The sequence below is a fragment of the Cynocephalus volans genome, chromosome 10, assembly GCF_027409185.1.
Source record: "Cynocephalus volans isolate mCynVol1 chromosome 10, mCynVol1.pri, whole genome shotgun sequence".
Classification (NCBI taxonomy): domain Eukaryota; kingdom Metazoa; phylum Chordata; class Mammalia; order Dermoptera; family Cynocephalidae; genus Cynocephalus; species Cynocephalus volans.
In genome coordinates, this window is record NC_084469.1 from 37,234,195 (window position 1) to 37,366,998 (window position 132,804).

At 41.2% G+C, this 132,804-nt stretch overlaps 2 protein-coding genes across 2 annotated transcripts; both read right to left on the reverse strand.

The window, feature by feature from the left end:
• Window positions 1-11,189: 11,189 nt before the first annotated feature.
• MYH13 (myosin heavy chain 13) lies at window positions 11,190-59,517 on the reverse strand. The gene is given in 41 exon segments (XM_063113095.1): window positions 11,190-11,278; window positions 11,281-11,323; window positions 12,789-12,884; window positions 12,983-13,087; window positions 15,714-15,884; window positions 16,193-16,318; window positions 17,954-18,157; window positions 18,239-18,547; window positions 19,377-19,501; window positions 20,166-20,331; window positions 20,731-20,914; window positions 21,322-21,518; window positions 23,265-23,383; window positions 23,474-23,600; window positions 26,318-26,697; window positions 26,938-26,947; window positions 27,437-27,527; window positions 27,628-27,773; window positions 28,990-29,166; window positions 30,999-31,241; window positions 32,816-33,071; window positions 34,636-34,772; window positions 35,748-35,871; window positions 36,682-36,799; window positions 41,715-41,802; window positions 41,898-41,971; window positions 43,827-43,950; window positions 43,953-44,144; window positions 44,936-45,106; window positions 45,224-45,373; window positions 46,104-46,222; window positions 49,045-49,183; window positions 51,161-51,264; window positions 51,373-51,471; window positions 51,561-51,624; window positions 53,547-53,624; window positions 55,418-55,529; window positions 55,619-55,646; window positions 57,255-57,411; window positions 57,500-57,643; window positions 59,314-59,517. Coding segments are annotated over 41 exon segments (5,790 nt in total).
• Window positions 59,518-81,325: 21,808 nt separating this feature from the next.
• Window positions 81,326-109,274, reverse strand: LOC134387222 (myosin-8). The gene is made up of 39 exons (XM_063109630.1): window positions 109,238-109,274; window positions 107,512-107,741; window positions 106,660-106,803; window positions 106,416-106,572; window positions 103,400-103,427; window positions 103,192-103,300; window positions 103,009-103,101; window positions 102,815-102,878; window positions 102,035-102,133; window positions 101,842-101,945; window positions 101,545-101,683; window positions 100,277-100,395; window positions 100,038-100,187; window positions 98,739-98,909; window positions 97,529-97,847; window positions 97,361-97,428; window positions 95,667-95,754; window positions 95,465-95,582; window positions 94,992-95,115; window positions 94,762-94,898; window positions 93,642-93,897; window positions 91,627-91,869; window positions 91,358-91,534; window positions 91,133-91,278; window positions 90,960-91,050; window positions 90,486-90,875; window positions 89,937-90,063; window positions 89,499-89,617; window positions 89,173-89,369; window positions 87,882-88,065; window positions 87,633-87,798; window positions 87,413-87,537; window positions 86,183-86,491; window positions 85,281-85,484; window positions 84,080-84,205; window positions 83,822-83,992; window positions 83,533-83,637; window positions 82,866-82,961; window positions 81,326-81,498 (listed from the first exon to the last, which is right to left on the reverse strand). Exons 2-39 carry the CDS (start codon window positions 107,713-107,715, stop codon window positions 81,349-81,351), a joined length of 5,817 nt encoding a protein of 1,938 aa, XP_062965700.1. The 5' UTR covers window positions 107,716-107,741; window positions 109,238-109,274; the 3' UTR covers window positions 81,326-81,348.
• Between the last annotated feature and the right edge of the window lie 23,530 nt (window positions 109,275-132,804).

The window sequence follows — 132,804 nt, forward strand, 5'->3', positions numbered from 1 at the left end:
GCCCTCCAGTGACTCTGAGACATGACAAAGTTTGAGAACCAGTGATCTGAACACAGCTTCTCAAACTGTCTGTGGTGAAGGATTTCCCCCCCACATTTATGTGGACCATCCAGGCATGACTAGTACCCAGTTCTGCAACACCGAAGATGCATTCTATTCAATGGATCGGGTCCACTGACCGTGAACTTCAATGTCACAGCAGTGTCAAACTGTCTTAAAAGCTTCTAAACACTCTCAATTTCTGTACTTTTTCCCAGGGAGGCCATTAACAAACAGTTCAGAGCTGGGCACTGATCCTGGACCACAACTTCAGTAGAAGTACTCCAGATCTGTGCTTCTTAAAGTTAACGTGCCCACAAATCACCCAGAGATCTTGTTAAGGTGCACATTTGGATTCACTGCATCTGGGAGGGGCCTGAAATTCTGTATTTCTACGCACCCCGGGGATGTTGATGCTGCCTGGACCACACAGCACAGCAAGAGAGAGCAGTGCAGGCCTCGATCCCTTCTCTCATGAATGTCTACCTAAATACTGGAAGCTAACCATCATGCTCCCATTGCCCAGTCTTCTTCTCTAGCTTACATAGGACCACGTCCCCCCAGACAGGCTGTCCCTTTGCATGCTCTCCACTCCCTGCCCCTCCCCCACATATGGAGCTAGTTCCCTTAGTGCTCCCTGGGCTGGCTCCAGCCCTGGGGAATTTTCAGATGGCTCATGCTTCTGGGAAGCTCTTGAAGCTGGAGGAAGGAAATCGCTCCAGAGCCAGACAGTGCAATGTGCATCTGCCTAACCTGGACTCCTGCCCTAGTGTGCCTCCTGCTCCCACTGCCCTCTCTGGGGACTACTGCTTGCTCCAGGCAGAGGGACCTCAACTCAACACTGGTGACCTGGACTTTTCTTCCTCCACTCACTCCCTAAAGCACCCTGAGGCACTTGGGGACAGGGAAGGTGGCATAGAGTAGCAGCGAGAGGGGTCCTTCCTTTGCTGAGGAGAGGGCCTTTCTGACCAGGTCAAGATAAAGTAGCTTTTGTGACACTTTTGTGACACCCTCCTCAAGGATCCCTCATTCCTACTACCCCCCAAATCTCCTCCTCTGTCTCTCAGGACTGCCCAGAGCCAGTCTCATTCCCCAAAAGCCAGCTGTGAGCCAAGGCTTTGTTTTCAGAAGTTTCTATAAAATGCTTTTTCTGGGAAGGACCAGAAGGATCCAGCCAGTCGCATTTTTTAATATCTCAGCTAGGATTCAGCTAGTGACTAGTTTATTTAACCCCATGGGCATAAATCTAACAGGTAAGTAACCTTTTAAAAATTATACACAGCTTTACAGAGAAACGAAGACTCATTAAAAACTCCATTTCATTTTCCTGAATGTGGGCTTTTCTGACACATCCATATATTTTCATGGCTTTGATTTGGATGTATATATTGACCTAGACTCCTTTGACTTAATTTCTTTTAGTATATACATTGATATATACATTTCAATGTAGATGTTTGTGTTTTAGCCTTTTAAAGTATATATAACCCTCCTCGTAATCCTAGACTAGCATAGTGGTTGCAAGCTCAGGCTCCACCACTTACTAGCATGTGACACTGGGCAGATTTCTTAACCTCTCTGAGCTACACCTGTAAAATGAGGATAAAATGAGAGCCTACAGCATAGGGATTCTCTGAGAATAAAATAAGACAATGCATGTAAAACTTGTAAAACAGAACCTAGCACATATAAGTGCCCAATTAACTTTAGCTGCTATTATGATAATTATTACCATAGTGTATTCAGGCAGTCCTCTGTTACTAAGCATTTTAGGTAATTTGAAATTATCTTATAATTTCACTTATAAACTCACTTATAAAAAATGAGTGATCATTCTTTCCAGCAACCTGTACAGGCTGCCTCATCTACGCTAGAGGGTGCTGAGATGGTGAGCAGACTGCCTGCGCTTGATGGGCTGACAGTTTAGTGATGGAGAGAAACTGGCAAGTGAGCAATTACAGTAAAGGAAGGGCTTGGAAGAGAAGTGTTGTGCGCTGGCTGGGGGATGGCAGAGAGAAGGTGGGGCAGGCGGGAGTCGGGAACCACTCAGGGGAGTGGCTGACATGTGAGATGAGTTTGGGGTATCTTTCAGAGGAATGCACTTCTAATTCTTGTTTATTTCACTACTGTGCTCCCCATACTTAGAACAGCTCCTGGATGTCAGAGGCCTGCAGTTCATTCACTGCTGATTGGATGAGTTGTTTGCCTCGGGCCCTGCCACCAGCCTGCTGTGGACGGCCCTGCATCTGGATCTCAGCCAGGTCCTGATTTGGGTCCAGATGTTTTGTCTGGCTCCACCCGGATCTCTCCTTCCTGACTCATGGACAGGAAGCTCCTGGCTGCAGGGCAGCGGCTCTGAGCAATGGTCTCTTCCTCCTGTTGTCAGCAGTGAGAGGCCCTGCGTGGAATTCGGGTCAAATTTGGGGTGGGGGAGAGGGATGATGTTACATTATGGGAAGTTGGACTCTTAGCACAAGCGTTGAAGGATGAGAGGGGTCTGCTGGGTCTGAATGCCAACCAGGTCAACAGCGAGGGAAGAAAGAGGCATATCCTACGTCTGGAATCTTAGCAGCACTGGCTCTTTCATGAGAAAGAGACAAGTGAGGATAAGTAAAGAAGAAAGGCAAATGCCAACCGGCATAGATTGCCTAGTTTGTGCCAGGGGGTTTACAGCCATCGCATCATTTTGTCTACACAGTGACATGTATGGGAAGGCATGACAGCTCAATTTAAAAAGTGTGGACAGACTCAGCACTGTTTACAGTCATGATACTAGTAAGACCACATAATGAATATTGGTTGATTTTTTTCTGTGCTGCTTTTTCTGGGAATAGCAACTTGACCTAGTAGGACGGATAGGAAATGTCCCTCTTTTTTTTTTTTTTTTGCAGCTAGCTGGTGAAGGGATCAGAACCCTTGACCTTGGTTTTATCAGCACCACACTCATCTGAGTGAGCTAACTGAGTGGGCCAGCCCCTCACCCCTCCTCATTCTCGGTTCATGGGGTTTGGGTGGGGCTGGTCCCACCCAAAGCTTCAGGAGTGGGCTCATGACTCAGACCTGACTAGTCAAAGCTCCATATTCTCCTCCTGCCTCCTGACTGGGAGCACATAGTCACACGGGGCAGTTAGAACCAATAAGAATCAGCCCTGGGGTTTTTGCTGGAAATACCTTTAGCTACTAACAAAAGAATTTAAGATATAGGATATAAGCCTAGCCATTTTGTAATCATAAAGGGGCAGGCTTCTAGGGAATAAAGTTAATTTAGAGGAAAGCAGAACTGAGAGATGGAAAAAGAGAAATAACACATCATCTGAAAACCTAGATCCCATCATGAATTCGGGGATTCAATCAGCCTGAAGATTGAGTATCCTTGGAATTTTTATTTAAGCAAACCAATCACCCTTTTTTTGCCTGGACACTTGCAGCTGACTTTCTGTTACAGCTGAATGAGTTGCTGTGACTGGAGAACAGCAGAAGAGCTGAGACTTTAACAGTGTAGTTCACTTTCCTTTCTGCCCGCCTTCTCTTCTCTGCACTGTGCAGGATTGAATCCCTTCCTGAGAAGTCTTCCCAATTTGCTACCTTGCTTAAGCTGACCTAGTAGGACCAGTGGGAGGTAGCGGGTAGGGCTGGCTCTACATATTCCAGTATCTCCATTTACAGATTTGAAGGTTTTTTAAAACCTGGATTTCATCGATTCTACTCAATGGTGGCCTGGTAAACAAACAAGCAAAACCCCCTTGCTTTGTAGTGTTTGCCAATTTCTGTGCTGTAAATATTCCCACTGTGGCCAGTGTCAAACTAGCAACATGACATCACTGAATGTAGAGATGGAAGAGATGCAAGTAGCGGCTATTAGACTATTTCCACCACACTGATTTAATACTTGTAGATAACCTCAAGAGATTACAGATAATAATAAAATGTAGTAAATAATTAAGAAGTTATTAATTTTGAATATTCATTACCTTTGTTTCTAATAGAATTATTTAATTGGGAGTCTTATATCATTTAATTTTTAATAATATCTATGTTTAAAAAATGGCTCACAAAATTCCTGAAAATTTTATAATTTAAGATCTGGTTTGAATTAAAAAAGAGACCTGAAAGCAATCCTAAAAGCTTGATTTTGGTAAAGAAAGGTGCCAGGTGGAAGTGTGCAATTAAACTGAATATATTATTATGTATTGGAAGGAGATTTATGAGCTGGAGATGTCCACAGATAGCCACAGGGTAGCACTCTTATTTTGCATGTCAGCTGGTCCTGCTCCATAGGAGGGGCCCTAATTCAGTAAAAGAGATGGCAGAGCAGGAGTCCTGTATTAGCTAAGGTTCCTGCAGAAAATAGCACAACCAAATTAGCACAATGTGAGAAGTGGTTGAGGAAGAAACTCTTTACAAAAGTGTGAGCAGGTATAGGGAAATCACAGGGACACAGCAGAACTCCAGGTCTGATAGCTTAGGGCTCCATTACCTTCCCTAGGCCTGGAGGTGCAAACAGGAAGTGAGGGGACAAGTTACCAGAGCCTGGTCCCGGCAATGGGACCTTTGACTGCAGGAAGGGACACAGGAAATAAACCCTGATCTCAACCTCCTCCTTCCCTCTGCTCTTCAGTCCCAGCTCCCCATTGTCTGGACCCACCCCAGAACTCATGATGTCAACCTCCTGGGGGCAATGAGCAGAGTGGAGAAAGGTGGAAAAGGCCTCAAGGATCAAATGGCACAGCCCTGACCTTGGGTATCTTGCTATGGAGTGGACACCTGGTCCTTTGTCTTGGGCCTAGGAAAAGGGCCAGGGAATCTTGCTTTTGGATTTGTCATGGGCTACACCTCATCCCAGAGACATTCAAGGGTCTGGTCACCTGCCCCTGCTAGGGGAAGGGGGCTGCTTGTGTAGGTGTACTGCCTTCCCCTCTAGAACCAACACTTCTCTTCCTGCTTGGCAGAGGGAGTAAGCCTAACCCTCTGCTGCCAGGGCCCTCACCAGGGACCACTATCTCTCTGCCCAGCCAATTTTAGCCCCCAATCTCAAGATTCTACAGGGTTATTTGCTATGGGCACTCAGTTGGGAGAGCCCTGGTCTGGGAGCCAAGAGACCTAGTGTGTCTGGCTCTGATACTATATTGGGAGGGGCTACCAGATCCTGTCACTAATCTGAAATCTCTTGTTTACAAAACTAGGGGCCTGGACCAGATGATCATTGATTCTCAAGAACAAAGGACGCCTCTGACCCTGAATGACTAATCAAAGACTATGAGTTTAACTCTAGGTTATTTGCATAATGAAAGCATGCCTTTCCATAGCCAGGAGGTGGCAGCAAAGCTCTGTTTTGGAGGGGGCTGTAGGCCAGGGTAGGCTCTGTTCTTCAAGGCCCTAGAGCTCAAAATCCAAGTTTGGAGGCTAGGTTTTACTGTTGAATAATAATAATAATAACAATAATTACAGCATTATTATTATCATTATTGTTAGTGAAACAGCAGCAACAATGCCACCTTCAATTTGGGCACTGCTACATAGTCAAGGAAACATTTTTGCACAGCATCACATGGGAACATTTAACAATCCCATCACATAGGTGGTAAAGCCAGGACTTTCAGCCCCACGTTGAGGCTCAGAGAGATTTCTGGACTTGCCCAAGGCACTCTCGAAAGTGTGGATGTGCCAGGACAGAAACCCAAGCTTTCTTTTTTTTTTTTTTTTTGTCGTTTTTTCGTGACCGGCACTCAGCTAGTGAGTGCACCGGTCAGTCCTATATAGGATCCGAACCCGCGGCGGGAGCGTCACCGCACTGCCAGCGCAGCACTCTACCAAGTGCGCCACGGCTCGGCCCGAAACCCAAGCTTTCTTGCTTTCATCCTGTGCACTCCCTATCTTACAGTGTGGAAGACCCAAGGCAAGGTCTCCTCTGCCTTCCTTTCCATTTTGCAAGAGTCAGAGGGGCCAGAGGCACCCAACTCAGCCTGAGGGCTTAAAACTGATTTCCAGTTGCCACCTGGAATTTGACAGGTAGATGCTGGGAGAGTAAACTCATCTTCACTTCCTTCTCCTTCTTCCAGTCCCCAGAAAAGAAAATTAAAAATAATTTATTTTCAGTTATTTAATTCTCATCAGGGCATACCTGATGTCTAGGCATGAAAGACTCCCATTCATTCGTTCATTCATTCATCCCCTGATTCAATAATCAGAATTCTGATGAAGTATAAGACACTGTTACACACTGCGAAGGATATAAGAATGTACCTTCTCTTCTAACTCAGGGATCTGGAGGCCAAGAGCTGGGATAAGGGGGTGCAGATAAGTGCAGAGATAATTGGGGTGGCTTCTTCCTAAGGAACCTCAGGTGAACTGGAGAGTATTTGAGAAAATAGAATTTACATCTGATATTGGTGGTGTGTCAGGGAGGAGTGATTCTATAGGAATTTTTTTGGTGTGTTAACTCCTGAAACCAGCTATATGGTGTGTTAACTCCTGAAACCAGAGGAAACCCCTTAGAGACACAGCCAAGGTCCCAGACTGTTGTCCCTCTGGATCCCTGTCTTGTGCTCCACTTACCTCCTGGGGCCATGTCTCAAACCTCCCCATCATGATAACAGGTTATCAGAGCGCCTGTTGTGCGTGAGGCTCTACACCAAGTATGCTTTTTCATATTCTTATTTACTTCTCAAAATAATGCCTATAAATTGTTACACTCTATTTTACAAGTGAGAATACTGCAGCTTAAAGTGATGAGGTAACTTGCCCAGTCACAAAGCTAGTGAGTGGTAGGGTAGGGTTGGGACCCTGACAGGGAGGGACCCAAGGTGCTTACCACGACAGCCCATAAGGAGAGAAAACCCACCATGTGACACTCCGTGTGCCATGTGGGGAGCTGAAGAGCTGTAATCTCATCTCCTTAAAACATTGGGCAAGTCATAACTTGTCTGCAACACCTCCAGAAAATGAAGGCATTAATACCTGCCTGATCTTCAGACAGGCTTGCTGAGAGGCTGTAATAGACAGGAGAAAAATGGGCATGTGAACACTTTGCACCATACTATTTTGTGTATTTGAAATAATATTATTGCTCTTATTGGGACGGCAATGGGGGTGGCAGAAATACTGGACTAGGGCCTGGCATTTAGGGAACTTCAAGAATGTTGCTTCCCTCTCCTGGCCTCAGATACCTGCACTGTAAAAACAAGATTGAAAAAACCATTTCTAATGGACTCTTTCAGCAATGATGTTGATGGTGACAATGATGATGATGATGATGATGGTGATATGATGATGGTATTGGTGGTGATGGTGGTGGTGATGGTGGTGGTGATGATGATGACAGTGATGATGATGGTGGTGGTGGTGGTGGTGATGGTGGTGGTAGTGGTGGTGATGGTGGTGGTGGTGTTGGTGGTAGTGGTAGTGGTAGTGGTGGTGGTGGTGGTAGTGGTGGTGATGGTAGTGGTGGTGGTGGTGGTGGTGATGGTGGTGGTGGTGGTGATGGTGGTGGTGGTGATGGTGGTGGTGGTGGTGATGGTGGTGGTGGTGATGGTGGTGGTGGTGTTGGTGGTCGTAGTGGTGGTGGTGGTGGTGATGGTGGTGGTGATGGTGGTGGTGGTGATGGTGGTGATGGTGGTGGTGGTGTTGGTGGTGGTGGTGGTAATGGTGGTGGTGGTGGTGGTGGTGGTTGTGGTGGTGGTGGTGTTGGTGGTAGTGGTGGTGCTGGTGGTAGTGGTGGTGGTGGTGGTGATGGTGGTGGTGGTGGTGGTGGTGGTGGTGGTGATGGTGGTGGTGATAGTGGTGGTAGTAGTGATGGTGGTGGTGGTGATGGTGGTAATGATGGTGGTGGTGATGGTGGTGGTGGTGGTGGTGGTGGTGATGGTGGTGGTGGTGATGGTGGTGGTGGTGGTGGTGATGGTGGTGGTGGTGGTGGTGGTGGTGGTGGTGATAGTGGTGGTGGTAGTGATGGTGGTGGTGGTGATGGTGGTGGTGATGGTAGTGCTGGTGGTGTTGGTGCTGGTGGTAGTGATGGTGATGGTGGTGGTGGTGGTGGTGTTGGTGGTAGTGGTGGTGGCGGTGGTGGTGGTGATGGTGGTGTTGGTGCTGGTGGTGGTGGTGGTGATGGTGGTGGTGGTGGTTGTGATGGTGGCGGTGGTGGTGATGATGGTGGTGTTGGTAGTAGTGGTGGTGATGGTGGTGATGGTGGTGGTGGTGGTGGTAGTGATGATGGTTGTGGTGGTGGTGGTGGTGGTGGTGGTGGTGGTTATGGTGGTGGTGGTGTTGGTGGTCGTAGTGGTGGTGATGGTGATGGTGGTGCTGGTGGTGGTGGTGTTGGTGGTGGTGGTGATGGTGGTGGTGGTGGTGATGGTGGTGGTGGTGGGCGTGATGTTAGAGGTAGGTGACCTCAGAGTCATTTTCTGCCACCAGCACTGCTGCCAATCCTCCTCAATTTCCAACCCCACTGTATCAAAAATATTTGGGATGGGATGGAGATGAGATCAAAAAGAGGATCTAGAAGGCCAGAAAGAAGGGATGATCCAAGATGCTAGAGAATAGCATACTTATCTCAGTGCCTGGTACATAGTAAGCCTATACTTTCCAGGTAATGGAATCTGTGAATTTTTAAAGCTGGTTTATTGAGATGTAAGTCACATAGCACACAATTCATCCATTTAAGGTGTAAAGTTCTATGGCTTTTAGTATATTCACAGAATTACCTATCAATCACCACAATTTTAGAACATTTTGTTTATCCCAAAAAGAAACCTTGCACCCCTTGCCATCACCCCAACCCCTATCCCTATGATTTTTATTGTTATTTCCACCTTACAGAATAAGGACATTGAGGCTGAGAGAGGAGAATAACTTGCCCAAGCCCACACAGCTGGTCTGTGATAGCATCGGGATTCCATCCAGGTTTGCCAGAATCCAAAGCCTATGCTCCTGACCAAAAAGGTCAGTTTGATTTAGTCTTGGCTCCTAATCCATTCATAATGGTCCTTACTCCATCCTACTACGCCCCTTCATGGTAAGCAAATCAACATAATTGGAATCAGTGGGAGCCTTAGGATCTGAGTGTGACTTGAAACCAGCAATAGCTTCTTTTTTGGTGGTGAGAGAGGATGGTGCTTGGGCTTTGAAAGTTAACAGCTCTCTGGGCCCAGCTGCTCCTTTCTCTTTCTGGCCCTGGTCACCCTAAGGAGGATGTATGCAGGTGGAGAGGAGTTACCTGAGCTGGAGGAGGGGCAAGGTGGCACCTGGGCCACCATCCAGTCTTTCCCAAAGCATCCATCTTCCTAGGAGGAATGGGTTTGACAGTACCTACTACCTGCTCAGATGTTATGGGGGACGGTGAGTGGGCACGACAGAGTTGCATGACACAGCCCCCAAAAGGGATGGGATGGAAAAGCAGTGTCATTCAGTGGAAAGAGCACTGGCCTGGGAGTCTGGGATCTCCAGGGCCTAGTTTCCACTCTGCCCTGGACAACTACAGTCAGAGTGCTTAATTTATCTGGGCCCCAGTGTCCCTATCTGTAAACTTAGGGAGAAAGTGGGGGACCAAATTTGCAAGAATTGTGAGCTCCTAGAAAGAAAATGTGCTATGGCCATCTGCAAGATACGTTATTTTCTTTTCCTTCCTTCCTTCCCCCCTTCCTCCTTTCTTTCCTTCCAATATCTAAGCATTTGTTATTATTTTTTCAACCTTATTGAGTTATAATTGACAAAGAGGAATTGGATTAAGGTGCACAACTTGATACTTTGATATATGTATACAGGAACTATAGTCCCCACGTTTGATCTCCAGAACTTACTCATCTTGCATAACCGAAACTTTATACCCTTTGACCAATCATCTCCCTGTTTCCCTCAAACTCCCAGCCCCTGGCAACATCATTCTACTCCCTGCTTCTATGAGTTTGACTGTTTTAGATTTCACGTAGAAATGAGATAACGCAGTATTCATCTTTCTGGGTGTGACTTATTTTACTTAGTATAATGTCCTCCAGGTTCACCCATGTTGTTACAAATGGCAGGATTTCCTTATTTTTTAAAGGCGGAATAGTATTCCATTGTGTGTATATACCACATTTTCTTTATCCATTCATCTATCAATGGACAGTTAGGTTGTTTCCATATCTTGGCTATTGTACGTAAAACTGCTATGAACTCTGGTGTGCATCTATCTCTTCAAGATCCTGATTTCACTTCCTTTAGATATACACCCAGAAGTGGGATTGCTGGATCATGTGCTTGTTCTATTTTTAATTTTTGAGGAAGCTCCATGCTGTTTTCCATAGCGGCTGTACTAGCTCACATTCCCACCAAGAGTTTGTGTACAAGGGGTCCCTTTGCTCCACATCTTCGCCAACACTTGTTATCTTTTGTCTTTCTGATAACACTACTCTAACAGGTGTGGGAGGACACAAGAGTCTTTACTCTTAAACATTTGTGGAAGCTGGTGATTGACCTGGGAGTGGGTTGGATTTTCACCTTCTCTGTTGGGAACAAGGAGGCTCCACTTCCACATTCCTTCCTTTCTTTATATTTATAGTAAAGCATCTATTCTATTAATCTAAAAATCAGCCCCACGGGAGAGGAATGGACCGTGATAATAAACACAGCAGAGTCAGAACCTGAGTATTCAGGAGAATTTATTTCTCACACATGTCCCCTCTACTCTCCCGGAGGTGTCCCATGGCAATGAGCATCAGGAGAGCCTCATTCTTCCATCTTCTGTGGGAGAAAAAAAAATGTACACAGGAAATGATCAAACTAAATGGGAGGCTGAGCGTCCTCAAGAAGAGCAACTAGAAAATCTGGAACTTCAGAGAATATTAAGGAATGGCATTGTTTCCCTCTGCACATTGTAAAATCAAACCAATCAAGCTACTGGAGGCAGGAAAAATCCCCTGAAAAGCTGGGGCTTCTTGGGCAGCATCTCCATCCACAGGGAGAGACAGGGGACACCAACATCTGTCCCCTTGTGCCTCACTGCTCATTCTCCCAGGAGCCTGGAATCACAGGAGTCTGCTAAAATACTAGCATCTGTGAGCACGTGGCCAGCAGCAAGGAAAAGGGGACCACAGGCTTCTTCCGAGCTCTCCCTCGGTGGTCCATGGGCCCCCCAGGTCTCAGGAGCTCTTGGGGAGAAGCCACACTCAGGTGTCCACTCATACCTGGCCCCCCACATCTCGGCTCTTGGCCCTCAACTTGTTGATTTGGGACTCGGCGATGTCCGCCCTCTCCTCGGCCTCCTCCACTGGACTCGCCGGCTTCTGGACAGCTGCGTGTTGGCCTGCTCCTCCTGGACGGAAGACGGAGTGGGCATGAGGCTGTGCAGCTCCCCAGCCGGACTCTGGGGAGTTGGGGAACCAGGAGTGTGTGGGCCCTGGATTCCCTGATGGCAGAGAGGGTCGGTGGGCTGAGTCCTCTGGAGCAGGAGGACTGTGTCTACCATGCAGGGTCACCTTGCTGGTGCTGCTGCCCCTCCTGGGCCCACCTCACATTCCCCCACAACTTCCTCTCTGCTGCCTCTCCTGCAGAGCTCTAAGGAGGAGACCCACATTCAGAGTTCTCCCAAGGCACGTGAAAGTATCACAGCCCATGTCCCCCTTGTCCTGTGCATCTGCCCAGTACCATCTGTCTGGGGCCAGGCCATTGAATCAGTCGATTTGAGGGTTATCCAAGGGTTCCTGACTAAGGTGGCCTCCTGTGCACCCTCCAGCCTGGCCAGTCTTGCTGGGACTGTACTAATCCCATGTGCACAATTCCCTCCCCTCACTTAACCTATTCAGATCTGCTTCCCTGAGGTCAGGGTGGAACCGACCAGGCTCCTGGGCTGGAAGGAAAAGGGCAATGGGAGAAGCCATATGTTCAGTTATTTGTCTAGGGAAGGGGCTCCCAGATGTTGCTGCTCAGAACACCAGTCCTGTGAGATGCTCTGCATGCAGTAAGAATGCTCCAAAGTCAACTAAATGTGGGAAATGCTGCATGCTAGAACACCTCTTCCACTTTGCAGAGTTAATTACATATTACCTGCAAAATCTGAGCAATCCTTGGAGTAAAGAAACCAATTTAGCTTTGTTTAACCCAGAGTTTCCCAAACTATTTCTTTTTTATAAAAGAAAAAGCTCCTCCCAACCCTGGTTCCAGCTTTCTGCTATTAACATCCCTCAGATCTACTCTCCCCAGAAGATACTTTAGGGGACACTGGTTTCAGCCCCTTCCATTTCTTTCCTGTTGATTTCATCTATTTGATCAAGGGGCAGATCAACTAGGGTGAAATGAAGGGGCTGGAGTTCGGGAGGACTGGGGAAGAGTGGAGGTGGTGGGGACTAGGGAGCATGGGGTGTGCAGGGATGACGCGAATTATGTTGAGGTCCTCAGGTCAGGTTAAGGGGGCAGGGACAGCTGGTGGGGTAGGCTGGTGGTTAGGGAGAGTCAGGGTGATGTGAGGCCAGCAGGGCAGGCTAAGATGCTCCGTGGTGGGTAGAGTGGGTCAGGGTGGTTGGGATCAAGTGAGCAGAATGAAGGGGATGCAGGAGGGAGGCAAGAGGACACAGAGGTGGTGGAGGTGGTGGAGATGGGGAAGGTTTGCTTAACACAGACCAGCGGAGGGAAGAAGGCAGGTATCCTTGTGCTTCTAGCCTGCAAATGCAAGCTCAGGCCTGAGGCTTGGCAGACTCTGAAAACCAGGAACCCGCTCACACTCAAGGGTAGCAGGGATGCCCCAGGCTGGTGTGGGTGCTCCCAGGACCTCCTGTACTCACCGCCTCCTCGGCCTGCCTCTTGTAAGCCTTCACTTTGGCCTGCAGCTTATCTACCAGGTCCTGCAGCCGGAGCATGTTCTTGTGGTTCTCCTCAGCCTGCAAACAGAGCATCTGTGGCAGGGGCCAGCAAACCCATAGCCGCTTCTGATGGGGTTTGGTCGACACGCATTTGCTGAGGTTTTTGAGACCTCTACCTGGTAAGTCATTTCCTTGACTTTGCGTTCATATTTGTGGGCCCCCTTCAGAGCTTCAGCTCCCCTCTTCTGCTCAGCATCTAACTCATTTTCCAACTCCCGCACCTGGGTAGGGCGAAGAGAACAAAGAATTCAAGTCAGATCTCCTAGGCTTCTCTCATGGACTCATGTGCCAGTCATTGTAGGTAAACTCAAGATTCCCTGATTATATTTTTCAAAGGTGTCTCCTCCTAGGGCTCGGGAGCCACATTTTATTCACAAGGCCATCACTAGTCCATGCAGTGGCTTTGAACAAATTAGAACAAGATGTCCTCTTTGGGCAGAGGCAGCCGCAGGTACACAGAGCTTGGCTGCTGGGTCAAGCTTTGCAAAGATGCCCCCTCCTCTGGAGCCATGCAGTTTGGCATGGGCAGCACAGTCTGACTTCAGCGCTGACTTGTCCCTGCAGGTGAATCCTGCACAGCCGTTCATGGTGGCCCTGATTCCTGATAAAGTAAAGCAGCAGGGGTCCTGCAGAGAACCTGGACCTGGAGCAGCCAAAGCAGTCCAAGCCCAGTTGATAGATCCAAAGCAAGTCAGTTGCCATCACTGAGCATGAGTTTCTGTACATTTAGGGTAAAGGTGATAGTTCCTGCCCAGCCTACCTCAAATGTGACAATTAAATTAAAGTATTTCTAGAGTAATAAAGCAGCCCCTACACAGGTGTTGTTAAATTTTATAGTTGCTTTTGCCTTTCCTGAAGTCTTGAGGGGAGACAGAAGCCACTGAGAACACAGGTCACCAATCGTGGTCCCAACTCCACCATCCTAAAAGACCCGAGTGGGGGGAGGGGTTGGCATCCAGCCACATGCTCCACTTTACCAGGAATTCTGGTGGCTACAGAGTGGGGCAACTCCAGGCTCAGAGACTCATTAGATCAGGCTTGAAACCTACTTACTAGTTGAATAGGTTTACTCTGGGCAGTGATCCAAAAAGACCCCCACCCTCCGCCTCATGGACCCTGAAAACTGTCTTCTGTGAGGTCCTACAAAACATTTGTTTTCCCAGAAATGCTCTTTAGGCCTCTGGGACATTTATGGAACTCAGATAAGCGGGCAGCTGGGGGTGGGAGGACAGTCAAGGTGCCTCACCATGCGAGCGGGAAGGTGGCTGAGGGCTCCCTGCCCACCCAGGAACCAAAAAATTATAGAGGGAAGCATGGGACCTAATCCTTCCCTCGTGGGAGGGATCTATGAGAAGGTAGGCCTATGCTCATTTTAATGGGATAAGACTGGGAATAATTGAAAATAAGCATTTAAATAATTTTTTTTAGGAAATTCTAACTTCCTTGGTGTTTACTTTTGTTATTCACATGTGTATGGCCTTGTCATTTTTAGTCAAAAAAATTCTTTTACATTTAAAAGGACTATGTACCTGGTGGCCACATCCTAGGGCAGCTGGTAGAAAGAATGACTGTATTTTGGGACTTTCTTGCTGGGAAAAGTTGCTTCCTTCTCTATTCCTCCCCTTCCTCCTCATCTCCCACTCCTTCATTTCCTCTCTCCCTGAGACAACAGAGACATTCGAACAACCTCCTCCACATAGCCCTTCTCCAAAATGTCAACCTCTAGTGCAGCCTCTTCTAAAAATGATTGCAGTAAACTATCACAGGTCTAAAGGGAGAAGCAAGGGGCATAGGAAACAAAGCGAATGATCAGCAAAGAAACCGAACAGCCGTGACAAAACATGCTCCCAGATAATGGGAAAGCAGGACTGTCCAGCATGTGGGGGATTGAACTTTTCTCGTACCTTAAACTGGGGGAAGAGGTGCCAGTCACCTCCTCTCAGGATGGAGTGAGAAATACACTAGACCTGTGGACTGAGCTTGGAGATTAGAACAGCTGGGAAGGGAATGAGACCTGAGAGTGGGAGAGAAAGGAAAGCTACTGTGGATTGACGTCCTCCCAAAGCTTAGTCCCCACTGTAACAGTGTAAAGAGCGTGGGAAATCCTATGATGGTAATTGAAAGGTGGGGCCTTGAAAAGGTGATTAGGTTGTAGGACTGTGCCATAGTAAATGGGTTAATAATGGTGGTCAAGGGTGTGGTTCTGAGGGCTTTAAAAGGAGAGCACACAAGAGGTTCTTTCTCTCTGCTCTGCCATTTTCTGACAGGTGGGTCACTGTCACCACCACCAAGACCCTCGCCAAATGTATTCCCTGCACTTTGGACTTCCCAGCCTCCAAAACTGTAAGCAATAAATTTTGTTTTCTTAGAAATTACCCAGTTCCAGGTATTTCTGTTATAAGCAACAGAAATAGACTAATACAGAGGCTACAGATTTCATGTAGGATGGGCCGTTGTTTATCAAAGTGAGGTTGGTCCAAAATGTAAATTATAGCAAAATGTGTAATTTTATGACCGGAGGGTATATTTTCTTCCATTTATGCGTAGATGTGCATGAATCTACATAGAGAACAGAAAGTGAATGGTTGGCAGCATCACCCCGTCACAGTCACTGAGGCACATCACACCAAAATGGAGCTGCGTGTGTTGGGGTGGAGGGAGAGGCGAAAGAGAAATAGGTGGGAGATTTGGCTCACAGGGAGTCCTGCAAGTAGTCCTGAAGCTAAATTTGTAGCCTGCTCAATCACTGGCCACTTGCCCACTACCTAAACTTCTGGATTGTGGCTCTGCCTGAGGCGGCTGACCCAGATGTCCCTTGAGGGAGGGGGCCCTCTCAAGCTGCTCTACCCGCGCCTCCAGTTTCTGGATCTGCTTCTGCCCACCCTTCAGTGCCAGCTGCTCGGCCTCGTCCAGACGCAGCTGCAGGTCCTTCACCGTCTGCTCCAGGTTCTTCTTCATGCGCTCCAGGTGGGCGCTGGTGTCCTGCTCCTTCTTCAGCTCCTCAGCCATCATGGCAGCCTGGATAAGTTGACAGGACATATCAGTGGACTGTCTACCTGTCCCTTCCTGGAAAGCACGGATGACACAGTTAAGGTCCATACTGTGTGTGCTGAGCCTCGCCTCCCTTCTGGGGCACTTATGGCTGATTGCTAATGGCAGCCCTTTGCACTTGGCCTCTGCCCAGACTCCACCTCATTACGTCTCTCCAGGAAGCCACCACTAACTGAGTGCAGCCGTAGGAGATGAAACCCACTTGACATGCCCCAGCTCAGAAGCCTCTTTCTCAGCTCCAAACACCATCTCTGGAAGGAAAGACCAGAGCTCACATCTGTGATGGCCTTCCTAGCCTTCTCCTCTGCATTCCTGGACTCCTGGATAGAGTTCTCCACTTCTGCCTGGCACTGAGCTATGTCAGCCTCCAGTTTTTTCTTGGTATTTATCAGGCTTGTGTTCTACAGGGAAAAAAAAAATTAGATATCAGGGGTGTAAGATTCTATTTGGGCACTTAAAATGATTGGAAGGGAGGAGGTTGGGTGGGGATGGAAGTAAACCGTGATCATGTTCTATTTCTTATTTTCATGTGGGTGACCTGCTAGGTACTGTGTTATTCTTGACCCAAGCACTGTACATCAAGGAATCGAATGAACGAAAAAGGCAGGATGTCAAAATTTGAGGATCGATAGATTTTGAGTGAACGATGTTAGAACAAGGAAATGATTGATAGACATATTACATAAAATGAAAAATAATTGAAATAATCAAAATAGACCATAAATAGAATTGCAAGGGTGATAACAAACTGGAAAACATTGGCCGTGTATAATACAGAACAAATATTACCTTCCTTAAAATATAAATAAGGCAGGGCCGAGCCCGTGGCGTACTCGGGAGAGTGCGGCGCTGGGAGTGCAGCAACGCTCCCGCCGCGGGTTCGGATCCTATATAGGAATGGCCGGCGCACTCACTGGCTGAGTGCCGGTCACGAAAAAGGCAAAAAAAAAAAATATATATATATAAATAAGGCAAATCAATAAGAAAAAAAGGCCAAAAAATATAAATAGGTAAAATACACCACAAGAAATACAAATGACCAACAAATATGATGAAATGTTCCAGCTCATTAATAATAATAAAGAAATTCCAATAAGAGATGTTTCAACAATAAATTTGGTGACGTTTTAAATAAGTAATAGCTAGGGTCTTTGAGAAAGGAGCTCTCATATATTTTTCCAATGGGAATAAAAATTGGAATAATCTTTTAAAAGAGCAACTTACAATGTATTACAAATGTCTTTACTGTTTTTACCTTAAAATTTTACTTCTAGGAACTTATTTACTTCTAGAAATATTAAGACAAAAGTAATCACGGATGTATGTGAAAATTTAGTTATGAGGAAGCTCCTCACAAGTCTTTCTAATAAAAATTTTTATTGGGAACAATCTAAAATAACCAACCACAGAGGAGTGATTAAATAAAAGTGCCATAATACACAATTACAATCCACTGCTTTTCTGCCGTTCAAATTAATATCAATAAAAGACTATTTAAAGATGTAGAATTACGTTTATGACATACTGCTGAATTAAAATAATAGGGTGCAAAAGATCACATTTTTACAAAAGAAGAGTAATATTTATGTAATTCACAAGGGCCTAAGAATAAGAGAGCCCCAAATATTAACGATATGGTTGATTTTTCTTCTTCTATGTGTTTGCTTGTATTTTGTTTTTTTAAACACGAGGCTTTAAAAATTTTTCATAAAAATAATTATTTTGAAAGAAATTCCTAATATTCTAAGATTTTACATCGAAGTCTACTTCCTCAGGGAAGCCTTCCCCAGGTGGTTTATGCAATAATTAATCTCCTTCTTTGCTCTGATTTCCCCACAACATGCATGACCTTGTATCTTTATCTTCGGATAAAGGAAGCTCAGGAATCTGTCAATCAAGAGTCAAAGTTATTCCAAGAACCAAACTTAAGGAAACTTGGTTTTGACCGCTAGTCTGGGAAGAAGCAAGTGCTCTTTCCTTGCGCATGATGCACCTGGGGGTGCAGGAGGCCCTACCTGTCGCCAGGGCGGACGTACCTGGGAGTGCAGGAGCTGTACGTGGTCACTGGCGTCCAGCAAGTCCTGCTCTGACAGCCTGCGGGTCCGCTCCGTCTGCTCCAGGGCCACCTTCATCTCCTCCAGTTCCTCCAGCAGGAGGCTGTTCCTGCGCTCCATAAGGGCCAGCTGCTCCTTGAGGTCCTCATTGCTTCTCAGGGCGTCGTCCAGGTGCAGCTGGGAATCCTTCAGGGAAAACCAGGAGTGAGGCCAGAGCTGCAGGGCGGGCTGAGGGCCCATGCAGGTGTGCAAAAGCAGCATGCTCACCTTGAGCTGGCTCTGGACAGTGCGCAGGTGTTTCTGGGTCTCTGCCACCTGGCAGTTGGAATGGCCCAGCTGGATCTCCATCTCACTGAGATCTCCCTCCATCTTCTTCTTTAGCCTCAGGGCATCGTTCCGGCTCCGGATTTCAGCATCCAGAACACTCTGCATGGTCTCTGCTACCCGCTGGCTGTTTCTTTTCAGCTGCTCGATTTCTTCATCCCTCTCGGAGACCTTGCAGTCAAGCTCGGATTTGACCTGGCTCAGCTCTAGCTGGACGCACAAGATCTTGCTTTCCTCGTGTTCCAAGGAACCCTAACAAAGTAAAGGAGCGAATGATTGGGAGGCCGTGGGCAGCCACCTTCTTGTATGGGTATTTTCATCCCATTATGATAAGTGGGTATTATACCCATTTTACAGGCGATTTCATTATAAGTATTCTTATATCCATAAGCTATTACACACATTTTAGAGATGTAGAGAATGACACTTAGAGAGGTCTGAGTATTTGACTTGCTCCCAAATGTCCCTAATAGTGATGAAACTGGGACTAAGACTTTGTATCTGTTAACAATCTTATGTCTTGAGAGAGCATATTTTAGAACTAGTAAAAATTTTATTAAGCATGTCTATTTTAATAGTGACTATAGATCAGGAGTCAACCTGTTCTCTAAAACAACAGGGCAATTGCTCTCCTGTTCTCCTGCATTAGTTCAAATGTCCCTAGAAACATTTCAACCAATTGTCCTGCACTTACCAGAATTACATCAGGAGACTCTAGGCCTTTTTGATTATGCAGGACTCCCAATAGTGGACTCTTTTAAACATAAACTGAGGGATTCTGCTGGCTCTCAGGATGTTACTTGATTTATTTTATTTTATTTTATTTTTTGCTTCCTGAGAGGAAGACATTGAGAACATAATGGACACATTTATTTATTTTCAAAATGGGAAATGTTCTACAGGACACTCAGAACATAAAGTAGCAGAGCACAGCTGTTTTGGCCCCAGGGGCAGCTGGATGTTTTCCCCAAATGGTTCTTCAGGGCCTCCTGGCAAGAGGGGCCCCTTGGGGTGGCCAAGTGCAGCCTCTTTCAGTATCCTGTCCTGCTGAGTTTCTGAACGTCCTATCCCAGACACTTGCCTCCATCTCTTCCAAGGCAGCCTGCAGATCTGACTTTTCTTGCTCCACTTGCTTCTTGGTCTTTTCCACTTCCTGAAGATTCTTGCCAGTTTCTGCAATCTGCTCGGTTAAGTCAGAAATCTCTTCTGCAAAGGACAGGCTCGATTTACGCTGTTTCAACAGGCTCCAGTTTACAGCATAGGTATTTGCCAGGCAATTTAGGGATTGGCAATTCACGCATGACATTTATAGAGGAGAGGATACAGTGAGCTGTTCAGATGAGGTGTTGGCAAGACACGGATGTGTGGCCTCACCTGAATGTGGCAGAAGAAGGAGCGACAGGTCAAGAACACTTTGTAACCCTAAAACTTCACAAAGTATACAAAACGGTCACAGAGAGGAAAAAATTGTGGGGAATATGCATAGAATTATAGTCTCAGCACCAGAAAGAGCTTTGTAAAGCATCAGGTCAGGTCTAATTTTGTGAGTCAGGAGTCTGAGGTCTTAAGGGATTTAGTGACATGCACAGGGATACAAAGCCACTTAGAATCCCTGAAGGGTCTTGTTCTCCAACAAAGTAGTGACTTCAGCAATCCACTGTGCCTTCAGTTCTCAAGAACAAGACTTAGCTGCTACCATGCCTTACATGAAGAGGGCTTGGCCTTGGGGCAAACTGAGTAAATGCAATGGGTAAGGATTTTGTGGGGAAGTGCAAAGAGGGAGGCATTTGGAGATGGCAGTGGCCAAATGGGGAAGGGGTTGGCAGGAGGGGAAGAAGACATTTATACCTGTGGTGCCAAGAGAGCTCACCTTGCAGATTTTTGTTCTCCCGCCTCAGCGTCTCTAACTGATCCACCACCTCCTCACAGGCGTCCCTCATCTTGAAGATTTCAGTACTAAGTGACCTGGACTCTTCCTGCACAGTTTCCAGCTCAGCTTGACTTTCATCCAGCTTTTGCTTCCATTCTGCAAGGACCTGGGGGATGACAAAGGGACACGTGAGAAGCAGAAAGGGCAGGGGGACATGAGAGAGTCCACTCAAACAAGGGCTGTCAGTAACGCCAAGTTTTCTCCTGTCCATCCTTAGGGACTGAAGAAAGAGGTGGGCTCCTTCTAGATCAGGGGCTCCAAACTCTGATATCTCTATAGGGGCTCTGCTGTATTCTTAAAGACATTACAATCTTGATATGAATTAATTGTACTAAAAATAAAAGTCTTTTTGGAGGGGCTGTCATAAAAGAAAAGAGACACCCAAATCCCCCAAACTGGGAACTGATGCTCTACCTAGGGACCTCCTAGGATGTGTGTGTCTCACACAAGTGTGTGACAGGCGATCACTTTTACCACTGCTACCATTAAGCGGTTGGGGAAGGACCTTATCGAAGTTCCTCTGCTTCTTGTCCAGGGCGGCGCAGGCTGTGTGGGCCCGCTCCAAGTCCAGCATCAGGTCATCCACTTCCCCTTGAAGCCTCTGCTTGGTTTTCTCCAAGGAGGCACACTTGGAGTTTGCTGCCTCTGTGTTTTCCTCCGCTTCCTGGAGCCTCTGGGCCAGTTTTTTCCTAGGAAAACCAGATTTTTTTTTTTTTCCTTGGCAAAGGTATAATCTTTCAGAAGGGAACTGCCAGATCAGAAGAGAAATAAATAGTCTGGAAAGGAGTGGCATTTGGTAAGACCAAGATCTAGAATTTGATGAGTGGAGAGGATCCACGTATCACCCAGAGAATCTCAAAATTCTTGGTTGCAGAGCAGATCCCCCAGGAGCCACCAAGGGAGCCAGGTGGAGAATAGACAGTTCCCCAGGGGAAGAACACAGAGACCCTGAGAGGGTGGGGGGCACTCTCTGAATGCTTAAGAAATTACAAAGGCCTGGGGAGAGCAGAGGGATTCTCTGAAGGTAGGAAGACTTCTGTGCCCTTTGGCTTGTGTCCTAGAGCCACCTCTCCTATCATAACCTCGGAGTCCATACCTGGCCTCCTCCGGCTCCTCCGTGCACTGGATGGCGTCCGTCTCGTATTTGGTCCTCCACTGGGCAACCTCAGTGTTGGCCTTGGACAGGGCCCTCTGCAGCTCAGCTTTGCCTTCCTGCTCCTCCTCATACTGCTCCTGCAGCAGGTCACAGTCATGGCGAGAGGACTGCAGGGCGTGGGCCAGGGCATTCTTGGCCTGGGAATTACAGTGGTGACAAATTGCAAAAACACTGGGCCCTTTTCCAATTTAAGGTATTTTCATTCAAATAGCTTTTCCCCAACTTGTATCATTCCTATGCTGCCTTCACAAATTTTGCCATATCAGCATATCACCTGTTTTGTTTAATTTTTGTTAAGTTGACTCCTTAATTATATTTGAATGTAATTACTTAGGAAAATAAACGATTACACTACAGTATATGGAAAACTATTAACAGTTGCCATAAATAGAAGGTAACCATAAGAATAAATGCAATGGCAATAGTGCAATGTCATGATGGTCCAGCTAGGCACTGTTGCCTGCTGCGGCTGTGCCTGAGGTCTACTCTCTATTTCTTAATAATTTCTTAATGAGGTAGATAAGCAAAGGCTAGAGAGCTGTTATCCAAGTTGAGACCTTCTCCTTGATGTAGTGAAAGGATTGAAACAGAATTTAAAAGGGAACATTTTTCTCAGTACTTGATGCAATGTTACGAATGCTGACCATGAAAAACCTGCAGGCATCTTTTGGTGTCACCAGTGGGCTCTGCCCCCACACTGGGTATGGCTAATGTGAGCTACGCTGTTTTCAGGACTGTTTCTCCTCTTCCCGAACAGAGGAGGACATACCCAGAGGCCTCCATCACTCAGTCATTCACATCTGGACAGGGCCGCAATTTAGCTATAACTATAATTGTAGCAAAACACGCTCTGGTGCCACCATCAAAGAAAGAGCTCTGTTGACCCAGTGCAGTGATTCGTGCATTTTCATCCCTTTAAAAATGCAAATAAACAAAACTTTGCCTTAGAAGAAAAACTCAGCTGCTGCTGTATCCTGGTCAAAGGACAGCCTTGCTCTCATCACTTGTTCAAGCTCTGGTTCTCACCATTCCCCACATCCCCTAGTCCTCCAAAGACCCTTACTATAGAAAAGAAAGATGGGAGACAAATATAGGACCTTTTTTTTTTTTTTTTTTCCAGGAGAGAAAGATAGAACTTGGGAAAATTCCAAAAGATTGCCCTGTAAGTCTTAGCCAGTGAACAGCAACCTCAGAATTCCATTTATGCAGTTTTGTGGATTCCTGGATTTCTATTCTAATGCTTGGATACACATTAGCAGCATTTATTGAGCACCTACTGTGTGCACTGTTCTACTGGGCATTGTATCTACTGTGGGGAAAAATTATTCTCACCCTCCAGGAGTTTACAGATCAGGAGAGACGTATTATAAGCACAAATATCTAGATACTGAAGTCAAGAACGTGATGACGTTCATATTTATGCAACTGTCCCAAAGGTGCCCCCCAAACTGTAGTTATTTTGGAGAAGGTGAGCTTAAGATCAGGTGTTACAGGAGGTGGCACACAAAGAAGAATGAAGAGGAAAGAGCAGGGTATCTCGAGTGGCCAGGATGAACTGCTAGGCAGAGGTGGTCAAGCTGGTGTATGTTGGGGAGGAGATGCTCCTGGCTGGAGAGGGGAGTTTATCAGGCTACCCTGTGGGAGACAGAGAAGCTCAGAAACATAGCACCCTGGTGGAGTTGTCTAGCCCCGAGGCAGGAGATCCAGTGCCAAGGTCTGCTAACCTTAAAGAACAGGTTCCTGCCATACTGCCAGGCAGAGAGGAGGTGCATCTGTCTTCTCGATGTAGCAATGCCTCTTACTGACTTTGTGCGGAAGAGGTCACACTGCATGGCTTCTCAGGTTCTATCTGCCTCTGCCGTTACAAAAAGAGGCATCCTTACCTGGGTTTCTTCTTCCAGTTGCCTCTTAAGGTCCACCAACTGCTGAGTGAGGGCCCGCTTGCCTTTGGTTAGCTGTGAAATCAGAGAGTCCTTCTCTTCCACTTGGTGGCTCAGCTCCCCTACCAAACAGAGAGGTGGCTGCCATGTGAGTGTTGCTGACCACCCTCTCCCATGTCCCGGCTGGACCCCAGGAACCTGCCCATCCTCACCATTTTGGGTCTGCAGTCTTGCCTTCTGCATGTTTAGATCATGGATTAACTGTGTCTGTTGGTCATCCTTGGCTTTGATTTCATTAAATTGGTCTTCCACAGTCTGGCACATTCTTTCAATATTACTCTTACAAAAAAAGGTCAACATGAGCGGGGAAAAATGGGTTCCTGGTGCCCAGTACGGAACTGGACAGTTTGATAATTTAGCTTCTTGTCAGGTAAAATAAAAATAAAAATACACAACATATAAAGGTCAGTTTAAAAGTTTCATAATCATTTCAGATTTGCTGTATTTTTATTTGTGATTGCTGCTCAATCACCAGTAATAGCTTGAAATGTCAGCTTTTGGTAGGCAAGTATTTAGTGATTTGTAAACAAACCTTTGAGAACATGCCACTCAAAGGAACCTCAGGATCCTCTTGTAAAATAAGTAACTCTGTTGCCATGTGAATAACATTTCCCGCAAAGTACAGTTGACCCTTGAACAAAATGGGGGTTAGGGACGCTGACCTCTGCATAGTCGATAATTCATGTATAAATTTTGACTCCCCTAAAGTTCCTGTCGACAGGAAGCCTTACTGATAACACAGACAGTCAATAAACACATTTTGTATGTTATATGTATTATGTATTGTATCCTTACAATTCAGTAAGCTAGAAAAAAGAAAATGTTATTAAGAAAATCATAAGAGAAAATATATTTATGGTATTTATTGAAAAAAATCCACATATAAGTGAACCTGTGCAGTTCAAACCCATGTTGTTGAAGGGCCAAGTGTATTCAGATGACATTATTGAGCATTTCATTCAAGTATAAAAGGTCCCCTATGGTGGAGGTGATTTGGAAGGATTTACTTTCCCAGCCTCTAGTTGGCCTGTATTTTTGTGGTGTTTGTTCAAAAACCTTGTGTATGTTGTAGACCTGTTCTCTCTTCCTCCTGACTCATAAAATATAAAATTAAATGTATTGAGCACATGTTTTTCCTTAGACTGGGAGATATGAGAAGGCAGCAAGAGAGATAGAGGAAGTAGATTCAAAGGAAGTCCTCCAGGGGCTTAGGGTCTCTTTGAGAAGATGACGTACAAACACGAAAGAATTAAAGCAGCCGGGGCTGGAAAAGGGATGGTGACTCGCGAGGAGAAAATCTAAAGCTACAACAAGTTAAAAAGTATGAAGCAATACGCAGTGTTTCTTCCACTGGATTTTAAAATTGAGAGCAGAGAGTATAAAGCAATTCTGGAGATAGAGAGGTTGAAGGAGGGGCTGTGGGTCCAGGCACAGCATATGGATAACGCTGGAGTTTCTTGTAACCCAGCCAATCCTGCAACCTGGCCTGGCTTGCTCAGAGAGAGAGAGAATGCGTACAGACACAACTTCTTAGAGGAAGGAAAAAAAAAAAAAAACAAGAAGGAGAGAAAGGGCGGAATATGGGGAAGCAGGAGAGAAAGAGAAAGGAGTCAGCCCCCGGGGCCAGTGAGCTGCAGCCAGGGAGAGGGGTGCAATGAGGAGGAAGCCCAGGGCATGTGAATCCAGACCCTAAACAAGGGGCGCCATCGAGGCCACTTTAATTCTCTGATCCATGTCTTCCCTTCTTTTCCTCGACACACACCCTGACCTTCTGAGAAACCCTCTGAGGGAGGCCCACAGCCCACATCTGGGTCACGGCTGCTTCTTCCTGCCCAGCTGACGGCTCCAGGTACAGCTCGGAGCTGTTCCATGTAGGAGCGCACAGTCGCTCTTGGAGGGAAGCTTTGCTTTGAAGTCATATGCAGAAGCGGGTTTTCTGTGGAGCTGGTGAAGTTTAAGCTGCAGGGCCCTCATTTGCATGGACACTATGAGACTTTGAGGAGTCATAGTGGGTTCCAGGTGGGGGAGAGCGGAGCCACCGCAAGCAGAATATACTTCTATAGAGGCATGTCTGACAAATGGCCTGAAGAAGCCTCCAAAGAAAGGAACTCAACTCGCCAAGGCCCCAGTAATCTGTGACTTATTTTTCTCATTCTTAATATTAACTTTCATACCCAATTTTCAGAATTCCATCTACTTTTTCTTAAAGAATCACAACCCTCTCAAGCTTTATATGCTTCAAGTGCCACAGACCCTGGATCCACCCCTGCTCACATGCATAACTTCACATAGGCTGTACCTCCCAGAGACTAATAATGTGGGCTAAGAAGGCGGCCATACCCAGGAAGACCCTTTGGTGCAATCCATGCACAGGTTTAGTTCTAGAACATGACAGGTGGATTGGAAGCTTTCTGTAAGACTCTGGAAGGATGATGCAAACTTGAGCAATGGCAGATCATTTGATCAAGCTTGAATGATGCTACGGTCTGAATGTTTGTGTCTCCCCAAATTCATATGTTAAAACTTAATCCCCTGTGTTGGGAGGTAGAGCCTTTGGGAGGTGGTTTAGGTCATCAGGATGGAGCCCTCATGAGTGGAATTAGTACCTTTGTAAAAGACGTCTGAAGGAGCTTGTTCACCCCTTCTGCCATGTGAGGACACAGCAAGAAGGTGTCATCTTGGAAGCAGAAAGCAGCCCTCACCAGACACCATATCTGCTGGTGCCTTGATCTGGGACTTCCCAGCCTCTAGAACCATGAGCAATGAATTTCTGCTATTTATAAATGACCCAGTCTAAGGTATTTTGTTAACAGCAGCCCGAATGGACAAGACAAATGATTTGAAAGAATTTGAGGAATTGGGAGCAGACAGAAATGGGGGACAGGGTTTCAGTTTAGAACATACAGTGTGTTTGGGGGCCTCAAATTACACATGCTCACAGGCAGGTGGGTGTGGCTGCCTTGCATTTGCCAAAAGCAGAAGGGTTGGCTGGGTACCTTTGACTTGGTGACAGTTTCGATGTTGCTGGCCATGTCATCGATCTCCATCTTCATCTCACTTTTTTCCTTCTCCAGCTTCTGCTTGACCCTCTGCAGGTTGTCAATCTGCTCCCCGAGCTCGGCCACACTGTCCGCGTGCTTCTTCCTCAGGGTGGCAGCCGTGGCTTCGTGCTGCAGGGTGGCCTCCTCCAGGTCCCTGCGCAGTTTCTGGAACTCAGCCTCCCGCTTCTTGTTCATCTCAGTCTGGGCTGAAGTGGCCCCACCAGCTTCTTCCAGCTGCTCACTGACCTCCTCCAGTTCCCTAGCCAGATCTGAACGCTGCTTCTCAATCCTGGCTCTGAGAGTGTGTTCTGTTTCAATTTCTTCCTCCAGCTCTTCTGTGCAGGCCTGAAAGGGACACTGTATCAGGAATGTTGTTGGGGGATGGGCAGCAGTCCACTTTGGGAGGGGCCAGGTGGTGAGGAATTAGGGGTAGGTAGGGCAAAGTACAGAATACATTATAACATTAAGTTAGTGGGAAAAAACCTTGGAAGCAACCAAAGTGTCCATTTATAGGGGAATGCGCAAATCGACTATGATGGGGCCATGCTCTAGACGTCCATGAGGCGGTAAGATGCTGATTTGTGTCTACCAAGGACAGCTCTGCAGGACATGTCACTAAATGAAAGGAGCAACATGCAGAAAGATATTCTCAGCACGATAATATTTATGCTAAAAATGTAAAGAAACAAGAACTTTTTTTGCATACATATATTCTATATATTTCCTTTGGCTCTTAAATGTGCACATAATTCCATAGCAAAAGATTCAGAAAAAATGCACATCCAAAGGAAACTGGTAGTTACTTCAGAGAATACGGGCCCTCCTAATTTTATTATTGGTAAGCACCCTTACTGATAATATTTAGCTTTACTGATAATATTTTGATTCTTTTCAAGGAAATAGGTTTATGTGTTATTTAGAAAATTGAAATATTAACTTCAAAAAATAAAGGAAAGGACAGGACATTCTCTCCAGCTCCAATGGGAGGAAGAAAAGCAGCTAAAGAAACAAGGAGGAAAGAGCAAGACATTTGCAAAGGGGTTTGTATAATTGGGAAGGTTTCAACAATTTTACCTGCAGTTCTTTAACCTTCTTTTGCAACTGCAAACTGAGAACTTGTTCATCGTCAATTTTGGTTTGTAACTGACTGGTCTCAAACTCCTTCCTGCAAATAGATTTTAAAAAGAACAAGAAATACAAGTCTTTTAAGAGAGAAAAAGTTCACTTTCAGAATCCAATGCAGAGATAGAAAATGAAATACCTACTTCTTCAGTTTCTCTTCTACTTGCTGCTTGTCATTTTCTAGATCCATAATGGATTCCTGGGACATTTTCAGGTCTCCCTCCAGCTTTCTCTTCACTCTTTCCAGGTCTGCCCGCAGTTTCTTCTCCTGCTCTAAGGAGCCCTCAAGCTGGGAAGACATGGGTGAAGAGGTTGACAGTCTGCTGGGAAGACGAGCTTGCCCCTTTCAGCCTACGCAGCCAAATGGGCTCCTGGAGGGGACTGGCTGCAAGCCTCTGGCCCCAGGAGGAAGCAAGTCTTCCCCCAGCATCCCTTCTTTTCTCTCCTCCAGCAAAGGCTACCCCAGGGGGCTGGATCTCTCAAGGGCCTTCTGGTGCTGTTTTCAGCCAGTTTCCACTTGGCCTGTCCCAAGCCATGTTCCCTGCAGGAGTATGGTACCCGTAGATGTCCTCTGGCACAGACAGGCCCAAGTGGGGCTTCTATGGACAACACTGTGAAGGCCTAGGTTGCATACCACCACTCCTCCCTACTTACACTCTGCAACCATGGGGAGATTTAGGCAAGGGAGTCCTCTGTGTGTTCGTGTGGGTGTATGTGTGTGTGTGCACATACGTGCAAGGATTGGGGTGTAGATGTGGAATGCACCTACTCTGGCCTCAGAAAAATTGAAGAGATCTGGAAAATTTCTAGCCACAGTAGTGAGTAATATCTGAAAACTTCAAACCTGACTGTCGATCAAGAACAATAATGTAATGTGTTGGGGGGGAAGGTAATTTTTCACGGTCACAGATGGAACTCACTTTTAATAAAGTCAGAACAGGGGCCGGCCCCATGGTGCACCTGGGAGAGTGCAGTGCTTGGGAGTGCAGCGGCGCTCCCACCGCGGGTTCGGATCCTATATAGGAATGGCCGGTGCACTCACTGGCTGAGCGCAGTGCGGACGACACCAAGCCAAGGGTTGCGATCCCCTTACCGGTCACAAAAAGGACAAAAATAAAAAAATAAAAAAAATAAAAGTCAGAACAGGATTGGAGTTTTCGGAAACAAAATGACCTGCAAATGAATGCTAATAATGGTGACGATGATGATAATATCAGCAGCTAATGTTTCACTGAGAACTTTTTATGTGCTGAGCTTTCCACAGAGAAAACCCTCTGCGGTGGAGCTGTTTGTGCCCCCATGTCACAAGGCAGAAACCAAGGCTCTGAAGGATAAGTGGTTGCTCAGGATCCCAGACCCGTTCAGGGTCAGGGTGGGGCTGAGATCTGAACCCAGGGATTCTGATTCCAGAGTTTGAACCCTCAAGCCCTGTGTCCTCTTTAGACCCTTGTGCCTGCAGTCCCGTAAGTACCAGCTGCTAATGCACCGTAGGGAAATATGCTCACATCATCTGCTTGCTGTTCAAGCTTGACATTTATTTTGATGAGACTACTGACTTTATCTTCTTCCACCTGAAGATCATCCAGTGTGTGCTGATGGGCTTCCTGGAGAGATTTCTTTTCTTTGGTCAATTTGGAAATGTTTTCTTCAAGCGCTGTCATTTCTTCAGTAAGATTCTTTACCTATGAATATATCCACAGCAATTTAATATCAAAACAAGTAAACCAAAGGCTTCCAACAGCAAAAGCTATTACTTCTTTTTTTTTTTTTTTTGTCTTTTTCGTGACCAGCACTCAGCCAGTGAGTGCACCGGCCATTCCTATATAGGATCCGAACCCGCGGCGGGAGCGTCGCTGTGCTCCCAGCGCCGCACTCTCCCGAGTGCGCCACGGGCTCGGCCCCTTTTCTTTACTTTTTCCTTTTAAAATTTCTTTAGCTACTTCTTTACCTTCCTAGTTCTTCGTCTTCTTCACTGCTCTATCACACAATGCCTCAAATTCTCCCAGTAGGATTATTCCTTTTAGGAGGGCATTATATATTGCAAAGAGGGACACGGTTAAAATGCAAATATGCTACCTCTGAAGGGAACTCATCAGTCTATATTCACTCACAGTGCGCCTGCAGAAATTTGTTTATTAGGTTGGCTGATGGTTTGGAATAAGGCAGGTGGGGAAGGAGAGGTGTGAGATGCTATGTAAGGAAATCCAGAAGGGGAGTCCTGTGAGTCAGGAAGCAGGATGCGAACACAGAACCCGGAGCTTTAAAGCATGAAGTGGAACTTTTCCCCATGTACAACAGTCTTCCAGGTCAGAGGCTGCTAACTCCTGGCTCATGAGCTGAATCTGGCTACAGTCATTTTTTCTTTAATTCACATAGTGGTTTACAATTTTTGAATGTTATCGACACTGGGAAAAAAATGAGATTTCACATAAAATCTAGATTTCTGGCTTCTCACGGAAAATCGGAAGCTTTGGCAATGCTGGATTCACATTCTCACCTGACAGCCATTGACCATCATCTGTGGACAGGGCAGGAGCTCTCCGGTTTGCCACAGTCCCCACCCCTGACATTGTCTATCCAACACTGACTCTGCGTGTCAACTGCCACTGTCACCTTATACCTGGCAGACCTCATCCTTTCCCTCACCTCCTTTCCATCACCCACTGTGATGTGGGTCATGCCACATGTTTTTACATATTTTTGTTGAATGTGTATTGTTGTGTGGTGTGCATGTAACTTTTGTCTACATAAGTGCTATCATGCTGTATCTTCCATTTTCTGACCTTTTCCCTCCCCTCAGTGCTAGGTATTTAACAGTCGTCTCTGCTGCCCTGTGTGCAAAGCCTGTTGCTCCTCATTGCTGTGTAGCACTCCCTGGTGTGCATCTGCCACATCTCACCTCTCATCCCCCAGCAGTGGACCCTGCCACTGCCCCCGGGTCTCCCCCACAAGCAATGCTGCTACAGACATCCATGTACATGTCTCCTTACGGACCAGTGGGAGAATTCCTTGGTGTTTATACCCAGGAACAGAATCACTGAGTCATAGGGTATGTGGATTCTTAATTTGACTAAGTAATTCTAAATGACTTTCCTGAAGACTGCATCAGTCTCTACGCTGCTGAAAATGCATGAGAAACTGTGTACCACCCCACCCCCCCGTCAATCCTGGTGTTACCCAGTTTTCTGCCTCTTTCATTACCTGCCTGGCCCCTGTGGGCATTTTTGTTTGTATCCTCGTGCTAGGAGATATGAGAAACAAAGATGGACATGAAACAGTCCTTCCTCTCCAGGGGGTGCTATGAGTCTGTGGTACAACCAGGGAAGGTTGACAAGAGCCTACAGGTAGAGAACAAGGCAGAGGACAGACCGTGTGGGACCTGAATCCCCTTCCTTTCTTCCTGCCTCTTGCTCCCAGGCAATGCTGGGCTGGTGGGGCCCCTGCCCAGCCTTTCTCCTTACACAGGTGACCGAGGATGGGCACAGAACCCACGGGCTCCCTTGCCTGCGCCCACCTTGTTCTTTGTGGCATGCTTCTCCTTTTCAACTTTCGACAGGGTCAGCTCCAGGTCGTCAATGTCTCTTTTGAGAGAGGCACATTTATCTTCCAGATTCCTCTTCTTGGCAACCAGTTCAGAATTCATTTCTTCCTCCTCTTCTAGTCTCTCATTCAGCTCCTTGACTTTTGCTTCCAGTTGGATCTTGCTTTTGATGAGTTCCTCACAGCGTTCTTTGGCATCCATCAGGTTTTCTGTTTCCTGAAAGAACCAGTCCAAGAGGCTGATCAAAACCTATAATGACCTGGTTCTTTCCCTGGAAGGAAAGGGCCTCACCCTCCAAAAACTCATGATCTAGACCTAAGCCGAGGAATGGCTCATGCATGTGCACACACATATATCATCCATATACTCTTTTTTTTAACCACCAAGGACATTATTTCCTTAATAAAAATTCACTTAAGATAATTTCAAATCAAGGAGTTATGAAGTTACAAGTTCCCTTTAAAGAGTAAAGCCTTTACAAATTTGCCAGATTTGGAAATCTCACCCTTCCTGCTACGACCAGATGAAAACGACCCATCAACTCTATGTTATCACAAGCTGATTGATAGTTTCAAAACATTACCACCTTTTAACTTTCAACAGAAAAATGCTACCTATGTACCCTTTGCTGTGCCTCCTCAAGCCACAGAACAGAAAATTAAAAACACACAAGAATCAGTGATGGAACAAGTAAATGTCCCAGAAGACTCTGAGGCAAGTCTCTTGGACAGACCAAGATTAGCTGATTCTGTTCTTAAACTAAATTGAGCTCTATCTTCCCGTATAAGAGTATTTTAAGAACTGGACACACATTTCAGGGTAATGGATAGGAAGAAACTGGCAGGAATGAGTGCTTGTTTATTGAACGTCTGTAAACATAAGCTATGTGCTAGGCATTTCACATGCATTAACTCCCCTGATTCTTTAACAACTGTATGGGGCAAGTACTATTACCATGCCCATTTCAAAGATGTGAAAACTGAGGCACAAAGAGAATAAATAACTTGTCCAAAGTCACACAGCAGTTCAATGGAGGATCTGGGATATGTAGACCAGATATCTGGTTCTAAGACTTGTTCTCCTGCACACTATTCTTGGGAAAGTGCTCCTAACAACAGCACTGTGCTGACTGGGAAAGTGAAAAGGGGAGTAGAAAAAGCTCTGCATATGAGACAAAAGGTAAATGCATTTTGGGGTTTATTAAAAAGGGAAAATTATAAATGCCTTAACTCTACGAAATAAGACAATCCCACTGTCAGAGTGTTTGCACACTGCATGTACGGTTTCATTTTTCATTTGTATGTATGTATACATGGTTTCATTTTTCCCATTTCTTTGACAAAAATGCATACTTTTAAGGCATTTAAAAATACTTTTAAAAATCATACATGGAACATTACTCTTTCTACTTTAAATTGAGTTATTTAATTCTAATGACTTTATTGATATGATTTTTAAAACACTTGGTGCATTCCTGACAGTTTTTTATTATGATGACACACCCATATCCATCATACCCATAACAAATAAGTCTAGCTCCGCTACGGACGACAGAGAAAAGTCAGTAAGAGCACAAATGCACTTTGCAGACGTGTTTTCTCACATGCACTGCTTGGGCTAAGCTGGGGCCAGCCCTCCTTTCACTTGCAGGGTGGTGCTGCAATACTCTGTATGACCACTGGGTGACACTACTCTCTCTTGAATAGATACCTGATGGGCGCCTCAGTATTCCTTCCCCTTTTCTGTCCTCCAGAGTCTGTGTTTTGCATGCTCAAGCAGAAGGTACTTACAGACTGGAACTGCAACTGGAGGTCATTCTTTTCCTGCAGCAGGGAGACCATTTTCGCCTCCAGCTCCTTCTGGAGAGCTTCAGATCTGGCCAGTTCTTCCTTGGTCCTCTCAAAGTCTTCCTTCATGGTGGCCATCTCCTTCTCAGCCTCTGCACTCTTCAGCAAGGGCTTGATTTTGAAGAACAGGTTCATCCAGGGCCAGTGCTTGACGTTCATAAAAGAGCGGATGTTGTACTGTATGCAGAAGATGGAGTCCCTGTATATCCGTCAGGATGTGGATTAATAAACCACAGCAAGGTCTTGTGTCCGCCCCTCTCTCCAGCTGTCCCCATGGACCCCAGGACCTTCATCCTTCCCAAATAAGTAGAAAGGAGGTCCAGCCAAGCTTTGCAGATCCTATAGATCCAGAGTAGGCCTGCAATGAGGGGCAGAGGAAACAGCAGGTGCAGAGGTTGGAGGTAAGAGAGGGCATGGGGCCATCTCCCATTCCTGGCTGCCATCGCCCCCACCTTACTGAAAATTAGTCATTAGTGGCCTCTTAATGACCAATGCAATGAGAGCACTTTCATTCCTATTTTATTGGGTTTCTCTCCCACATTTGAATTGTTCATCAATTCTTGTTTTTTTGAAACTCCCTCTGCCTTGGATTCCGTGCTAAAACAGTCTTCCTGTTTCATAGTACTTTATCATATGGGCTTCCTCTTCCTCGTGTAAACCTGAGACCTGTCTTTGTCGTCTCCCAGTCTCTTGCCCTTCTAGAATTGATTTAATGTCCTGATTTCGACTGTCACCTACATCGCACCATCATCGACAGTTCCCACGCTGCACTCTCCACAGCTTCATATTCACGTAGCTCATGGGCACCTGAAACTCGCTTCTCTTTCCCTTACACGGGCCCCTTGTGTGGAATTATTTCATTTCCGTGCTGGCTTCCATTTGCTTCACCAAGCCAGATGCCTGGGGGTTATTCCTGACTAGTGCACGACAGTCGTCCCTTGTGGCACTGAGAATGTTAGAGTATGCAGGGGAGCAGGGAGAAGAGTCTTCCACCCAAACTGCCCCCTCCCTGAAACCCCCCATATACTCAGTCATCAGAGCTGCTACTATTTCTCTTGAATTTTTGAAGGACTAAGGCTCTTAAATATTCCTTCAATCCATGTCCTCCTCTCACCCCTCCATGATGTCCTAATTCAGGCCCATGTCATCTCTTACGTGGACTCCTGCTGCAGCGTGGTCATGTCCCATCTTGTCCCCTCATTTCACACTCATCCCAGCTGCCAGAGTGACTCAATCCTGTCACTCATCTCCTCACACACCCTCTATGGCTCCCATCAACTAAGGACACAGTCTGGGCTCTTGAATGTGGCACACGGGGACCTCACTGCCTGCTTCTTGCTAGAATAACAGCAACCTGCCTGTTGGTCTCCCTCCCAGACTGTCCTTTCTCAGGTCATGAAAAGCTTCCTTCCCAAAGTGCATTCTTCTTGCTGACTCCTTTGTGCCAATCCCAATCCCCAACCAGGTTAGGGGGCTATTCTCATCAATCCCCCATTCCCCTGAATAGAACCCTAACATTGCACTTGTCCCCAATGTCAGAACTTGCCACACATGCTTGTGCTGCCCACTCGTGTGTGCTCCTTGAGGGCAGAGCTCATCCTGTATCCCCAGTGCCAAGCACAGCACCCAGCCCAGGATTGCAGCTCAGGAGATGGCTAAATGAATGAATGAATGAAAAAGTGAGCCAGGAAATGAAGAGCCCAAGACAGAGTGCAGCTGCTGAGGAGGGAGGGCAGGGCAGCATACAGGAGGGTCTGTGTCACCTCCTCTCCACCATCTTCTTGAACTCCAGTCGCATCAGGTACCCCCGGCACAAGGCCTGCGTGTGCATGGTCAGCGTCACCAGCTTCTCATCTCTCATCTCCTTCAAGAGTCCCAGGAGCCCAGCTTTGAAAAACACCTGCATGGAAACAGCCCCATTTGTCCTCTGCACCTGTTCAACCTGGACCCTCCAGGGAGCCTGTGTCTGCCCGACCTGACCCTCGACCCACAGAGCACTGGGAGGGACAGGCAGCCACCCATCTTCTGGGACTCGCTTCTCTGTGGCTCTGGGCTCTGCAGCGGCCCCTCCTGGGCAGGGAGGTGGCCTGTTCTGAAGCACGTGCGAGACCCTGTCACCCCACATGGAGCCGCCTGCAGAGCTCACAGACAAGAAGCAAAAGCCAGATTGGGAGAGACTCATAGCTGCGTCGGCCTCACCCTCCTCCTCGCACTCTGTGTGGGAAGGTGGGTCCCACCTGAGGGCCACTTCCCCACTGTCCCCACCAGCAGGACTTCCTCTGCCTCTGGGCCAGCAGGTGCTTCCCCTGTGGGGACCCCGGCCTGCCCCTTTCCTGCAGGGAGCGCTCCAGAGTCAGTCCGGGTGCACAGCCGGCCTCTGCTGCCCGCTACCCATGCGACCTCCAGCATGTTTCTGGTCCTCCCAGGAACCGAGGAGGCAAGTACCACCACTGTCACCCCCACCTCACTGGTGGTTGTGAGGAATCAGTGAAATATGTAGAGAGGGCTTCTCACAGGGCTTACACGCGTGTGCTCAGTGAGCAAGTGGTAGGTATTTTTATTGGTTATAATTCTTCTTTTCAAGCCCTCACTGTCCCTGGAATCCTTGCTTGTTCTCTCCTTGCAGCTTTTTCTTCCCCTTTGAGAGTCTCACCGCGTCTTTCTCCAGGACACTCGGGGTCCCCATTCTAATCTGAGCTTCTAGCCACTTAAAAACCAACGTGGAGATGGAGCTCGCAGTACCTAGGCACTCGGCTCCCTTGGCCTGGGCTGTCAGGCAAGGGGTGGTCAGGTCGAGACCCTTTCCTCCCATCAGCTAACGAGCAGCCCAGGGCTGCGGGTTACGCGAGCGAGTCCCAGCACCACCTGCTCTCACCTTGGTGTGGCCAAACTTGTACTGCTCCCGGTCCACGTCGATGGAGCTCAGGAGCTTCTCAGAAGCATTTTTGCTGTCAATGAACTGCCCTTCTGGGATGGCACTGGTATTGAGGAGCCGGTACCTGAGGAGATAGGACAGCATTTCCTGAATGGGTTCAACCCCCCCAGCAAGGCCCCACACCTGAGACGAGGCCTTCTGGAAACTTCTTCTGCTCCAGCCTTAGGAGGAAGGGGAATATTGTGCAGCTGGTGTGGGAGAGGGGTAGGTTTTAGGCACAGGGGCTGTGGCAGAGGGAGAGAAGTGCAGGAGGAAGCCCAGCCAAGTGCATGGCTGGCACCTTGCTTTCAGAAGAAATGGTTCTTATCTGTCTTAAAAGAGCCTTGAAATCAACTGTGACCTGTAGACCTCGGTCTCTTGCCTCTGGAGGGTCTTCTTCCCTCCTCCACCCTGGACAAGGCTTGTGGGTCCAGATGGCAGCTGGGAAGAGAGTTGCTGTAGGGCAGTGGGCCTGAACTGGGGGGATGTGGCCCCACTGTCTGGAGACATTTTTGATTGTAACAGCTTGCGGGTAGGGGTGTGGTTTGCTACTGGTATCTCTGGGTAGAGGCCAGGGATGCTGCTAAAATCCTATAGGGCACAGGACAGCCCCCACAATAAAGGATGATCTAGCCCCAAATGTCTATGGTGCAGAGGTTAAGAGACATCCTGGTCTAGAGTTAAGGTCAGACTCGAGGGTCTGGGCTCTGAACTTGGAATCACATTGGGCTACCCCAGCACTCACTTTGGGCATGTGACCATTCCCCCAGCAAAAGATGACATCCATAGAAACCCTGGGAGGCTGTGAGCTCACCAGACACCCAGCCCAAGGAGTGCCTCTGGGGAATGCAAGAGACACCCTCAAAAGGAGAGTCGAATAGACGAGGGAACCTACCGCTGCTTGAAGTCTGCATAGAGGATCCGGCTGGGGAATCCTTTCCTGTAGATCCGGATGCCTTCGAGGACCCCATTACAGCGCAGCTGGTGCATGACCAGGTAGTGGTCCATCACACCTGGGGAGACAATGTCCCGGGAGAGCTTGTGGCTTTTTCATTGTTTGTCTTTGATGGTCTGAGGCACCGTGAGACACTCCAACACAGCCAGACTTGAGCGGGAAGAGTTAATGTCAGCTCCAAGAAGGAGGGATTGGGGGTGGCTCGAGCCTGCCTACAAGTCTCATGGTAGAAATAATTTCATGCTCTTGGGGAGACTGTAGCAAACTACAGCTGTGGGAATGAAAGCCCAAATATTGATCTTTGCCCTGTTCATGACTCTGTAGCTAAGCTCCAAGAGAGGGCAGAATGAGTGTGGGGTACCCTTGGGCTTCCCAATTGATAACTCGGGATGTCTTCCTGCCTCTGCTCAAGGATGGGGATGTAAAATCTGCAGGCTGTGCCTTCAGTGGGAGAAGGGAAACAAAGCGGATGAGGAGGAAGCCTGTGGTATGGGATGGGGAGGTGGGGTGCAGGGCGGGTGGTTATCTGCTGACTGTTTAGCACCTGCTCTGGGAAGCAGAGAGGAGAACTAAAGCGTGGGTGGACGAAGAGGAGCCAGAGGGACAATCCCCCATGGGAGGTAACATGGCCACTCTTGGCCACCAGTCTGGGTCAGGCACAAATCAAACAGGGGCCAAGAAAATTCTGTCTCGGGGCTGTGTGTACATGAGGGGGAGGTTCGAGGAGAGGTACTACAGTTACATGGTAACGGTTACATGGTGGCTTTTTATCATGGACTCCGTAAGGTGCTGGGGAGGGATGCGGCTAAAGCTGGCTTTGACTTAACCTGATGGAAACCTCTAGAATGTTCACAAGCTTCCCAGTTTGCTCTGAGGAAAGACCATTATACAAGTACACATTCTCAAGGCTGTGCTAGAGCTATGCTGTCTAGTAGTTAGGAACCACCTGTGGCTATGTACATTTAAATTCATTAAAATTAAAGATTCATTTTCTTAGTTGCACTAGCCACATTTCACGTAACCAGTGGCTACCACATTGGACAGTGCAGTATAGAACATCTCCATCATTCCTGAAAATTCTATCAGGCAGTGATTTTCTAGACAAAAAGAGATTTAAGACCAAGGAGAAGATGTATCAGAAATCCAGAGCATCGATAATATGGAGGGAACCTTAGAAATCATCTAGTCCAACTCCCCTTATTTCTCAGGAAAAGTAAGCCAGTGGATTACCAAAAGCCCTGGGGGCTCCTAGAGGCACAGTTTGCACCCACAGAGATTCAGTCCACCCTCCTGTCGCTTGACACATGCAGGCCATCTGCTGCACAGAGCAGTCATGCCACATGGCAGCAATGTGCTCCACCACAAAAATTGATTTTTGTGTGTGATGTAACACCTACGTGCAAGCCAATGATTTTATTTGATGCTTAACCAAGGAAACAGCTCTGTTCCAACACTGGAGGAGAAGCTGGTTGTGCCAGGCTCACAGGGAGGGGTGCAGCACATCAAATAACACATATTGAGCTGCTGCCACCTTTGACTTAGTCTGTAGAACCCAACCTCCATGGAAAAAGCGTTGACACTGTATATAGCAGACCTGGTGATGGAATTTAAATATGTTGCCCCCCCAAAGCCCATGTTGAAATCTGATCAAACAATGTGGCAGTGTTGGGAGCTGCTTGGGTCATGGGGGCAGATCCCTCACGAATGGATTAATGCCCTCCTTGTGGGGGTGGGTAGCGAGTGTATTCTCACTCCATTAGTTCCTAGGAGAGCTGGTTGTTAAAAGGAGCCTGGCACCTCAGGAACCTGCTTCCTGCATCCTTGCCATTCTGGCTGGAACAGCCTTGCCTCAGGTGGCCCCAAGTGTGGTTTGTGCCACAGCTCTGCAGAATGCAAGCCAGAAACCTTGGTAGCATCCAAGTCATTTTAAATCTGTAGGCAGACAGAATTTGAGAGCAGTGGAGACATGGCAGCCTCTACCCAGATTTCAGAGGATGTATGGAAAAGCCTGGGGACCTAGGCAGAAACCAGTTGCAGGGGTGGAGGTGTCACAGAGAGCATCTTCTAGAGCAATGCTGGGAAGAAATGTGGGGTTGGAGCCCCCACAGAGAGCCCCCACCAGGGTAATGTCTAGTAGAGTCATGGAAGTGGGGCTGCCACCAGGACTCTAGAACTGTAGGGCCACTGGCAACATGCAACACCCTCCTGGAAAAGCTGCAGGCATCAGTGTAGCCCAGTGGGCTGTGCTTGGCAGAGCCATGAGGGTGGGCTGCCCAAGGCTTTGGGGATTCAAGTACCCTATTGTGCCAGGATGCAGGGCTTGGAGTCAAAGGAGATTATTCTGAAACTTTAAGATTTAATGTATGCCTTGCTAGGTTTTGGACTTGTTTGGGCCCTGTTTCTCCTTTCTTCTGGCCTATTCCTCCCCTTTGGAAAGGGAATGTGCACCCAATGTCTGTTCCACTATTGTATCTTGGAAGAAGAAAATTTGTTTCTTATTTTTACAGGTTCTCAGCAGGAAGGAGTCTTGCCTTTGGTCCTAGTTGAGACTTTGGACTTTCAAGTTGGTGCTGGAACAAGCAAAGACTTTGGGGACAATTGGGATGGAATGATTTTATTTTGTATGTGAGAAAGACATGAATTTTGGGGGGCCAGGGAAGAATGATATAGTTTGGATATGTTGCCCCTTCAAAGCCCATGTTGAAATCTGATTCCCAATGTGGCAGTGTTGGGAGCTGTTTGGGTCATAGGGGGTGGATTCCTCATGAATGGATTAATGCCCCCCTTGTGGGGGTGGGGAGTGAGTGAGTGAGCACTCTGTTAGTTCCCAGGAGAGCTGGTTGTTCAAAGGAGCCTGGCACCTCCTCTCCTTTTCTGCCTCTTGCCTCCTCTCACCATGTGATCTGCTTGTACCTCCTGGCTGCCCTGCCATATTTGGCCATGAGTAGAAGCAGCCTGAGATCCCATGCCTGGTGCAGCTGTCCCAGAATCTTGAGCCAAATAAACCTCTTTTCTTTATAAATTACCCAGTCTCAAGTATTTTTTTATAGCAACACAAAAACAGACTAATACATCTGGTTATCTGGGGATTTAAAATTTCTGGTTCTGCATTATCATCATCATCATCATCATCATCATCATCATCATCATCATCATTATCATAATTGACAGCCAACATTTACTGAGTGCTTGCTGCGTGCTCAGCCTTGTTTAAATGCTTTACTTGTACCTGCTCATTTAATCCTCACAACAACCCTCTAAGGTGGGTTAAATGAGTTAATATTTACAAAATGAGTAACCACTTTATGAGTTTATTAAAGAAATAAATAGTAAATTAATCTTTGTTTTATAGACAAGAAAGCTGAGGCAGAAAGATCTATAGTACTCTGCTTAGGGTCACATGGTGAATAACAGGTGAGCTGAGATTTTTTCGTCAACAATCTAGTGCCCCTGTTCACTTGTTGCAGAGGTGGGACATTTAATCATGAGCTGGGGTACAGTGTTTGTCACAGAACAACTTAGGTGATAAGTGAGCCACCTCACAGCTACAGCTGTATGTGATAGCTTCTTTTCCTCTTTTTGTGACAAGTGACCCTGAAAAACAGCTATACTCTAAGAATATCTGTGCATCAGGATTGGTGGTAGCTAAAGGTCCACTCTACTGTGTGTGTTCTATATCTATATATATGGTCTCTGATTCCAGTTTTCTCATCTATAAAATACAGATAACTACACGTACTTGCAGAGAACTGTTGCAAGGATCAGAGATAATATAATAAAGTGACTGACATACAGTATGGATTAAATAAACCAGTTGCTATTAATGCTGTTTTTATTATGGGATATCTAAGATGATTATTTGCTAAACGTAGTGAGGTTCTTAACTTTGGGGTAACAGGGGTCAACCGAGCCCTTTAAAAATCTTATGAAAGCCATGGACATAATGTACATACAATATTTTGGAGATTATTTTATTGGACATACAATATTTTGTATAGACATTCAATATTGGACATACAATATTTTGTATGGACATACAGTATTTTGGATATTATTTCATTGCAGGGGTGCAATATAGGTTGAATGTGTCCCCCAAAGTTTCATGTATTAGAAACTTAATTCCAACTGTTAAGAGGGTGGGAAATCCTATTATGGTAAATTGAAAAGTGTGGCCTTTAAGAGGTGATTAGATTGTGAGGACTGTGCCCTAGTGAATGGATTGATCCATTCATGGAGTAATGGGTGTCATTCTGATGGCATTAAAAGAAAAACAACTGAGAAGCTTACCTCTGTCTCTAGCTAAGCTATTCTTACCATGTGACACTCTGCATCACCGTAGAGTTACCACCACCAAGAACAAGGCCTTTGCCAGATGTGTTCCCTGTACTTTGGACTTCTCAGCCTCTGAAGCAATAAATATTGCTTTTTTATAAATTACTCAGTTTCAGGTATTCTGTTATGAGCAACAGAAATGGACTAATACAGGGTGCCAGATAAAATACAGGATGGTCACTTAAATGTATTTTTGCTTGTTTTTTTTTTTGGCAGATGGCCAGTGTGGGGATCGGAACCCTTGACCTTGTTATTACAAGGCTATACTCTAACAAACTGAGCTAACCGGCCAGGCTTTTTATTACTTTTTTTGTTTGTTTTTGTTTGTTTGTTTGTTTTTTGGTGGATGGCTTAAATTTGAATTTCAGATAAACACTGAATACTTTTTAAAATATAAATATATCCCAAATATTGTATGGGTCATACTTGAACTAATAATTTTTTCATTGTTTCCCTGAAGTTAGAATTTAACATGGCATCTGGTATTTTTATTTGCTATATCTGACAACGTTATTTCATAGTCTAGTTTGAGAAGTGCTAAGGACTACCATATTTTCCACATGCACACCCACAAAATTTTGCACACATTCCAGAGAGTCCTATTCTGTTCAAATAATTGTCAAGATTGGATTGTTACTTACCAGGAGTCTTGGTCTCATTGGGAATCAGACATCGTACAAAGTGAGGGTGTGTGCTCCTTAAGTTGGTCATCAATTTGTTTAAATTTTCCTGGGACACAAATCAAAACAAGCACATTTGTCTTAGCAAATGCCATTTCACTGGGCAGGAAAACAACCCAATGCAGAAGCTGCCAAAACACGAACCCTGAATACGGCCGACACAGTCTAGAAAGAGGAGCCTTTCTTCTTTCTGCCCTTTTTGCTTCCCCCAGAGTCACCTGGAGACAGACACAGAAGGGCATGTGAGATGCAGCCCAGAAGACACAAGGTAGGCTTTCTAAGCCCCCTCCTCCAAGCCTTGAACTGGGAGTTTTGGTTTCCTATCGAGGTAAGAGACCTGAGATTTTGTTTTTAACATGCCTCCAGACTACCCAAATTTGGGAACACTCAGCTTTATCCTTGTGGGAATGGAGCAGGGTGGGATGTGGGTGACATTTAACTGGGAGCATAACTTGGACTCTCAGTATGAAAGGAGAGTCCTTACCTTTAGAAATCAGACATGAAATCAAGCTGAATAATTGGCAAGATTGAGACAATCTTCTCAACGATCATAGTTTCTTTCAAGAGCTTCCCTGCTTTTATTCTTGAATCCCTACTTTTCTCTTACTGAGGAAGTAACCGAAAGTAATAAAGTGGAATGTTCTCACAAATATTCTACAAGTCAATTTTTTTTTTCTTTTCTAAAAGAAACAACCCAATATGCCATCTTAATTTGGAGTCAATGATATTTGATCTCCTTTTTCTGAATGGCTCAATTTCAGATTTAGACCTTGGTACTCAATCAAGATTCAGTCTTGGGGGACATATTATGTCCCCCTTTCCTCACACTCCTTTCACTTCACTCTTCTTGTCCCAGGGTCTAGCATGAATGTGTGTTTGGGTTGGGGGAAGGGAGGCAGGAAAGCCACTTCCCCAGATCCGCATCCACCCAGAGTCTTATATGAGTATTAGAGTCTTGGTGTTATCGCTAAGTGAGGTTATGCAACTCATTTACAGAGATACCCTGATCAGGATTAAAAAAATGATGTTCATCATCCAAGTTTACACCTGTGCCCATTTATTACATTCCTCTGCCCAGAGTACACTAGACATTAATTTTTAAAAATTATATAATTATCTAATGAATAATTATATTGCATGTATTTTCAAATTAAAAGCACAAATTCATTAAATTTATGCATTTAAAATGGTCCATCATTTTAAAACTCTATTTTGGCAATCATAAAAGTATATATATACTGGTGTGATACTGGCTTGGGTGGCCACTTTGGAAAAGAGTTCAGCAGTTCCTCAAAAAGTCAAACATAGTTATCATATGACTCAGAAATTCCACTCCTAGGTATACCCCAAAGAATTGACAACATATGTCCACATGGAATTTTGTATATAGATGCTCAAAGCAACGTTATTCACAATAGTCAAAAAGTGGAGACAACACAAACGTCCATCAACTGGTGAATGGATAGACAGAATGTGGTATATCCATACAAGGGAACATTATTTGTCTATAGACAGGGACGAAGGACTGGTACATGCCACAGTATGTTCAAACCTTAAAAACATTAGGTTAAGTGAAAGAAGCCAGACACAAAAGACCATGTAGTATGTGATTCCATTTGGATGAAATGTTCAGAATAAGCAAATCCGTAGAGACGGTAATAGATGAATGGTTGCCGGGGGCCGGGGACAGAAGTGAGGAGTGATTGGTGATGGGTTACAGGGTTGATAAAAAGGTTCTCGAATCAGATAGTGGTGATGGTTACACAAACTTGTGTATTTTTTAAAGGGTGTATTTTTAAAGGGTATGTAAATTATATCTCAATAAAAATCTATCAAACAATGTGGAATTGTCTATCTTGTCCACCGAGAGGTCCTGTTGGCCTCCATAGAACTCAACCTTTTAAGGAAGAGGAGAAATAAGAGGAGGAGGAAGAATGAGGGAGATCAAAGACAGCTGAATAAATCAAGCTCAACCTGAAGCTCGTGTTTGACAACTGGTTTTTCATAAGCAGCTTTGGGTTATGAGTAACCACACAGAGCTTTCCAAGGGGACATCAAAATACAGAATTTCACCTGCTTCCGCACCAGCATAGTTGGAAAAAAGGAAGGACAGCAGCTTCAGTGAGGACTTCTGGTACAACCCAACCACGGTCTCATTCAGGGGGTCCTTGTTCTTGTCAAGCCAGCCAGCGATGTTGCGATGTTGTAGTCCACGGTGCCAGCGTAGTGCACCAGCGAGAAGTGGGCCTCAGCCTTGCCTTTGACAGGCTTGGGCTTCTGGAAGTTGCTGGACTTGCCCAGGTGCTGGTCATACAGCTTGTTCTTGAAGGAGGTGTCTGTTGCCTTGGGGAACATGCATTCCTCTTCCAGGAGGGAGAAGATGCCCATAGGCTGGAAAGAGGATAACAGAGACTATACCTCTGCATTGAATAAATGCTAATGGCTCCATGGTCTGGAGAAACCGGAATAGAACTTTGGTCCTGTAACTCTGGGGCTAGGAACACTGGAATGTAAGCTCTGTGTGCGCAAGGCTCTTGGTCTGTTTGCTGGATGACAGAACAGTACCAGATATATAGTAAGTGCTTAATTAAATTTGTTGAATAAAAGAACATAGAACGAAAGTATGTGTATATAAATGTAGCTCACTTTTAGCAAGAGATTTACAAAAAACAAAGTAAAGTTACATATATAGCCATAAAATAATATGAGTCATATTTTAAACAATAACGTTTGGACTTCTCAGTAGCCGCCTCAGGAAGATATACTCATTCTAACATGACCAGCACTCAAAATGTTATGAGAATTTCTTTTTAAAAAGTTAATATCATCTCCTGTTTTCATAGTAACATCCCTCCAGGGTTCCTGCTGTTCCATGGTCCCTCGTCCTTGGGTGTTTGGGCAAGCCTAATGGGTAAAAAATGTCACAGTCCTCGCTGGAGTTCCACTCACATTCTTGGGGATAAAAGCCCTCGGATTTTAACCACTGAGACACCTCTTCAGGTGTCAGAAGAAATTCTGGGCACTCGCCCTGCCTTCACAAGGGGACTCAGCCATCTATCTGAAGGCTCACAGCCTGGGGGAGTGGGATTAGGGGTACCAATCTATTAGCAAAGAAGAGTCAGAGCAGCAAGGTAAGGGTCGCAACTGAGGAGGAGCTCTCCCTGGGGAGCCCATTCTTCTACCTTCTCGATGAGCTCAATGCAGGCAGCCAGGTCCATCCCGAAGTCGATGAACGTCCACTCGATGCCTTCCTTCTTGTACTCCTCCTGCTCCAGCACGAACATGTGGTGGTTGAAAAACTGTTGCAGTTTCTCATTGGTGAAGTTGATGCACAGCTGCTCGAAGCTGTTGAACTGAGTGTTTGAAATACCAAAGAGAATGAGTGAGTTTGAAAAATCCCCTCGGGATTCATCAAAGCAAACAGAAAGTAGAAGGGTCTTTTCCAGCCAGTTTTTACCCAAACAACTCACATCAAAGATCTCAAATCCAGCAATGTCCAAGACCCCGATGAAGTACTGCCTAGACTGCTTGGTGTCCAGCTGCTGGTTGACGCGGGTGACCATCCACAGGAACATCTTCTCGTAGATGGCTTTGGCCAGAGCACCTACCGAGCTGGTCACCTTGAAGAAGGATCGCTCATTCAACTTCCTCAAATTAGTGTTTTTATGGTTGCATTAAGTTGATACATGAAATTGACATCTTAAAGGTCAAAAGCAGTTGAATACTGGCAACTTCATATAGTTCAATATAATATTAAATATTCCTCAGGGCGTTTGCCTAGCTCATGATGTTTCACTTTCTCTGAGAACTACCCCATTTACAAAGATAGTTTTCTAATAGCCCTGGCTATACCATATGTCTCCAGCCCCTGGCCATACTTTGTAGGACCAGAGGTGGACACATAATCCAGGTTGGGTGTCTCTCCTAAGAATTTGGAATCTGGATTAAAAGACACTGGTCTCAATCTCAGGGTGAGGCTAGAAACATGGAAATGTAAACTTGGTGGCTATAGGGTGGCCATGGGCAGAAGAAATGGAGAAAGCTTATCTGCCTAGCAAGGACACAACAGAGAAAGAGAGAGATGTCAGCCCATGGAGCCCCACAGAAGGAGCTGGAGAGAGGCTGCCCAGCTCCAGAGGGCTCTTCGTCTCCTGGTTCTAGGCCCTCACAGAGCCCAAAGGGCACTCTTTGATTTGCATTCATTGAATTATCCCTGAGGCCTAAAAAATGAACCCCCCCCCCCTTAATGCTATAGCCAGTTTCATACGTACTTCTGGCATCTGCAACTGAAAGAACATTAAGGTGATGGTTAAAATAGCAAAATCTCTCAATTCACAGCATCTCCATTACCTGCTGGACATTTTGCCCTTTAGTGACATACTCATTCCCAACCTTCACCCTTGGACAGCACAGGCCTTTGAGCATTTCTGCAGAATTCAGACCCATCAGGTATCCAGCTTTGTCGGCCACTGTAGACAGAGAAGAAATGGCATCAGCTGTGAAAGTGTCCAGTCAGGCCCTGGCTCCTCCCAAAAAGGTTTTCTATAATCCTTTTTGATGTTTTTATGTTCTCCTCTGTGTACCAGGCCGGATTTGTACAGTTTCAGTCCTATAGTCCAGGGGCCTATGGTTCTCAAGAACTTCCAATTTGCTTCCTACATGCAAACTTTACAATGATAATCTTCTTGATAGGTCTTGACCTACTGATATTTCAACTCCATAAAAAAAGGTATTAATTACATAGCAATATTAGAGTCTGATAATACATCAAAATGGTTTGTAAGTGAAGGAGGCACCATCTGGATAGCTGACAATATATGTTAGGTCTGATACATGTTTTTTTCAAGGTTCTCCACCCTTGATGAGCCTGACTGCTGACACATTAATGCCAGGTGGTCACATATACTTCCCCTGCTACTTAGAGTGTCAGTGGCTTCTGTTGCCACCACATACGAGGGTACTTCCATAAGTTCATGGAGGGATTTGTATTATCTTTTCATTCTATTTTTCCATGAACTTTTTGAAGCACCCTCCTACATTCTAAATTCATCCTGGCACTTAAGGCCTTCCCAAACTGATGCCATAAGAGTCACTTTTTCATTTTCATCTCTTACGAATCCACCACTGCTGCAGATTGGATGCCTCCCTGCCCCGCCCCCCCCCAGTCTCTTTCCATGGTAATGGAAAGACGGAGCCTTAAAGAGGTGATTAGATTGTAGGACCATACTGTAGTGAATGGATAATAATGGTAGTCAGGGGTGTGGTTCTAGGTTCTTTAAAAGAAGAGCACATGAGAGGTTAGTCTGTCTCTGCTCCACTGCTTTCTGCCCTGTGAGACCCCCACATTGCTGTAAAGCCAACACTGAAGAAGACTCACCAGATGTTTTCCCTGAACTTTGGACTTCCCAGCCTCCGAAACTGTAAGCAATACATTTGTTTTCTTATAAATTACCCAGTTCCGTGTATTTTGTTATAAGCAACAGAAATGGACTAATACAGCTACACATATCCTGTTCTATAGCCAAAGTGGGCCACTCTATGTCCCCCAGTCCCCATTACATTTCTTACTCTGCCCCCTTACTCATAACATTCTTCTGCCTAGACTGTCCTCTCCCTCACATCTTTCAGAATCCTACCCATCCTTCAAAGTCCAAGGTCAGTACCCCCTACTCTAGGAAGCCTTCCCTGATTACCCCAGTCAGAAGTGCTTCCTGCCCCAGACACTTTGAGTTTCTCTCTTGTTACTTAGCATGTACAGTGTGATGGGCAGGATGCTAGGGTGGGTCCCAAGACTTGTGCCCCCTGTACATGCCTTGTATAATCTCTTCCACTTGAGTGTGCGTGGAACCTTTGAATATGATGGAATGTCACTCTCATGATGAGGTTACTAATCAGTTGACTGAGTTAATTAAAAGAGAGATTATCTTGGGCATACCTAACCTAATCAGGTGAGCCTTTATGGGACACTGATAAAGTCATGTAGATTTTCCTGGGCTTTAAGTCATGGCTACAGTTCCCTTTTATTACCTAAGGGTTTAAAACACATTGCATCACACACTGTAGAGATGTAATCAAAGGTAGAATTATCAGGGATGACCCATGTTGCCAGCCTTTTACTTAGGGAACTGGTCAGAAGCATTGTGAGAAATAAGAGGACCAAAGAGTAGGACCTACGGGGAGGGGTGAGTCCTATCTCTGTTCAGCCCCTCCTGCTGCCCTCTGCTCTATTTCCAGGCCTCTTAGGGATGAGGCAGAGGGTGATGGTGGGGTCAGCCAGGTAAGAGTTATGAGAAAGAAGATTTGTTCAACAAGACCTTGGTTCAGGGTCAAGTTCAACAAATGTCAGGGTTGGAAGTGACAGGAGGTAGGAAACTTGGTCCCCACTTTACCAAAGGCCTCACTTTAGGCCAGAATGATTAGGACAGTATCCTGGACATTAGCAATGATGCACACAGGGAGAAAGTGAGGTTCACTTAACAGTATCCTCTCATAAAAGTTTACTGTAAAAAAAATAGGCAAACTGGGATGGTGAGAGATAGTGGAGCGGATGGTGATTATTCATTCCTAAGAATGCTTTCTGTTTTTAAAGAATTCACTAAATAAGGGCCGGCCCATGGCTCACTCAGGAGAGTGTGGTGCTGATAACACCAAGGCCCCGGGTTCAGATCCCTATATAGGGGTGGCCGGTTAGCTCACTTGGGAGAGCGTGGTGCTGACAACACCAAGTCAAGGGTTGAGACCCCCTTACTGGTCATCTTTAAAAAAAAAAAAAAAGGAATTCACCAGATAGAGTGGAATAATGGTTATCAGAGGCCAGGAGGGGAGAAGTGGTAGAATAATGGGTACAAAACCATGCTCTCTACCCTAAGTGGATCACTGGGCAGTATATGCATGTATGGAAACAACACACTGTACCCCACAAATATGTACAAGTAAATCTTAAAATATTTTACATTTTAAAAAAAGCTTAAGATGGAAGATAGATTTAAAAGATGTAAAATAAAGGTTTCATATTAAACTGAATTATTAAGGAGATTATATATATATAATATATATATATAATATATATAATGAATTCATATATATATAAAAGAATTCACCCCAGTAGGAGTCTTTGAGTGAGTGCACTTCCCAGTGCATGTGCAATGAGCTTCAGACAACCCAAATTTGGTTTATACGGTTTTGGAAGAGCATCTCTAAGGATGAATGCAAAGTTTATCTCACGTGGCCTAGTCCACACATGAACACAGGTGGAGAGTCAAATCTTGGTCCCCTTCCCAGAGGCGGTCACCTTCAGTGCCGTCCGGCTCGGCCTGTTCCTCTCGCTGCTTCTTCTTGAACTTCATGTTCCCGTAATGCAGCACGGCCGCCGTCAGCTTGTAGATCCCCACCTTCTCCTCTGAGCTGAAGCCCAGGATGTCAATGGCATTCTGGGAGGAAAAACAAAAAAGGACAGCTGTCACAGCAGGACTCAGGGATTCACAGGTAGCTTTTACCTGGCAAAGACGCCCCTTCCTTTTTGAGACAGCATTTGAGAAAGAGCAGATGCTAGCAGAGCCCTTTCTGTGTATCGGAGTTGGGTTGGCACCATCCATGTGTTATCTCATTAAATCCCCACGAGGACCCTCTCAGTGTATGGAGTTTTCCAAATTTCCAGATTTGTATGAGGGGAAGTAACCTGCCCCAGGTAACAGAAAGGATGTGATAAGACTGGGACTGAGGTCAGGGCTCTGTCGGTTCAAAGCCTACAGTAGTTGCCTGTTTGGTTTTATAACCACATTGCCCATTTTTTACCACAAAGGTTTCCATGAAAACATTGTTCTCTGGCGTACATGTGTTGATTATGTAGCAGGCTTTGCAGCTTGAGCCTAAGCAGTGCCCACTGGTGGGGTTAAAACATGTCTGGACATGTCTGGTGAGCTGGCAGGAGAGACCTAGGAGGTCAACACCAGCAGGAGCTCCTGGGGTGGTGCCCCCTATGGGGGAGGAAGAACCCATGCCAGGAGCTGACTGAGGGGAGGAGCCATTCCCAGGCCATGATGGCCAACCCTTGAATCCATCCCATCTCAGGGGTGCATATATCTGTGCTAGGGAGGGGTCGCTGTAGGTTAAAAGAGAAAGAACTTTTTCACTAAACCATGAAAGGAGTCCAGGGAAAGTATTACTGCCTGGGGAGCCTCTAGGAGAGTGCCACCTCTAGGGGAAGGGGGCATTCTCTCTCCATTTCACCATAAACCATCATCCAGGAGAAGCTCCGTGAGAGGAAGGAATAGCACCTGGCAGCAGGGAACCTACAGTGACTTTTAGAATTCCTTAGGACAGCCTTTCTTGGGGGCTGCAGGCCATGCATCAGTCATTAACCTGGCCTCTTCTGTGATCGCAAGTTGGTGAAGACTGGGGAAACCTGGTTAAAAACATATAACCACTAGACTTAAGTTAACTGAAGTTTATTTGATCCTGAAATTTTTCTACTTGCCTTAAAACAATTGGCATCACCTGGAACTGTCACACCCCCGAAGGCTAAGAAGCTGAGCACTGGGCAATGTCCCTAGGAGGAAGAACAAGGCTTCTTTCCACAAGCTCTTGCAGCTTCTGTGTGGGCAGAGCCAGCATAGGTGGCAATAAATTGCAAAGAGATGGTGTGTTTTAATTAAAAATGCAAGTTTTGGGGTCGGGCAGACCTGGGTTCAAACACTCTCTCTGTCATTTTCAGACTCTGCGTCTTCAGGCAAATTATGTTTTGTTTTGTTTTTTAAGACTCAGCTTCCACATTTATGAAATGGGAGCAATAGTGGCACCTTTCCCAGACATGTTTTTGGGGGCTTAAATGAGATAATGCAGGTAAAGCCAGTGCCTGGTGCATGTTAGTACTCAATGTATTTAGTTATTATTATTGTTGTTATGATTATCAACCCTGCAAATATTCCTCAAAAATAAAGGCCAGGAGGCCTGGCAGGTACAGTCAGGAGGTGGGTGCCTAAGTCGAGAAGCCTATGGTGGTAAGTAGAAGGAAAAATAGAGAGACTGCTACAGAGCGGGGTTTTTTTTTTCTGCTTCATACTTTTTCATATTTTCTAAATTTTCTTGAACAACCATGTATGGTTTTATAATCTAAAAACTTCCAACAGATGTTAGGTTAAAAACCTTATAAATGCAAAACTTTATTCCAATTAAAATACTGGGGAATAGAACTGAAAACCTGTCGTGGAGAACCCTCTGGATTCCCATTTCAGAATCTTGTGAAGTAGAGCTGAGAGGGGAGGGAAGCAGTCTGTACCAATTCTCTGAGATCTTGTGTCTAATCACTTAGCATCCCTGGATGCTGTTTTTCTCATTAGCTCACTAAGGTGCCTCTCAGATCATAAACTCAACAATTCTATGCATAAACAAGTAAATAAAATGCTTACATCAGTGGCCAACAGTTCTTCACTGTCATCGATGCTGGCTACGGTGACCTCCCCTTGGCTCAGGAAGGGGAAGTCAAAGGGGTTGGTTGAAATCAGAAGCAGGTCTGTGAAACAGGAGGATCCCTTTAACATTCCATCGCAACTTACCCTGGGCTTTTCTCCCCCACTATCACTGCTTTAGAAGATTAGAACGATATATCCCGAGAGCTTACCAATGAGTTCTGGCTTCTTGTTTGACATGATTTGGTAAAAAATATGATAGCTTCTCTCACTGGATAACTGAAATGTCACTCTGGATTTTTCCAAGAGATCTAAGGTAACAAACAATAATGCGATTTCAGGATCCCGAGAGATGCTTTGTGGCCAAAGACGAAGGGATTTGCAGAGTGGCTGGACTCACAGGTTTCAATGCCCGCTGATGCCAGCTTTCCTGTGGCTCCGAAATGAATCCAAATGAACTTTCCCTGTCCAACGGCAAACACCACAATTACTTGACTTGCGTGGTTTCTGTGGCTGGCCTCTTACAGGTGCTACCACCAATGGTTGGGAAGCGTAGGGTTGGGGAGTAAGTGATGCCAGAGCATGAGAACTTCCCTCCTCTCTGCCTGTCTGGTGCCCAGAGTCCCCAGGCGAGGTCAGCCAAGTCTCGGGCAGCTCTACCCACAGCGCCTGACCCTGCTCCTCCAGCACCTTCTCCCACCCTCTGCTGGAGACCACTTCACTCTTGACTGCCTCCTTGGTTTTTATCCTGCCCTCATGTACCTGGATTCTTAAACTCTTTGTAATACCTTTAAACTGATCACTTTTCTTTCTTTCTTTTTCTCCCCCCTTGGGTGCTGCTTTTGAGAGTTCTTCCTCAGTTTCACATACTGCTCTGCTCACTACAGGTAAATCTAGCTCCCAGGCTCAGGCTCAGGCTAGGCTTTGTGGCTCCCAAAAGAACCACTCAAGGTCTAGGTTCCCTCCCTTTGGGGGAGTGAGAGGTAGCATTTTATATATACGTGTGTGCATGCGTGTGTGTGTACTTCTTTCTTATATTATCTGCTTAATTGATCCCTCTACTACATTGTGAGTAAATTTGAGGGGAAAAAAATGTTACCTTGCTCATTCATTCAGAGTCTGGAATGTGGTCAGTACTCAATGGTATTCTCAATATTTTCTGAATGAAGCCTGAGAAGTTAGTGAAGGGTCAGTGGAGACATGTGTGAATTGTAAGTGTTGGGTCTTCCGTATTTTTAGCTGCTTAATGGAAGATGATGGAAGTCACCCCTGGCCTGCCAATGTTTGGAGGGTGGAAGGACAGAATAACCAGAATGATTGTGACTTCTGGGTCAGGGCCAAGAGGAGAGGCCTTTGAACTAAAGAAATGTGAGTCATGATAGGGAGTTCCTGAAGGCATTGTCTTCCACTTTATGGTGGTGCTGGGTTAGGGCAATAACTGACTTGGTCCAAGCATGTGTAACACACCTCTGCTGTGTAACATGCACCCAGACCTCCAACAAGGAAGAGGGGTTTAGTTGTGTTCCTGGGAAGACAGATGTGCAAATGGGCAGTGCGTAGGGCACAAAGAGCATATCCAAGAAAAGAAAGGTCAAGGCTAGAGCCATGGTCATTGATGGATGTATCTACTTTCTCATCAATAGCCATTTTGTCTCTGAGAGGTGACAACAGATGTGAGCCTTAGATTATCCAACTAGTGACATGTGTGACATTTTGATGTACTTTTGCAACTATAGGCATAAATGACAGCTTCACCTCTGAGTACTTGCCCCACTAGTTGAAGTAATCTAGTGAAATTAAATAGAGGGCTGGATGTTCGTTTGTTTGCCAGGGTAGAAGTAAATACCTCTTTGGTTGAGCTAATCCTAAGAGAAATGTTGAAGGATGGAATAAATCCATCTATATCTTCAATATCAACATATTTCCAATTTTTGAGCTCGATTCCCGCGTTCACTAGGTCTTCCTTACTCCAGAGGCCTCCTGACTTGGAGAAGGTCAAATCTAACTTAATTTACACTAAGCCTTCATTGGCTAAGCCAATGGATATTGCTTAATTGACCTTTGCATTTTAAAGTGTTTCAACCTAGAGAGACCAATTTTAGTATAAAGGAATTTATCTCTACTTGTGAAATTTGAATCACTGTGACTTCATGATGCTGTGAGGCAATATTGGTTAGATAGGGAAAGAGCCAAATCCTCTCTGCAGGAACAAACCAACACTTTCTTCAAAGTGTATCAAAATATTTCAGTTGGGTAGACTGATCTAATTGCTTGGGGGTAGAATAAGGCCCAGTATATTTTGGTTTATGTGGCCATTTTTCATATCCAGCATTTGAGGAGAGGGTGCAGTTTTCAGAGGGTAGTTGAACATTGGACTGGGTCTTACAAATCTCCTCACAGTCTTGGCATTTCCAAAGGCCTCCAGCAGCGGATTGGCCTGGATGATCTGATCCTCCAGGGTTCCCTAATAATAAACAAGAAGAGGAAAAGAGAGGACTTTGGGCTGTTTTCTGAAGTAGCCCCTTGGTGACTGGAAAGTGAGTGCTCTGGGCAGGGTCCAGGGAGAAATGTCGACCAGCCCAGCCTGGGGGCCAGTGCAGATGTGTGGAGGGTCCCACAGCCTCACCCCCACCCCACCCAAGGATTCATCAAGGTTCCACCCTAGAGAGGCACTTATTAGCACAGCACTGAAGTGACTTCTTGTCATGCCAGAGTCCAGACCAGAACATTACCCCCTCCATCTTGACATCCAGACCACCTTTCTTCTCTGATAACATTTCATGATAAATCTTGAGGTTTGGGGACATGTACCTCTGTCACTGCATGCATCATGACCCAGCTAATGTCACAGACATTTGTGCTCAGAAGGAGAAATAGAATGAACGCAAGCAATGCTTGTGATTACATGATAGAAACAGTGGTTTCCCCAAAAGTTTTTTAAGCAGCCAAAAAGTACTCCAGGAGGATTGTTACTTAGAAGTCCACTATGGAGAGCAGGGTTTTCACCCTCACCCCCATGACTGCTTATCCTTCTGGCTCCAGAGCAGTTTGGAAACTATTGTCAAACCCAGTGGTTCTCATGGTGTGGTCCCTGCACCAGCAGTACAAACATTACCTGGGAACTTGTTAGAAATGCAAAATATGAGGTCTCACCTAGACCTACACAATTAGAAATTCTGGGCTTGGGGCCCAGCAGTCTTGTTAACAAGCCCTCCTGGTGATTCTGATGTGTGCTCCAGTTTGAGAACCGCTGGTGTAAACATTCCTTCTCCAGAAGAGTATGTGGAGTCTGTCAAGGTCGTCAAGGTCACGCAGCTGTTGCTGGTGGAGCCAGTGCTTGCACCGAGTCCCCGTAGGTGGAACCACTTCCTGCCTTGCCCCATGTGATACTGTGATATAATAAGAAATACATATTTTGGTCTTTGGCCAGTTTCCTGGCACACAACTCCTAAAACCCTTGGAATCTCGGAAGTGATAAGTGTCTTTTGTATGCTAATGAATGACTGATGGTTGGGGGCTCCTAGATAGCCTCAGGATGGTTTCCTGGTTACCAGGGGAACCAGCCTTGTGATTAGAAGGTGGGAACTTTCAGCCCCATCCCCCAACATCCATCCATCTTGGCTGGAGATTGAGCCAAGTATTTAATCATTCATGCCTACGTACTAAAGCCTCTATAAAAATCCTAACGCAAGAGATTCAGAGAGCTTCTGGGTTGGTGAACACTAGAAGGTCTCCGGAGGATGGTGCACCCAGAGTAGGGCTCCACGACACTTCCCCCATACTTTGCCCTATGCATCTTTTCCATCTGGCTGTTCCTGAGTTGTGTCCTTTATAATAAACTGATAATGTTAGTAAAGTATTTCCCGATTTCTGTGAGTCATTATAGCAAATGATCAAAACTGAGAAGGGGGTTTTGGAAGCCCCTGGTTTAGAGCTGGTCTTTCCTAAGTTCAGGAGGCTTGGATTTTAGGCTGGTATCTGATGGGATCTGATTCTAACTCCAGGGAGATAATGTCAGGATTGAATTGAATTTTGGGACCCCCAGTTGGTGTGTCCACAGAGAAGTGGAGAATTGCATTGTGTGGGAAAAGCCCACACATTTGGTGTTAGAAGTGTTCCATGTGAGAATACAGAAAAGAGAGAAAGAGTTTTTCCTATTTACCCATCTCGTGAGCACACGCCAGGCATACGCGTGGTGCTCACCCAGTGTGCAATTACACTTACTCTTACAAGCCTGCCGTGCATGCAGCTGCTCACCTGCATTTTACATGGCTGCTGTTCCTTCTTCTTGTCCCCAGTAACTGCAATTGTTGCAAAGTACTGGATGACACGCTTGGTGTTCACAGTCTTCCCAGCCCCAGATTCTCCGCTGTTGATTTAAAAGTAAAAGGGATGATGGGAGGTGGAAGGGACTGCACTGGTTTCCAAGTCATTGTGGTGCAAACTCGGGTTACTCACGTGATGAGGATGGACTGGTTGTCTCGATCTAAGAATGTAGAGGGAAGCAAAACACAACAAATAAACACAAACAGGATATAAAAACAGGGCAACATTGGGGATGGTTGGAAAATATGCGCTCTAGTTCTGGCTTTGCCATGAAGTAGTGGTGTGATTTGGGCATGCCTAGTCTTCTTTGGGACAATTTGCAGACTTCCCAAATGTGAGATGTGTAGCATGAACAGCCTGGGAGGTGAGTAGTGAGTCCCACAGTATAAAAGTTATTCACATTTGTAGATCTTTAGCTCTTCCCTAGCACTTTCTCATCTCCCTTTTTAACAAGGAAGCAAGTCTCATGCTCAGAGCTGGTGGGAGGACTCAGCTTCTAATAAGAATTTATAAACACTGATCGGTTGTCATTGCATTTTTCTTTTACCTTTACCTTCTATTTGTGGAGAGTGATACCGGTTGTCCATTTATACTAGTGTATGGATTGAATTGTGTTGCTCTAAAATCCACATATTGAAGTCCTAACTTCAGTACCACAGAATGTGACCTTATTTGAAAATAAGAAGAAAATAAGATGCAGATGTAGTTAGTCAAGATGAGGTCATACTGGACTAGGGTGGGCCCTTAATCCAATATGCCTGGCATCTTTATAAAAAGGGGAAATTTGGAGACAGACGCGCACACGGAGAATGCCATGTGAAGATAAAGGTAGAAATCAGAGTGATGCTCTGCAAGCCGAGGAATGCCAAAGATTGCAAGCAAACCACAGAAGTTAAATTAGAGACATGGAACAGATTCTTCCTAGGGCCCTCAGACCGAACCAACCCTGCGAACACCTTCATCTTAGATTTCTAGTCTCTAGAACTGAGAGACAATACATTTCTGGTGTGTAAGCCACCCAGTCTGTGATACTTTGTTACAGCTACCATAGCAAATGAATACAAATAGTGATATTAATATTCCCTTTACAATTGATGTTACTTCAATTGATTTAAAGAACGATATTAAGTTTGCAGAAATGGCAAGGATTGTAAATGTGAGAGAGGAATGGATGTGAGAGAGGAACTGAAGTTTGGACAACATTGTATTAGATGATTTTGATGTGTCTTCAGATCTCAAATGCTTGCTTCTACTTCTTGTATCTGTGCCAAGTCAAGACAGGTGAAAGTTGAACAGCCATAAGTGATATTAGGCATACCGCCATGACAATATTAGCATATCGCCACTTCTGGTGCCCTTCTGGAAATTTAGGGAGGGAAAGGGGAGCATGAGTTTGAGAAAGAAGGCAGGTGATGGGACACTGCTATACCCACTTCTCCAACTTTGCATTTCCCGAGTGGCTACTAATAATTCTCTTCCAAGTATGCCCTTCTGGGGGTTCTTTGGAGGTGGGGGCAGGGCATCTCCTTGTGTTCCACATTCCCTCGAGTAAACATATGTGTAGTGCAGCTTCAGCCATGACCACTGGCCTTGCCATGCACCAGGACTGGTCATAGAAGACGTTGCACTCCTGGCTTTTTATCCCCAAATTATCTGACTCTCCTAAGATCACTTTGATCATTGCAACATTCAGATGACCAAGGCCCGTAAAGGGTTTGCATAATTAACAAAGAACTATTTCAAAAAATATGAATAAAAAATTACTCACCAGTCAGCATGAACTGATAGGCATTGTCAGAGATGGAGAAGATGTGGGGTGGGGCCTCCTGGCGCTTTTTGCCTCGGTAGGCAGCCACGACCTCGGGCTTGTACACTGGCAGCCACTTGTAGGGGTTGATGGTGACACAGAAGAGGCCCGAGTAGGTCTGTAGGAAAATCAGAAAATTCAACTTGTGGATCTTGTCTTCACTCGGAGAGATAAACTATGTAAAAAGATGTTGAAGGGGCACTCACATAGATCATCCAGGCTGCATAGCGCTCTTTGAGGTTGTACAGCACAGCAGGCTCATGCAGGTGAGTCATCATGGCCATGTCCTCAATCTTGTCAAATTTGGGAGGGTTCATGGGGAACACCTGGTCACTGTTCACAGTGAGCATCTGGGTATTGAGAAGAGAGCGGGTGATGAATGGGAGAGTAGGTGACGTACAGCACTTCACTGCAGTGCAGTGTGGAAGCAATGAGTGATCACGACAAGCCCTAAAGTACAATGGATAAGTTTATGGGTCATTTCCACGCCCAGAGATGAACCCCGAATAACTTGATCCTGGTCAAACTGCATAACCAGTTCAGGTCTGCTGCCCCCCAGTCAGCCTGCCATGGTGTGTGCCAGGAGTGGGCTACAGGTGTGCAGAGCTAGAGAGCCCTTCAGCCATCAGGGTGATCAGGTGGGGCTTAGGATAGCTGAGGTCAGGGCAGGTTGCCTCTGTTTACCCTATTTGCTGTGAGCACTACAATGAAACAAAGGTTGCAAGGTTGGAAAGAACTGCTCCAGTGTGTTCTGGGCATTTCCATCTCAATACCTCTGCTCATGTGGGTTCCTTTGTCTGGAATATCTTCATTGAAATTTTATCTAGAAACCTCCAAAGCTCAGCTCAAGCACCACCTCTTGAGTGACCCCACGTTTGCTCTCTCCACTGTTTCTTAAAGACTCCCTTAATTCTTTGAACCTCTGCTCTAATAGTTAAAACATTTGGACTTGCATGGCTGAGTAGAATTTTGAGACTATGACTTAATTTTTCCCTCTCTGTGTTTTTCTTGCCTCTCTCCCTCATTCAAACATACGGTGGCCCTGCACGCTCCATTACTCAGAAGAGGTAGAAAATAGAACAGAAAGAGAAAGAGCCTGTAGGCTTTCTGGGTGTTGTTTTCTAAAAGCTTAACTCCTAGAAGAGCTTTGAGGGTTTTACAGAAAAGTTAAAAGGAAGGGAATTTGCTTGTAAAAACATTTCCTGAGGAAAGGAGGCTCTTCTTCCCCCTGCCCAGACTAGAGAGAGAGATGTCCAACGTAGCATAAGGGGAGACAGAAAAGTCTATGTATCCTGAACCTTTAAGGACTGGGACTTGTTTCTTAACAGATCTTCAGGGAGGCAGTGAGACCCGAGTGTGCTACTGTGTAAAGTTCTGAAAATGTGACACAATCCTGAGGTAGGGAGTTCTCAAGAGTGACTGAAGAATTTTTTTTCCAGCCCAATGAAAAGGGGCTGGAATCAGAGGTTAAAGTTCAATAATAAAAAAAGGAAGATCTCTCTCATATGCCTGAGTTCATGAACTGAAATTCATATTGCCATATACATCTTGATTCCTGCTGTAGATAATAAACTTTGGAAAAGCAGGTACTGAGATTTGCTTATTTGCAAAGTGACCGGCACCATGACCTCCAGTGGGTACTGAAATGTTCACTGTAATTCTCTGCATTAGGCAATGCCTCCTGAGCTTCCTCTGTTAATAGTCACTCTGCAGCCCATCTAGCAGCAATCACCGTCAATCTTTCCCTTGAATAGGCCAATGTCTTCCACCCTCACCTGCTGCTTTCCTCCAAAGCAAACACCACAGAACCCCTCAAAGCCTGCGTCCTCAGGGAAGGAGAGAGGCAGGAGCGAAGGCGTGTGCAACGGCACCTTCCACCTGCTACATCACTATGGACCAGATAAACTAAGTTTTGTTCTGTCTTTAGATTGCTATGGACCAGCATGCAATTTCTAGGATTCCATGCCAAAGGAAAATGAGGATGCCCATATTACCCAAGACATCTGGGATCAACACTTACCCGGTCATCGAGGGTCTTGACCGTGACTTTGTCATCTTCCCTGCTCTGGATCATACCTTTCACATACATTTCCTTATCATCCATTACAAAGCAGGCTTTCTTAGAATCAAATGGACGATTTTGAGCCTCGATTCTCTCCTTCTCTGGTTTCTGGAGGTATGGAGCTGCTTCTCCAAAAACGGCCATCTCTGCATCAGAGCTCATGACTGCAGGGGCTGGGAAGACCAGGGGACTGCTGAAGTCTTGACTTGGGTGACTACTGAATCTGCAGAGCCTCCACCTGTCACTTCCACTCAGACAGGAGGCTGGATTCAAAGGCTTCTTCTAGGATGAACCTAGCTCCTGAGGGATCTGCAGCCAGGTTAGAGGGGCTTAGAGTGGGCAAGTGGGAATGAGCAAAAGGAGGTATTCTACTCTAAGTAAAAAGTGTAAGGGCTGCTTCCCTCTCTGAGAGTCAATGTTGGGAATATCTTAGTTCAGCCCCATGTGTGTAAGTCTAACCAACTAGAGGCAGCCAAGGTGAACCCAATAAAGAGGATTCAGGAAGCACTGTCTAAATTGCACATCATGTTTGAGCTCTGTGAAAATAATTATTGGAGTGCTAGTAATTCCTAATAGAAATGTCAGATAACCCGATGAAAAGTAAATGACTTTGTGGTGGATTGAATTATGTCCCCCCAAACTCACTGAAGCTTGAATTGTGTCCCCCAAGTTTTATGTATTAGAAACTTAGCCCCCACTGTGACTGTTGAGAAGGTGGGAAATCCTATTATGGTAATTGAGGGTGGAGCCTTGAGGAGGTGATTGGATTGTAGGACTGTGCAGTAATGAATTTATTTAAAATGGTGGTCAGGGGTGTGGTTCTGAGGGATTTAAAAGAAGAGGAGAGTCTCTGCTCTCTGCTCTCTGCTTTCACCACCTTGCCATGTGAGACCCTTTGGTCACTGTCGCCACCATCAGATGGACTTTGGACTTCCCATGCCTTAGAAACTGTAAGCAATAAATTTCATTTTCTTTATTAATTACCCAGTTCCATATATTTTGTTATAAGCAATGGAAATGGACTAATACAGACTTGGACAGGAAGATTTGTCACACTTGTGAGGTATCAAGGTGGTGGGAGGTATGACAGCCCAGTGCAATGGTTCCACACTTCAGCACGTACCAGAATCCCCTGGAGGGCTTGTTAAAGCACAGATTGCTGGGTCCTGTCCCCAGAGTGTCTGATTCCATAGACCTGAAGGAGGGCCTGAAAATTGGCATTACTAGCAAATCCCCAGGTGATGTGGATGCTACTGGTCCAGGGACCACACTCTGAGCAGTGCTGGCACAGAACCTTCCTGCTCCACGTCCAGTTCTTGAGCTGTTGCACCAGCATCACTTAGGAGTCGGTTAGAAAATGCAGAATCGGGAGACCCACTCCAGATGACTGAATCACAACCTGCATCTTAAGATTTCCAGGAGACTTCCATGCACAGTATAGTGAGAAGTTCTGGGCCTAGGTCTGTGATCTTCAGACAAGAGTTGTGTGTAGCAGTGTCAGAGTGTGACAATCAGTGTCTAATTAGATTAACAGCTGCCTTAGAACTCACTGCATGATGTGTGTGGTGGTGCGTGTAAGTGTCTCTTTCCTTTATCTCTTGTGTCACTCTCTCCCCAAACCAACCCCCTTTGCTGGCCCTTCTCTTTGTGTATTTCCCCTGCTTAGAAGCCAGAAAATCCATTCTAAAGTCCCAGCACTGACCTTGGAAAAAATCACTTCACTTCTCTGGGTTCCTCTGTCCTCCCACTCGGCATGAAGCCAGCCTAGCTGACGTCTGAGGTTCCCACAGACGGTGTGGTTGTCACCTCTTGGTGTCTGCTTCTCCCACACCTTCTCTGGACCTCTTTTCCCTCCACTTCTCCACTTGTTTCCCCACAGCTCAACCCCTTCCCTTTCTTTCTCTCCTCTTTTCCTTCCTACTCATTCTCCTGTGACTGATATAAAATGGAATTAAATGACACACATACACTGCCTTTCTCATCTCTCTCTTAAGAAACAGTTCATATTTTTTGAATAAGGTCTTTTATATTCTCTTCTTCCAGTGCAAAAGTTGAACGTGTTATAGTTCTCTCTCTCTCCCATCTCACCCTTTATGAAATTGCTCTTCTTTGGTAACTGATCACTGTTTATATATTATCCCTTCCTGTGATTGTGTGGAGTTCTGTATTATTGAAAGAGAATCATCTGCTACCTTGTGGGTCTTCCTTAGATAAGTTGCATTTTAGTTTTACTTTGGCTAGTGGCTCTGTTGACCCATCTGTGGGCTTGGGGTTAAGTTTTCATATTAAGAGACTGGAATTCAATATAGCACCCACAAAGAGGGCTCCTGGCCTGCAGCCATGGTGCTGGCTTACATTTTCTCAGTTACTACCTGGAGGATGAGGAAGAATTCATCCACATTGCTTTTCCCTTTCATTTCTCTGAAGGTAGTCCCCTAGTGTCCTGGCTTAAGTGGGTTTCACTACAGCAGTGGTTCCCAAACTTTGTGGTCTTGGAACCCCTTTATACTCTTAAAGTTAAATGACTGAGAATCCAATGAGTTTTCATTTATGTAAGTCAAGTTGATCGATATTTATCATACTAAAAATTAGAATTTGGAAAATTAAAAATATTTATAAATTCATTTAAAATTATTTCTAAACCCATTACATATGAACATAACATATTTTTATGAAAATAATATTTTCTAAAACAAAAAAATTAGTGAAAAGGCTAGCATGTTTTTCACTTTTGCGAATGTCTTTGAGGTCTGCTTAATAGAAGAAAGCTGGAATCTCAGGTCTGACAAATGGTGATTTCTTAAAGGCTAGTTGCGATGTGGAGTCTGAAACCATATCAACAAACAATTTGTACTCTGTTACATTATAATCCATTGATCTATTTTGCACTTTGGATGGATCTTTTTCCTATGTGTGGACATCATATGTTGGCTATTTGGAAAATATTGGTTCACTAAGTTGTACAGAACTTCCAAATATTGATACTTTTTTCATGCAATATTAAAAAATCACTATCATTAATTTCACCACTGTGACATCATTAGAAAATTCTTTAAGTACTAAGTAGCTTTCAAGCTAATAGTGGCAGATACAAGTTTTCCTATATTCTAATTTTTGCTTGAAGGCTCACATTTATCATTAGTAACAAATACTGTTCCTCAAAATGACAATCACACTTCATTCTTTTTTGAGAACGTGTCTGCCAAATATCCAAATCTGAATAATCATAGTTTGTCCGCTAGTTGATCTTCCAAATAAAAATGATGCTTCATGAATGAAGTGGCTAGCTCGGCTTGCAGCTCATACAACTGCACCTGTACTTCACGAGACAAACCTCCATGGACTTCCTATTTCATTACATAAAATATAAAAAGTTGTATACTTAAGAATTGAGGTTTAATACAATTTTTACTGTAGCAAATTTTAAGTCATTCTTAAGTCAAACTGGCTTTTTAAACTTAACAACAACAACAAAAAACATTTCTAGTTCGAGTGTGTGGCAGCAAAGAATACAATGACTACTAGTATAGTTTGATGCCTTGCCCTGATTTGTAACAAGGCACCAGCAGTTCTATCATTCTTGCTTTTGCATCGTTCACACAGTAAAAAAGGTAAATAACAGATGCGTATTATTACAAAATTGTTTTAACCTCATGCACCTACTGAAAGGTTCTTGGGATCTCCAAGGATCCACAGACCACTGTTTGAGAACTGTTGCACTATTGCATGAGGGAATCTTGGCAGGTTACAGGTTTATAGCCTTATATTATTTAGTTTGACTCAGTGTTAAACATGATACCCAAAAGTGTTGCTGAAAGTTATCTGCAATAGAATCTCTGTGCTTGGGACCAGAGAGTCAGAATTTTCCAGAAGAGCCACACGTGATGCTTGGGAAGCATTGATTTAAAGCACTATTTTAGTTTTCTAAAACTACTTCACTTTTCTAAAGCCAAAATAATAGCATAGTCCTGTTCGCTGTAAACAAAATTATTTTAGGCAAATATTCCTTAATTTAATAATTGTATACTTATTTTAAAATCGATTACCTTATTTTATCAAAATCTAAGATGCCATCAATTGTATGTCCCACAAATAAAGCAGAAATGCAGCTAATTTAAAGTATAGTACTCCTTTCATGGATTGTAATATGCATCCCAATTTGAAAGATAACATTTTTGTGAAAAATGTGAAAAAAGCAGAATTGATAAAATAGGGCAATATATGCTTCCCTTTTAGGGAATGTGCTGCATCCGTCTACACTAGGGAAATAAAGCAGTATTTCTTAAACTTCAATGTGCATATGAATCCAACTAGGAATCTTCAGTAGTTCTGGGGTGTGGCTTGAGATTTTGAATATTTTACAAATTTCTCAGTTGATACTGCTGTAGCTGGTCCACGCTTTCATAGCAAGAATACGAGCTAACTAAAAAGCAAATCTAAGAAAAAATGAATCAATGTAAATAAAACTATTGAGTGAATTAATAGTACTGGTGTTAAATGGATATTGCAAAATCTGTGATGGTGGTATAGGGATAGAGCCTGAAGCTGGGGAAAGACCACACTGAGGATTGAGCCATATGCTTAATCTTCCTAGAAAGACAAGACTTTTCCATCTGGGCATCAAGCCATGCCACAGTCATCTCATCAATGTTTTTGCAAAGGTGTTGTCCAGCCCACTCGGACCTCTTCAGGGACAACTCTATGCCATCTTGTGCAGGTTTGACAGGCCAAAGATTCTTCTTGCTTTAAACTAACATTTGGCTCTTTGTAACTTCAGGACAACCTATGAGGGTACTTCAAAATGCTGGTGGAGAAATAGAATGAAAAGATAATGCAAATCTTTCCACGAATGTTTTCAAGTACCCTCAGATTCTCATCCTAGCTCTTGATAACAACAGAACGAGTTCACACCTTTTTTCTTCACCCGTCTGATGGTGGTTCTGTGTTCCCCTTAGCTTTATCTTCTCCATACTCAGTAGCCCCAGTCCCACCTTCATCTGCTTTGCCCACGATGTGCTTCTGAATCTCCTTCACTGTTCAGGTCACTCTACCCTGAACTCACTCCTGTTAATCTCTTAAAGTGTGATATCCACACCGCATGTCACCCTCTATCAGTGTGCCCCACCTCTCTTGACCCAGGTGGAATGCCTGAGGTGGTGACTGTCTGTTGGCAGCCACATCGCCCTGCTGAGTCACCACCCTCTGTCCAGCAAAGCCCCTCAATCCTCTCCACGCATGAGGTTGCTAAGTCAAATCTTCTCCCTATATTTATGCAACTGTGTGTTGTGGCCCAGGGGTACAGTTAGTTCACTCTTGGCTGAGAAACTTCACCTTATTAGATGTGACCCCACTCTCTAGGCATGACTCATGGTGTCCCCTGATCTTCACCTTCAGAAGTTCCCTTAATCAGCCTCTTTTCTGTTTCAAGAGCATGACCTGTTTCCAGTGCTGCACAGCCGTGCCCCTTCAACCGTCATCTGTGCCTGTCCTCAAGGGCCTTGTAACTGAGATGGCCACCCCTGCCCACCTAATCTCCCTCCCCACCTTCAATCTCAGGGCACCACAACACCACCCTGACTCTTGTCCCTCTCCTGGGAATTCCCAGCCATTGTGTCTCGTCAGCAGCGGTGTGGTCATGACTCAATTACAGTTCAATTTCTTGGGTTCTAATTCATCTAGAATTACCTCTAATAAACACGAATTTTGGTGAAAGGGTTTTTATTACCACACTGGGCATAGGTTTGAACCGATCCCTCCTTTTAGCATTACTTGTGAGGAAATGCACAGCTGCATGGATTCAGGGGTGCTGACTCTGCTCAAGGAACGGCAAAGTTACCCTGTGTGTGAAGACTCAACATTGACCACCATGTTCTGGGCCAACTAAGCTTATTGACCTGGAGCTTGCATATCAAAATTGTGCACTGTATATTATACATTTCAGTGTAACGAGCAAATCTGGGAAGCCGTTCTTCCTTTGGTGAAACCAGAATATTCTGTAACGCACCTTTAAGAATACTTAAGTAATAGTTTTCGAGTTCATTAATTTCAGCTTTTTATGAGTGTGGCAAGAATGAGAACATGTAAAATAATGTTTCCCGATTTCAACTACTGCATTCACAATCAAGCTGAAAGTAGCTCTTACCTTCCCAAAGTGACGAGCAGTGTCCTTCAGGAATAAAGTGTCTTCTTGGGCATGATTCAAGAAGTAAAAAACAAACAAAAAAAACCCCAGATAAACTACAAGAGTTTAAATAAATATAAAGACTGTGTTTATTCTAGTTCATCTACATTTAAATAGGTACAAGGTGGGCTGTGTGGGATGAAAATAAATTTGCCATTTTGCATTTTTATTTTCAGTTAAATCATCATTCTTTAAATAATTGGTTAATTATAACATTTGGTTAACACTTTTTTGAGAACTTTCTGTGTGTACAAAGTACAGTGTCAGCTCCTTAAGGGGGAACAGAGAGGAATAAATTCCAGCATCTACCTTACAGGAGTGCAGCATTTAGCAGAGGTCAGGAGAACTGCTCAAATAAATCTTTGAACAAAAAAGATGACAAATTTTATGAGTCTAAATGAAGTATTACGGGAACTTAGAAAGATGTTGCTTCTGATTGGGGGGCTGTGAGGGATCAGGGAAGAGAGAAAGGGGGGAGGGGAATGATCCAGATTCTAACTTGGCATGCTTAGGGGCAATTGTCAAATTCTTTTGTCAGCGGGAGAAAAGTTGTGAATTTTGTACCAGGACTTCTTTAAGAGGTAATGCCCTAAATTCCCCTGGAGAAGAGAAGACAGAGCAGCTGAAAACTCATCTAGGACTAAAGACTCTCAGCTGCAGCAGGTTATAAACTGCATGGTTATCTCAAGGAGTCCTGAGTGTCTGAAAAATTTTCAGTATCGAATTTAATTTAAACAAATTTCCCATTTATCGTACATTACTTTTACAAAGTCAGAAGAACATGTCATGAAATCCCATTTAGGCAGAAACAGACGTTTCAGCATTTGATTTACTATTCTGGTTGCCTCCTTCCCTCTCCTTTTATGAGTCTCTAGTAATCTCTGGCTATATCCTACAATTCTCACAAATTTCTCAGAAAACAATTAAGTTATTACATTAGAATAAATTCTTAGAATAAATAAGTTCTTTTTTTTTTTTTTTGACCGGTAAGGGGATTGCAACCCTTGGCACGGTGTTGTCTGCACCAGGCTCAGCCAGTGAGTGCACCGGCCATCCCCATATAGGATCCAAACCCGCGGCCTTGGTGCCACATGCGCCCCACTCTTCCAAGTGAGCCACGGGGACGACCCAGAATAAATAAGTTCTAAGTGAAGCCCTAGAGGGTTCTAATGAAATTAGTTCTAATGAATTATGACTTGAAGGTACAGCCACAGATTTGTAATACCAGGTCAGTTAAGTGGCTGTTCGGATTTCTTTGGGCCTTTGTTTTCTTCTGTAAAACAAGACAGGTGGACCAGAACCTTTCTAAGATTCCTGTAAGCTCTCTGAGCTTATGACAGAAGGTTCTCCAGTGTAGGTGGTAGCCTGAAATCACAGCATCACAAGTCTCCAAAAGATGGAGTCAGTCTGCAGGATGCTATTGCACCGTTAGACATGACCCAGTCCAAATCTGCAGAGCACACCATGCAAGACTAGTCTGCAAACCAATTAATAATAACCAGACTATGATGCATCCTAAGATGAATAAAATGGTTGGAATGTTTCTTCCTACAATCACCTCCCAGACATCCTGACATGGGAAAAAACTTAAATAAATGTAAAAATTTTAAATAATAGTTCAACACAATTACAGAAGAGATATCATAAGTTAACATGTTAATTTGCTAACTGAATAGTATAACATCGACCTAAACAATCAGAGGGGGAATTATGCATCATATTCAGTTTTGTTCTGCAGATGAATTTTTTTTCGTCTTGTAATTGCTTATAGTCTTGTCTTTTCACCCCTTGTAAAAGCTTCTTCAAAGGCAGGTATCTTCCTTTACCCTCTTGATCCGACATTGCCTTTAACACAGGACTTTACACCTAGTAGGCCATCAATAAGGGATACCTTGACTGCCTTCCTTGACTGGTAACCTGATCAGGTAAAATCATAGCTACATGCAGCAAAAAAGCGGTCACCTGTGAGCACTTACCTAGAGATGCTGCGGTCTGAGCAATTTCGGGAGTGTGGCCCCCAGCTCTCTTTATACTCTCAAATCTGCCAGCCCAGCACTCTAACTTCGCTGTATTTGGGGGATCACCATTTACTTGTTAGATGTAAATGCGTCATAGCCCTGATCTGTCACTCTTGTTAAATTACTTGGATAAATGACCAGCGGAGGCTGCATAATGCCAAGTCAGCTGTGTAGGGATTTTGACGTTGGACACAGATCTTTGAGACTTAGAGAGTTCTAGGGGCTGAGTGAAACTGGGGCAGAGTGTGCAAAGAAGGTCGGTGAAGGGCAGAAACATGGGATGATTTGTCAAGCAATGGGCGATCAATTGCACGAACAGTAACTACATCTCATTTACCTAGCACTCGTGTGGTATGGTGTGCACTCTTCTTCTCAGAAATTTCCGGAAAATTTGTTTGACCATTTAACACATCCAGTCTTATTTATTTATTTAAAAATCCATGCAGAAGGAAAGGTTTCCAAAATGTATTACACACTTTCCTGTTTTATTTAATCTAGTCTACTATTGAATATAATTTGACTTTTTCCTTGATTGCTCGGGGGTTCTGGGAGATAACGTAATGAAGTTGTCAGGGATATTAGGTTCTTAGTGGGTTTTTCCCTGCAGTAAATCTTCCTAGAGTGCTGTAAAATTTTGTGTCTACTTTTTAGTTTTTCTATCTTTACCTTCATGGTCAGCCTCTCAGGTTTATTTCTGTGGTTAGTAAATTCATATTTACTAGGCTGTTTTTGTGTTACAGATTGGGAAACTGATTACAAAGTTAAGATCAGGCTAAAGTAAGAATAAATAAGTTCTAAGTGAAGCTCTAGAAGGTTCTAATGAAAATACATGGTATTTGTGACGACTCTGATGGCTGCTTAGGGAATATATATATATTTTTTGGCTAAAACGTAAGTGATGTCTAACTAGGTAGAAATAACTGTACATGTAGAAGTTAGAGCCATTTATGGCAATACAGTCTGATCTATTTATTTATTTATTTATTTATTTATTTATTTATTTATTTATTTATTTATTTATTTATTTTTAAAAAGATGACCGGTAAGGGGATCTTAACCCTTGACTTGGTGTTGTCAGCACCACGCTCACCCAGTGAGCAAACCGGCCATCCCTATATGGGATCCGAACCCGCGGCCTCGGCGCTCCCAGTGCCACACTCTCCCGAGTGAGCCACGGGCTCGGCCCAGTCTGATCTATTTAAATTGTATACAATCATTATTTGCTGAATGCAACATTCTGTATTTGGTCCTTTACTGAGTTGGGTTTCACATAGGTGGGACATTTCTGAAAGACAGTTTGCATTAATAAAATAAATTTGTGAGCAGAAGACTTCCACACAGCATTTTCCATAGTAGACTTGACACAATGCAAATTTTGAGGGTAACTGTGAAATAAATGGTCCTGTGGTTGAATGAATTTAAGATGAATTTAAGAAATGTGGCAAACACTATTCTCTCTTCTTAGAGATTCACCATAAATATTAGCATATTAAGGAATCTGAAAAGACTTTCAGTAAAGAAATACAAATAGCTTTTCATTGGATCTGGAATTTCCTAAGGCGATTTGATGTTAAAACACCAACTTATGTATTCTCCGTTCCAGAAAACAATAAAGGAAGGCTGAAGATATAATTCATCTAGCAGTTTTGGCCCAGAAGAAAGCAACAGAGAGCTTTTATTCAAAGTACAACCTTTTGTATGTAGCAGATGCTCAGTAAATATTTGTTCTAGCGAATAAACAAATCAAAGCAATTTGAGGGGCAGTCTGTATCGAAAGAGGCCTGAGGTGATAAGTCAGAAAAGAATAGGATCAGACTGTCAGTTTCATGTAAAAGTAATAGTTATGACTTATTAAAAACTCACCACATTCCAGGTTTTGTCCATATTGGCTTATTGAAGCTTCATAATACTTCTGTGAGGTAGGTGCTAATATCATTTCCGTTTTATAGTCAAGGAATCCCTGAGAGTTTAAGTAACCTGCCCAAGGCCACACAACTAGTTAGCAACAGAAAATGGGATTCAAACCATCTCTGGATCTAGACGCTATGTCTGTAACCTTTCACTTTTGGAAGTGCATCATTTTTGAATGCCTACATGGCACAGGACTCTGCTGGGAAGGGATATGAGATAGGGTCACTGCCCTGAAGGAGTTAACAATAGAGATGGGAAGAGGGTACATAGACATAAAAATGATAAATCACTCTCCTAAGATTAAACTAAGTGCCCAAATGAGTGGGATGCACAGTGGATTAGATGCGGTACAAGGCATCTGAAAACCATAATGTGTATTGTACATATAAAATGTTATCAGAGTTGTTATTAACAATAATTATTAATAACATTTTATTTATTTAGGGGAGGGAAGAGATCTGGAGGGGAGTGGTGACTGTGTAGGTATTAATGATCTTTTTGTAGTACTTTCCAATTTACATAGCATTTTTGAATATTTTATTATGTTTAATTTTCTCTACAAGGCTGAAGGATTTATATTATTTACATTATTATTATTCCCATTGTCCAAATGGGGAAACTGAGGCTTAACAGGATAAGTGGCCAAAAGGCCCCACAGCTAGTAGGCAATAGAACCAGAATTGAAATGCAAGTTTCCAATTCTAAAGCCATGCTTTGTCCTCTACCTCCTACTGTCACCTCTTAAAGGAGACATGGGTGAGGGGAACAGGGAGGAGGTTCTGGGCTTCGGGAACTGAGGGATCATGGCTTGGAGACAAGACTTCCAAGGATAGGTAGACCAGGCAAGCCAGAGTGCAGGATTGGGGCAGGGTCGGGGCTGATGTGGGGGTCAAGGCTGGAGAAGTGGCCTGGGCTCACTTGTGATGCGTTTCCAATGCCCAGTCAAGGAGTCAGGGCATTATTCTGAGATCATTGAGGAACCTTTTGAGGTTTGTGAGCAGGAAAGATGAATCTAGAACTGGTGATAGGATATAATGCCGAGGGGAGAAACTGGAGGCCCAGAACCATTTAGCAACTATTTAAAAATCTTGGTATAAAACTTGCTGAGATGATTACACAGGCTCTGATGACTTGTGGGGGCAGGTGTGCAGTTAGATGGTTAAAATTTAGTCATGGACACCCCTCTGAATCCAGATCTGTTTCAAAATTCTCCATAGCACCAGAGGGTGGTTTTCGCAGGGGTTGTGCCCTGGTTTCTCTGAGTCTACTCTGCAGACTCAAGGAGAAGAGCTTTGTGGGGGCTCATGGTTTTTCTGCCATGTGGTACCATTTAGGGATAGCATGAACAGAGAATTTTTAAATCCCCGAAGGTGAAAGTAGTGTGTTTGGGGGCTGATTAAAGACCTCTGTGAGCTCTGGGCTTGTTTTTTGAGGTCCCACTCCATGTTATAGCAATATATTAAAATCCACTAATATATGTTAACATCCACTTACACTGAATATAAAAAATAATCATGGTGTAAAATGGAGAGGGCCTTGATAAAAGTGTGATTTGAAAGGAAAGAGAAAACTCAAGGGACACCCCGAAAGTAGGACCCACAAGACTTTGATGACTGCCAGATTTGAGGAGGGAGAAAGAATCAAAGAATCTTGCCTTTCACTGCAGCCCTCATTTCAGCCTGAGAATCTAGAGCCATGACACCAGCCCAGAAGAGATACTGGGCGGGGTGGGGGGGTGGGGTGGGCTAAGTTTAGATTTTAGACATATAGAAGTTGAGATGATGGTGGAGATGTCCAGCTGGCAGGTAGAGAAAAGAGTCTAACATTTAAAAGAGAAGTCAGGACTGAAGATGATGTAGGACTTGTGGGGTCTTCCCTATGGAGGTGATAGTTGAAACCATTGTGGAAGTTGGGCTCTCACAGGAAGGCTGCATGTTGAGGACATGGGAAGAGGAAATGAAAACTGAAAAAGAGGAAAATAAATAAAAATAAATAAAGGTCATTCTGCAAGAAAGCAAATTCCCAAGTGAGAAGCAATGAGATCTTGTGGAGTCAGAAGACCCAAGTGGGCCACATCTTACCCCTGCCATTTACTGACCACCTCACCTCTCTAAGCGACTTTGGAGTCTTTTCCTCTCAGCTGCAAAAGCAGAAAAGTTATTCTGTTTCCGCCCAAGTCACGAGGATGGTGGGTATGCCTAGATGTGGCTGTCTCTGCATGCAGTCTGTTTCCAGCCTGTGCCAAGCCGTATGTTTTCATCTCTACTAGTCTTGACACAGGCCTCAGCAAATAATCCACCACCACCAAAAATATAAATGAGCAATGCAGACTTTACTGAAGATCTTGCAGAGGTGACATAAAAGAGGATTATTTTACACACTCCAGAGGAAATCGTTTAGTTTCCATTAGAAATGTCTGCTCTACAAAGTCCCCTTTTCTTCACAGTGATGCTGGTGGTTCATACCCTTCCTGTCCCTTAGGTGTCTCTCCTGCCCCTAGTGGTACTCAGCTGTTCCTCTGTTATGTCAACCACTTAGCTCTGCCGTAGGCCTGCATTACTACTCATCTGGTTACTCAGCAACCTAAGAGTCCTGAAGTACAGAGGACCACTTCCAGCCTTAGAAGCAAGTTTGGCAACCCCCTATTCACCTGTTTTTACTCATATATACTCTTTTGGTTGGGAGGGGAGTCTCATCTGATTATTTATTTTTACAACTGCATTGAGCTGTAATTGATGTACAAAAACCTGTACATGTTTAATGTGTACAATTGATGAGTTTGGACATATGCATACACCCATGACACCATCACCACAATCACAGTAATGAACATAACCTCCAAGAGTTTTCTTGTGTTAGGGGTCTCACCTTTATCCCACCACTATCCCCACAGTCCATAGCTCCTACCCCACACTACCACCCCATCTCTCCCAAATCTGAGAGTTCTGTGAATGATTATCTTCTTCAGGCTTGTTGCAAAATCCTTTTGTCAACTCTCAAGTGAAGGTAACTTTATCATTAGTGTCAAAAGAAGTCAAGGGAGGTGATATTTTTAAAAGAGGATATAACGAAGAGCATTACAGAGAAGTAGAAGAGAGACCCAGGAACAGGGCATTAGATTGGTCAGGGAGGTGATCCTGACAGTAATGTCAGCAGGATGGTGGGGGTGGCAGCTTGGGAGGCAAAAGATTAAGGAGTAAGCAGGTGTAAAGGAGGAGGAAAAAGTTTTCCTGATTTTTCTAGGAGCGAATCTCTTTACCAATCCCTATTTAAGATGCATTCAGAGGTAATGTAGAAGTGGGTGGTGTGGTGGGAAGAAGAAGGCAGTAACAGGGCCAAGAAGAGAGGGAGAGGGAAAAAAGTGTGGTCAGGGTCATTCCTCAGAAGGCTACTTGAGAAGAAAGGGCAATTAACTGTGCAGATTGCAGGATCATACCTTACCCCTCCCAACCCAGGCTATCTGAGAGCTATGTAACAGATGAAAGTTCAAAAAGCAGCAGGGAGTTTCCCAGCTAGGAACAGAAATTTCCAGGTGAAAGTCATAGGACCAGGTACATTAGGGAACGACACTAATTCATAGCTGAATTGCCTAACTAAAGATTTGAATGAGAATATTAGGTTTCAGAACTAAAGGGGGCCTTGAATAATATCTAGCTCCCACTTTATAGAAGCAGAAATTGAGGTTCAGGAAAGGTTACCTAATTCATGCTAAAGGTAAAAACAGGCCCTTCTCCATTCTACTTAAACTCAAGAGACCAAGTTTAGAACTCGCCCAAGTATGGTACATAAACTTCTTTGCTGGTGGTGTTTATTAAATGAAATTTTGCAAAGCAAAATGTTGGTAGGGATTATCAAGAGCATTATGTAAATTGATTCTCGTTAAATGTCAATGAGGAGGTGGACTTATCACAGTTTTACAGGTGGGAAAACTAAGGTTTGGCAAGGTTAGGCAACTAGTCGTATACCTAGTAAGTGGCAGAGTGGGAACTGAAACAAATGTCTTTTGACTCTAAGTCCAGTTTGTCTTTTCACTACAAGACAGCTGCTTCTGGCTTTGCAAGATCCTGTAGGACACTAATACTCTCAGAATTATACATGCTTCTCAGAATTACACACAAACCAGGCATCCTTTTCCAAAAACAACATGGAGAGATTGTGTGGATGGCTGGGGAACATTGTGTTCAGAGAAGAAATCCTATCAGCTAGGTCTGCTCAGTAAACTGGAGACTTTCCTGACTAGCTCCATAACCTTGACTGATGCCTATGAGAGTCAGGGGCTCCTGCCTCCCCCCTCCCCTCCTTTTTTGGTCCATTAGCTGTGTTTTGGTTACTTCAGCTGCTTAAAGTCTTATTAGAACTAAGGAAAGCATGATCAATTACTTTTCATTACTACCACTGGAGACTGGGGTCTTAAACAATGTATCCTTAAAAAAAAACCCATATCCTTTGCTGGACACTACCATTAAAACCTGCATGATGATGTAGTAACTAAGAAGAGACATTGAAAGTCTGATGGGGTTCAAATTGACTTCACCATATAAGCTGCGTGAATTTGGGCAAGTTACTTACCCTTTCTGAGCCTCAGTTTCCTCATCTGTAAAACAGGGATGATAGCAATACCTAACCTGGGGTTCTTGTGGCAATTAAGTGAGTTAATGAGTGCAGGACAGAGTACTGTTTGAAAGTGACATGATGGTTTGGGTAAGGGGAGAGTGGCTGGGGTTATGTCAGCAGAAGAGCCTAAGATTTAGGAAACATCAACTTCCTCTGGAGAATACACCAACCACTGCCAGTGGCAGAGGGTTCTGGAAGCTGGTCAACATCTTAAATGCTGTTCTTTCACATCTTTTATGTTGCTGTCTGGTGAGTCCCATGACCACAGCCTGTCCACTGTCCATCTAGTCCTCCCATCCTACCCACTGCATATAGCCAACTTCCTGTTCAGATAGCTGAACACACCTTTAAGTCAACCCTCTCCCACACTCCCCCACAACAATAAAACAAAACAAAGAAGATGGAGTCTGGATTCCTGAAAGTAAGGTGACCAACCATTCCGGTTGGCTTGGGATTGAGGAAGTTCTTGAGGCTTTCCGTTTTAAAATCAGGACAGTCTCGGGCAAATATGGATAAATTCAACATTATACCTGAAAGGTTGTTGACTGTATGATGGCAAAGATAGGTCTACATGATCTGACCAAGATAGGTCTACGTGGTACCAGTTTGAGGTCTCCTACCAAGCTAAGAGGATGATGAAATTTATACCTGAAACTGATCATTTCAAATCTATAAAACAGCATAAAGCCAGCAACACAGTGACAACATGAGCTTACTTAATCGTTTATTTATCATTTATTGAGGACTTACTATGCACTGGAGGATTTTAAGTGCTGGGGAATGAAACAAAGTCTCTGCCCTCATGGAAATTATATTCTAGTGTGTTGCATGTGGGGACAGACAACAAACAGATATATGATGTCAATTAGGATAAATGCTGTGAAGAAAAGAAAAAGAAGGGTAAGGAAATAGTGCCTGTGTGGTGTCTAAATAGATGGATCAGAAAGTTCCTTTGAAGAGGTGATATTTGAGCAGATACCAAGTGAACTGGATGAGTAAGACTTGAGAATATCAAAGGGGAACGGTACTCCAGGCAGAGGAAACAAATGCAAAGGCTCTGGGAGTCGATCGTGCGTGCCCTGGAACAGAAGGACGGCCAGTGGGCACAGGGTGAACCAGCAGCATGGAATAAGGGAGCAGAGGTGGGCAGGGGCCAGTTGGTTTAGAATCTTGCAAATTAAGGTAAAGATTTTGGGTTTTAAATGTAGGCTGTTATTGTAAAAGCGATTTTATTTCCGTATTCTGTGCTGACTGTTGGATCTATTACCTGCTCTTTTCCTTCTCAACATTGGTTCATTCTGTCTAACAAAAAGTATTAAATGTCTGCTCTTCATTCAACAAATGGCCTGCGAAGACACTGGTCCAGGCATTGGGGATAAAAAGTTTGTTCTCTCAAACAGTTGCAGGGAAAGATGGGTGGGTCACCGCATAATGCATGAAAAGACAGTGCTGCGGGCGGGCTCTGGACACCCAGTGACCACTTAACAGTAGCCATGTTTCAGATTCCCAGAGAAGGGAGGAGTCACTTCCGGCGTGCCCCACGGCATCATGGGAGGCTGAGGGAAGGAGAGGCCGGAAGTGACCCGCCATGGCTTGTCCGGGAGGCGATGCTGGTGAGTGTGCAGGGCTTTGCTCGCTCACGTGATTTATTAGAGCTCCCTCACGTGATTTGTTAGAGCTGTGTGATTCCAGACAGTGCCTGCGTGCAGGACTGTTTGGTTGGAGGGTGTGAAATTGGGTGTGGAGAAGAAATTTGAAGGCAGGGCCCTTAACAGACTGGGCCAGAGGAAAATTTTGGAAAATTCTTAGTCGCCAAATTCCATTTGAAATTTTTCAGCGCTTAGGCAAGCATGTTATTATGTCGCATCTCTCTCTATGTCTGTTTCCTACATAATATAGCAAATCAAGTTTATATACTAAAATCTGGGGTGTCAATTGAATTATTTTTCAGGATAGTGAAAAAAAATATGCTTCTGTTGTCCAGAGGGCCTTCAACCATCCATTTTTTAAAAACAGACTTCTTATGATTTGAGCCATCTCACTGCGCAGTACTTCGGTTTCCCCAAGAGAGAGCCACAAGCCATAATTTCTGTGAGGAGCTGAGAAAATAGTCTGCCCTCTTGTGAAGGTCAGGGCACTGTAATCTAAGAAAAGCTCTGTTTTGGGTGCGTTCCCCAAGGGTAGTGTTTTTCTCCATCATGGAGTGACTTTTTTTTTTCCTTGTGGCCTCTGGAAGCAGCATCTTGGTAGCCCTTGGAGCTAGGAGGGAGGAATCAGGCTGTTAAATTCCATCCTTAAGTAAGGTTCTTTCCATCTGCCCACGGCTGATTCTTCAGCTTCCTGTTTAGGAAAATGTGACTGATGAAGTCTATCGTGAAGGTGCCTGGGGACACTGATATGCGTAACATGTGCCCAAACCTTTGGCACAGCCAGGAGGCAGAATGTGTTTGCTCCCTGACAGCTGCTGTGTGTTAGCCCTGGAATGTTAATCCTTACAAGAGCTTGGATGAAAGGCAACAGCTTCTAGCAGCTGTGCTAGTTGTCTCATTCATCAGTGACCCTTCCTCCTCACCTTTCTGTTGTCAGTTATATGTATGTCTTTGATGAAAAGTGGATACGAAATCATCTTAAAAGGCAGGTTACTTTTATTTATTTAAAAAATACGGGCCTTTAAAAAAATTTCAAAAGTAATATATAGATTTAAAAATATAATCAAACACACCAAAGGAAAATTTTAAGTCACTCTTAAAATTTTAGCATAGAGGTAATTACTCTATCAAAATTTTGTTTCAGTCCTTTCAGACCTTTTCCCCCATGTTTGTATGTACTCTTAAACTCATACATCATTAAGGTATCAGTGTGTCAGTGCTGTTTTGTATTCTGCTTTTAGAATATGTTTTCAAAATTTTCTCCTGGTGTTGACTATCCTATGTCATGATTTTTAATAGTTACATAGTGTTCTATCCTTTGAATATACCATAACTTATTTAACCAATTTTCTATTGTTGGGCACTTAGGGTACTCTAATTTTTTGTCCTTTTAAGTATTCTAGTGAGTGTAATTGCACGTGAATGTTTATACATATCTTTAATTATTAAATTTATAGAATGTACTTTCTGGGCAAAAGTTAAGGATGTTTAAGGGTAACAGTAATGGACTCCCTGTTACTGGAGCCTTTACAGTAATGATTTGCATAGGAAAACAAAAATATTCACTAAAGATCTTGTTGATGATTCAATATTGTGAATGTGCAATGATCAATGCAAGTTGACTGCAAAAAGAAATGAAAAATCTTGAAAAAGCTTCAGAATTTAATGAAGTCAGTGAAAGTGGCATTAGAAATCTGCTTGAATTTTGCAAAGCTATTGACCAGTGTTGATTCAGCAGTGTTGGACTAGTTAACCATTGAAGAACAGGAAATGGACAAAGATGATGACCCAATAGATGCTTCAAGAGAATGAGTTCAGGTTCAAAGGATTAGGAAGGCCCTTAAAAATATTGATGAAGCCATCATGCAGTTTTGCAAAAAAGGACGTTCTTTATGATTGCATCACGAAAGTTAAACATAAAGGACCATGTTATGCTGTCATATAAGATTGTGAGAAATGTGTCCCTTTCTTCCCAATTGCAACATTGATTCATTTTTTTGGTTTGTTTTAAGAATTAGTAGAAAGTTGTAGAAGTTAGTTGCAATTAGATCTATATCTTAAGACATAGGAGGGTACTTCAAAAAGTGTGTGGAAAAATAGAATTGAAAGAAAATATGCATCTTTCCATGAGCTTTCTGAAGTACCGTCATTTAACAAAATAAACACATTTCAATACTTTTGGTTTTATTTTTAAGATCAAATTCTAATTCATAATTTACTATAAAATTTTGGACCTCATTTTAATTTAGATTCACTTATTTATTTGTTTATTTTTTTGGTGGCTGGCTGGTACAGGGATCTAAACTCATGACCTTGGTATTATAAGGCTGCACTGTAACCTGCTGAGTTAACTGGCCAGCCCTAGATTCACTTTAAATGGTTGTTTTTCCAGATGGCCTGATTGTGTAGAAAATCCCAAGGAATCTACAAAAAAAACTCAGAACTAATAAGTGAGTTCAGGATACAAGATAAACATACAAAAATCAATTGTTTTTCTATATGCTAGCAATGAACATGTAAACACCAAAATTAGAAATACAATACCATTTATAATTGCTTTAAAAAAAGAAAGAAAAACAAAAATTTAGGTGTAAATCTCTCAAAATGTACAGAATTTGCATGCTGAAAACTACAAAATACTGATTAATGAAATCAAAAAAGATCTAAATAAATGGAGAAACAGACTGTAGTCATGAACTGGAAGACTCAACATAGTAAAGATGTCAAAAAACTGATAATGCAATTCCTGTCAAAAATTATAACTCTCACTTTAAGGTTTGGCATACAGTATTCTAATTATTACTATTTTGTTAAAGTGCTGTAATTGTACTATGAGGGTACTTTAAAGTTCATGGAAAATAGAATTAAAAGATAATGCAAATCTTTTTGTGAACTTTTTGAAGACCCCTCATATTTCTCCCAATGAAAAATTTTAAACATCTTTATGGAGGTATAATCAACATGTAATAAACTGCACATATTTAAAGTGTAAAATTTGATGTTTTGACATGGGTGTACACTTGTGAAACTATGATCTCAATCAAGGTAATGAACATGTTCGTTAACTCCAAAAGTTTCCTCCTGCTCCCTTGTAGTTTCCCGCTTCTGTCCCTCTGTACTTCCTATAAACCCTCCCCCCTCCCTATCCCTAGGCAATCCCCGGTCTGCGTTCTATCACTGTAGATTGGTTTTCATTTTCTAGAATTTTATATAAATGGAATCATACATTTTGTACTTTTTGGGGGGTCTAGCTGCTTTCAGTCAGCATAATTATCTTGAGATTCATCCATGTTTTTTGGTGTGTTAATAGTTTCTTTTTATTGCTGAGTAGTATTCCATTGTATGGATATACTACAGTTTGTTACCCGTTCACATTCGCCTGTTGATGGACATTTGGGTTCTTTTCAGTTTGGGACCATTACAAATAAATATGCTGTGTATAAATCTTTGTGTGGACATACGCTTTCATTTCTTTTGGATAAATACCTAGGAATGGAATGGCTGGATCATGTGGATAATTTCTTAACTTTTAAAGAAGCTGTCAAATTGTTTTAAGTGTTTGTACCATTTTACATCATCAGTAGCAGGTATGAGAGGTCCAGTTTCTTCTGGGCCAACACTTGGTCTTTTAGCCATTGTGATAGGTGTATAGTGGTATTTCATTGTGTTTTAATTGGTATTTTCCTAATGATTCATGATGTTGGGTCTCTATCATCTGTGTGTCTTCTTTAACGAAATGTTTAAATCTTTTGACTTTCTAAATACTGGGGTGTTTGTTTTCTTTTCATTGGATTTTTAGATTTGTTTGTATATTTTGGAAAGAAGTGTTTATATATTTTGGATACAAGCCTTTTATCAGGGATGTAAATTGCAAATGCTTTCTCTCAGTCTGTGGCTTGTCTTTTCGTTCTTTAACAGTGTTTTTCAAGTAGCAGAAGCTTTAAATCTTGATGAAGTCCAGTTTATCATTTTTTTTCTTTTCTGGCCTGTGTGTTTGGTGTTGTTAACAAAGAAATCTTTTCCTAAGCCAAAGTCACAAAGATTTGCTCTTATGTTTGCTTTCATAAGTTTTTATGACTATAGCTTTGATCCAAAATTTTGTTCGAGTATTTTGAAATTTTTGTTTTAAACTTTAGTTATTAATTTTAGACATATTTGCGATTGTGGGCTGCACGATTTGTACAGTAAAAGATTGAGGCTGATGGGGTTGAAAGGTTGGGGGATAGTAGGTGCTAGAAGGTGGAAGAAAGGGTATATAAAGTACAATGTTTGTCTAGATTGCATTTTTGTTCTACTGCTTCCCCTCTTTCTGGAGGCCAAAATCAGGTTATTCTCCACCAAACCTTTCTTGTCTTATATTGATTTCTCTTCAAAGTTCATTCTTTCTCTTCTCTCTCTCTCATCTGATATATCCAAAAATCCTGTAAGTGCTACCTTCAGTTAATTTCGAATCCATTCACTTCTAATCATCTCCCAGTGCTATTTCTCTGGTCTAAGCCACTTTCATTTTTTTTTATCATTTATTTTGCAGTAGGCTTTTCTAACTAGTCTCCCAGTTTCTACCTCTGCTCCCATCAGTCTATTCTCAACATAGCAGCCAGAGTGAGTCTTGTACAATGCTTATTAATATCACTTTTCTGCTCAAAACCCTCCAAAGCCTTCCCACCTCACTCTGAGTAAAGGCAAAAGTCCTTAGAGTGGCCTTGGAGCTCTACACCATCTGGTCCCCGGGTTCCTCTCTTAGGTCGTAACTGTCTATCTTACTCATTCTTCTTCAGCCATTCTGGCTTCCTCCTGTCCCCACAGCATCCTAACTTACCCCTGCTTTAGGGCCTTGGCATTTTCTGCTCTCCCTGTCTAAAAATGCTCTGCCCTCATTTACTCACTTGGCTTACTGTCTTGCTTCCTTCAGGTCTCTGCTCAAATGTAATCTTATTAGAGAGGCCTTCCCTGACTACTCTCTTTAAAATAGTAACTGTCTCCTCCCTAGTTCTTAATTTTCCATTAGCATTTATAAGCTGGTACGTCACTTATTTACTTTATCATCTTTCTATCCTTGTAGAACGAACGTAAGCTCCCAGACAGTAGAAATTGTGTTCACTTCTGTACCCACAGAACTTAGAACAGTGCCTCACACATAGCAGATGCTCAGTATCTATTTGTGGGGTGGGTAAATGAACGGGTCCATCTGGGGCGAGGTAACCTCAGGGAGTGTTTTCCTTAGTAATTTGTAACAATCTGGAGAGATTTAATAAAACAAGCCCAGCAAAAAATGTGTGTGTGTGGAGGGAGAGGTGTGTGGTGGGAAAGGACTGCTTCTTGGTGAAGAAGGAAAAAAATACTGAATGAAAAAAAAAAAAAAAAAAAAAAAAGAAAAAAATACTGAATGCTGTGCAAAGCCATATATAATACTAAAAAAAAATTAATAGCTATGTGAGAACTGTATTTGAGAGTAAATAATTTTGCAAATAAAAAAATGAAAGTCCGGTTTAGTTTGTAAATTTCTTGTAGTTTTTATTTATTCAACATTAAGAGAAAAATAAACATTATAAAGCAAGTGACCCAAAACAGCACATTATGTGCATTTCTTCAGCCACCTGGCAGGATCAGGCAGGTGTGTTTACTCTGCACTGATTTTTGTGTGAACCTCCCGGCTCTTCACTCGCAGTTTGTTGACCTGGGATTCGGCAATGTCAGCCCGTTCCTCAGCCTCTTCCAGCTCATGTTGGAGCTTGCGGAATTTAGATAGATTAGCATTGGATTGTTCCTCCTTAGAGATAAAATTGTGAGAATTAGACTTTTTGGTTCCCATTGCACTCGTCACCAGATAGGATTATTTCCTCAAATCAAATATTTCCTTCTTATTGTCTGTTTGCCGTATCTGGCTTCGATTCGGGACAGAATTTGTAACTTCAATTACATTTTTTGCTTTAAGAATGGAAGGAGAAGTAGTTTTAGAGTGGAGGGTACAGCCTCATGTCAAGGCCATATATCTGTTCATGATGTTTGTCCTGGGTGGAAAGGAGGAAGAAACCCGTGTACCCTTATAGAGTTCAGAAAGTAAATGTAAAGTCAAATTATAACTTTGGGAAAGTCCCACTTAATTTTTTTTTCTATATATTATGACTCTAGTATTTAGATAAAGGGAAGAAGTGGGGCTAAGACAAAGTGTGCCTGGTTTGATTTATTACCATTTGTGCTTTTCCCTTCTTTCTCTTCCTGCCTTCCTACTATCTGTGTCTGGAAGAATGGGGGAACAACCAGGAAAAGTGTAGCTGGAGAATCTTCCAGCACATTCTTATAGTAGCTACAGCAAATGTGGGGAGAAGAGCCCCCACTGAAAAAACTGATAGTGAGTGAATGGGTCAGTTGAGGTAAAAGATTGATGTTCGGCTTTTTTTTTTTTTAAAGATGACAGGTAAGGGGATCTTAACCCTTGACTTGGTGTTGTCAGCACCATGCTCAGCCAGTGAGCTAACCAGCCATCCCTATATAGGGATCCGAACCTGTGGCCTTGGTGTTATCAGCACCACGCTCCCCCAAGTGAGCCACGGGCCAGCCCCAGATGTTTGGCTTTTGAGAACACTTGATTTTGTGTATGTCTAGAAGGAAAGGAATATTTATCATGGTGTTAATTAGAGCTCCTACTGTATATTCTTTGCAGCTATCAAATAAGGTGTATTATTTGGAACTTTCTTTTCCCCCCAGCTCTGACAAATTGCTTAATAAAAAAAAATTTCCTCTTGAAGTCTTATTCTGTAATTAGGATTTGGGAAATGAATTCATATTTATAAAATCACTCCTCTTAAAATGAGTGGTAGATTGTTATTTTGTCTCCTTTCTCATTAACACATTCTTTTAAAAGATGTTCTACACCTAATTAGACAGGGGAGTGGGGAGGCGGAGGGGGATGGGGAGAGCCTGGACAAGGGGCATAAAGAATAATTATGATTTGTAACAATATATATGCTAGTAATATTGATTTGATCAACATATCTCACTGCTAAACCCCAAAAATATGTGTAATCAATTTTGATTCCATAAAAAAATAAATTAAAACAAACAGACAAACAAAAAAAAACATGTTCTACTCCTAAAGAGTTTTGCTTCTTTCCTCAAGGACATAAAGATACTTACAGCCTCCTCAGCTTGTCTCTTGTATGATTTCACCTTTGCCTGTAATTTATCTACCAAGTCTTGCAGCCTGAGGACATTCTTGCGGTCTTCCTCAGTCTGAAAGTTTGAAAAAAGTAATCAGCATTCAACCCAAAGAGATAAGTCTACTATGGCAGGTAAAATAAATCATTTGGTATGATGGCAGGTGTTACCTGGGGTAAACTTGATCAACTCCGAGGCTTCCTTCATAGTATTAACAGTAGCCACTCTTGTTAAATGTCTATTGTGTGCAGGCATTGTATTAGGGAATTGCATACATCTCTTCTAATCCTTACCTTTCTACCCTGGGAAATGGATGCTGTTATCCCTATTTTACAGGTAAGGAAACTAAGGTTTAGAGTATTAAGTAACTTACTGAAGTTTAAAAAACAAGGGAAGCCAAACTAAGATTAATATCCTGTTTATCTGGCTTTAAAACCCATTTTCTTTCCTCTCTAATGCTATTTTCTAAAGGCCTCCCTAATATTCCTAGCCAAGTATAGGTCTGTAATAAGCAACTGTGTCTTTTACTCCTTTTGTGCAGCAAGTTAATGTGTATTTCTTTGTGAGTGCCACATAAGTCATCACCAGGTTTTCAATTTCTGTCTGGGCAGGAAGTCTGGATGTTCTGTTAAGCTATTCTCCTTACCTGGTAGGTGAGTTCCTTTACTCTTCTCTCATGTTTCCGTAAACCTTTAACAGCCTCAGCATTACGTTTCTGTTCATTTTCAACCTCTCCTTCAAGCTCACGTACCTGCAACCGAGAAAGATACTTACGCAGTCAGTCTTGGGGATATTAATTAACCCAGGACTACTGAAGGTATCGGGTAGGTGTCCCCAGTCCCAGGATGAGTATGGGAGTCCACATGTAGGAAGAGAGAAGGGTAGAGGCAGTGCCCTTTTTCCCTTCTCAAAATTGGAGAGATCGGGACACCCACCCTGGCCTCCAGTTTCTGGATCTGCTTCTTCCCTCCCTTCAGCGCCAGCTGCTCGGCCTCATCCAGACGCAGCTGCAGGTCCTTCACCGTCTGCTCCAGGTTCTTCTTCATGCGCTCCAGGTGGGCGCTGGTGTCCTGCTCCTTCTTCAGCTCCTCAGCCATCATGGCGGCCTAGTTAGTAAAACCGAATCAGTGAAGACGGTGGAGAGAGCACAGCACGATTCATGTTTGCCCACCATGGTGTTGCCCTCCACTCACGTCAGTGATGGCCTTCTTGGCCTTCTCTTCTGCATTCCGTGATTCTTGAATTACTTCCTCCACTTCACTCTGGAGTTGTGAAACATCATTTTCCAATTTCTTCTTGGTGTTGATGAGGCTGGTGTTCTGTTAAAAAGAGTGGAAATTTGCAAGATTTGCAGTTTGCCATCTTGGGATTTTACAAATATCTTTGTTGGCTTGTACAAACTACCTAATCCAGCATTTCACTAACTTTTAAATATTTGTTGAGTGCAAAATATTAATCATTTGCAAGATTGCAACACCTCCGCCTCTCCCCCAGTGCCCCTCTGATTTATGCATAATGACTTCTGGGGTTTAAGAATGCCTATATTGGTAGACATTAATTATTTGCTCTTTCAGTTGTTTCAACCAGACATCACTAGTATTCTGTCCTTAAAAGTTTGAAATTATTAGAAAAGAATAGATTCTTTCTGTGTTTGGCACTGGGAGTTTCTCGATTAGATGGAATCTATTCTCTGTGAACTTTCATGGTTTGTTCCCATGGGGAATTCTGGATTTTTCTTATGAAACATTTTCTTAAAATTTCAACCCAGTGGTTTTCAGAGGGAAGCAATACTGCCTCAGTGGGTATTTGGAAATGTTTTGGGGTGCATGTTTTTAGTTGTTAGAATGATTAAGGGGCGCTACTGCACTTAATTTCTGGGCAAGTCAGGGAAGCAAAATGTCCTGCAAGGCACAGGGACAGTAACACTACACAGCTGAATGCTGAGGTGCCCGTGATAAGAAATGCTGCGTGGAACATTTTCAGAGTTTGGAGTCTACAGGTATCTTTACTCAAGTTTATTCCACCTCATGGTTTTCAAAATAACCTAAAGAGCCAAACCTTATTTTTAAATAAAAATGTAATGCTTTTTTTTTTTTTTTTTTTTTTAAAGATGACTGGTAAGGGGATCTTAACCCTTGACTTGGTGTTGTCAGCACCACACTCTCCTGAGTGAGCCACAGGCCGGCCCCCCTTTTATTTTTGGTAGAAAATCTATAAAAGACAAATAGGAACACACACCAAAAATCACCCATGATACCATCACCCCAAGATAACTGCAATTAACACTTAAGAGCATATCCCCATCCTTTTTATATACATACATTTATAAAAGTGGGTTACTTCCATATTATAATTCTGACTCATCACTTACTAGTACACCTACATTTGTCTTACCTGGGTGTGCAGGAGCTGGACACGCTCACTGGCATCCAGGAGCTCCTGTTCTGCGATTTTCCTGCTCCTCTCCGTCTGCTCCAGAGTGGCCCGCAGCTCTTCGATCTCGGCCTGCAGCAGGTTGGCTCTGCGCTCAACCATGGCCAGTTGCTCCTTCAGGTCCTCTTGGCTCCGGAGAGCATCATCCAGGTGGATCTGGGTTTCCTATTAAGTGGAGGGGGGGAAAAAAAAGCTTTTCACATTCTAAAGAGGATGGAAACATCCCAGGAAAGGAACTGGAAGAATGTACCGGTGCCAGGAACAGGAAATGACATGCCTGTAATTTCAATGAACTTTTAAATGGTGATGTCACTTGCTTAGAGTGAGAGAAAATTATCAGGATACATAGATTCTTGCTCTATTTCTGCCATTAACTGGATATTTTTTCATGTTCAAGTCACTGATGTTTATCATTTATGGAATATTTTCCATATTCTCCACCTATTACTTGACATCTGATATATCATTTGATCCTCATACTAACTCTGTGAGGTGGGCAGTTTCATTCTTATTTTGAAGAATAAAAAACAGATTCTGAGAGGTTAAATAACTTGCTTAAAATCAAGCAGCTAGTAAGTGGCAAAACTGGGACTCAATCTCAGTCCTGTCTGGTGCCAAAGTCTGTGTGCTTTTTCTCACATCATACCTTAATCTCTGGACTTCTGTTTGTTCTTGTACATAAAATTTCTTTTAAAACATTATGTTCTCTATGTATTTAATTTAGCTACCTTTATACCATTAGCTCATTAGCTACATTTATACTACAATTTAAGAGAAAAAAGGATGATTTAACAGGTGTTTTGGAGAATGGAAGACAGGTAACTTCCCTGACTCATCTGAGAAGCTAATGTAGACCCCTGTACCTTCAGGATCGCTTGGGTGTTCCGGTAGTTCCTCAAACTCTCTGCAGCCAAGCGGTTGGCATGGTTCAGCTGGATTTCCATTTCATTCAGATCTCCTTCCATCTTCTTCTTGACTCTCAGAGCATCATTTCTGCTTCTAATCTCTGCATCCAGTGTGCTCTGCATTGTCTCCACGACTCTAATGTGATTTCTCTTCAGCTGGTCAATTTCCTCATCTTTTTCGGCGATTTTCCTATCAACTTCAGATTTGACTTGGTTCAACTCAAGCTGGATACGCATAATCTTTCCTTCTTCATGTTCAAGAGATGCCTTAACAAAACAGTGATCAATTAGCAATGGAAAAGAACTTTGAGTATTTGGAGTATATTCCCTTGTGAGCCAAACTCTTAGTAATATCAAGTTGTCTGGTTTTACAAAGTACAGCACAGTAGTTTGAGGCACCTCCTAGGTAAATCATATTTTTGTCTATTTAGTCACAGATTATATTCGGCAGCTCTGTGATAAAGGTGCTTTGTCAATACAAACATTATTCATACTAATAATGATAAAATTATATTATTAAGCTTATGTGTAGTAAATACGAACTTTCAAATTGTTTTATAAATGAAAATGTTTATGGGTATGTAGTATACTTATTCCTGATGTAGAAACTATTGGCTTTAAAATATATTTGTATTTTTTAATGATTACATAATACATGTTCATTGTAGAAGGTGGGAGCAACACATAAAAACAAAGAAAAAACTAACTGCCCATTGTGCCCCCACTCAGAGATAGCCGTTTTAATGTGGTACATTTTTTCTAGTCAATTATTTTCGCATAATCAAAATTGCATATGCAAATTTGTGTCTTGCTTTTAAACAAATATTTATGTCTACCATAAATATTTCCCTATTTTAATCATATTTTATGACTGTATAAAATTCTGTTAGATGGCTGTTTTATAATTTGCTTATTTTTGTTCTTGGGTTGGACATCTTTGTCTTAAAGCTTTGCCTCCATTTAAGATTACTTTCTTGGGACAAATTCTTAGAATTGATAGATTGGAGTATTTAAATATTTAAGGTTTTTCATAGCTATTGCCAAATTGTCCTTTTATAAAGGTCATATGAGTTCAATTTGTCACCAGCTTCACAATAGTGTATCCATCTCACAGTAGCGTTGCCCACTTTGAGTGTTTTCATTGATGTTTGTCTTTGATTTCTTTTCCCCCAACATAATGATACGTACCTCTGCTTCCTCTAAGGCAGCCTGAATTTCACATTTCTCTTGTTCCACTTGCTTCTTTATTTTCTCTAATTCACGAATTTGCTTCCCTCCCTCTGCAATCTGCTCAGTGAGGTCAGAAATCTCCTCTGTGGATGAACAGACAAAAAAGGGGTTAGACTGATGGCACCATGGAAAGGTCCTGCCAGGGCTACGTGGGATAGGGAAGGTCATGAGGACTCACGCTGCAAGTTCTTATTTTCTCGCTTTAGCGTTTCAAGTTGATCCAGGGATTCCTCATAGGCATTCTTCACCTTGAACAGCTCAGTACTAAGAGAACGGGACTCCTTCAGGGAAGCCTCAAGTTCAGCCTGAGTTTCCTCATATTTCTGTTTCCATTCTGATAGGATCTGAAAAGCAATAATCGTCAGCTGATAAAAGGAGAAAGGAAGACCAAATAAAACATTTATAAAGTTTAAGTAGGTTGGGCCACCTTGTCGAAGTTCCTTTGCTTTTTATCAAGAGCTGCACAGGCAGCGTTAGATCTTTCCACATCGATCATGAGGTCTTCAACTTCATTCTGGAGCCGCTGCTTCGTCTTTTCAAGGGAAGCACATTTGGCATTCACGGCTTCTACGTGCTCCTCTGCTTCCTGCAGACGCTGGGCCAGCTTCTTCCTGAAAAGTTAGCCAGGCAGTCAAGGAGAGTGGCCAAGATCAGGAGCAAAGTGATAACATACTTGACTCCTTTTTACAGTCCTGTTTATACACCGGCAAATAACATGATTTTCAAAACTGTGGCCGCCAGAACTGCTTTCTAGATTGGTAAACTGTGTGGAAAGGTCCAAAGTGGTGAACAACTGAATTCAAGTCATTGGTGTGTTACTAGATTCTCAGAGGCTGCTATTGATGCTTCCCTTGTGTGTGCCTTACTATATATGTAATGTAGGATTTTCAGGACTTCTCATTGAGAAGTTGTGGAAAATGATTAGCTAGAGCAATTTTATTGATTGATGTATATATTTCTTCTCATTTCACATAAGTACACTACCTATGTTCATTGTTTTCTCAGATTTTCCACTTCATTTTATGTACTTTTCCCCTGGAGAATAGCAAGTTTTTTCTAATCATGTATATTTGGACAATCTCACCAGGGACGAAGTTGATGGATAAATGAGGGCTATTTATGCAGTTTACACAAAGGCAGTTTTTTTTTTCTTTCTGAATTGTCTACATTTTTGCTTCATTCCCAGTTGTGTGCCAAGTACACATCCTTAAGGTACAGAGAAGTGTTTAGCCCTTATGCCCAAGATCTACTTGAAGGTCTCCTTTGGTGTGTACACAGTTTAAGGATTTACTTTATGTAGATAAATTCTGGATAATACGTATCATTTGGTGGCCTTCAACATGAGTTTTAAGAGAGGTATGTCTGTATATTCAATGCTTAAGAAGGTGGATTCTGGAATCGGAACGTCTGATTTCAGTCCCACCTGTACCATTTATTAAGCATATGCTCTTGGGTTAGTTAGTTAACATCTCACAGCCTCAATTTCCTATCTGTAAAATGGGTATAAGAATAATGATACCAACATAATGTGGTTATGAAAACTAGATGAGCTGATATATATATATATTTGACATACAATACACATGCAGTAAATGCTAGCTTCTGTTATTATTGTTATGTTGTTATCATCAACATCATCATAGCTGCTTTAAGGTATTGCTGAGTTGGACAGCTGTGAGACCATGTCTTTTTCCTCCTCCAGAGTTTACAAGACATACTTGGCCTCCTCCAGCTCCTCCGTGCGCTGGATGGCGTCTGTCTCGTATTTGGTCCTCCACTGGGCAACCTCAGTGTTGGCCTTGGACAGCGTCCTCTGCAGCTCAGCTTTGCCTTCCTGCTCCTCCTCATACTGCTCCCGCAGCAGGTCACAGTCGTGGCGAGAGGACTGCAGGGCATGGGCCAGGGCATTCTTGGCCTGCGGAAGTGGCAGTTCAGTGACTTAAATTCATGTATTCAGTGATATATTTAATTTATACAGCCCAAGTGGAACCTAACTGGACATGTTTAGATTTGACTAGTCAAGAAGACCTTTGGTAAGACTCACTTTAGTTTCTTCCTCTAGCTGACGTTTCAGCTCCTCAATCTGCTGAGTAGATGCTTGTTTGCTCCTTGAAAGCTGAGATATTAAAGCATCTTTCTCATCTAATTGTCGGGAATATTCACCTAAGAATAATGGAAGTAAAGGCATTTTTAATGGCATACAAAAATAAGCCTAAAGCTTTTATATTCATGTCTCTCTATGTGTATATACTTTATCTGTTCCTAAATATTGTTATAGGATTGGTTAGAAGTGGAGATGAAAAAGTGGAATTGCCATAGGAGTGTTGCAAGTAAACTTGTCTGCTCATTCTTACTTTTTTTTCTTTTTGACCTGCTTAGCAAATTCTGATAGTTTGTTTATCCCCCTCTAAAATGGGAGCATTGCTGTTTATTCAGAAGCCTTGGAATCCATTGTTTTAGGGTCCAGAGAAGTAATCTTTACCTGCTTCTGTCTGCAGGCGTGCTCTCTGAGCTGTGAGGTCATTGATCAGCCGCTGCTGCTCTTCTTCCTTGGTCTTAAGTTCACTCAGTTGATCTTCTAGAGCGCGGCACATCTTTTCAAGGTTTCCCTACAGGACATGTGGCAATGAAAGATTAGACACGGAATGTAGTAAAATAAAGTGTTAAATCTTGATTCTTAAGGTAGTTTTAGAGTGAATAAATTTATGCCAAGTGTGAGTAGAAAGTTATGACATCAACTCTGTGGACTATACCAGAATTCAAGCATGGTAGGAAGTGCATAATGCCCCTAAACTGGTTGTTGTTGGAGACCATTTATTTATGTCAATGATATTGACACTTGCTTAAAGTGGATTTTGAGATCATCTTAATGAGTCATAACCAGCATTTTAAAAAAGTGAAATAAAATGAATATATTAAGATAGAAAATATTTGCATAGTGCTATAAAATGCCTGCAAACAATGTTTAATGGCAGAGAACAATGGGTGTTCTTATAGGTTATTACCCTCATCTGGAGACAGTAGTGGGTACCTTGGCTTTGGAAATGGCCTCTGCATTACTGCTAAGGTCATCGATCTCCATCTTCATCTCACTCTTCTCCTTCTCCAGCTTCTGCTTGACCCTCTGCAGGTTGTCGATCTGCTCCCCGAGCTCGGCCACACTGTCCGCGTGCTTCTTCCTCAGGGTGGCAGCCGTGGCTTCGTGCTGCAGGGTGGCCTCCTCCAGGTCCCTGCGCATTTTCTGGAACTCAGCCTCCCGCTTCTTGTTCATCTCAGTCTGGGCTGAAGTGGCCCCACCGGCTTCTTCCAGCCGCTCGCTGATCTCCTCCAGTTCCCGGAAGAGGTCAGAGCGCTGCTTCTCTGCTTTGGCCCTGGAGGCCCGCTCTGCCTCGATTTCCTCCTCCAGCTCCTCAATGCGGGCCTGGGAGTGAAACAATTACATTATCATAAATTTAATGTGAGTATTTTTTTGGTGTGCAGAAAAAATAGAGGTGAGATGACTCACCTGCAATTCCTTGATCTTCTTCTGCAGTTGAATTTCTACTGCTTGCTCATCTTCAATTTTGCTCATCAAATTGCTAATTTCAAATTCTTTCCTTTAGGCAGAAGAACAAGACATATTAATACCCATCTGAATTAAAAGATGGGGTCACATAGAATTTTTTCTGGAGCTCATACTTTTTAAGCTTTTCATCAAGTTGTTGTCTGTCATTTTCTACATCCATTATGGAATCTTGGGCCAATTTGAGGTCACCTTCCAGTTTCCTCTTTGCTCTTTCTAAGTCCATTCTAAGTTTCTTTTCTTGCTCCAGAGACCCTTCAAGCTAACGAGAAAGTAAATATGTTATAAATTGAAAGCGTATTTTAGAAAATCTTTCAAAAGGATATGAAAAATGTGCTTACATCATCCACTTGCTGTTCTAGCTTGATTTTAGCTTTGGTCAGGGTGTTGACTTTGTCCTCTTCTGCCTGCAGGTCATCCAGGGTCTGCTGGTGGGCCTCTTGGAGGGCTTTCTTCTCTTTAGTCAGCTTAGCGATGGTTTCATCCAGGCCCGCCATCTCTTCTGTGAGGTTTTTTACCTACAAAAGTTAAGAAAGAGATGATCTCTGCTATAAAGAAGCTCAGTGGGTTGGCAGAACCTCCATATAGTATAGCAGCAGAGGATTCATACCTTGTTCTCTGTGGCATGTTTCTCCTTCTCAACCTTGGCCAGGGTCAGCTCAAGGTCATCAATGTCTTTCTTGAGTTCTGAACATTCATCCTCCAGTTTCCTCTTCTTGGCTGTCAGCTCAGCATTGATCTCTTCCTCCTCCTCAGCTCTCTCCATCACTTCCTTGATCTTGGCCTCAAGCTGGATTTTGTTTTTAATCAGCTGGTCACATCTTTCTTCTGCATCAGCCAGGCTATCTGCCTCCTGGGGAGAGATTCATTAAGATATTTAGAGAGTTTGTTAATTATTTTAAAACTTGTTTTTGCACAAAAATATTAGTGTGTTACCAAATTCTGTTGAAATTTTTGGTATGAATATAAGTTCAGCTTAATTGATCTTTATTACATGGCCTGGAAAAATGCAGTTAATTAGGAGTGAGACTATAGCTTTAGAAGCAAACTGGTCTGCAAAATGATTGGGTTGGACCCATTGACTACTTAAAAAATAGCGTGTAGTGGAATAGAAAGACTTCTAGACAGGGCAAAAGGAAGCCTGGGTTTTTGTTCCAGTATAGCCTCCACATATATAACCTTGGGCAAATTGCTCTATTCCTCTTATTCTCACATTTTTCATATGTAAATAAAGGGGCTGGAATAAATAAGTGCTAAGAGCTTTTCATCTTTGTAATATTCAAATATTTTGATTTAGTGAAATTGGTTAGTTTTGGTTTTGATCATTTCCTACCATCCTCAAACAACTAGTTACTTGACTGATATAAAAAAAGAAAAAGAAGAAAGATAAGTTAAACACATTCCCATACAACATTTTTTGAATATAATAAAACCTGTCTATATCCATAATAGTGCTATAATTGTCTAAAATTTATATTTCCATTTAAAGAATCGCCTACTAGTCTCAAAATGAATTTTAAAATATATAAGAATGTGCAGTTCTAAGAAACCATATAGCTCAGTGAACTTTTTTTAAGTGACTGATTAAAGGACTCAAATAAAAATTTGTTTAGCCACTAACTTATTTTTTTATTTTTATTTTTCCGCCATTAACTTATTAGATTACTCTGGTCTGGGGAATTTCTTTAACTTCGCAGTGTTTCTTTTGCTCATATCTTAAGTTTTTAAAATGTTTAAATGAATGATAATAGGGACTTCCCAGGGTTCCTTTGCTTTTCTTTTTAATAGTGTTGTATTCAGTAAATATTTACTCACTACTGATGATAACTGTGAAAAGAGGTTAAGATGGGGAGGCTGTGGTCCCTATGCTTTTGGAAAAATGTAACCTTCATGTAAGTTAAGCTATCAAAAGGCAAAGTTGAAAATAACTTAAAAAATTTAGGAAAACTATCCTTTTTGTATGTTCCTTCATGACATTGTTGGGCTTTTTGAACCAAAGAAATGGAAGGTTGTGTTTCACCAGAGCACTAGTGCGAAACTTACTCCCCACGCCGACTACAGCTCCTTCTTGAATCACTAAACAGAGGCCTTAAAAAACTCAAGATTTTTTTATCAAAGGAAGAATCAGGGCGGACACATAGCTCTACCTTACATGCAAGTAGTTTAGTTCAAGTAAATGCGAATGCATTTATTGAGTCATGTCTTGGAGTTGGGGAAAGACGATACACAGAGAAATAAAATTAACTGTCTTCCTTGAATTTAAATAGAATCTCATAGGCTTGTATTTAGAAAATAGAACTATACTTTTAAGGATGGGATTAAGCAGTCAAGGGAAAGGGGTAAAATATATGACTGAGATTTGGGGGACTGACTTCAAACTGCTTCCTTCATGGCTGTTAAATTTTGTGATCTTACTGAATAAAGTCTTCAATCTTTCCTTTTCCATTTGTAACTTGGAAGTAATTGTGCCTTTTCTTCCTCATAGAATATTGAAAGATAAGTGAAATACTGAAACAAGCAATTTAAGATTTTTTTTTTCAGGAAAAGGCCATTTGTAAATCCAAAGTATATGTGCATTCTAGAAAAGCTTCATACTGTGTTACATGCAGAATACAGAGTACTCACAGATTGAACCTGGAGTTGCAGGTCATTTTTCTCTTTCAAGAGAGTGACCATTTTTTCTTCCAGTTCCTTCCTTTTGGCTTCTGACTTGGCAAGTTCATCTTTGATTTTCTGGAACTCTTCCTTCATGGTGGCCATCTCCTTCTCAGTCTCTGCACTTTTGAGGAGGGGCTTGATCTTGAAGAATAGTTTCATCCAGGGCCAGTGCTTGACATTCATGAAGGCGCGGACATTATACTGGATGCAGAAAAGGGCTTCTCTGAGATGACATAAAAATATCAGTGTAGATCGATCCATTAGAGGCAATGTTATTGTTATTATTATTTATTACATACAACCTCCCTTTTAATGAATGCCCCCACATATAAATGATATGTCAAATCCTATATATATCATATGCAGGCTTTACACATGTACACACCCTCACACTCATGCTTATGGTAAGTAACCCTTAGTATAACCACTTTGCTAATGTGAACACTGTTCATATTGAGCAATTCTTTGTTCTCAATCTCTATCAAACTAGCAAAGAAGCGAGAACACTTATAATGCAGACCTAAATAAGTACAGATGAGTAAAATAAATGCAAAATGTATGTGTAAAGAGAGGGATTGCAGTAGTGTAAGGTAGATAAACTGGGTGAGGTTATTACAGAAAGGGGGAATGGAATTTTTGAATTGGCAAATAGATAAATTAGGGTGAGGGGAGAGGGCTTGTGCATACAAGAGAATAGGAGATAAGCAAACCGTTTAGCCTGGCTGAACAAGGCTGTGTGGTTGGAAATGATAGATGAGGTGGGGAATGGAGAGTGCTTTGACAGCCAAGCAAAGCAACTTGGATTTGACATGGGATACCATGGGGATCCACCAACTGAGATACGGCATGATGAAAATAATGCATACTGCAAACTCTTCCTGCAGCTACATGTGAGGTAGATGGAAAGGGAGAAATTGGAGACAGGAGAGAAGTTCTTGAGGGAATCAAAGTGTGAGGGGTGAAGCAAAGGCTGAAGTGTTGTAAGGGTGAATTCTAATGGGTGAGAGGCACGTATTAGCCACAAAATGGTAGAATTAATGAACGACCTAAGGGACCATATAATACTGATATTCCGTATGGTGGTTACCTTCTTTGTAACATCTTTTGATATTCTACCCTCATTATGTATCCCCTACAGACAGCCTGAGTTCTTGTTATAATCTGAGCCAGCTTTTCATCTCTCATTTCTTCCAGAAGACCTAGAAGGCCAGCTTTGAAGAAAACCTGGAGAAAGGAAGAGTCATAGATCATCCCATACTACAGGAGACAGAAATGGCAGAAAGTACTTGGATCGGTATAAATAAATAACAGCGGTACCTTGGTATGTCCAAATTTATATTGGGTATGATCGATATCAATAGAGGCAAGAAGTTTCTCAGAAGCCTTTTTGCTGTCAATGAACTGTCCCTCTGGGATAGCACTTGCATTTAAAACCTTGTATCTGTTCAGTTAAACAAAGAAATAATGGTTAGTTAGGAAGGTGAGATCACATATGCAAACCAAATGACACCAAAAAGAAATACCAATAAAAGTTTGAGAGCAAAAGTAAATGTTGAAAGTCCAACTGTCCTTTAAGGTCAGATATTAAAACAATATGATTTTCAATTGCATTCTACCTTCCTGTTCTTCTAATCTGTTATTCTGTCCTATTATCATAAGACTATATTATTTCATTCCTTAATTTTTTGATGTATACTAAGCAGAATACATGAAATACAATGAACAGAAGACCACAGTGAAGATGGTAAGATATTCACAGAATTAAGTGAAATACAACAAAGAGGACTGACCTTTGTTTAAAATCCCCATATAAGATTCTGCTTGGGAATCCTTTCCTGCAGATGCGGATGCCTTCTAGCACACCATTACACCTCAGCTGGTGCAGGACAAGATCATGTTCCATTGCCCCTAAAAGTACAGAAGAGTGCTTACTACCGGGCACTGAATTTCCAAACCTATGCCTGTTTGATTACCTCATGCTCTGTGTCTTACCAGGAGTTTTGGTTTCATTGGGAATAATACATCGTACGAAGTGAGGATGTGTGCTCCTCAGATTGGTCATCAGTTTATTTAAATTTTCCTAGAAAACCAGTTAGAAAGGACTTGATGAGAAAGTTGTATTTCAGAAAGCTTTTTTGTAATTATATAGAATCAACTTAGGCATAAGCCTATAAGCCTTTAATTGCTCTGTCTTTTGAAGGTCTCAAGAGTTGTAGCCTGCCAAATAACCAAAAGTCCAAAGTGCTGGGGAGAAATATCTCTAAGGTATTTATTTATAACACCTAGGATCTGTTTTATAAACAAACTGCAAATTCAGTAGCCTTGATCCACAGGAAGTATTTTCACCCAAGAATCAGAAGACAAAAGACTATGGCCTCATTCTGTCACTAATGAGCTCTGCCTGACTCTATAAAATCCTTTTTGTCTTTCTGGGCCTCATCTGAGAGTAGTCGAGATTATCTCTAAGATCTCTTTTGTCTCTCTCAGTGCTAATAATTTTCACAGTAGCTGTTTACAGTGGTAACCTAGGTTAGTAATTTTCCTAACATTTACCATTCCTTCCTTGAGTTTATTATTCTCTGGGACCTCTAATCACTTCCTATGTTTTGTTTTTTGAAGAGTCTAAAATTGTGAGACTTGTCTGGGTGGATCTTGGGTACCTGAGAATGTCTACAGTCTGAAGCATATGGAGAGTTATTTCAGAAGTAGAGTAATGGATAATGACAGAAGATGATGTTTTCCTCAGCCATAGAAAACTCACATGTAAATATTTCTCAATATTCCTTAGGCATACACTTTAAGAAGGCAGATTTTTTAAAAAAATTTTCTTATCTCAGTTAGACATTAGGAAATAAAGAAAATAAGTAATGTGAATTTCCAATCTTGAAAACATCTACAAGGACAAGTTGATGAAACTTTAAGAGTCTGTCTCGTGAGATAATGCAAATTGGTACTGAGAAAGGAAAAACAAGAGCAGTTTTCCTGTTTAGGTCACAGGTCGTAGATCATATCTGCATTTTAATTTTAAAAGGAATGAGACTTAGCCATACAAATTCTGATAAACCAGTCATTAGTCCAGACACTTAGCACACTGCCCTTTGGAAGAGCCAGTTTTTAAGCCATATCAGAAAATCATACTATTTTGAAGTGAAATTATAATTATTGTTCTTTTAATCTCAAGAGATGCTTTTTAGCTTGATCATCCATTTAAATTACTAGGCTTGGGTTTAGATGATTTTAGGCTATTATAAAAAATTAAATCTACCTCAGAGGACAAAGATGTGTTTTGGTGGAAGGTGTTTTGTTTTGTTTCTAAAGTGTGTATCTCAGGCTCATTCTCAAAGAGGAACTCAGGAACATTCTCAAAGGGCAACATTACTGGAATAAAAATGTGACCCTCCACAGGGACACATTTGAAGTTCAACTACACTTCTTTAAAAATAAGCCTCCTTATATAATAAAAAACATTTTGGCATTCCTGTATACATTAGGTCATCATAATAAGGAATAATGGGTAAAGCATCCATCTTTACAGGGGCACTATTGCCTTGGGTATATTCTGACGTGAGTGAATATTTGGAGTGGTTCCTACTAACGTTGCATTCCCTCCTAATTTATTCTAAATCCTATAATTATGATAATTCATTGAAACTAAAGACATTTTTTGAATTAAATTTGTACTTTACCCTGAAAAGGGCTGACACAGTCTGGAAAGAAGAGCCCTTCTTCTTAGCACCTTTCTTTGTGCCACTGTCTGAGGTCAAGAGAAAACACATCAATTAGAGTGAAATCCCAAAGCCTGGAATGTTACATGAACACTCTGTGGAAGAAGATTTAATTTAGATTAAGGGCACAGAAAGTACCTGCTTCAGCGTTAGCATATGTGGAAAAGAGACTGGCCAGAGTCTTCATTGCAGACTTCCGGTACAGCCCAACTACGGTGTCATTCAGAGGGTCCTTATTTTTGTCAAGCCAGCCACTGATGTTGTAGTCCACAGTGCCAGCATAGTGAATCAGAGAGAAGTGGGCTTCGGCCTTGCCTTTGGCAGTCTTGGGCTTCTGGAAGTTGGCAGACTTGCCCAGGTGCTGGTCATACATCTTGTTCTTGAAGGTGGTATCTGTTGCCTTGGGGAACATGCACTCTTCTTCCAGGATGGAGAAGATGCCCAATGGCTGAATTCAGAAAAGTAGACGTTGGTGTCAACCTAACTTCTCTCAAAAGAGGTAGACACCTATATCTATATATAGGTGCTGAATTATGAGCACTCCTGATTAAATACATATATAAAGTAAACCAGGGTCGTAGCGCAAAGATGTCCCTTTGTTGTCACTAGAATGACTTTTTCATCATTTATTCTCACATTCAATCTGTAGTATTACTTTCACTTAAAAGAATAGCTGGATACAAATTGCATATGTCAGCACAGCATGAGGGGGTGATTTGTTAAAACATTTGTATTTATCACATTTTTTTCGTATTAAATGAATACATCTATTGCCAAATTTTATTTACTACTAAAGGGACTTATTGACTTAGAATGATTTTGACTCTGTGCAATTATTAAACAATGTAAGTAATCCAAACCTTAAGATATTTTGTGTACTTTATCTCCTTAAAGATAGATCATGAAGTAACATGAACAATTTGACTTCTTGACTTCGAACAGATTAGTTTTTATACAAGCACTAGCTTTATTACTTATGCATTTATTTTTATTTCATAAGAATATTTATTTCTGTTGCTGACACCTTGAATCAATCATAAGGAAGACAGATTAAGAACTAATGATGGTAGTTCTTCTAGTGAAGCAGTCCATCTCAAATAGAGTTTTCAGTGCTACTTTAAAATTGGATTTGAGTCATTGTTAGAATAAAACTGGTTAGAACAAAAGGAAACTAAACATTCTTAGATCTCTCTTATATAAAAGTTGAAAATAAATAGTAATTTTCCAATTTGTTCAGATTTCAAAATATTCGAGATTACAGTAATACTTTCTAGAATTTTTTAAGATATCTGGGAAAGTTATCTTGACAGTCTAACCTTTCTTTAGAAGTCAAACAGACCTTTTCAATGAGCTCAATGCAGGCAGCCAGGTCCATCCCGAAGTCGATGAACGTCCACTCGATGCCTTCCTTCTTGTACTCCTCCTGCTCCAGCACGAACATGTGGTGGTTGAAAAACTGTTGCAGTTTCTCGTTGGTGAAATTGATGCACAGCTGCTCCAGGCTGTTGAGCTGAACAAAACAGTAGAAATTTCCAACATTAAATGAATTTTTATAGTAGTAAAATTCATTACTAAAAAAATTCTTTTATTGAAGTAATATGGATTATAGTAATGAGATACAATTTAAACTAATTGTTGTTTCTTCAGAATTCCTAGGGGGAAAAAAAAGATTATTATTGACATGAGCCTTTCTCTTGAATTCTGGGCATTATGGGACTCAGATATTAATTACACAATGAGAGTTCTGGTAGAATCCACCTCTAAGATTGCATGGCTAATAATATATATTAAAAGTGCAATCATAGTCCTGTTTGTTATGGTTCAGATTTAAGGGTAAAGGGGAAAGTAATTTATTGGAAATCCAAACATCTCTTACCTCCCCACTCTCCAATTTGAGATAAATTTCACATTTTCGTCTTTGGCTGTCTCGTAAGCAAAGCTTATCTTAAGACCTTCAGTTGATATATAAAGTGAAATGAATGGGCTAATTTCTCTTCTATTCATATGAAACATTTGGCAAATCCCCTTTGTCAAGTCTATGAAAGTAGGGACCCGATGTAGTGCAGCAGGTGAAGATCTAAAAGAGTCTTTGCAACAATTTTTTTTTCTCGTTTTATAGATGATGAAGTCTATGCCTTGGAGGTGAAATAGTTTGTGTAAGATAAGCCTGGAAGAGGAGAGACTATCATCTGTCTCTAAGGCTCTACCTTTGGGCCCTTTCTCTTCTATGGAAGATGCCTTGTTTATGGAACAAATGCTACAGATCTGGGTTCCTGTCCTGGCTTTATCTTATACACCTGTGGGATCTTTAGCTAGTGTTTCGACTTTCCTGTGTCTCAGTTTCCACATATGTAATTAGGGGAAATATTAGTTACTCTTTCTCGTGTTGTTTAGAAGATGAAATGAGAAAACATCCTAAAATCCCTAGTATAGTGCCAGAAATACATATGTTCAATAAATGTTAGCTATTATTGTTACATTTTGTTACCTCCTCAATATTTTGGAGATTGCTTTTATTCTAGGTGCAGTGTTAGAGCAAACAATGTGGACACTGTAAATGTAAATGAATAATAATACCAAGTATATCAAAGCCCACAATGCCTCCTTCTTACTTTTTGTTAATATGAGTATAACTCACATCAAAGATCTCAAATCCAGCAATGTCCAAGACCCCGATGAAGTACTGCCTGGACTGCTTGGTGTCCAGCTGCTGGTTGATGCGGGTGACCATCCACAGGAACATCTTCTCGTAGACGGCTTTGGCCAGAGCACCTACTGAATTGTACACCTTCACAGATAAAGTAATGTTTGTTGGTGTTACTAAATACATGTTGTGAAGGCCTGGGATGTGTGTGATCATTGAGGTTGTGCACTTACCTGCTGCACAGTTTGGCCTTTGGTGACATACTCATTGCCGACCTTGACCCTGGGGAAGCAGAGGGCTTTGAGCAGGTCAGCAGAGTTCAGACTCTGTAGATAGGCCGCCTTGTCAGCAACTGCAGAGACACAATTCAGGAAATGCTGTTTAATGATAATAGCCTTTTAAACTTAATCTTTCCATTTTCCTCCAGTCCAATTTTTTAATTATTTAATTAGAAAGCTTTAAGTAATTCTATGGAAGGTAAAATGAAGATCTCTGTATGTTAGAACATGTACTTGCCACTAAATTGTCAGTTACACTGCCCTTTAGTGATTTATTGCAAGTAGATTTTGAGAAATTTTTCATCAACAATAAACATATATCGAGTGTTTATTATAATATTTTAGGCAAGGTAAAAACCATAGTTCTTGCTTTTAGGACACATTAGGTGTAGTTGGAAGGATAAGATAAGTACAGCTTAATATTCACTGTTAGGGAGGGGTAAAAGTTAGAATATTTGGATTCTTATCTTAGTTTTAGCCTTCCCAATTTAACCTTACTGAATTAGTTACTTTATCTGAAAATGTGGGACTCTACAGAGTCCCTTTCTAAAATTCTGTCGGTGACTGTAATGTGAATGCCACATGTAAGGTACAAAACTAACTGCTGAAAAGCTTAGAGGAGGCAGAGAAAACATCAAGGTGGAGTGGTCAGGAAAGGCTTTAAGGAGCAGAGAACTAGCTTTCCGTGGTAGGTCTTATACATTGCATATTCTTTCCATATGTAGAGTGTATGAGTTTTCTTTCTCAATTCCTTTTGTGTCTTGTTTGCTACCTATGTTGTCTACAGGTATATATGTAGATCACACACACACATATAAGTATCTTTAGGGGCATCCTTCACCCCTAGCCCTGTGTTTGGGCAGATCATCTATTGCCAGCTACTAGGTTTTCCTAGCTAGTGCTAAAGTAGACCAATATGCAAAGTTATCTTACATACATTCCCAGCATTGCCAAGGCAAAGCAGGAGCACTATTCCATCCCATTCTTTCTCCAATTATGTGGCCCTAGGTTGTGCTTATAAGTGGCTGTTGATGTTCACTGTAACTTGTTTGGGGTGGATAGAAAAGATGGAGATACGGAGATGTGAAGAAGGGAGAGGGAGAGAAAAGCATGCAGCGGTGCCCTTCAGAAGTCCAGCTACAAAGGAGATGTGAGTGTACAATAGGATTTTTTTTTCTTTCTGTATTCTCTGATTCAAACCCAGATGGAGGTTCAATTGGTACCTTCAGTGCCGTCTGGCTCCGCTTGCTCCTCACGCTGCTTTTGCTTGAATTTCATGTTCCCGTAATGCATCACAGCCCCCGTGAGTTTATAGATGGATATTTTCTCTTCAGGAGTGAAGCCCAGGATGTCAATGGCACTCTGCCAGGAGAAATGATAGGACGAAGGTTAGGGAAGAAAAGACTAACTTATTTAGGAGAATTTACATTGTATCCTTAACCACATCTACATTGTTAATAATAAATCTATTATTGCTCCCATACATAATGGATTTTTTAAAAAGTGTGCGTGTGACTTACATCAGTGGCCATCAACTCTTCTTGGTCATCAATACTGGGGACTGTGATCTCACCCTGACTGACAAAGGCATAGTCGTATGGGTTGGTGGTGATCAGGAGCATTTCTAGATACATAGAATTCAGGTGTTTGTTTTACATTACAAATTGTTAATAAAACTATAACTTCCATCTATGAATTTAAGTTCTTTCTTACCAATTAAATCTGGCTTCTTATTGGAAGTGATCTGATAAAAAATATGATAGCTTCTTTCTGCCTTTAGCTGGAAAGTAACTCTAGACTTTTCTAGAAGATCTGGAAAGAGAGGGAGATAGATATTGAATTAGAAAAGAGTATCAGTGCTTCTGAAATATTAAATGAACCTCAGTGTCTTTAGCCAAAATTGGGGTCATTACATTTGGCTCCATTGAGATTTCAACTCGATAGTCAATTCTGTGTTTGTCCATATTAGAATTGCATATGGCAGTTGCTCGTGGTTCTCACCATCTAAGAGCAGAAGCTGAGATACCTACTCCAGGACAAGTATGTTTTTCAAATGGAGGATCTGCAACCTCTGTATTTTAGTTGATCCTAACTATCCTCTCCTTTCTTGGATCACCTCAGATTTACTCAGTGGTGAGAGGCTACCTTGGAAACATCTACTAAAGTTCGGATCAAGAGCAAATCAGAGAGATCTGTTGTGAACCCATAGAAAACTCATAGGAACCAATAGATAGCCCTAGTGTTTGCCCTGGGGAAAAAAATGTAGTTGCTTCTGAGGCAGGAATTCATTTAGGATGTGCTACAGAACTATCAGTGTGCAGCTGAGATAAACAGAGCGCACAGTGGATTATGGATAAATTGTGTTAGTTCACAGGCATCACTGGCAGCAGACCACTGTTTTACAGGCTTTATGCACAGCAAATGTTGAAAAATATCCCTGCAAAGGAAATCACTTGTCTCTCTGTTTTGATTTTCAGTGGTCCTCTTACTCACATGTTTCGATATCAGCAGATGCCAGCTTTCCTGTAGTACCGAAGTGGATTCTAATGAATTTACCCTTGAAAAGATAAAGATTATTTAGTATTAAAAAACTGAAGCACACAGAGAGAGGCAACTGAAATAATAACAGACATAGCTACTCTGACATTTAATGGCTGAGAAGACCCCACGGAGACCAAAAGACTTACAAAGCGAGAGGAGTTGTCATTCCTCACAGTCTTGGCGTTGCCAAAGGCCTCCAGTAGGGGGTTGGCGCTGATGATTTGATCTTCCAGAGTCCCCTGCAAAGGAAAGAGCAGCTCTCACACCCGGGGCTCCAGACTTCTGAGCCCTGACCGAGACTTGATTCTGACTCTGGCCACCAGACCTACCTGCATTTTGCCAGGTTCTTCCTTCTTCTTCTCCCCAGTAACTGCAATTGTTGCAAAGTACTGGATGACACGCTTGGTGTTCACAGTCTTCCCTGCTCCGGATTCTCCGCTGTCAAACAGAAATCAGAGAAGAGATCAGAGCGATGGCCCACATTGTCAGCATCTAAGACAATCACCACAAACCAGAGAAGAAAAAAAATTTGCATACGTGATCAGGATGGACTGGTTCTCACGATCTGTGAAAGAAATCAAGATCATCATTAAAAAAATCCACATTTAATATGAAGATTATTAAATTAAATTAGTTGAGATCAAACATAGCTTGTTCTTTTTGACTTTTTGAAGATGTTGCTTATGATTTTGGTTTTGAGTTTAGTCTCCAAAATAGCCAGTTGCCTCCACATTTCCTCTTGAAGTATAAATTTTGAAAACGAATGGCAAAGAATCATCTATTTCTTTTTGTATTTTATTAATTTTTTCATAGTGGTAAAGTACAAATAACATAAAATTTACCATCCTGATCATTTTCAAGTGTAATTAAGTACATTTATAGTGTTGTGCAACCATCACCACCCTCAATCTCCGTGACTCTTTTCATCTTGTAAAACTGAAACTCTGTATGCATTGAACACTAACTGCTCAGTCCCCTGGCCCCCAACCCTTGGCCACCACTGTTCTACTTTCTGTCTCTATGAATTTGGCTACTCTAAATACCTCATATAAGTACAACCATACAGTATTTGTCTTTTTTGTTACTGGCTTATTTCAGTCAGCATAATGTTCTCAAAGTTCATCCATGTTATAGCATATGTCAGAATTTCCTTCCTTTTAAAGGCAGGATGATATCCCATTGTATGTATAGACCACATTTTGCTTCTCCATTCATCCACTCATCAAATGTCCAAATGTTCAGACAGACATTTGGATTTTTGGGTTGCTTCCACATTTTAGCTATTGTGAATAATGCTGCTATGAATATGGATGTACAGAAATCTCTTCAAGACCCTGCTTTCAGTTCTTTTGAGTGTATACCCAGAAGTGGAATTGCTGGATCATACTGTAATTCTGGTTTTAATTTGTTGAGAAACTGCCGTGTTTTCCACAAAGGCTGCACCATTTTACATTCCCACCAACAGTGAACAAGGGTTTCAGCTCCTTCACATCCTTGCCAACATTTGTTATTTTCTGTTTTTTTGACATCTTTGTAAGTGTGAGATGCATATTTTATTAATTTTTAAAACTTTCACTGTGGAAAATTTGAAACATATACAAAAGTAGATTCAGTAATAAAATGAGCCCCTGTGTGCCCATCATACAGCTACAACAGTTATTAACATTTGGCCAATTTTATATCATCTGTACCCCATCCCAATCTCACCAGATTATTTTAAAGAAAACCCCAGGCATTATATAATTTTATTTGTAAACACTTCAGTAAGAATCTTAGAATTTTGAAAACATAAGGATCTTAGAAATTTCTTAGGTCAGTTCTTTCATTGAACAGATAAAGAAGCTGAGACCCAGAGAGGAATAAGTGACCTTTCTAATATTAATTACATAACTAGTTAAGGTCAAAGATATTCATGTCTTTTGACTTTCAGTTTATATATCTTTCTGCTGCCTGCTCTCCTCCCAGCTCTTGATGTCACTAGTTTGACTGCTGGTAATCCTAAATAAGTAAGGGGTCTGGAATTGTAAGTGTTTGTGTTTATTTTTATTTTCCTTTTAGCCTTATATACATTTATAAATAATAAAAACAAACGTTACTAGTTAAGTGACTCATACATTATATTTATATCAATTTTCTGACTGGTTAAATCTCTGATGCTATACTGATTATGGATGTTAGAGAATTCTAAAATCTAAAAATTTATTCAGAGAAAATAAATATAAATCTGGATGTTATTTAAATGTAGATATAGACATAGACTTTAGAGAACTTTAAAATTCTATTCAAGAAAGTATAGTGTTTGGATCATATTCAGATTAATTTTTTTCTAGTTATAAGCAAGATCATGGAAAATCATATTGCATCTAGTGGGAACATAGATAAGAAAACAATATTGTGATTGCTTTTGGCAATGCTAAAATAACATTAACCAGGTCAAATGCCACAGCTCTGCATGATTTTATACAAAAATCATGTTTGGGAGCTGTAAGTAAACTGGAATTGGTAGCAGCCCCAAAGCTTGGGAAGTGAGGACCTTGGTGGCCGCGGTGGTGTACATAGCTGTGTATATGCAGCTGCTGAGTATTAAAACTTTTGAAATGAGCCAGTGTTTGGACATTTCTGGGAGGTAGCTAACTTCTGTTGTCAACCTAAGAACAGTTTATTGGCCGAGAATTCTTGTAAAACTCCTAGCCAATTTGTAATGGGAGATTCCTATTTTATCCCTTTCTCTTCTCTCTCCCCTTTTAAAAGACAATTTAAAAACAACTGCAGCAAAACAAAACAGAAACAAAAACAAAACCCTCAGTTTCAAATATTCCATGGAACAACAGGAAACTCAGGAATTTAGAATATTTCCAAAAGCATTATATTTGGTATGTGAAGATAAAAGGATTTGATGCTGTATTGGGGCCTATAATGTGTATCAGATATGGTTATTTATAAAGAAGATATGGTTGTTTGATAAAGAAGGAATATCAGACTTTGATACAATTAAAAAAAAATTTTCAAAGTAAAGGGTTTTTTCCCCTCCATTTTAATAGGAAAATGCTTCAAAATCTTAGGGAGGAAAGTCATAATTCTTTCTTTACTCATCTTCTACTCTAAAGACTGGCAATATTAGCTTTAACCTTTGAAAATAAAGAACTCACAAAGTTTTCTAGTTGTGACTGATAACTTTTCCTTGATTGCTGTAGATGTGGATATTAAAACAAACAAAAAACCCTCCATATTTGAACTTGTTTCTATCCAAATCAAGAAGTGAAAAAATATGGAAAACAGTACATATGTTTACAGAGGTCTCCTAATTGTTTCAATTTGGCTTCCACTCTAACACTAGTGATGTTAGCTTGGGGAGGATGGTGAATGCAGTGAGCCTCACTTTACTGATGTGTCAAAAGCAGATGGCTGCTGGAAAGAATAAAGGACATCATGACTGTGAAAGTTCTTTGAAAACACTGACGCCCCGTGTGGCTGGAATGTATTATAATTAGGCTCCAGCCAGGTCTGTTTGTCAGTCTGTTTACACATTTCTCTAAATAGATGCATCACTCACCAGTCAGCATGAACTGATAGGCGTTGTCAGAGATGGAGAAGATGTGGGGTGGGGCCTCCTGGCGCTTTTTGCCTCGGTAGGCAGCCACGACCTCGGGCTTGTACACTGGCAGCCACTTATAGGGGTTGACAGTGACACAGAAGAGGCCTGAGTAGGTCTGGGAAAATCAGAACATTCAACATGTGGATCTTGCTTTTATTCAGAAAAGTAAATGGAATAAAAAGAGTGGTTGAAGGGCACTCACGTAGATCATCCAGGCTGCATAGCGCTCTTTGAGGTTATACAGTACTCCAGGCTCGTGCAGATGGGTCATCATAGCCATGTCCTCAATTTTGTCAAATTTGGGAGGGTTCATAGGGAAGACTTGGTCTTCCCTGACAGTTAGAGTCTGATAAGTAATCAAGAAACCAGTTTCAATTGGTGGTTGGAGGTAGGGTTTATGTTTGCTTGTTCATTTTGGTTATAAAGCTGTAATTGCACATACTTTTCATTATATTATTCAATGTCCTTTAAATAAAGGCATGAAAATATATTTACCTAATAGTTTAATGCTAAAAAAATACGTTTCTTATGATGGGCTAGGATACTATCATCTTTTTAAGATTATTTTTTTTCTTCCCACATTCTTCTTCTCATCCCAGATTTATTTATCAGTTTATATCCTTTTATTTTTATTTTGATATTTTTAATTTATTTTAATTTAAAAAAATTTTTTCCTGCCATTTGTTACAAGAAACTTCATTTTTTGAGAAGTAATAGGATATTAACACATGATTTAAACAAGTATGTAAGTCAAGAATTCTGATTGGAGGAGCTAGTTTTTATTTTTCACAGGTTTGGAGATTTATGCCGGGAAGTGGGGAATTAAAGGGAAATGGTGAAGACCGATACTAGTGGGGTAAAGTCCTCTCGGAAGTTGGAGAGACATGAGGTTACTGCTGCAATTTCCTTTTGCCTTCCAAATCTGATGTCTCTGCACTGGCTAGAAGGGTGTTTGTATTGGCAGTAGGCTTGGAGATTTGAAGTAAGGCTTCGATGCCTGGATTGAGGAGATAGAGAAATAAAATGGAGAGTGTCCTCTCATGTTTTTACTTACTGCTCCACCTTCAGTCTTTACAGTTACTTTCCCTCCTTCCTTGCTTTGTATGATGCTCTTCACATAGGATTCCTTGGGCTCCTCAACAAAGACAGATGTTTTAGCATCGAAAGGCTTGTTTTGGGCCTCAATCCGCTCCTTTTCCGATTTTCGAAGGTAGGGAGCGGCTTCGCCAAAAACAGCCATCTCGGCATCTGAACTCATGGCTGTGATTTACTTAGCAGAGGATTCTGCCTTGGAGAAAAAACAGGGGAGAGGGAGAAATAGAAAGCAGAAGTCATAAATGTGAGTTAGGATTTGAAATGAAAGAAATGTTGAGCACAGCCTGGGCTGTAGATGTTCCTCCAATCTGGCATTCACGAGTGTTCTAACGTGGTCTAAAGGACTAGTTTGGAATGAGACTGGGATTTGAGGCTTCATTTCTAGGACTTGCAGATTTCCTTTCGAGATCACGTATCTTGATCCTCATGGCTAGGGAACCTACAATTAGAATGGAATCCTTACATGTTTTTATCTCTAAACCGTTAACTATCTCTGTAGCTAAGACTGTTGATGGATTGTTTTGTAGCAGCTGTCATTATTTAATCTCCACTTCTCCTTCTGCAATGTTTACATCTGCCATATGCTAAGACAATCATATGGTTAGGAAGGAAAGTTTGTCTTGTGTAAATGATGTTTGATATTTTCAAAGCTATCAAAAATATCTTTTTCTTTTAGATGGCCATCATCTCTCACGAATCAAGTAATTATTTTTAACATCTACTTTTATGTTGATATTTGGTGTTTTGTCTCTCAGTGTGTTGTTAAAAGAACCTGATGATGAATTCTAACACTCTGGATTTTTCATCATTTGGCTTGTTACCAAGAGACTTAGCATTGCCTTAATTCCAAAAATCTCTTTTGACACTCTCCTTTTGACATGAGATTTCAATTGTCAGTTAACAGATCTAACCACAGAGAAGTGACAGCTTCAGCACGGAGGCCCTTCCCACATCAATTCCATGGGCTTCTTTTCTTTCCACCCAGAAAAAGAGAAGAGGAAAATAATTAAGAGTTTGTCACATGCAGTAAGCCATTCTCTTCTGATTTGTTGATATACCTCTGCAATGTCTACATGTTAGGTTTGTTGAGTTTCTCCTTTACTTTCAGGTAGCAAGTTATTTAGAGAAGAGTGGGCTCTCTCTTAAATTAGGCAGGTATTTAGAACTCTGTGGGTTTAATACTTGTGACTTTTAAACAAATAACAATAAATCTTTCTATTTTTCAAATAATAAATATTTCAAATAACAGTGAATCATCAAAAGTAGCTAAAATAGCTAAAATATGGTTATGGTTTAACATGATGTTTGTGTTTATATTTTTAGATAAAATTTTTTCTGGGGTGTTTAAAAAATATCTATAAAATGTTCAAGTATTCGGTGCTTTGCAGGGAGGTTGGCAAGGAATAGTGTAGTGCCCCTGGACAGTTTTAAGTGTAGCTGAGAACTCACTGCCAAAGCTCATTCTGTCTTAAATGGACCTTTAATTCTGGAACTCAAATGAGTGTTGTTTTGAGAATAAGACATTTTGAAAAAATGATTTTCCAGCATTATAAGCAATCATTCGGAAACACCCTCTATAGATATAACTGTGAAAACATCGAGATGGTGTATAATTAAGAATTGTTCACAGCTTCATTAGACTAAATTCCTTCTGTCATCGATAAATGAATAAAGCCAAGTCTTACCTTTGGGGTTTCAGATGAAAATGCAGGTTCAGAAGTGTCCCACACTGTAAAACAAGATTCTTATGAGTGATGCTCTGAAATTCCAGTAATATAGTTCCAGAATTAAAATTTCCTTGCCCTAAAGCTTGGCTCTATGAAAACAAAAGTCAAAGTTGAGAGGGACAGTTTTATGCTCAGAGATAGGCACTTAGCTCTTTCTGCCTCCTGAGGTCCCTCGAGTCCCAAGACCCCCATCACTTACCTCTAAGTTCTTGGTGGAGATAAGGTACAAGGGTTAGTCCTGCTTATATAGGGACTAATGTGCTGATGCTGCAGCTACCTCCTCTTTGTTAGGGCGACACATTTGGCAGCATGAAGCCTCAGCGTAGTTTGTAGTGACATTTGGCATGTTTGGATATAATTAGAAGTATTCATATCATTTTGAGTATGTGAACCAATCTCCTATAAATAATTTGACAGGGACCAATCTGCCAGCAGGGAATGCTTTTTAGTGTGCTGGGAAGGAAATCTTTGACAGTGCCTGATGGGGTCTCAAAGTAAGCTCTTAAGAGCTGTATTCAATTTGGCAAACTCTTTCATGCATGCCTGTGGTAACCGAATGATCAGATACCCTGCAACACATTGCTGTCAGGGCCTTAACTGCTTTTTCTTGTTATCATAGGAACCCCAAACTACATTCCTTTGGGCCATTGCCACGGCTTTCTCTTGGAGTTTAGGCTTGGGCAGAAGAGCCAATCTGAGAGGAGATTCTCTGCTGAATCTCCATCTCTGGGCCAGTGCCCACCAACCCCACATAGAAAAATTGGAAAAAAATATTATTGGAAAGTAGTATGTAATCATTGTAGAAAAAAATGCAGGTAAGCAAAGAGAAAAAAATGTCTGTAATCCCATTTTGCAGAGTTAAGATAAGATATAGGCATATAAGTGGGATCACGTTATGTACACATATATAGTAGGTATATATCTTGTAATCTGCTTTAAAATTTAATATATCATAGGTAATTTTCATACCACTAATGAAACTTATACCCTTGTTCTTTAAACAAATCATATTATGATCATTCTTTTCAAATTAGCATCTTTCGTTTTGTTAAGGTCGGGTATATTAAGGTATAATTTACATACAGCCAAATTCACCCTTTTTAAGTGACAGTTATGTGAGGTTTTTTGCTTATATTTAAAAAAATTTTTCAGATTTTACAGTACAATTCACTTTTTTTGTTGTGTGGTTCTATGAGTTTTTATACATACATCAATTCATGTAGCCACCACTGCAGAAAGGATGCAGAACAATTCCAGTTCTGTGAGTTTTGAAATATATGAAATTATGTAACCCCTTGCATTTTAATTACATGAAAATTAAAGCCTTATAGATTAGGCTAAAATTCTCCTTTGATGAACACTTGCAATGCTGGTACTTCCATTCTCTTCAGGGGTGACCACTCATATCAGTTTGGTTTGTAATATTCCAGACCATTTCTGTGCATTTACTTATGTATTTTCTGGGAAAATGTAAATCGTTGAAACTGGTCTAAGAAAATTGGCCCGTAGAAAATACATAATATAGGTATTTAAAATATATTATAAATTAGTATAATAGTTCATATATTTACTGACTTCCATTTTTCCTTCTATAGTCTTGGGTCATTTCCCATGTTAGCACATCAATAATAATATGGAAAAAATTCAAACGTATACAAAAGTAGAGAGAATAGTATAATGACCCTAGTGTATTCATCACCAAGTGTTAATAATTATCAGTTCATGGTCAATCTTATTTCAAATACACACTCGTTCCCTCCACCCCTGTATTATTTTTATATTTCCAACTTAGAAATTTGTGTAGAATTCCATATATTCGAGACTATAATACTTTCTCTTTTATACAAGTTATAAAAGGTTTCTCATCTAATAATGTTAACTGTGCTATGGCATTTTGACTTTCTAGAAGTTTTAAGTTTTTAAGTAGTCAAAGTTAGAAATTAAAAAAAAATATTTTGGCTTTTTTGTGTGTATTGTAAAAAGAAAGCCTTCCCTAATCCAAGGACTCATGCTTATACATATGTTCTTCCATATTTTCAATCTTATGCTTTTTAAAAAACTATTGAGATTTGTAATCCAGTTGTGTGCATGTGTAATCTGTTTCTGGATTCCATATTTTGCTCCATATTTCTGTGCCAATAGCACATAGGTTTTGATGTCTTGTAGGGCAAATTTTCTCTATTTATTTATTTCAAAGTTGTCTTGATAATTCTTTCAGTCTATTGCATGAGATTTAGAATCAATTTCTCAAATTATTGGAACATCCTGTTGGGATTTTGATTTGGATTAAATTGATTTAATAGGTCAATTTGATGAGAATTGATACCTTTACAATAGTGAGTCTTTCAATTCACAAGTATGATATATTTTTCTGTTTATCCCAAGTCTTTTTTTTAAAAAAAATGTTCTTTGGTCATTTTTTTCCAGTTTTTAAAATAAAGGTCTCATATGTTTCTTGTTAGATTTATTCCTAGGTATTTTATAATTTTTTGTTCATATGTTGAATGGGGTTATTTTTCTTGTTACACTTTCTCCTTGGTTATTACTGGCATGTGGCAGACAAGTTTGCATATTCAGAGTTTCAGTTTTGTTTGTGGCATCAGTATGCTCAACTACATTATATCTCCCAGACTCTCTTGCCGTCTAGGATAATCGTGACACTTTTTTTGGCTAATGCAATACAAGCAGAAGTTTCTGGATGGGGCTTCAGTATAGCTTTTTAATAAAAGAAGGCATAGAACACAGATGTAATGGCTGGAGCTGTATCCTTGAAAGAAAGGTGAAGAGACTCTCGGACTCTCGGACTCTTAGACTAGACATTTGTGAGCTAAATTTTATCGTGTGAAGAAAAAAATGAGCCACTAAATTTTTTAAGGCACTGTTTACTCAGATCTGTTACACACAAGCACAATCCCTAATAGATACATGGCATTCCAGGAAGTTACTGATATTTCTGTGTTATCTTTTATCTGACCCCCTTGCTGAACTTCTGTATCACTTTAAATAATTTATTTGATTCTCTTGGATTTTTGATGTATCACACACAAATTATCATAATTTTGTGTCTTTTTCTTAATTATCACAATTTTATGTCTTTTTCTTATAAATTATGTTATTTTTTCCCATCTCTTATTGCATTGTCTATGACATTTAGGATAGTGTTGAGTAGTATTAACACAGTATTAACATATGTGAAAACAATATTAATACTGGGATACTTGTGTACATATCCTGTACAAGATAAGGGCATCCTTATCTTAATATTGACTTTTATTGGATTGCATCTGATGTTTCATCAAGTATGATATCTGCTGTATACTTTGTATCTAGTTTGCCAATCATTTTGATCATGAAAATGAGTCAGTCAGTTCTATTTCTAGGTATATGCTCAAGAGAATTGAAGACATGTTTATACAAGAACTTGAGCATGAAGTTCATAGATAGCAATGTTATCTGTAATAGCCAAAAACGTGGAAACAATCAAATGTCTGTCAGCTGACAGGTAAGTGGATCAACAAAATCTGGTATATTCATACAACAGAATATTATTTAGCCATGAGAAGGAATGAAGTACTGATAGATGCTACGATATGAATGAACCTCAAAGATATGCCAAATGAAAGAAGCTGGCCACAAAGGGTACATGTTTGATGATTCCATTTATATAAAATGTCCAGAATAGGTAAATCCGTAGACAGAAAGTAGATTAGTGATGTCAGAGGATCGGGAGAGAGGAGATGGGGAGTGGCTGCAAACTGACATGGAGTTTCTGTTTGGGGTGATGAAAATCTGTTTGGGGTTCTGGAATCAGTGGTGATGGTTGCATAACATTGTGAATCTATTAAAAAGCACTGAATTGTACACTTTACATGGTGAATTTTATGGAAATTTACATGGAAATTTATGGTGAATTATGTCTAAAAAGAATGTGTTGGATTTTACCAGTGTTTTTTCTGCATCTATTGAAATCGCTATTTTTTCTCTCCTAACCTGTTAATATAATGAATTATATGAAAGATTTTTGTCACTTTGCCATCGTGGAATTCATGAAATAAAGTCTATTTATATAGTATTGTTTAATTCCTGCCGCTTTCATTTTATTATTTTTATTAGGATTTTTTCCATCTGAGTTCATATATGACTAGGTCAAAGTTTTGTTGTGCTATCATCTTTTGGTTTGATATCAGGATCATGTCACTCTTGTAAAATGGAGTAACTTCTCATTTGTTTCTGTTTTCTGCAACGTTGTGCTTGGGATGTGAAGTATCTGTTCCATGAAGGTTTAATAGAGTTCTTCCATGGAACTCTTTTGGATTGTTGGCTTTTCGGAGGATACATCTTTTGCTCTTATCTGACTTTTTTTATGATTATTGATTAGTATGTTTAGAGTTTCTGCTTATTTTTTGGCCCATTTGGATAATTTATATTTTTCTAGAAAATTACCCATTTCATGTGAGATTTTAGATTTTTTGATATTTTTGTGCATATTTCTATAATTAAAAAAACCCCATGTAGTCATCTGTTCCTTTTCATTCTTTACATTGTTTAATTTTGTTCTTATTTTAAACCATATTTGCCAGTTTCATCTTTTTAATTTAGCTTTATTGAACAACTTTTATGTTCTAATTTATTATTTTACGCTTTTACTTTTATTAATTTCTTTATTTTATTTCCTGTTTGTTTTGATTATAATTAGTTTAAAATTTTGACTTTCATTTCAATCCCCAAATTATTTAAAGCATGTTTGTCTTTTATTTATTTATTTATTTATTTATTTTTCGTGACCGGCGCTCAGCCAGGGAGCGCACCGGTCATTCTTATATAGGATCCAAACCCGCGGCGGGAGCATCGCTGCGCTGCTAGCGCAGCACGCTACCGAGTGCGCCACGGGCTCAGCCCCATGTTTGTCTTTTAAACTTCCAGATACATAAGTCTGGGTGTTGGGAAGGGGTGAATCTCTTTTAGCTGTTATTTCTTTTTATCTTTTTTGTGTATATATGTGTGCATGTGGTGTGCAGTCCATATCCTAGAGGCTCAATAGGAATGAAGGACGTGGTTCCTGTGTGCGTATTTGTGTGTATGTGTGTAATAAAGCAATTCAGATAGTATCTGGATAAGAACATTGTCAGCACCCCTTGAACCTCTCATGTTCCTCCTTATTATAATTCTTATTTCCTTCCCCCTAAAGGTAAGTATGAGCTTTACATTTATGGTAATAATTTCTCTGTTTTTCTTTATAGTTTTAATATTTGTATATGCATCTCTAAATAATGTAGTTTATCTATTTTTGAGTTTTATATGAATACAACTTTATTTATTCTTTAGTATTTCACTTCTTTTGTCCAAAATTATTTTTGTGAGATTTTCCCATGAAGTTGTATGTAAATGTATTTTATTTTCATTGCTGCACAGTATTACGTTGTATGATAACATGAAAATTTATTAATACATTCTACTGTCGACAAATTTTTGGCTTGTTCCCAGTTTTTTGCTATAGTGATGAACAGTGACTGTCACCTGTATATCTTGTTCTAGAATTAATTGAGATTTCTTTTGTGGCTCTGTACATGGGTCAGTTCATTTTTGTTTTTTGGTTTTTTTACCACCTTTATTTAGGTAGAATTTTACATACCTTGAAAGTCATCCATTTTAAGTATATAATTCAATGAGTTTTAGTAAATGTATACAGTTGTGCAACCATCACCACAATCCAGTTTTTTAGAACACTTTTATCAATCCCCAAAATGCCCTATGCTCATTTGCAATCAATTACCATTCCATCCCCTAATCCCAGGCAACCACCGATCTGCATTTTGTTTCTATGGTTCCACCATTTCTAGAAATTTCATATAAATGGAATCCTGCAATATGTAATCTTTTGTGTCTGGCTTCTTTCTCTTCACATGTTTTTTGAGTTTCATCCATGTTGTTATAAGTATTAGTAATTCATTCCTTTTTTTTTTTTTTTTGCTAAGTAGTAGCAGCCCATTGTATAGAAGTGCCACATTTTGTTTATCCATTCACCAGTTCATGGACATTTGAATTCTGCCTAGGTTTTGGCTACTATGAATAATGCTGTTATTAATATTCCATACAAGTTGTTGTGTGGATACTTATTTTCATTTCTCTTGGGTAGATACCTAGGAGTTGAATTGCTATGTTGCATGTTTAACTCTTTAAGATACTACTAAGTTCTTTTCCACAGTGGCTACACAATTTTACATTTCCATTAACATTATATGAGAATTTCAGTGTCTTTACATCCTCATCTACACTTGTATCATCTTTTTTTTTTTTTTTTTTTTTTTTTGTGGCTGGCTGGTACAGGGATCTGAACCCATGACCTTGGTGTTATAAGGCTGTACTCTAACCGAGTTGACTGGCCAGCCCCATCATTCTTTTTGATTATATCCTTCCTAGTGGGTATAAAATGGTATCTTATTGTGGTTTTGATTTACATTTCCTTAATGAATAGTGATATTGATGATTTTCTCACATGCTTATTTACCATATATATTTTTTATTTAGGTAAAGTATCTTTAGCCCATTTAAAACAATTGGATCATTTTCTTATTATTTAGTTGTTATAGTCTATGTATATGTGTTCCAGGTACAAGTCCTTTCATCAGATATATTATTAAGAAATATTTTCTTCCTGTCTGTGGCTTGTCTTTTCATTTTCCTAATGGTGTCTTTTGAACATCAAAGGTCTTTAATTTTGATGAAGTCCAATTTATCCATATTTTCTTTTATGATAATGTTTTTGGTGTCATATCTTACAGCTCTTTGATAATGCAAAGTCACAAAGATTTTTATTCTATGTTTTCTTCTAGATATTTTTATGTTTATAGTTCTTACATTTAGGTCTACATTCCATTTCAAGTCAATTTTTGTATATGGTGTGAATAAGGGTCCAGTTAATTTGTTTCTTTGTATAGATGTCCAATTGTTTCAGTGTCATTTGTTGAGAAGACTATTTTTCCTGTGCTAAATTACCTTGATATCTTTGTTGAAACCTTTAATGATTTTTCTTATTTTAAAATTGAAATTATTTGCTTTTCAAGTACTTTATACATTTACATGTTTCAAAATTCCAGATGCACAGAAGAATATAGAATAAAAACCTTTTCTCATACTTCTGTCCTCTAGCTGCTCAGTTCTCTTTTGCAGAGTCAACAATGGCTACCAGATTTTGTATGTCTTTCAAGAGGTATTTTATGCATGTATAAACAAATATACAATATATTCTTTTTTATCTCTACATGACTCAATTTTTGTGAATGTTTTAGATTATTTTTTTTAAACTTTTTTTTCACAATCGCCTGTTGAGGAGAAAAAACTAATTAAGTTAAGCTTAATTAATTAAGTTTAATTTCTCCCTAAGAAAAGAAATGCAATACTATGAATTAAGATTTAATTAAATTAATTTAAATTCAATTTAATTTCTCCCTAAAAAGAGGAATTAAATCTTAAGAAATAAGATTTTCTCAAATAGGGTTGAGCTTTGGGAGTGAGGGTAGGGCACAAACTATTGTAGTATCTAATATTTTTTTTGCCCCCTAAGAATTAATTTTTACCTTCTTAGGGGCAATATCACCCCAATTAAAAATTCATATGTTTGATGTATGAAAAGCACTTACATTCCCTCATTGTTAGATTCATAGTTTTATATTTATCTTTATAATTGATCTTGTTACTTGTGTTATTCAAATTGTCCATGTTACTATTTTAGTTTACTTGATCTGTTGTTTTTCTAGTAGATGTAAGTTTAAATCCTCACTATGACCATTCTTAGATTTATGAGATTCTGGTTTATATAACTCAAAGACAGTTGCTGACTTCATAGTAATTTGTTACCATTATATCTTTGTGGTGGATTATATGTGTTAAAAATAGAATATGAACTATCCCTACCTCTTGTAGTACTGTTTTGCCTTTAATTTTATTTCATCTAATTTCAATAATGCTATATTTGCTTTTACTTTTTGGTAGCATATATGTGATTTATCTTTTCCCATATGTTTATTTTCAACTTTTCTGAGTTTTTTATTTCACGTCTAACTTTTAAAAACTGTGTAGCTACTTTAAAAATCTTTTGTGAGAGCTTTTGTTAATTGGCAAATTTTAGAGTGGCAAACTGGCTGGCATGGCTTTTATGGTGTATACAGTGTTTTAAATATCAGTGTAACTAGCTAGATGTTATTTTGTATATTTTCAGGCAAGTCTCCTAATCTCTTGAAGTCTCAGTTTGTTCATGTGTTAAAGTGGGAATAATAATAATTTCCCACCACCTCACAGGATTAATGTGAGTATTTAGTGGGCAATATATGTAAAGCATTTAGCATAGTACCTGGCAACATAGATCATATTTAATAAATATTGGCTATTAGCAGTGTCTTTAAAATCATATAAAAGACAGGGCTTTATTCTATGAGTGATGAGATGTCACTGCAGTGTTTTAAATACAGAACTGACATTAAGATTTGTATTTAAAACACAATTATGAAAGCAGCATGGGAGATGGATTGGAGGATGCAACAGTGATCAAGAAGCTACTAAAGCAGTTGTTTTACTGTTTTAGGAAACAGTCAAGGACTTGAACTAAGCCAGTAGCTCTTGGAAAAGAAAAGAGGGGCATAGAATCAAGAGGTTATTTAGGTTGTAGACTTGACTGCCCTTGCTGTTGGTGAAATATAAATAATTTTAGTTGTTCAGGAACTGTTTAAATTGGTTCTACCCCAAGATAATTATAAATTACAGAATTTCCTGAGATTGGGGGTTATGTTTCTCATGGAAAAGAACAGACTGAGAAGTAACAGACAGGCTGGATATATTTTTGTCTGGATGGAGAATTGTAGAGTTTCTAGTAAAAGAGCAAGTTTTCAGGAATATAAAGCTTTTACCACGTTCAAATGTATTTAAAAAACGTGGGATTAAAACAGTGTAAAATTAATGTAGATGGAGACAAGTAGATCAGTAGAACATAATACAGTTCAGAAATGGGCTGTTGCATGTATGGAAAGTTAATATATTTTAAAGGTGGAATTTCAAATCACTGGGGAAAAGGAAGGACAATTCAATGAATGGGGTTGAGACTTACCATTTGAAAAAAAAATTAATTCCTTGCCTGACACCATTTAAAAAATAAGTTCTGGATGAATTGAATTCTTAGACATGAAAATAAAGCAAAACCATAAAATTAATTGGAGAAGATACAGGAGAATATGTTTATGCCCTAGGTGTAGGGGAGATCATTAATAAGGCAAAAGATCATAACGTTTGTAAAACTGATTATATCAAAATTTAAAACTTCTCATTTTCAATGATTAAAAAAGCTCTACAAACAATTTGAAAGATAAGTGGGAGGTTTGGGAAAAACTATTAACAGCATATATAACAGACAGAAGTTATGTTCAGTAAGCAACACACACACACACACACACACACACACACACACACTCACTCTCTCTCTCTCTCTCTCTCTCTCTCTCCCCCTCTCTCTCTCTCCTTCAAGTCAAGAAGAAAGGGAGATACAAGCAAATAGAAAAAAATAGCCAAAAGATCTAAATAGACAGTTCATGGAAGAGGCATTACAGATCACCAATAAACATGAAAACATGCTCAACCTCAGGGGTGCAAAATTAAATAACAGAGAGCTAGTGTATTTTACCCATCAGGTTGACAAACAAACAAAAAATAGTAGCAAACGGTGGTAATGTGGGGAAGTAGATGTTTTCATATGTTGTAAGGGTGTAAATTTCCAAGGCAATTCATTCCATCTTTTAAGATTTAAAATTGCAGTAATTTTACTTCTTACTCTTTTTCCTACAGAAGCACATTGAAATAGGAAGATATGTTTAAGACTGTGCATTTAGCAATTCTTCTAATAGCAAAATTTTAGAAACAAATGTCCATTCAGTTACTTAATAGTTTAATTAAATGGCCACCTGTTATGTGGTTGTGCTCTGATGATGTGGTCAGTGGTTGAAACTTGACACTTATTTTTAATCTGAGATTTGGATCAGCATAACACATTTTCCGCTTGTTCTGTTTGTGATATAAATACTGAAAACTGAAGACCTTATTTGAAATAGCAATAAAAAATTAAGTAGAGAGTTTTAATGGGGAATATACATATGAGAAAACTAAAGTGTGATATGTATTTTGCTAAAGCCTAGTTATTGTTATATTCCAACCCTTTTCCAATGTACACCTAGGGCATATCTCTTACACAATTCTTGTGTGACAACTCATGTCTTTTAACTTAGAGTAGGGGATGTTCCAAGGTCTGGCTTATGTCCCCAGCCCCTGCTCTTCTTACTAATATCCACTTACAATTAAGCCCAGGGCAAGCATTAAGTTACCGAAGCTAATGATCCTTCTCCTCTGAGAGCCCTTGCCAGAAATTAGCTTCCAATTCCTAAGATTCCCTCTATCCTAAGAGTTCCTCTATTTTCTCTCTCCAGTGAATAAAAGCAAATGGATTATAGTCACTGAAGACATCTCTACCTTTTCTAATGTGAAACTCTGTAATTATCTCCTCTTCAACCAAAGGAAACAACTTGCTTTTCAAAATATGACTCATGCTGAAGGGGAGTATTATTTAGATTCGTCTATGTTCTTGCATGTATCAGTAGTTCATTTCTTTTTATTGGTGAGTAGTATTCTGTTGTGAGGATATACCCTATTTTGTTCATCTGTTCTCTTGGTGGTGGAATTTTCTCATCTTTTTGTGAACATATCTTACATTTCCTTTTTTTTTTTTTTTTTTGTCTTTTTCGTGACCTGCACTCAGCCAGTGAGTGCACCGGCCATTCCTATATAGGATCGGAACCCGTGGCGGGAGTGTCACTGCACTCCCAGCGCCGCACTCTCCCGAGTACGCCACGGGCTCGGCCCCTTACATTTCTTTTGGTTAAATAACAAGGAGTGGAATGGTTAGATCAAGAGGTGGGTATATATTTAATTTATAAGAAATGGCCAACTTTTTCATAGTGATTGCACTAGTATATATTCTCACAAGCAATGTATGAGAGATGAGTTGCTCAGCATTATCTCCAACATTTGTCATTGTTAGTCTTTATAAATTTAGCTATTCTTATGGGTTTATAGTGGAATCTGTCATTTTAATCTGTACTTCCCTGGGCCAATAATATTGAGCATCTTTTAATTTGGTTGTTAGAACATCACGTCTCCTCTTTATGAAATGTCTAAGTCTTTTGCCCATTTTTATTGGATTGTTTTCTTTTTATTATTGTTTTGTTATGTGGTCTTTATGTACAAGTCATTTGTTGACTGTATGTATTGCATATATTTTCTCCTGTGTTCTTTACAGTGCCTTGATAAGCAGTAGCTTTAATTTTGAAGGGAACCAGTTCATCATTTTTTTCTTTTATATTTAGTTCTTGTGTTCTGTTTAAGAATTTTTGCCCAAGATCACAAAGATATTCTATGTGTTTTTCTAGAAGATTTATAATTTTAGGGTTTATATTTAGGTCTTTTATCCATCTTGAATTAATTAATTACATATGATATAAGTTATTTTTTTATACAGATATCAAATTAATCCAGTGTCACTTGTTGCAACGACTTTTCTTTCCACATTGAATTGCATTGGCAACTTCATTAGTCCGTTTGTGTTGCTATAACAGAACTAACTGAGAGTGGGTAATTTATAAAGAAAAGAGGTTTGTTTGGCTTACAGTTCTGTGACAGCTGCATCTGGCATGGGCCTAGGCTGCTTCTACTTATGGCAGAAAGCAGCAGGCAGCTGGTGGGTACAAGCAGATCACATGGTGAGAGGAAGCAAGAGAGAGAGAGGGGAGGTGTCAGGGTCTTTTAAAAAACCAGCTCTCATGGGAACTAATAGAGTGAGAACTCACTCATTAATCCCTCCTCCCCCAGGGAGAGCATTAATCCATTCATGAGGGATCCACCCCCATGACTCAGTCAGTTTCCAACACTGCCACATTGGGAATCAAATTTCCACATGAGTTTTGGAGGGGACAACACATCCAAACTCCATCAGCAACTTAGTAAAATGTCATTTGACTATGTATATAATGCATCTATTTCCAAACTCTCTATTTCTATTTTGTTTCATCAATTTGTTTTATTTTTTGACTCTTATGTTACTACTATACTTTCTTAATGACTGTAGCTTTATGATAAATTTTAAAGTCCATTGGGTAACTTCTTCAACTTTGTACTTGTTTGCTGAGAGGTTTTTTTGTTTTGTTCATGTCTGGTATTATGCTTTACCACTTCTATTGAGATGATCATATGATTTCCTCTTTCATTCTGTGAATATGATGAATTACTTCATTTTTGAATATTAAACTTACCTTGTGTGAAGGTTAATTCTAGATGTCAACTTGGTTAGATGAAGGAATGCTGAGAAACCTGGTAAAGCAATTTTTTCAGGTGTGTCCATGAGGGTGTTTCCAGCAGGGATTAGTATGAGAGTCTCAGTGGCCTGGGTGTGAAAGACCCACCCTCAGTGTGGGTGGGAACCATCCAATCCACTGGGGGTCTGGAGAGAACAAAAGACAGAGGAAAGAGGTGAAGCTCTCTCTCGATCCACTGGAGCTGGGATACACTCTTTTCTCCTGTCCGTGGACATCAGAGCTTGAGACTCTTCAGCTTTTGGGTTCCAGAACTTACACCAAGGACATCATCAGCTTCCCTGGTTTTGAGGCCTTTGGACTTTGACTGAGCCAAGCTACCGGCATCTGGTTTATAGACGGCCTATCGTGGGACTTTTCTTCATAGCCACATGAGCTAATTCCCCTAATAAATCCCTCTCATATAATTATAACATATCCTATTGATTCTGTCTCTCTGGAGAACCCTGACTAATACACCTTGCATTCCTATGATGAATCCCATTTGCTCATGATTTATTATTATTTTTTATTGTTGTTATTGTTATTATTTTTATATATTGTTATATGTCATTTTATTTGATTTGCCAAGATTTTGTTAAGAATTTTTGCATCCAAGAGGGATATTGGACTTTAATTTTCTGTGTTGTTTTTCTATGTATTCTCTATTTCATAAATTTCCTATCTAATCTTCATTATTTCCTTCCTTCTTATTATTTTAGATTTAGTTTGCTCTTTTTTTCCCCTGTACCTTCAGGTAGAAGGTTGGGTTATTGATTTGAGATCTTTCTTTTATCTTCATATAGGCATTTATAGCTACAAATTTCCCTCTAAGCACTGCTTTAGCTGCATCCCATACATTTTTATATCTTCCTTTTCATTCATCTCAAAGTATTTTCTGGTTTTCCTTTTGACTTTTTGACTTTTTTGTTGACACATTGATTATTTAGGAGTGTGTTCTTTAATTTTCACACATTTGTGAGTTTCCCAATTTTTTCCTGCTGTTGATTTCTAATTTTATTGCATTGTGCTCATTGTATCATTTCTAGTGTTTTAAAGTTTACCAATGTTTGTTTAATAGCCTATGGTCTGTCCTGGCAAATGTTCCACATACACTTGAGAAGAATGAATATCTTATTATTGTTGGGTTAAGTGTTTTATTTTTATTGATATCTGTTAGATCTAATCGGTTATATCTAGTTGGTTTTTCAAGTCTTTTTTCCTTGTTGATCTATCTTCTGTTTAGTTGTTCCATTCATTATTGAAAATGGGGTATCCAAGTTTTCAACTATTATTGTTGAATTGTCTGTTTCGCGCCTTATTTCTGTTAGTCTTTACTTCATATATTTCGGTGCTCTGTTATGAGGTGCAGATATGTGTATAAGTGTTAAATCTTTCTGATGAATTTATTCTTTTATTATTTTATCATGATAAGATATCTGTCCCTCTTTGCCTCTAGTAACATTTTTTGTTTTGTTTGTTTTAAATTCTGTTTTGTCTTCTATCAGTATAACCACTCCCAGCTTTCTTATGGTTGCTGTTTGCTAGGTATATCATTTTTCCATCCTTTTACTTTCAATTTATTTGTATCTTTAAATTTAAGATGAGGCTCCTTCTGAAGCATGCAGATGGATCATGTTTTTTTTTTTTTTTTATTTCAGTCTTACAATCTCTGCTTGTGTGAGGAGGGTGTTAAAGTATAATACCCTCAAAATTGAGAAGGTACTTTGAGACCGAAGAAGGAACCAGGCAGGTCCATTCAGTAATAGAGATTCTTATTAATTGGAGTGCCTTACAGATAGGAAAGCTAGTGTTTATATAGCTAAAGCCCTTATTAACTAAGAATAACTTCAAGGAAACATATTAAGAAGAATAAGGTAATAACGTCTTTTACCTGGTGTCTTGTGAACCGTGAGGCAGGGGCAGGGGGTGGGTCTTGTGATGTCTGTGCTCAGACCACTGACACCATATGCTGTAGTAAATGACTTACTCCCTGAAACCTATGTTCTCTTTACATTTGCTCTAAGGTTAAGATGTAACTGGTCAGTGAAACCAAGAAATGAGGTTAAGCGGGAGTCAACATGGCAAGCAGGACAAAAAATGGTGTTGGTTTTTTTCACCCTCTAACACTGCCTTTTGATTGGATTGTTTAATTTATTCACATTTAATGCTTTTAATATAGTTGAAATTATTTTCTATGTGTCTCATGACATTTTTGTTCCTCTATTCTTCCTTCCATGCTTTTTTATTTTTATTTTTTTGCATTGAGTGTTTTCTAATGTAGCATTTTAACTTCTCTAATAATTTTTTCACCATTTTTTGAGTTTTTTCTTAATGGTTGCTCTAGGGTTTACTGTATACATCTTAACTTATCAGAATCAGTTTGAGATTTATACCAGTTTGATTCCAGTGATACGTAGAAATACGTATATAGCTCTATTTTATTTTCCCATTTTGTCTTATTATTATTATATATGTATTATATCTCTTAATGTTACAAACACAACAATACATTGTTAAAACTATTACTTTACTATCTGTGGTCATTTCCTTAGCCCAACACAGCCTTGCTCCCACACACCTCCTTGTGCTGTATTGGTAAGTGTATCACACATATATTACATTTCTTTACGTTATAGAACCAACAATACATTGTATATGTATTCTTTTATACAATTGCTATTTAAATTAGTTAACAGAAGATAGGAGAAAAATACGCGTTTGTACTGTATTTTATAATTACATGATTATGTTTGCTAGTACTTTTTTTGTGTGTGGATATAAATTGCTGTCTGGGTCACTTTCAGCTCAAAGAACTTCCTTTAGTATTTCTTTTATTGCAGGTCTGCTATCAGCAACTCCTCTCAGTTATTGTTTATCTAGGAAAGTCTATTTTGCCTTCATTTTGAAAGGTAACTTTGCTGGATATAGAATTTTTGGTTAATAGTTTTGTTTGTTTGTTTGTTTTTTGTCTTTGAACACTTTGAATATTTTATTACACTGCCTTTGGCCTCAATTGTTTCTGCTGAGAAGTCAATTGCTAATCATATTGTTCCCTTGTAAGTAATGAGTCATTTTTCTCTTGCTGCTTTCAAGATTTTCTCCTTGTCTTTAGCTTTCAGCATTTTTAATTGAGGTATCTGTTTGTACATCTATTTGCACATATCCTACTTGGAGTTCATTGAACTTCCCAGATGTGTAGGTTATTGTTTTTCAATAAATTCAGGGAGTTTTCTGCCACTATATCTTTAAGTAGTTTTTTTTTTTTGCCATTTATCTCTCTTCTCTCCTCATTATATGTATATTGGTGTGCTTAATGGTGTCCTGCATTTCTCTGAGGCTCTATTCATCTTTTTATTATTATTTTTCCTCTTGTTTTTTTGGCTTGTATAATCTCTATCAATCTGTCTTCAAGTTCACTTATTCTTTCTTCTGCCAGTTCAGGTCTACTGTTGAGCCCCTCTAGTGATTTTTTCTTTTTTCTTTTTACTTCAGTTATTGTACTTTCAACTCCAGAATTGTTTGGTTCTTTTCAAAAAATAATTTCTGTCTTTTTATTGATAGTCACTATTTAATATTACATTGTAATCATGCCTTTATTTCTTTCATTATCATTTCCATTAATTCTGTGAACATGTTTATAATAACTAGGTTGGTATTTTTTTCTGTTAAATCCAATATTTGACTCCTGTCATAAGCAGTTGCTGTTGCCTGCTTTTTTCTACATATAGGTCATACTTCTTGTTTCTTTGCATGCCTCATAATTTTTTGCTGGAAAAAACATTTTAGATAACTGGACATTTTAGCAGTTCTGGATACTGTCACCCTCCCCAGGGATTGTTAGTTTTATTTTCTTGCTTATTGTTTTTAACTGGCTGGCTTATTTTAGTGAAATTTATTTCCCACCCAGTCTTAAGCCTCTGATGTTGCTCCTAAGGGTGGTGCAACATTGGTATGCCTACAGCCACACTGAGATGACAGTGGTTTTAGAACAGCTCTCTTTCTCTCTTTCCATGATAACACCCGAGGTTAAACTCCACTAATTTGTGGCTGATTGCTTTATTGTTTTTAACAATCCCTTTGGGCATAAATTGTTCTGTGAACTAATCCAATCAAATTCTGAAAGTATAGTTTCTGAGGTCAGTGTTTTGTATTTGTTCTGATCATAGGGGGGCTCTTCCCAGCTATCTTGTTACCTGGTTTCTCCTGAAAACTAGCTGGCCTACAGTTTAGCCTATATCTTCAATTTCTTCCCAATTTTCTTTTAGCACAACCTCCTTTGTTTTTTAAAGTGCACCTAGGATTTAACTTTTCTGCCTTTTGTTACAAATGAAACCACTTCCTTTGGACAAAGTTTAGGAGCTCTCTGTTTTATGACTTGCTTCTTCTCCCCACCGCCCAGGGAAAATCTCTGAGCTAGAGCTCTTGCGCTGGTCATTGGGACAATTGTAAACTTAATTCTGATTGACACCCTCACTCTGGGAGCTGAGCACTCGGTGGCCTGGTGGCTGGGAGTGTGGGGTAGGGCAACAGTCCAAGGTCTTCTTGGCTTGTCTCTCCTAGTATAGAATCTCTGCTTCATAAGCCAGGCCAATCAGGGCTCCAATATTCTCAGCCCACTGCACTGAGGTAGAGTATCTGTTCCGTGAGTGGTGGCTGGGCAGAAAAAAGAGCCCCCACCTCTCAATCTCTCTTGTCTAGGACTTAGCTTCAGAAACAGGTAGCTGGAGGCAGGATAACAGATGTTGATGTATTGCTCTTCCTGGGAAGAAAGCACTGTGGTTGGGAACTCCAGGGAGAAGGACCCCTTTGTTCTCAGGTGTAGCAATTTGGAGAGGAGTTCCCACCTCTCTGAGCTGGGAGTCAGGTGGGGAGGGAGAAAGTGATAATTTGGTTCAATACCACAGAACCTTACCTTTCTTACTGAATTTTCATAGATTTCCTTGATGGATATTTCTTTATTTGCTGTCTTCCTTAGTACCATTTGCAGAGGCTTTAAATGTTTTTTTTTTTTTTTTTTTTTTTAAATAATTTTCACCAGTTTCACTAGGAAGGGGGTCAGTGGAGCTCCTCATGCTATCATGCCAGGAGTGGATCCTTCCTATGGTATATCTGCATGTGTGTGTGTTTCTTTGTGTGCCATTTTAAATAGTTGCTGTAGGTGTTACTTTATATATATCTCATCACTGTCTTCTGTTGTCATGTTATCAGTTCAAGTGAAGCATGGAAATCATATCTTCCTTTAAGTCTCTTTACCTTCCCCTGTATATAATATGATTGTCTTAAATATTTCTTCTATATACATCTAGAACCACACTGGACAATAATATAATTATTTTTCATTCATCAACCACAATTTAGAAAACTCAGCAAAATAAAGCCTATTATACCTACTCCTATTTTTGCTTATTGTGCTTTTTTTTCCTTTTTGATGTTCCAAGGTTTCTTTCTTTTTTTTTTTTTCTTTTTGTTTAGAGAAATTTTTCTAGCCATTCTTTTAGGGTAGATCTTCTGGTGTCAAATACTCTTAGTTTTCCTTAATCTGAGAATGTCTTCATTTTCCTTTCATTCCCAAAGCTTATTTTTGCTGTGCATAAGATTCTAGGTTGACAATTTTTTCTTTCAGCAACTAAAAAATATTGTACCACTTCTTTCTGGCCTTGATGGTTTCTGGTGAGAAATCCTCTGTCATCTGAATTTTTTTTTTTTTTTTCTATAGGTTAGATGTCATTTTTCTCTGGCTGTTTTCAAGATTTTTCTTTGCCTTGAGTAGTCATGTATCACTTAATGACCAGGATACATTCTGAGAAATGTGTCATTAGGTGATTTTGTTGTTGCACAAACATTATAGAGTGTACTTACAAAAACCTATATGTTGTATAGCCTACTACACACCTAGGCTATATGGTATGACCTCTTACTCCCAGGCCACAAACCTGTACAGCATGTTGTTGTATTGAATACTGTAGGCATTTGTAATGCAGTGGTAAGTATTTGTGTATCTAAAGATAGAAAAGGTACAGTAAAAATATGTTGTTATAATCTTGGGGAGGTATTATCATATATGCAGCCTGTGGTTTACTGAAATGTCATTATGTAACACATGACTGTATTCAGAAGTTTATGATATGCCTTGGTGTGTATTTCTTTGAATTTATCCTGTGTAGATAAACTCCTTCTTCAATCTGTAGGTTTATGTCTCTTGACAAATTTGTAAGTTTTCAGCCATTATTTCTATGAATACTTTTTTGGTCCCACCCTTTTTCTCCTGTTCTTCCAGCATCCTGATTACATGAACGTTAAAACTTTTGTTATAGAGCCCTGAGGCTCTGTTCACTTTTTTTTTTTTAATCCATTTTTTTTTGGTTGTTCAGTTAGGGTTATTTCTATTATTCTATATTCCAGTTCACTGATTCCTCTGTCCCCTCCATTTTTCCATTAAGCCCATCCACTGAGCTTTTTATTTCAGTTGTTGTATTTTCCAGTTTTAAATTTTCTATTTGTTCTTTTTTACGTCATCTGTTTCTTTGCTTAGACTTTTTATTTGTTTACTTATTTTATGCATGTTCATAGTTGCTCTTTGAAGCATCTTATTAATAAAAATATTTTTATTTTATTTTTTTTCCTAATAGACTTTATTATTATTATTATTATTATTAGCAGTTTTAGGTTTACAGAGAAATCAAACAGTTCCCATAGCTCCATACATTTTTATTATGTCTGCTTTAAAATTTTTGTCAGATAATTTAATATCTCTTAGCTTGGTTTTGGCTTTTTTCATTCATTTATCTTTTTTTCATTCAGTGTGAGATTTTTTTAGTATGATGAGTGATTTCCAGTTGAAACCCGGGTATTTTTGTATTGTATTCTTGGATTATGGATCTTATTTAAATCTTTTATCTGGCTTTCTGTGACACTGCTCTGGCAAGGGTAAATGGGTGGTGGTGCCACCTTATTACTTCCAGGTGGAAATACAAGTTTAGGTTCTCTCTGTTGACACCTGAACAGGGTCTCTTCTACTTCTAGATGGGGATAGGCTCATATCCACTGGGCAATGATAAAAGTGCTGACTTTCCTGTAGGCCTCCTCTGGCAGTGGGAGGGAAAGAAGTATCTTGTTACTCCCAAATGGGTAGGAATCAAGGATCCCAATGTTATCACTACTGATACCAATGGTGGGGGCCCATTACTGGCCTGCAGGGATGAAAATACCATCTTCATGCCTGGCCTCCCCTGATACACTCCAGTGGGGGTGTTGGGGACGCCTCATGAAGGTGAAAGTACAGGCTTTCCACTCAGCTTTTGCTGGAAGCTGGACTATAGTTTTTTCTGTGTTGTTTAGCTCAAGTAGAGCAGTTATTGTCTAAAACTTTTCTGCCTTGCTGGGTTGACCATTTTCTTTGTCTTCTGGTTAGAGAAAAGGGGCTGTTTTTTTTTTTGTCTGCACCCATTGGCATATCTGTGTTGTCTGCTTCTTCAGCTCCAAGTCTGGGGCATATAAGGCAATAAGAAAACCCAGGAAACTTGCCACCATGTCATTCCTTGGATATTGAGGTCCCTAGCTGGTCCATCTTCTTTTCTCCATCTTGCAAATTCTCTGATGTTAGTTTTATATATTGTCCAGGGTTCTTAGTTGTACTTAGTGGGAGGAACAGGGATAAGTACAACTATTCCATCTTCCTGGAAGTGGAAGACTCTTGTTGATTTTTTCCCCCAGTAGTTCTATAAATTACTGAGAAAGGGGTATTAAAATATCTTCTGCTTTAGGATTATTTTTGGATAATATATGTAAAATATTTAGTATTGTGCATGGCACAGATTAAGTTCTTGTTAAGATTATTAATTCATTTCACAAATATTTCTTAAGCACTTGTATGTGCCAAGCAATGTTCAACTCATCAGATATTCAACAGTACAGAAAACAAAGTCTCTGCCCTTGTGGAGCTTATACTTTAACAGAAGGAGACATATATTAAACAAATAAGTTAATAGTCAAGTAGTGGTAAGTGCCACGGACAGACATAAAGCAAATCAAGGAGATAAGAAGTATAATTGTCAGGGCAGGGAGAAATGGTTGCCTTTTGATACTGGATAACTATGGAATAAGGTGTAATTTGACCAGAAACCTGCAGACATTAAGGAGCAAGCCATATAGATATCCAGGTGAAAGGTAAAAGACTTTTCCTCTTCTCTGGTGAAATGACAGATTACTGGCTTTATTTCTAATGGAAAAATGTCACCAGAACCTTTCACTGGTCAGGGTTGGGTGGAATATAGGACAGTGTATTACTTCTGGGAAGAAGAGTTAGAATATCTCTCTCTATCATTTATTAGTCATACAGCTTTTGACAAACCATCCTCTTTGTATCTCAGTTTCCAAAAGGATTCTGTGTATCTCACATGGTTGTGAGAATACAGTGACTGACAAAATGCATATGAAAGCATTTTTCAAATAAAACAAAGGGTCCTTGTATTAGTCTGTTTCTGTTGCTTATAACAAAATACCTGAAAGTGGGCGACTTATAAAGAAATAGAATTTATTTCTTACAACTCAGAGACTGAGAAGTCCACAGTCCAGGAGGCGCATCTGGTGTGGGCTTTATTCTTGGGGGTGGCTCTACTGTGACTCAGGGTGTCACATGACAAAGGAACTGAGCAAGAGAGCTAATCTCACTCACTCTCCTTATAAAGCCATCATAACCATGCCCATGACCACCCATTAAACCATCAATGGATTAATCCATTCATGAGGGTACAGTCCTCACAATCTAATCACCTCTTAAAGGCCCCACCTTAATTACCATAGTTGGATTTTCTACCTTCTTAATGCTGTTACAATGGGGGTTAAGTTTCCAATACATGAACCTTTGAGGGACACATTTGACCCATAGCAGTCCTATAGATGTAAGGTACAATTGTTTCATTATTACTGCCAGTGCTATCCAACTTGGAATAAAAGGCATTTAGATGGGATTTCTGAGATTATTTTTAGCTTAATGTCCTCACTTTAAGAATGAAGAAACTGATGCCCAGAGAGGTTGTGGCTTAATTTATAGGTATAAATGTAAGGCTATAGAATATAGCATGTACTTTCTTTGTGAAGTATTTGGTGATAATATAAAGCCGTGGTGCTCAGAGTGTGGCCCCTGGCCTAGCAGCATCACATCACCTGGGAACTTGTTAGAAATGCAGATTCTTTGTCTTAGACCTACTAAATCAGAAACTCTGGAGATGAGGCCCAGCAGTGTGTGTTTTAACAAGCCCTCCAGGTGATACTGATGCATGCTGAATTTGAGAATCATTGATGTAGAGGTTCACAAATCCCTTGACTTACGAGGAATGACATCGAAGACAATACCCAGAGTCAGCCTCCAGCAAAATCGTGAGAAAAAGACCTTTGTAGAGGTATTTTCTTATCTATCCCCCTTTTCCTGCTTCAGGGCAGCCTTCCATTTAGGCACATATCATGGAACTTCTTTCTTTAGATGCTTTCTTAGTTGGTTAGCCAATATAACTCCAGAAGAGAGTTCGTTGAAATTAGTATATTTTCAGTTTAATAAGAGATGAAATAAAATGCACATTCTCCAGGATCCCAAGAATTAAGTCTGCAATAGTAGGAGATTTGGATATAAGACAAATAGAAGGAGAGGTAATGTTTTGGAGTAGAGGGATCTTGTTATTTGTTCTGTCCTTGATATCTGTTTGGTTATTTGAACACTGATGAATGAAGTTGAGAGAAAAAGATTCATGATATTTCCAAGTATCAGTGGTCTCAGAATTTGCTTCCAGTAACCATGGTCTTTAGGTCCTCAGAATACAGAGAAGAAAAGAAACTTGCCTTATTATAGATTCTTAGGAGGTTTTGTTAGTGTTAGCCTGACAGGTTACCAAAAACACTAGGTTGTCTCTGCCTAGTTCCCTCTGTGTACATTTTAAATATATTCATCTGTATGTTTGAGAAAAAGTCCCTTGTTTTTACAACATTTCATAATCTTCCAGTCTCAATTTCTTTCATCACCATAAGTCTTAGTACTGTGAATCAGGTAGGAATCAGACATAAACTACCTCTGTTGCTCCTAATTCAAATTTGTTTGTTCTTGGAGACAGCCTCCTGCCTTTTCCTTGCATACGTCCTGTTTGGGTTCTTATATCCAGCATCAATAGGTTATAAACAGTTCCAAAATCTCAATGATGCCTGATTGAGAAAAGGTAAAGAGTGTTATAAACAGTTCTAGAATACAATGCATGGCTTTGTTGTAGTAGATAAGGAAATAAGTCTATAAATCACTTAATCTGTGAGGAAGATGAAGAGGAATATTAACCATGATAACTGAGGTTCTGTATGCTGCTGTAATCAGGGAACCCAGAATAATAGACCTATATATAATAGAATCTGCTCTCAACTCTCTACATAAGCAATTATTTAAATAAGTAGGAGACAGAATAATAAAGCAATTGCCCTGTGCTTTTGAGGTCATTAGGTTAACTCTACAGAGCTTAATTAAAATTTGGTAATAAATGCCTACTCTAGGCAGGATATTTCATTAGTCTTCATCATGGCCCAGGTGGAATATTCCTTATAATTATTTTCTACCTCTTTTAAATTCTCTTCTCATTAAGCAAGCTTCTCATTACTAATTAGGATCCCTACACTAGGGAAGGAGATTTCCCAAAGCAACCCCCTCAGAAAGGGATATCCACCACTGTAAAAGAGTAAATTGGTATTCTATTATCTTATTTTTTGGATATTCACACAGTGAAACCAAATTTTAAGTTTTAAGAAACTGTCAAAGGAAAAAAATCACTATGGCAATGGCTATGATAAAAATTGAATCATATTCTTTTTGAAATTAAGAAATAAATTCCCTTTCCAGTTCTTCCTTAAAATATGTAAGATACTGAAAAAGTCACGTTCCTCCATAAGCATAACTATATGTAGAAATTAGAAGGTCAACAGTAAGATTTATCTAAAATGATCTGTTCATTTTTGGGGGGGAGGGAGAAGGTTCAGAGGAAAAGAATTTCTCCCAAAAGGAAATAAAATCTGTAACCACAAAGTAACTGGGAGGTGTGAATGCTATGAGACTCTAACTTCTTCTGTGCTTTCTCAGCCCTTTCTTTATATCAGTATTAGAATCCGGCT

What these genes read in the sequence shown, in the direction of transcription:
- LOC134387222 (XM_063109630.1), bottom strand. Translation starts at nt 107,715, where the DNA reads ATGAGTTCAGATGCCGAGATGGCTGTTTTTGGCGAAGCCGCTCCCTAC. An exon ending in ATGCAGCCTGGATGATCTAC is followed by an intron (nt 106,573 to 106,659) that starts GTGAGTGCCCTT and finishes TGATTTTCCCAG; the next exon opens with ACCTACTCAGGCCTCTTCTG. An exon ending in GCATTGAGCTCATTGAAAAG is followed by an intron (nt 97,848 to 98,738) that starts GTCTGTTTGACT and finishes TTCTGAATTCAG; the next exon opens with CCATTGGGCATCTTCTCCAT.